The sequence below is a fragment of the Ursus arctos genome, unplaced genomic scaffold (genome assembly GCF_023065955.2).
Source record: "Ursus arctos isolate Adak ecotype North America unplaced genomic scaffold, UrsArc2.0 scaffold_17, whole genome shotgun sequence".
Classification (NCBI taxonomy): Eukaryota; Metazoa; Chordata; class Mammalia; order Carnivora; family Ursidae; genus Ursus; species Ursus arctos.
The window spans coordinates 38,753,018-38,897,196 of NW_026622841.1; the positions used below are offsets into that span (position 1 = coordinate 38,753,018).

The window sequence follows — 144,179 nt, forward strand, 5'->3', positions numbered from 1 at the left end:
GGGGTAGGGAGTGACTGCTAAGGTGTACCAAGCTTCTATTTAGGGTGATGACAATGCCCTGGAATTAGAAGCAATGGTTGTGCCACCTCAAATATACTAGAAGCCACTGAAATGTACATTTAAAGGGTGAATTTTATGGAATGTGACTATCTCAAAAATTCATTTAGGCGAAATTACTCTTGAAAGTCCTTCTCAGAGAGGCTAATATAACTAGTTTTAACTTTAGTGTAAAAAATGTTACCTTTTTAACTTTTACTTTGAGCTGAGTGCTAAATAAAGTAGTATGCTTGCACTGTGGCGCCCTCTTAACTAAAAAAATACATAACTTGAGTCATACTCACTTGTCCAGGATTCTCACATAAGGGATTGAGATCCGAGGAATTCAAAAGGTAATGTGTACACCTGGGGATACAAGAATTTCCAAGAGGTGCTCAGGCACAAACAGTTTTAAAATGAATTTCCAGATCCCCAACTTGCACGTTATCTTTTCTAAAGTGATTCATGGCTAAGCTGTCAAGTCATTATGTCCTTTTGTCCTTTCCTACCTACCATCTCTCAATTTACAGGAGGAAGGCATACCTCGTGCCTGTCATAAATTCTTACTATGGCAAAAACCTCAAGGCGCTCAACAATCCGACAATTTGAGATACTCGTGTTGGGGAAGCCTCCTTTAAATCAAGGTACCATAAAACCGCGATAGAGGGTTGTATTTTTCCTTGCTTTATATTTTTGGCAAACAATTCAGAAGGGATTCAAGCAATTCCGTGACAGGGTAGTAGAATCCCTTTCATTCCCTTCTACTTAGGTAAAGGAACAATCTATAAAAAGGAACGCTAAGAACGAAAGCCAATTTAGGACTCCATTTGGTAAGGAATTACTGGCTTCCCGCACCTCCATGGCTACGAAGAAAACCTCCCAACATAGTGAAATAAAGGACGCGGCTGCGGACGAAAGACTCAGACGTTTGCAAGCACACTCTCCCTGCAACCAACAAAAACGCAGTAGCTCAAGTTTTCCCTTACACACGTGTTAACTGCAGCACCCACAAGAGCACACATTTCTGCTCACTGGTTGAGTCCACGTTCGTGTGGTAGTCCGTTTCTAAAAGCATGGCTGTGTTCAAGCGATACCAGGTCTGTTCAGGCCGGCGCCACGGGAACCACTCTTCACGAGCAGGTGCCCCTTGCTGTTCTGGGAGCTCTGGAAGCAGAGGGAACAGTCACATTATTTACCTATTGTTTTTAGGGAGAGCCTTTGGAGAAGGCTCGCGCGTAAGGCGAGCGAGCGCCTTCAACACTGGGACAGCACGGATCTCGAACGCTGACCTCTACGCTCGCCCCTAGCACCTCTCCCGCCTTTGACAAAGGCCCGCCTGAGAACTAGGCCTAAAGTCGCGCGTCTCCGGTTTGGCTCCGCCCACCACGCTGGTAGCCCCGCCCCTCCACTCCCCGTAGGGGTCCGCCCATCGCTCCATTTCCGGCGCCAGCCTTCCCACCGGCCTCCGTCGCTCTTCACTTCCCTCTCCTCGGCTCTTTCCTCCCGCCCCCATCGCCTCCTTTAATTCCGTCACGTGAGGGGCGAGCGCGGGGCCTGCCGGGACGGGTACTGCCGGTGGGTCAGGGTTCGGCCTCAATATGGCGGTTCCGGTCGGGCAGTGACCAAGGTTTTGCCGTCGGGAGGATTAACTGGCGATTGTCGGCGTCTCCACCTATCTGGGTGGAATGCGAGGACGCCGAGGCGAGCCTTGAGGAGCGGCGGTGCCGGGGAGGGGTCGGTGCTGTGTGCCCGGGAGCCGAGGCAGCGGCGTCTGTTCCTTGTATTGGTCTCAAGGCTTCAGTGCGGGGCCCCGCCCGGCCGGGCTAGGCCGGCGGGCGGCGGCAGTAGCTGCTGCAGCCGCAGGATCGGCCTCTGAGAGTGGGCCGGAGGGCGGGCGCCGCCGCTGCTTGTGCCGCGGCGATGGCCCAGTGTGTACAATCAGTGCAGGAGCTAATCCCGGACTCCTTCGTCCCCTGTGTCGCCGCTCTCTGCAGCGACGAAGCCGAGCGACTCACTCGTCTCAATCACCTTAGCTTCGCGGAGTTGCTTAAGCCCTTCTCTCGCCTCACTTCGGAGGGTATGTGGTCTCCTCCCTTTTTCACTGTGCTCCCTCGAAGCCGGGCCGGGAGAAGAAGTTGGGAGCGGGCAGGGAAGAAAAGGGCGATGTTTACATCTTGGAGCCGGTAGAGTGGCGTCTGGGGCTGGGGCTCCGCGGTGTCTCCGGTTGCGGCTGGGGGAGGGGCCATGAGTGAGGTTGTCAAGACAGCGCGGTCCTGACCTCCAGTTTCTCTGGGCACTTTCCTTCCCGGGACAAGCCGGGCTGCTCGGTAATCCGTGTAAAGAAAAACATGAGCCCCAGAGAAGGGCGTTGAGACGGTTTTCAACCGCCATAGGGAGGGAATTAGGAAGTTGCAAGGTGGGTAAGGGTAGGAAGATGCTGCCTCTTAAACTGCTGAGGTCTTAGTAAAGAAGACGAATCATTTTCCTCTGGGTGTTAAACTGGACTTTCAAAGTTGTCTTGAATATTACATTCTTCGGGTAATGGGGCCTGCTGTCTCTTTCTAAGCTTCTGTTTGGTTATGTTATGTATTTTCTTTGAAAATATAAACAGAAGGTATATAATATTTTATTTAACCTCTTCCGAAAAAAATGTTACGAAAATAATAACTTGTAATAGCCTTTTGCTTGATGGACGCGGAAGTAAGGACACGTTGTAATTAATCTAAATAGTTGGAGTTGAATAGCTTTATAGACATGGAAAAGTCCTAAAATTTAGTTTTTCAGATAAAAGTTTAATTAACAGGAGAAATGTGTCTTTTATTTAAGAGCTACCTGTTTTCTCTACCTTTAGATTTTTTATTAGGGAGAAATAAGCATAATAAAACTCCCGAGTATTTAACCAATAATATATCTGCCTTTGTGAACAGAACATAAAGTATAGGTGAAGTTCTTTGTTAAGGTCTGTATAAAATGAAGGGTTCTTTAACAAGGCTGTGTCAAGCGAACTATGATGTTTATTTGGTTATGATGATTTCTCCACAAATAGTGCTGTGCCATAAATGTATGTATTTACATGCCACAGGTGTGTATTCTTTGGGAGAAAAGCTCCATAAGTTCACTTTATTATTTAAAGGAGAGCAGGAGCTGTCCAAAAAAAGCCTGGGAACTCTTGGATTTCTTGTACCCTAGCTATCAATCTCAGCTCTTCCAGTGTTATAGTAAATCAACAAGAACAACAAAGTGCCCTACATTCTTAAAGTCTTTTAAGAAAATGTGAGAATATGTTTGACTTTGATGTGTATGCCCTTTCCTGCTTTAATAAAGAATAATAATGCTAATACCTGATACCTGCTGTATTTAGCTTTTCTCTTTTAGTTCTCATTGAATCCTATGAGGTAGCTAACTTATCGCCATTTTAAATTTGAGGACATTGAGGCATGGAGATGTTAACTTGTCCCCAGTCTTCCATGTGGGAAAGATTTAAAAACAGGCAGTGTGACTCAAGGTGTTCTTAAATCATCTTATCTCTTGGCAGTCGGATTGTGTATTCACACTAGAGAGCAGTGCTATCCAGTAGAAATATAATGGGAGTCACATACACAATTTTAAATTATTTAGTAGTCACATTATTAAAAAAAGTAAAAAAACAGGTGAAATTAGTTTTAATATTTCCAAATTGTTATAATATTTCCAAAACGTTAACATTTCAACATGTAGTCAGTATAAAACGTCTTTGTATTTTACATTCTTTTTCTGTTGCCAAGTCTTTGAACTTTGGTGTGCATTTAGACATTTCTATGATATATAATTTAGTTTGGACTAGACATTTCAATTGCCCAATGGCCACATCTGGCTTCTGCCTTCTGCATTGAATGGTGCAGTCAGTAGGGGCTCACTTCAATATTCTGATTTTCTTCTGTAAACTGCAGAAGATATCGGGAAGAAATATAATGAATTGAACTTTCATGGTTAAGTAGAGAGTTGGTGGAAAGGAAAAGTGCCAGCATTCCCTATTGAGCAGGGGGATGAGGTTAGAATTGCATGGGCAAAAGGTATAAAATGATTGAGGAACAGTGAGGAACCTGTCCCTTTCATAGTACAGGATAGTAAGGGAAGGTGCCTAGGTAAGGGAAGGTCTTGAATTCTAGGAAAGGGATTTTGGGTTTCATATCTAATGGTTAAGTGTGCAGCAGTCATAGATTCTTGAGCAAGGATCAAATTGGAGAGATTAGAATTGTTTGGTTTATAAGGGTAAATAGGAGTTGAAAACCATTTCAAAGTTTAAGGTGATAAGGGTATAGACTGGTGGTGGCATTAGAAATTCAGTGAAAAGAATTTAATTTTTCTGTGGTTTAATTTTTTTGCTGGTAAATAAATTTGGGGGTTCTTTGCCATCCAGAAAAGGCTACTTTTTTTTTTTTTTTCTGGTGTCAAGTGTGGGGATTCCTTGAAGGTAGCTTATCTTTAGGCAGTGAGGCATGAGAATATAACTTCAGGCACATAATTTAAGAATACAACTAACCAAAACAGCTAAAATTTCCTTAGAAGGAGAAAAGAATGTTAAAAAAAATGGTTGGACTCCATTTCTGGCCTGTGGGTATTTGAGGTCAAAACTTGCTTTGACTACTGAGGTATCAATGTACACTGTTGAGTTATTTCCAGGGGACTTTTTTTTTTTTTTAGATGTCAGTAGAGAAAACATGGTTTAAAGCTGTACTGAGGGAGGGTTGAGAAAACAAATTTGAATACCATGCTTGTATAGAGCCTTAAAAATAGAGTTTAGACTTGATGTATTAGGCAGTGGGGAGCCATTCTAGATTCCTTGGATACATTTTTTTAAACCCGACAGGTATTTCTTTATATTAAGTAATGGTGATTATATATATTTTTATGATCATTATGCTAGATATATGTTTGAGACTTAATATATATTCATCATTTCAACACAAAGTTTGTAATCTTAATACTGCTTGAGAAATTTCCACTGGCCATCCATTTCAAAGAGTAGTGGTGGTGGTATTACTTAACCAAACCTCACTGTTTTTGCTGTCATACTGATAGTTCTTCAGTAATTCTAAGCAGTGTTTCAACACATTTAGACATTTATAAGACTTAAGAAAATTTCACTTAAACACCAACTTTTGGAAGAATTTGGTTTTTACTTTGAAAAGGTATATATTATTATTTTTAAATGGATTAAATTTATTTAAGGGTTTAAAAAGAACAGGATGTAATTTTTATGTAAATCTTGAATAATTTCTGAAGGACCTTTGAAGGGTACTTACTGCCTCTAGGTTTCTTTTAAAAGTATTTCATCAAAAAAATATTTAATCAGTCATAACTACGTCAAGTACCAGACTGGATAAATTCAAGTCAAGTTTTCAAAATTTAGATATATATGTTGTTTGTGTCATTTTTGTGCAAGTTATTTTTTTCCAGCAATTGAGATTTGCTTTATACAGTAAAATTTCTTGTTCTAGGTAAAAACATAAAAGATATCATTATTTCATTTTTCAAAATATATTCCATAGAACACCCAATGTGTTATATGTTCTCAGAAAATGAATTTTGTGATCAAGTAAGTTTCCTTCAGATAGATGTATTTGGGAGAATTACAGTGTCATTTAGCACATTAAAGGTTCTGGGAAGATCTAGTGTAAAGAGACCTTTAAAAACCTTGATCCTATATTTCTCAAATTTATTTGAACCTGGAATTGATTTTTCTAAAACAACTCTTAACTAGCTTGAAGAAAGAGTATTCCATGGAACTGCACATACTGGGAAATGTTACTTCGTAATAACAGTATTCAAGAAATTGTATTTATGTGGTAACCTATAAAAGTAAGACAGTGGTAGAGCTGAATTTCATTTTGAAATTGAGATGTTATGTGATATATAAAGTCTGCTTTGTGACGTTGTACTCTTAATGAAGCCAAGCTTTTGAATTTTTTGTGTGTGATTTTTAAAGACCATTTCTCTTAATCATTCTTAGTTCTTATCTTCCTCTTTATTAGTTTTATGATATTCCTGTGTTTTACTTACCTATTGTTGGATAACAGATTACTCCAAAATTTAGCTCCTTGGGAAGAAAAAATAAAGCATTTATCTCTCAGTTTCTCAGGAATCTGGGAGTGGCTTAGCTGAGTGGTTCTGGCTCAGTGTCTCTCTTACGGTTGCAGTGGAACTGTCGCCAGAGACTATAGTCATCAGGGGCTGGAGGATCAAGCTCACTCATGTGGTTGTTGGCAAGTCTCATTTCCTCACTAGATGTTGTCCTGAGACTTCTCTTTTGTGCCATGTAGGCCTCTCCACAGGCTCCCTGAGTGTCCCCATGGGGAGTCAGTTAGATTCTCTCAAAGGGAGTGATGAAAGAGAGAACCCGAGATAGGAGCTATATTCTTGTAAGGTTATTTCAGAAGTAATATATCCTTGCTTTTGCTGTGTTCTGTTGGTCACATATGCCAACCCTGGGAGGTGGGAAGGGACTACACAAGAGTATATATAACACAAAATATGGCATCACTGGGGACTATTTCGGAAGCTGGCTGCCACATCTGAACTCATTTCTGGATTTATTAGTAGGATTACCTAGTAAATTAGTAGGATTACCTAATAAACTACCTCTGAACATAGGGCAAAACTAGAATGTGTGTGTGTGTGGTTTTTTTTAAAGTAACCTTTACTTTAAGTGTGTGGCTCTAACTCACAACCCCCACTCCCCAGACAAAAGTCAGGTGCTCTACATACTGAGCCAGGCAGGTATCCCTAGAATGTCTTTTTTGTGTGTCAACACTTAGGAATACTAAAAGATAATTAGCAAATTTAAAATTTCGAGAGATGTTTAATACACACATGGCTACTTATTTGACAATTATAGACCAACTTTAGGGAGAATACTTAAACATTATGTTCTTAAAATATCAGAAAAACAACACAGTATTTTCATATTTTTCATTTTCTCTATTTCATAGACTAGGTGGGAAGTTTAATTAGGGAGAGAGGCTTGTGTGTGTTTATTTAAATTAGAAAACAATGAAGAATTCAGAGAAGTGAATTTCCTATCACCTACCTTCCCACTACGCAAAACCAACTAATATTAATCTTCTTCTCATATTTACATTATATTTTTTCCTTTCCTTTAACAAGAAATCACACATTATACATTTGAAGTCCCCTTTCCTACCTTTCTTTCTTTTATTGTGGGCAGTCATTATAATGGAATTTGCATGTATACTTCCTGTATATGTATTTATTCTTACAATACAAGTGCACATATTTATACCATATATACTATTTCTAAAAGATTGTCTTATGTTTGTTAATTAAAAATTTAGATGTCAACAGAGAAGACACCTAGGATTTAGGAAGACATTTGATGTAACTTTATTTAAAATGTAGGCAGGCCTGAGCTTAAAAGCTTGGTATAAAGATCCTCCCATGAGAAAAAAGTGTTGACTTTTTATGGGTAGGTACCCAGAGCCAGTTTTCCAAGTCTCCTCTTATTTGTGTATGATGATCCATGCCGTACTTGAAATAGCGTATGTGGTACCTGCCGCTCTCATCAGTTCTTGAGTGCCTAACTGTGTAGTTATGTATATGGCAGGTGTGGTACTTAGTGCTTTACATTTACTGTCTCATCTAACAGTAGCTCGTCTAAATTCTTAGAAAATAACTCTGTGAAGTAGGCATGAATTTACATGCTCAGATGAGGAAATTGAAGCATAGACAAGTTAAAAAGTTGTTTAGGATAACCCAGTTAACATGTGGTGGGTTAGGATTTAAAGAAAGCCTGACTCTGAAAGTTGAGTTCTTAATCACTATGATGGACTGCTTTTAATATTGTTATGGAAACTAATCATCTTGTCCGATTATATTTATGTGAAAAAATTTGCTCACATTTCCTCCTGTGCACCGTAGATACTCTTCTTGCTACAGCCTCCTACAAATCTATTTTCACCTGAAGTTTTGAACCACTGGTTATAAATCCTATAGGCTGAGGCAAGGCCTATACCAGGGTAGAGGAGTCTGGAGGTATTGCGGTGGAAGAAGGGATCTGGGTGTTGTGGGGGTTTTTTGTATTTTTTTTTAATAGACTTTATTTTTTAGAGCAGTTTTAGCTTCATAGCGAAATTGAATGGAGAATACAGAGTTTCCATATACCTCGTGTTCTAGCACATGCACAGCCTCCCCACTATCAATATCCTGCACCAGGGTGGCCACTGACTTTTTTTGATGGTGGAATAGGGCTGAGAATGCAGGCAGTACTCTAGGAGAAGAAGAGTAAGCCCAAATGCAGCGCTTGATTTCCCTTTCTTCCCTTTTACTGTTTTCAGCATTGATACCACAGATCTCATAGGTCATACTGCCCTGCACTGGCCTGAGGGTGAGGTGAAAATTAGGGGTTTGGTATGGATGGGGATTGGTCCCTGGCAAGTCCAAACATAGGGGGAAGGAAAGGACCTACAAATAGAAAAGTTGTGAGCAGTAGTAGCACTGTGGGAGGTTAGACTGTCTAGCTAGCCCTTTTGGTATATAAGGAAGGGTTCTAAGTCAGTTGTATTTCTGGAAGACTATTCCAGTTGGAATTTCTGGTCTGTCTTTCCTTTCTTTCTTTCTTTCTTTCTTTCTTTCTTTCTTTCTTTCTTTCTTTCAGATTTTATTTATTTGACAGAGAGAGCACAAGCAGGGGACGTAGCAGGGAGAGGGACAAGCAGGCTCCCCGCTGAGCAGAGAGCCTGATGTGGGGCTCCATCCCAGGACCCTGGGATCTTGACCTGAGCCAAAGGCAGATGCTCAACCTACTGAGCAACCCAGGCACCCCCTCTCTTTTTAAAATATTTTTATTTTTATTTATTTTTTTATTAGAGAAAGAGCACCAGCAGGGGGGAGGGGCTGAGGGAGAGGGAGCTCCCCACTGAGCAGGGAATTGGATGTGGGACTTGATCCCAGGACCCCAGGATCATGACCTGAGCTGAAGGCAGAGGGCAGATGCTTAACCGACTGAGTCACCCAGGTGCCCCCTCTGGTTTCTAATTTGAGCATTCTTTTTGTGAAGTAATAACGCAATTGTTTTATTGTTGTTATAATTGGGTTATGCATTGTGTAGAATTAATTTCAAGTTTTTTTCCTTTTTTTTAAAGTTCATATGAGAGATCCTAATAATCAGCTTCATGTAATCAAAAATTTGAAGATAGCAGTAAGCAACATTATCACCCAACCACCTCAGCCTGGAGCCATTCGGAAGCTTTTGAATGATGTTGTTTCTGGCAGTCAGCCTGCGGAAGGATTAGTAGCTAATGTGATTACAGCAGGAGATTATGACCTCAACATCAGTGGTATGTAATAAGTTTTATTATTTAAGTGAACTTTTCTTCTGTTAGCAAAAGCAGTTCTGTATCTTGGAAATATCCAACAAACACTTAAATGCCTGCTAGGTTCTAGGGGATGGGAATACAGTTGTGGAAAAAACAGTCCTTTTATGGAGGTTATAGTCAAGTAGGCAGCCAGCTATGAATTACATGATTTCATTTTATTTTTTTATAATGAAAATGTTTTTATAGGTCTCATTGTAAAGTTAATAGAAAGCTACATGAGGTCAGGAACTTTGGCTCTTTATTTTCTTTCCAGGGCTTAACGTAATGTCTAAAAACATATGCATAATAAATATATCTCGAATGGAAGAACTGACAGTAGTCAAAAAACAGCGTGTTCTTTTGTGACATAAGTAATAATAAAGAGCATTAAGTTTATTTTACTTTTTATTAAGCCTAGTGTTAAGTTGAAGACATTTTTATAATATATGAGTAAATATTTAATCTTTTTAAGTGCTTATTAATCTGATTTAAATGATAAATGTCTTCTTAATAAGATTAGTAGGTGAAATATATTAATATGTTAAATGAGTTAGCAGTGTTTGGTGTGACTCTTTTCTAGTATTAAAAAGACGTACTAGAGTCAAGGAATAGACTTTTAGAGGGGAAAAGATTAAAAGTACATCATCAGGATATTTCAGCAACCTAATAAAATAATCTTTTTAGGTGGGTACAATTTATAATTTAATATTTTAACACCTAATTGCATATTTAAAGATTTCCTTAAACATTCAAAGAGAATTTAAGTGATATGCTTTAGGTCATAAAGTCAGTTGGTTGCACCCGTATAGTTAGAAATGTTTGTAGAATTATTTTGTTTAGATGTCTTTCTATGTTATTAGCTTTAATTCCAGCAAAAAGTTAATTTGATTATTTTAAGTTTAGAATATTATGGTTATCTTTTACACATTAAAAGACTCTGAATTTCAGGTTATGTATTCTGAACAGTTCCTGGCATAATATGTTTAACACGAGACAAAATTTGGATATTTCTGGGAGTAGGTGTTGGAATTTAAACTGTTGTTTCCCTGTTGTCATGGGAAATACATGTTGAAACATGAAGGACAATAAATGCCAGAGTGTCCAAGTTTTTATACTACTGTAGTCATTAGTTAATCGTATAATTTGAGTAAGTCACTTATTCGACTTGGTTTCATTTCTTGATAACAAGGGAATTTGTTTTGATTCTTTCTTAAGGCTTTCCTAGAACTTTAATCCTGTGATTTGATTTCATAGGGTCTTTAACACTTTTGTTATTCATGCAACAAATATTTATTGATTTCCTACTATATGCCTTGCATTGCAATAATAGAGATGAATAAGACATTATATGAGTTCATAATCTGATGGGGAGATACACATGTAAGTCAGTAATCATAATACATTCTAATTTATAATACTTTATAATCATAATACATTATAACAGGGATGTGGCATATCTGATATGCCACAATGCTAAGGGGGCACAGAGTGGGATTAACTATCATATTTAAAAACAAAAATATCTTTTTTATACTGTAAATACCTTCCTAACCTCCAAAGCCCACAATACCTTTTACTTTTAAAAAATTTATCAGGGGTGCCTGGGTGGCACAGCGGTTAAGCGTCTGCCTTCGGCTCAGGGCGTGATCCTGGCGTTGTGGGATCGAGCCCCACATCAGGCTACTCTGCTATGAGCCTGCTTCTTCCTCTCCCACTCCCCCTGGTTGTGTTTCCTCTCTCGCTGGCTGTCTCTATCTCTGTCAAATAAATAAATAAAATCTTAAAAATAATTAAAAAAAAATTATCAAAATGATTTGTGCACATAGATAAAATGCTGAAAAGGAGTACAAGGAAAAACCATGATGTGTTCCCTGAGTCTCTGTCCTACCAATTCTTCTTCTTCTTTTTTTTTTTTTTTAAAGATTTTATGTATTTATTTCACAGAGAGAAGGAGAGAGCACAAGCAGGGGGAGCTGCAGGAAGAGGGAGAGGGAGAAGCAGGCTTCCCGCTGAGCAGAGACCCAGACTCCGGGCTGGATCCCAGGACTCTGGGATCATGACTTGATCTAAAGGCAGACATTTAACCAATTGAGCCACCCAGGTGCCCCGCCCCCCCCCCCCCAATTCTTTTAGTGGTTTCCTCTGGTATTTAGTGAAGTGTTTTTTGTTTTGTTTTTAAGATTATTTATTTTAGAGAGAAAGAGAGGGCGAGCAAGAGAAGGGGCAGAGGGGGAGGGGGAGAGAGAATCTCAAGCAGGTTCCATACCTAGTGTAGAGCCCAGTGTGGTGCTTGATGCAGGGCTTGATCTCACAACCCTGAGAGCATGACCTGAGCCGAAATCAAGCATTAGATGCTTAACTGACTGAGCCACCCAAGTGTCCCTTTGTTTAGTGTTTTTAGGTAATATCTCTATATGGCTATCTATGACTTAATCAATTTTAAATTTTATTAGTTGATTTCTATTCTAATTGATGAAGATTTAGCTTAATTATTCCCTCTTCTCCCTTCCCCATCTTCTTAATGTAGTTTTTATAATTTTTGGTTAATATTCACTGTTTATAATATTAAGATTAAATATTATTCACTTCTTCATTTTAGAGCCAAATACTGGGCTCAGTTTGTTCTTATACATCATTTTGTTTTTTTAGAACTTAGTACTTGCCTTTTTTTTTTTTTTTTTTTTTAAAGTATGCTCTAGGCCCAACGTGGGGCTTGGACTTAGACCCTGAGATCAAGAGTCACATGCTCTACAAACTGAGCCAGCCAGGTACCCATAATTATTATTTATGAGAGAGAGAGAGAGAGAGGGAGCACAAGCAGGGAGAGCAGCAGAAAGAGGGAGAGGGAGAAACAGGCTTCCTGCTGAGCAGAGAGCCCAGTATGGGGCTGGATCCCAGGACCCTGAGATCATGACCTGAGCTAAAGCAGATGCTTAACTGAGCTATCCAGGCGCCCTTGTTTATTCTTTAATATTTTCTCCTAAGTTTTTACTTAAGAGCAAAAAGCATAAAGAGCACTTTAATATAGTGGCAATTATTTTAAAAATGGCTAGTAGAAGAGAGGAACTTAGTGTTCTAGTTTTTCTAGTATCTTGAACTCTTTTGCTATTTTCCATCATCCTAGGAATTATTTATCAATTACACCCAACTACAAGAAAGTGGAAGAATGGTGAAATTGTATAGAAGGATGTTGCAGTAGTGAAATAAGTCACTTTTATTTTATCATCCTTTAGTTTTTAATTTCACATTGCCCAAAATACTGTGTTTTCCTTTAAGAAGGTATAAAAGAAATCTGGAACACATCATCTTTGTAATCTGTCTTTGTCTTCATTTTTTTTTCTTTCATTGAGCATAGTTGAGTATTGAGGATTTTTTATTTTTAATCCAAATTGGCAACAGAAAGAAAATAGACTATGGTAAACACATTTTTTTTTGGTTAATAGGCAAATCAGAAGGTGAATACAGTGAAACAGTAATATTCTAGACTAATGCTGCCCAGTAGAAATATATGAGCCACTTACATCATTTTCAATATTTTGTAATACAGTAAAGAATGTAAAATGAGGGGCACCTGGCTGGCTCAGTGGAAGAGCATGGGACTCTTGATCTCGGGGTTGTGGGTTCAAGCTCCGTGTTGGGTATAGAGATTACTAAGAAAATTAAACCAAAAAAAGAATGTAAAAAGAAACAGGTGAAATTAATTTTAATATATTTTATTTAACTCAACATGTACAAAATATTATCTCAACATGTAATCCGTGTAAAATTCTTTTTTTGGTACTATCTGAAATCTTACATATATTTTATACCTACAGCACATCTCAATTCAGAAAAGCCACATTTCAGTTGTCATATGTGGCTAATGGCTACTGACCTTCATGGACAACCTAGTGTTAAACTCTAATGACAATGATGGAATTGATCAGGAATTTTAAAATATACAGAAATCCCAGTCAGTGAGTCTTGAGATGACAGTATCCAATACAGATTTTCTCAAGCTCAAGAATAAGTGAGCAATATATGTCTAAGAACAAAAAAGAAATATAGTATTTTCATCTAGCTAGTCAGTAATTTAACAGGAAGGATTTCACACAGTATGTTGAGACAAGAACCTAGACCATTCTCTTTTGTTAAAGGACATGTGACAGTATTCTTTCATCCTATATGATGTTCGTATAACAAAATTACCTGGTATAGTTTGTATGTGGACAAATGCTGAAGGCAGATAGGCAGGTAGGTGCGTGTATGAAGGAGATTGAAAGTGATTAGGTGATGTAGAAATGAAAAAGTCATTGGGTTTATTGATCATTTTGTTTGTTATTTAGAGGTCTAAAAATGAAGATGTTTTGTAGTGGTGGAGCAAATAAAATGACATTTTTCTCTTCACCAAAATTATGAGCCATCAAAGTTTTTGAGAGTGTTGCATCTTGACTATGCAAGTGTAAGAAGGAACAGAAGTAATGATAAACTGGACTTAGAGATGTATTTGACTCTGGAATCAGTGTTTACATGATGGATGTGTTCCAGGTTAATGAATGACCATTGAACAGTTAGTTGTATTTAAGGGACATTGTGTAACTGAGGCATGTGTGTCTTTATTTATTTATTTATTTATTTATTTATTTAAAGATTTTATTTATTTATTTGACAGAGAGAGGCAGCCAGAAAGGGAACACAAGCAGGGGGAGGGGCAGAGGGAGAGGGAGAAGCAGGCTTCCTGATGAGCAGGGAGCCGGATGTGGGGGGGGGGGCGGGAGGGGGGTTAGATCCCAGAACGCTGGGATCATGACCTGAGCCAAAGGCAGATGCCTAACGACTGAGCTGCCCAGGCGCCCCTGCGTGTGTGTCTTTAAATCAGGAAAGCTGGGAATACAAATTTGAGTTTGCTACATTTAAACTCTTACTAAAATTTCTAATAATGTTGTGTTTTGTTTTGTTAACTGTGCCTTTATTCATAATCCTGCAAATAAAAGTAAAATAAAAATACAGTAAAATATCAAGGATCAATTAGGTTTGATGATAAGTGACAATGACTATTTTTTTCTTGATATACTAAGGGTTAAAAGGAGTATAGTTTAAAAGAGGACAATTTACTTAAAAAAATCTCCCACTGTGGTGTCAGAGAAGCTTAAAATTTAAAAATTGGGCATAAATAAACATCTCTTTAGAGTATTTTGATTTTTTGCTGATTTTTTCTGAAAAGACTTGAAATAGTCTCCTCAAAATAGTTCTCAAGGGAGTTGTTGAAATAGAAGAAGTTAATATTTCTTAATTATTCATGTTATTTAAAGTTTTTTAATGATTTGAAAAATGCTAATAAATTTTACATCATAGTTCCAGTTTTAGTTTGTTATAGCTTTCTTGTTCTAAGAGCCTTGAATTAAGCCATGTTTTCTCATAATCTCAGTGACTAGTGTCAAATATTTTTGACCTTGAGGCTATACCTTTATTGAATTAAATAATTATACGACATCTAATTATTTCATTTTTTCCCTTGAATATTTTCATTCTGAAAATACGTTTTAGTGTATTTACAACAGTTTAAAGTTGTATAGTCATAAGTGCCAATGTTATTTGGAATTTGTTAATATTTATTAGTGCTTTTGTTAATTTTGAATAGTGATTTTGCTGGCAATATCAGCTTTTGTGAATTGTTAGGAAGGGAAAAATGTAATTTACAGATGATGTTTATATGATTTTATTTAGGATATCCAGTGTTTTTCTCTTACAGATTTGGGGTTAGTAAGTATTTTTGGTTTTAATACAACAAGGTCCAGAGTTTCTCTAGGTCTGTAGCTCATTGTTGGCAACCTTTGATAGATATGTATTGGGCACACGAATAACTGTGTCCCAAGTTACTAAGAAGGGAAGAAAGAAGAGACAGAGAAAGCTGCATTTTGTGAGTGTGGGTGGAGGATAGAGTATTACGTTTTTCAGCTCTTAGCTTCCTCCTTTACCCTTCCTTGCCAAGACAAAGTACATTCTGCATAGAAAAATTTTAACTGGTAGGATAACATGGTTGCTGTTTCAATTTCATATGAACATGTGGCAATGGAAAAGGGGTATGAGCAAAATGCTGATTTCATTTCAAAATAGTACAAGATAATTTTTAAGGAGAAAGAATTGTCACTAAGTGTTGAAGTCTTTTGTTAACAAAAATCTTTTAACCTATCATTTTTCCCATTTTCTGCAAAAGTATCATTTGAGAAAGCAAAAAAGGGAAGGATGCTGTTGATTTATTGGCATGTAGAAAAACTGAAGGAGGACTTCTTAATTAGCCCCTCAAGAAAACATGTGGCTAAAGGGAAAACTTACCGTATCAGCCTAAATGTGACCTATCTGAAGGATAAAACCCACTTCTATATATATTTTTAAAATTTTCTTTCAATCCTATAACCTTAGCTGAGTACCTGGTATCTTCTTGCACCAGTATTTAGAAAATATTATTTCAGCCATTGTGTATGTATGTGTCCGTCCTCCTTCCCTTCCTTCCTTTCTTTAAATTGACTCCATGACCAGCATGGAACGGAGCTTAAACTCACCACCCCAAGATTAAGACCTTAGCTGAGATCAAGAGTCAGATGTTTAACAGACTGAGGCACCCAGGTGCCCCTGCTTTTTTCTTTCTGATTAGATTAGATTTTTACTTATGTAGACATTTATATAGTTTCAAAGTCAAAACTATAGAACAAAGTACATTCACGGAGGGCTAGCTTTTATCCTGTCCCCTTTCTTCTCTTCTCTCTTCTTCCTTTATACATAATTGAATTCATTAAATTTATCTTTCTGTTGTTTCTCTTTGGCAGTGTAAGCAAATATGTGTGTGGCTGTATATTTTCTTCCCTTTCTTAGACAAAAATGCATACTTTTCAGCTGTTGCCTTTTTTCACTTAAAAATATATCCTGGGGGTGCCTGCGTGGCTCTGTCAGTTGAGCTTCCAATTCTTGATTTTGGCTCAGGTCATGACCTCAGGGTCGTGAGGTGGAGCCCCCAGTTGGGGTCCATGCTCAGGGTGTAGTCTGCTTGGGATTCCCTCTCCCTCTTCCCCTCTCTGCTCTGCGCATGCCCCCCCCCCAAATAAAAATAAATAAAATCTCCATATATATATATATATATATATATATATATATATATGTATGTATTTTTAAGATTTCATTTGTACACACACACACACACACACACACACACACACGTACCCCATCCTGGAGAACACCTCATAGTAATGTATAAAGATTTCCCCCCTTCTTTTACAGCTGCATGGTGCATCCATTTAATGGATATGCTGTATTTTATTTTACCAGTCCCCTCCTGATGGGCAATATGGGCTTTCTAGTCTTTTATTACAATAGTGTTACAGTGAATAGCCATTTTGGAAGATTTGTTTATCTAGAATTCTTCAACCTCATCATGAAACAAACACCTTTTGATATATCTACAACTTACCTATTGTTTGTTAAATTGAAGCAGCAGTGAAACAGCAAAGTAACTAGAAAAATAATCAAAGTAGATAGAGAACATCATTTCCCCTTATCGGTGAAGATTCCTTCCTATTTGATTAAATTTTCTTGTCCTTGGCTGAGTGAAAATATACATTAATTTTCTAGACAGACTAATTTTCACTGACTTGGGGGGAAGACTGGTTGGTTAGAAAATTGGTTTTGTAAAAAAAAAAAAAAAAAAAAGAAAATTGGTTTTGTAACAGAGACTAGTATTGTCATTTATTCTCTAATTTTTGCCACTTTTCATATAGATTATAGTATTTCTGGGAATGCTTTTTCTCTTACAGCAATGAACATGAAATGGTTACAGTGATAGCGCTCCTAAATAATATATGGGTTATTCTCATAAGGTATTTGTTGGAGCAAACATTTTTTATATATATATGACACCAGATTAGATATTACTGTTTGGTTAAGATGAATGGCCTTTTTTCCCCTTTACCTTCCAGTTGGTTAATGTAGTAATATAATGTGAACAAAGTATATTTGCTGTTTTCAGTGATTAAGGTGAAAGGTTTGGTACTCGGCATAAATAGCTAGGAATGGAGTGTCTTTTAGAAAATTGATTCAGATAATCTTTTTAAACCTTGTGAGATGACAGTCTAATGACTTGACTTTAGGTAAGTTAAAAAAAAAAAAAGAGTAGTTGTAAAATGCTTATCATGGAGCAAGAGAGGTTTGACATTTTAAGGATTACAATATATACATTTATTACAAAGTGAAAATACACCAATACACCTCTTTATATTTGATTATAAGGTAAGTATACTTTGAAGTTTTGTTATTGTCATACTCAATCAAATTATAAAGTAGAGGTTGTCAACCGTACCCCTATTGACATTCCGAACCAAATAATTCTTTTTTGTGGGGAGCTGTCTTGGTCTTTTCATTGTAGGATGTTTTGCATCGCTCCTGGTATATTTCCCTAGAAGCCAGTAGCACCCATCCCCATCCCTAGTTGGGACAAGCCAGAGTATCTCCAGACATTGCCAAATATTTCCTGGTGGTCAGAATCACTCTTGGTTGAGAAACCATTGCTTTGAAATGATATTTATGAAGAAGAGCCACTTGTCACAATGTGACTAGTGGCAGAGGCACAAAACTTTAGTTCTGGAATCTTTTTACTCATATAGGTAATATTTAAAGGATTAATAGGTAAGTACATTCTGGGATCTTTTATAGGTTTAGGAATAAGTCAGTTTTATTTTTACAAGTGTATATATATACACACACATACACATGTAAATCTAAAAGAAGAGGTGAAATCTTAAGAGGTGAAAAATGTTTTACAAGTGAAAAATGTTTATTTACTGCTGGGAGTTATCTTTCACACCTTTTAGGAGTATGGAATTGAAATATTGTCTGGTGTAAATTGATACTGCTGAGGAATTTTAACTATTTTATGTATTGTTCATTTTAGCTACTACTCCATGGTTTGAGTCTTATAGAGAGACCTTTCTTCAGTCGATGCCAGCATCAGATCATGAATTTCTGAACCACTATTTAGCATGTATCCTTTGACCTTTGTGTTTTCTTAAAATGAAATGTTTTAGAAGTTATTAATCTCAGAAATAGTTCTATGAGGGCAAAATTGTTGAGAGGACATGGAGAATGGAGAAATTATTTTTTATTGGTGATGCTTCAAGTTTTTGTTACTGTTGTTTTTGTTAAATGGCATCCTAGATACAAGACTGGTTGCAATAAATTAGTTTTATGCAAAGTAAGAATACTGAGGACTTGCTTATTGTTTTTCTTTTTTCTCCAGCTCAGATATTCCACATTTAAGTTTCTAAGCCATTTTATAAAGAGGAAGGGTAAAATGTCAGTGTTAACTGCTTTTGCTGATTGCCTCAGAATTAATTGCATATGCAAAAGCTCATATTTAAAGATAGTTTTCCATTTTTTTAGTAACCTGTGTTACAGCTATTAAACTCTTCTGACCAGTATGGCTTTTTAGTGTTCTTAATGAAGTTGCAGAGAGAAGTTAAGAGGTAGGATAGTGTATGAAATTGCAGTGAGATGGATTGGAGAGGAACAAGATTCAGCAGATTCTTGAGGATGGTGATGTATAATTTTGATATTGTTTGTTTTTATGTTCATGGATTCCCTTATGTATGTAAATAAAAAACTGTTAACAAAAAAACTAAGATTTAAAACCTTGAATTATTTGGAAATGTTGGAGGAATTATTTTGTGTTTCCAGTGAAAATCTATGAAATCAGATTTTTTTAGCCTGAAAAGTCTCCTTAGAGTTTTATTTTAATAGGATACTATTTATCATTTAGTGATGTGATAATTACCTTAATATGGTTTATAAGGTATGTTGGTAGCATCATCTAGTGAAGCTGAACCTGTGGAACAGTTTTCAAAGTTATCACAAGAACAGCATCGAATTCAGCACAACAGTGACTATTCCTACCCCAAGTGGTTTATACCAAATACACTTAAATATTATGTACTTTTACATGATGTAAGTGCAGGAGATGAACAGAGGTAAGCTTTATTTTTTTAATTCAAAAATTTTCCCTGTTAAATGACTAAATTAGTTTGGACATGCCTTGTTTAAATTTTAGATGTACTTTTTATCTAAGAAAGTAAAAGCTTATTAATAAAAAATGTAACTGTATCTTTCATTCCAGTGTTATATTCGACAACTAAGTCATTTTATGTTAGATTTCATATGCTTATCCAAACTTCCCTTTCGATATAGATCTCTGTTACTACAGTCTTTGTACAAAAGTGCCTTTCATTTTATACCTATTGGTCTTAGCTGTTATTTCTTACTTTAAATTATTTCCTATTTTTTTCCTTTTCCCTTTCCCAGTTTTTCTCTTACTTTTCACTTATTGACTGTTTTTTAAAGGCACTTTTTTTTTCACTCTTCACCCTCTTGTCACTTCATATTTTTAGCCTTGATATTTTCACAGTCTCAAAAACATCCAGACATTTCTTTCTTACATGCCCTTTAATAATCTTTATTAGTGAGTTGCCATAGTCCTTTTATCTTTGGAACAAAAGAAAACTTATCTTTAAAAATAAGTCTTGAAAAATAAGATAACATAAAATAAAGTTTTATTTTATGGTTTTGAAGTTTATTTTGACTTTTGATTCAAGATGTGGATCAAATTAATCTTTTGTTTCAAACTGTTATTGTGATGTCTCAAAGCCATTTAGGATATGCAGTCAAATAATTGTTTCTTGCCCTTTTTCTGAGCATATACCATTATCTTTTAGAGAAATATTCCTTAATTTTTATTTTTTTATTTTTATTCATTTTTTAAAAAGATTTTATTTTTAAATAATCTACACCCAATGTGGGGCTTGAACTTACAACCCCAAGATCAAAAGTCCCATGCCCTAGGGCACCTGGGTGGCTCAGTCAGTTAAGTGTCTGCCTTACACTCAAGTCATGATCTCAGGGTCCTGGGATCGAGGTCCACATCAGGCTCCCTGCTCAGTGGGGAGCTGCTTCTCCCTCTCCCTTTGCCAGCTGCTCCCCCTGCTTGTGCTCTCTCTCTCAAATAAATAGATAAAATCTTAAAAAAAAAAAAAAAGTTGCATGCTCTGCCGACTGAACCAGCCAGGCACCCCATAAATTTTCCTTTATAGCCAAAAAATTTTTCTGAGGAATAATTATTACTTAGGATTTTTTTGAAATCATAAACAGTCTGTAGCCTGTGGATAAAGTATACTGTATAAATAGAAATAATTTGAACTGGCTGTTAAAATTAATTTCTGTCAGTTGGATATGGTATATGTCTTTCATATTGTATAGTTGTAACTAGGAAATGTAAGTAATTCAGGTGTTAGATCAGTCGTTCGTATGTTTAGCAGTATCATTGGTAAAGTGAGCAATTTATTGTACTTAAGTGTGTGTGTGTGTGTGTGTGTATACACACATATACTTGTATCTGTTTATGCAAGGTTGTAACTTTTATTTATCTAGTCTTAATTTTATAGTATATAAATATGATTTAATAGTTTGTCAGGCCTGCTATTTGTGTAGTACAAATATAGGATATATAGTACAAATATATCCTATATTTGAATAGGATATAAGATTTCTGGATTTGGGGTTTTTTTATTTTTGAACTAAATGGCTAATGAGTAAAAAGATACTGTTTAAATTAGGTTAGCTCTGTGTACTAAAATTTCATTTTTCATCGGAATATGCTGTTTGGTTCTTAGGCTGTCTTATCACTTGAATTATCTTTTCACCTACCAACTAGCATAAAGTATGTAAATAAAAATGCTTTTTGTTGTATTTGAGATGTAACTCATGAATTCGGCTATTATAAATTTTGCAGGAAAAAAGGGTGGATTTTATGGAATAAATACCTTCACTGCTCTTCAATTTTCTCTCTTTTTCTTCCTTTGAACTGTGTCCCTTTGAAGACAAATAAGGGAAGGGCAGACTGTGGCGATGAAAGATGTTTATGGCGTTTTGGGGTGCTATACTTTTCTGTTTAGCACTTACTTTTTTTGATAAATGTTTGTTATCTAAGATGGAATTTCCAAAAGTTTACTTCCCAAATCCTGGTTCTCATAGTTTAAAGAGTTCCTGATCTGTTAAGTTTGAAGCGGTTCTTTGGAAATTCGCAGCGTATATTATTTGCAAATGGAAGGCTTTGACGTGGTCTTCTGGCTTGGTTTACTGTGGTTCTCCAACTAGTTTGACCACCAGAACCCTCTCCTTGAATGATGTAGGAGTATTTTGCAAAATTTTATTCCATTAAGCATGTTTTGATAACTCTGTTTTAAAGTGCTATCCAAGCTAGCTAAATTTCAATTAGGATCATGATCTTTGTTTTAATTTTTTTACTTTTATCTCTGATTTTCTGTTCTGCCTTTTTTGGGGATTATTTTTACTTTATTTTACTTTCTGTTATTGCCTAAGATATGCTCTCCATTTACTACAAACTTTTTTTCCATTTTTTATTTTAGAGCTGAATCAATTTATGAAGAAATGAAACAGAAATATGGAACTCAGGGTTGCTATTTACTTAAAATTAATTCTCGAACATCTAATCGGGCATCAGATGAACAGATACCAGATCCTTGGAGTCAGTATCTCCAGAAAAATAGTATTCAAAACCAGGTATATGTAAAAAAAAACCAATGAAGCAAACCACAAAAGCTGTATTTCAGTTTTATGACATAATGGTATCACTGTAGAATTTTTTATGTCTTCATTTAACTGGTAGCATTGTTAATATTTATTTTGCGGAATCTGGCTAGTTCTGATCCATCAGCATGTGAGCTCTTAATTCAGTGGTTTAACACTGTTTTAACTAACACATAATCCCTTATGTGTGTTCCTTTCAGGTTTATAATATCAGTGTTAATTGATCTTTTCTTAAAAGATGAAAAGTGAATTACATCAAAATTGAATTAGATTGGCTAGACATGTAGAGAATAGAATTTTTTACTTGTACATTTAATTCCTTATGAATGCTTACAGTCAATTCTTTATTATCCACATGCTCTGGGGTTGCCTTCCTTCATTTTCAACACGCTGTTCTTATGGCCACCTTTTGGAGCTCATACTTTTTAGGTGGGTGGGCTTTTTTCCCTAACTTTCTTTTGATTTCCTTTCCTTCTGAATTTTCAGGAAGTGTTATTTCTTCCTAACTTGCTCCTTTCTTAATCTAGAATTCTAGACTAATATTAATTGTTGTCTATTGGTTGAAGTGGGTAGGTATAAGGTTTCATGGTCTGTCAAACTTTTTAGATAGAATTGTATGCCACCTGGTAGTAGTCAGATGCCAATTTCCCATGCTTAGTTCAGATAATCAAGAGTTGACTGTTTTCTATGTAGAAGGGGGATTTCGTAAGTAAATGGGAATGTATTTGTATTTTGTACATTTAAACTGCATTGTGTACTCTGTGATATTTTAAAAAACTATATCAGTTATAAAGCTTATGTAATTTTTGATGTCCTATTATAAATATTGTTTAATAATCTGTTTATTTGCCTTATTTTTCTATCGTATATATGGAATTTTTGATCCAGATATAGTGCTATACTGATATTTACTTTAAGATAATGCTGGGGAAAAGTGAAGGAAAAAAGAACCAGTTGAATATGAAGGAGTTTTATTTTTAAAAATGGTCTTTCCGGGCCACACTCAGAATAGATTTCTCAGAATAGGAACAATATTGCAAAAAGGAGTCCAGTCATCGTAAGGAAGGGAAGCATAAGTCAGATTGTCCAGTTTGAGAACTTTTAATAGAAGACAGAGGTATCAGAAATTCTATACCTAGAAGCCCCGTATTGGAGGATAGTTTTAAAGCTTATCAAATCTAACCCCCTAATCTAATGCTTTCATTTCCTTTACCTATGAATAACCTCATCTAGTACTCACTCTCTTCTCAAGTGACGTGTTCCATGTCTGAACAGCTGGAGGATCAACCAAAAATCATCTCCCTTTGCTTATACTCATTGGTCCTTTGGGACCGGTTTTTCATTTAGTCAACTTTCAAAATATAGGATAGCTCTCATGTCCCCTTTTATATTTTTTCCAGGCTGACTATACCTGTTTTTTCAACTCTTTCTTGAGTGGTGGTTTCAGACTGTTTCTTGTCCTTATCACTTTTATCTTGTTAAGTTCCAGCTTATATATTTCCCTGAAAACAAGACACTCAGAACAGTACCTCAAATTTACTACTCTCATAGAGTAGTTTGGGTTTTTTGGTTGACTGAGAAACCAGCGCCTTTGTATAAATAAATGTCGCATTGGATATTTTTCTAACGCACAATGATGTATTCAGAATTTACTCCAACCTATTAACACTATATATATGACCCAGAAGATTCCATACCATCCCTCTTATTTTCCCCTTCCTGACAGTAGTCCATCTCTCTTGGCATTTCTTACTTCAGACACTTCTACAGGTATTCATTTGGGCATGTACTTACCACATGTGAACAGGAAAACTGAGATAGAGATCATTTGAATTCAGAAGAATTAGGGTAGTAGATTGAATATGAAAGGGAAGTTAGGAATATAGGAGGTGTGGATTGGAATGGTAAGGTAATATGAAAGAAGTTAAGAATTTGGAGGACTCGAAAGTAAGTGTCTTGCTAAAACAAACAAATGAGGCTTACAGTTAGCAGAAGTTGTTGATGGATTTGGTGGTATTTTAAACATGATTAATTAACTATAACCACTAATGCTTTTTTATTTTATTTTGATAGGAATCATATGAAGATGGCCCTTGTACTATAACTTCAAATAAGAATTCTGATAGTAACTTGCTTTCATTGGATGGATTAGATAACGAAGTCAAAGGTCTTGATATACTTTCTCTAAGTTTCTCTTTTGATTGAAAATATCCACTGTTCTCAAAGCATGCTCATCCTTACAGATAAAAGATGGGGGAAATTTTCATAATAAAAAAGAAAATGGGCGGATTAGCTTTTTCTTTGAAGAATTTTTTGAATCATTTGAGTTTGACTTTTTTTTGACATTTAAACATTTATTTTATAAGAGTAATATATTTCTTTTTAAACAATTTGTAGAAAACAAGGGGTAAGATACTGTGTGCAGCATTAATTATTCCCAAAGTTGATGTGATTTTGAGAACTTTAGTTCTATATTTTAAATTACAGTTTTGATAGTGATAGCTCTAAAATTTATTTTGTTAAAAATTTTTCTTCTTAGCTGTTATTTAAAATGATTATATTATTTTTACACTGTATTTTTCTTTTATTTACAAGAATCTTTTAATTTCTATTATGTATAACAAGTATTAACCCAGGTCCTGTAATTTTAGGAGGGAAAATGTTAATGGTATAGTATGTTAGACTTAACAAGATAAACAGAAGGATAAAGTGTTCCAACATTGTTCTTTTTTTCTTTAGCAGTATGGTAGTAATATCACAATTTTCTGTTGCATTCTGAGAGTAAAAGAAAGATCTGTTTTTCAGTTGATGGCTTACCAAATAACTTTAGAGCTCACCCACTTCAGTTGGACTCATCCAGTGACCCTTCTCACAGCGTCGATGGCCCAGATCATGTAAAATCTGCTTCATCATTACACGAAACAAAGAAAGCAAATACTGGAATTATTCATGGTGCATGTTTAACTCTTACTGATCATGATAGAATTCGACAGTTTATACAAGAGTTCACATTTCGGGGCCTTTTGCCGCATATAGAGAAAACAATTCGGCAATTAAATGATCAGGTAAGCTTTAATTGTTCGGATTAGTATTTTTAAAATTTCAATGAAGAGTAAACTTGGGAATATAGTAGTGTAAGTTATTTAAAGTATTTGAATTTTTTTTTTTTTTAAAGATAGACTACTATTAGGTTTTATTGGTGTCACTTAGTAATGAAATTCTGTTAAATCCTGCAAGATATTTATTCATTTACACTAGGGATTTTGCTAGCATACTGAACAATTTTCTTTTTTTTTTTTTTTTTTAAAGATTTTATTTATTTATTCGACAGAGATAGAGACAGCCAGTGAGAGAGGGAACACAAGCAGGGGGAGTGGGAGAGGAAGAAGCAGGCTCATAGCGGAAGAGCCTGATGTGGGGCTCGATCCCATAACGCTGGGATCACGCCCTGAGCCGAAGGCAGACGCTTAACCGCTGTGCCACCCAGGCGCCCCTGAACAATTTTCTTTAAATCAATGTTGTTAAAATGAATATTTGCTCACTTTTAAAGCTTTTTAGTTATTTAGAATTTTTTCTTTTATATGTAAGAGTAAAACATTAAATTCTCATATTTGTAACAATCTTTTTTTGGTAGTTAATATCAAGAAAAGGTTTAAGTCGATCTCTATTTTCTGCAACTAAAAAATGGTTTAGTGGCAGTAAAGTTCCAGAAAAAAGCATTAACGAGCTGAAAAGTACATCTGGATTGCTGTGAGTAAAATATTATTGTTTTTGTTTTTTCTGTGTTTAACTCTGACTTGTGTTTGACTCTGTGATGTCTGGCAAAAAATGATTATCTTTTTAGTTTTTTAGTTTCACATTGGTTAAAACTTAGGTAGATAGGAACAGTGACTTTAATTATATTAAAAAAATTTTTTAAACCATTAGGTAATTAGATATCTAAAAATAAATAAGAACTAACTGGGGGCCTCAGAGGGGAGGGGGGTGGGGGAATGGGATACACTGGTGATGGGTAGTAAGGAGGGCACGTACTGCATGGTGCAGTGGGTATTATACGCAACTAATGAATCATCGAACTTTACATCGGAAACCGGGGATGTATTGTATGGTGACTAACATAATATAATAAAAAAAACATTTAAATAAATAAATAAATAAATAAAAATAAAGAAGAACTGGGAAAGTCCCTTACTTTTGGTCTCTTTCCCTATTTGTAAAAGATGGAGTTATATTAAGTATTCATTAATAATTCATCTAAATTAAAATATTGTCGTCTAGCAATTCTGAGTCATGGCATACATTTAGACAATTTTCTTTAATATAAAATCTTGTTTTAAGGGAAAATAAAATTCATTTTGGGTTTTTATGTTTTTTGCGGTTAAATAATAAAGTGAGTCACCTAGAATTAACCATTCGCTTCATAATTTGACCCTGGAGAAAATGCTTGCCTGCTGTTGAGAAGTTCTCAGTATAGGGCTATAAATTATATAAATAAAATTGTTTCCAAATACCTCTGGGAAATGACAGTCTCTCTTTGGAGATAGAATTCTTGTAAGACCAGATTAGTTTTCCTAATGTTTTAGACAGTTGAACAGCTTGTTAGACATTTTATAATGTTTAATGATTTAAGGATCATAAATTATAAATTACTTTTTTAACTTATTTTATATTTACAGATATCCACCAGAAGCACCAGAGCTTCAAATACGAAAAATGGCTGACTTATGTTTTTTGGTGCAGCATTATGATTTGGCTTATAGTTGCTATCATACTGCAAAGAAAGATTTTCTTAATGATCAAGCAATGCTTTATGCAGCTGGTGCCTTGGTTGGTATTCTATAATATAATTTCTTACTTCTGTTATCATAAATGATTTAGAAATTTCTGTTTATGAAATGGAAAGCAAAGTACGTAGGGTTGAAGTTGTACTCAAAGAGGATATAATGCTTTATAGGTTTTGAATTAGTTTATGCTGAATTGATGGATTTTCCTCAAACTAATATATTTAAGCATAGTCATATATGAGGGTTGATGTCTTAGCTTTGGCTAGTACCATCTAATTTTTGTGTATGCAAAATTTAATTTGAATTTCAGTTGTTATACTGAGTGTAACTTTTTTTTAGCAGATGCTTCTAGATATATTGAAAAATCTTTTAAAATTGCGTAAATGTTTTGTTTCTTTGATGTATGACTATATATCAGTGAAGAACTTGTACTTTGGTTTGAGATAGACTGTCATCTGGGGCAAGTATTCAGCATCTCTAAGCCTCAGCTTTTTGCCTGTTAAATGTGAATCCTAATGGTGTAGTGTTAGATAAGGTATAAGGCATGTGATGTGTCTAGCACACTGCCTTGTATGTAAGGAGCTTTAAGCATCAACTGTGTTAGTTTTTATAATTGATAGGTAAACCTTGGTGTGTCAGAAAGAATTTTCTTTTTTTTTTCCCTAGAGAGCACAAAACGAGTTGGGGGGGGGCAGGAGGATAGAGGGGAAAGAGAATCTTAAGCAGGTTCCATGCCCAGCAGGGAGCCCGATGTTGGGCTCCATCTCATGACCCTGAGATCGTGACCTGAGCAGATATCAAGAGTTGGATACTTAACTGAGCCACCCAGGCGCCCCCCAGAAAGAATTTTCTACACTTGTTTGCCTTGTAACATTTTAAGTTTTTTTGAAAGTTGTTATGCCGTAATCTGCTTTCTGTGTTTAGAAAAGAGTACAATTAACACTGTTTCTTTCTACATAATCACTTTAAAAATATATAAGCTTGTAAACAAAAGTGTGAATAACAAAAATGTGTAAGAATAAATATGTCATTGGAAATTATTATGTAGACACTTGTTTAATAATTGCCATTTATTTTGCATTTGTTTTAATATTATGTATGTATAAAACTAAAATAGATAACTTAATGTAAAGTTAAAATAGCAAATGATATTTTCCTTTTTATTTCTGTAATTTTTTTTAAAGATTTTTTTTATTGTATTATTTGTTTCAGGGGTACAGGTTTGTGATTCATCAGTCTTACACAATACACTGTGCTCACCACAACACATACCCTCCTCAATGTCCATCACCCAGCCACCTTATCCTCCCACCCCCTCCCCTCCAGCAATACTTCTGTAATATTTTTAATGAAAAACATCTGCTAACTTTTGAAAACCTTGTTCAGGAACTGAAATCTTTATGAGTTGAAGTGCTTGAAAACTTAAATGAATTGTCCTTGGCTAGATGTTCTGTAATCTTTTATTATAGTTATCTAAATTAATGACTATATGAATATGAAATCATAAATACTTAATGTATTTCATAAATACAACATAAGTATGAATTTATAAAATGTACATTATGTACCTGCAAATTGAATGTTTGTATATAGGGAGAATCTTATAAAGGTATGGCAAAAGATTTCTGTGGTTTTATGGTATGTAAGCTTTTTCATTTTTATCTACAGTCTGACAAATACCATATTTAAACCATTTAGGTAGCAACTATATGAGAGAAAATAGTTTTACACTGGAAAATAAAGTCATATCTGCTATAACATAATATATGAATACCTGAAAATCCTTGTAGTCTATAAAAGCTGCCTAAAAATAACAGGCCTTGGAGAAAAATAGGGTTGGGACATTTCTTAAAACCTGTATATGTATCTTTGAAACCAGACTACAAACCAAAACATAAAATGTGTTTGTACCTTGCAAGGTGAACTGTGTAATGTAGTGAGGCTACTCCAGCATGGCTAGAAGTTACCTCAAGGAATAAAAACAACAAAACCAACATGTAAATACTGGCTGGGAGTAGAGGTGGAGCAGAGTAGCTCCTAACCAGTGGCCATGCCATGAAGTAGAACATGGAGGGAAGTACAGCGGCCTTGAGCCAAGAACTGTGCAAGTACACTGGGCATGTAATTCTCTGGAAAGAGGGTCCGTGTGCACCAAAGTGTAGGTGGTCGTTTTCTGTTTTCTTAAAATACAGATGGAAAGAGCTCCTGGCTGTGCAACAGCTGAGCTCCGGGCTTGTTCCTTTCCTGCTGAAGGTTATAATTTTATATTTGCTATTTTTGATCTCCTTGCCTAAGAAAAATTGTTTATAAATGAATACAAATTTTATTTGTACTGCTACCACTTTCCTATTTACCATTCACATATTAGCTAATGGATAAGGTCGAAATGTGTGGTAGTAGAACAGACCATACTGCCTGCCTTTTTAGCTGAAAATTGAAGATACTTAGTTATGGTAACTTTAAGTTAAAATATATATCATACCAAAACCAGTAATAGGAATTTTTTTTTAAGAGGGAGAACGTGCGTGCATGTGCAAATGGGGGGTGAGGGGAGAGGGAAAGAGAGAATATTAAATAGGCTCCACACTGAGCACAGAGCTTGATTTCACAACCCTGAGATCAGGGCCTGAGCCAAAATCAAGAGTCAGACGCTTAATCTACCGAGCTACCCAGGTGCCCCAGGAATAGGAATTCTTAAAGAAATACTGGGTCTTTTTGTAGTTTAATCTGTCATAACTACCTTAACTAACTGGAGGCTAAGTAGATCACTCCTTCTTGATGAAAATCTTTGTGAAAAGTATTAATCCATATCAAAGACTATATAAGACATGATTTAATGGTTTTAATGGATTATTGACCATCATATGGTAACTTGGGGTGATCATTTTGAATGTTCTCACCAGATCTGTAGAAATTACGTCAGTTTTGTTTGAATGTATGTTGATTTAATTTTTCTTGAAGAATTAAGTTAGAAAATAACTTAGAATTTGGGGGCATATTTTTTTGCAGGATTTTTTTAGTACCCTTTTATTAATGTATCGATATGTAATATATATAGTTCGTATATAGTAGATATGTGTTTCTGTACATTATGGTATTCAACCATATATTCAATACATATTTGCTTTTTTGTATAATATAGGAGCATATGTATATTCATTATGCATTAGTTAAAATATAAAGTCGTTAAGAAAACGTGCTTCAGAGCTGTAGTATATTTTGTCACATGGATATAATATATTTCATTCAGCTTATTCATTAAATTTTGGAGCAAATACTGCTGGACACCGAGAATAGAAATGCATCCTGAAACAGATGTAGTTTATATTGTCATGGAACCTATAGTCTGTCAGGTTAAAGGTTAATCATTCCCCTGAATTTTTAGATAATTACTTGATTTTTTTCTATTTTAAAAAATGTTCCAGAGAAATACATTTATTCATCCTAAAATTGGATTGGTATTAACAGTTTTTCCCCCAATTTATGAAAGTTTCATTTATTTTTAGTTAAATTTTATTGAAACTTGGTCTATAAGAGGACATAGTAGTGTATTTTACTAAGAAGGCCAAAACCCAGTATTTTGAGTCTTCATTTCTAAATTCGCTAGCACCATTGTATATTATTTGCATCATTAACTAAAAGCATAGACATTGACAATAGAATGGCTTTTTAAAGTGAAATAAAAAGAACTAGAAAATTGATAGTAATATAGATCTAAGAAATGGCCTTTTGTGCCTTTGGTGGTATAGGATATGAACTGGAGTTTGTAAGTAGCTAAAATATATATAGTGCGAGTTGTGAGCTCTGTTGTCATGTTCTGATGCTAGTAATTAGAAAGAGATGTACTTTACCTTGTCTCTCTCGATGGTCCTATCATCAGTCTGTAGACTCATTGAGAGAGGGAAGAACGGGGAGGAGGTGGTAGCAGAATCTTAAACTAGGGGTACTTGGTAGTTGTATATACCATAACTCAAAGTGTTTATCAGTCTCTTGAAAAATCTTATTTAAATACTGAATGACAGACTTTGGTATTTGACTAGAGAATTTAAAAACTAAAAGCATATAATTAATTTTTCAAGTCTGCATTAATCCATGAAATTTATACATGTGCATACATAAAAAGCTCCAGCAAACTTCAGTCCAATTTGTAGGCTTCCAAATGCTTAACTATAAGAATATTTCTCCTTTTGAAGTAGTATAAATAATGTCTTTTTCTTTAGGAGATGGCAGCAGTATCAGCTTTTCTTCAGCCAGGAGCACCTAGGCCATACCCTGCACATTACATGGATACAGCAATCCAGACATACAGGGATATCTGCAAGTAGGTGACTAGAATATTTATGTTTTATCCATTTGGAGGTAAATTTAATGCTTACATTGTTATTAGGTATAAATGGATCTTTGTTCTTTGTTTTTCATTCTTTAAATTTAAACAAACTCCCGAATCAAGTTAATATACAAGATGGTGATTTTTTTAAACTGGTGTTTTATTATGTCCTTTCTCTTCCTATTTTGTTTGGATTTGTGGTTAGGAATTTGTTATACGTAATGTCGAGGTTATATGTTATAGTGAGGGTGATTTTATTGGGCGGACATTTCTGACCTAAACTACTGTTAAGCCAGGGGTTGCCATTTTGAACTTTTCTTATTAAATAGGCAGAACACAAAGAGTTAAATAATAGTCCAGGGAAGAAAATGAGAAGTGTTTTGTACACGTATTGAGTTCTGTCAGAATTCCGTAGGAATTAGAACTCACCACCTGTGAGGAGACTGAACTGTTCCAGAAAGTGGTCAGAGGAGGTGTCATAGGACTTTTGAGGAATGGATCTGAAGAAAGGTGGTTGGGATTTGACAACTCTGAAGACATTTCAGGAATTGTGACTGGCAGAAATAATGTTTTGGATTCATCATCACTGGTGCAAGGGAATAGAGCCCTGGCTAGTTTAGAGGGTGTATATGAAAAGGTGTTTTGGGAGGTATCAGTGTGGGGAGCCTTCATTCTCATTTATCATTGTTATTGTTAAACTGTAGTTAAGATTTATATAGTAGCAGATGGAAAATTCTTGAATATTCTGTATAGGCTTGACATAATAATATTTTTCAGAAAGATTGATCTGACTTTTTCTATGTAGAATGGGTGGATTGGAAGACAGAGAGGTAATTCTGTCTCATAATACTGTTTAAGGAGTAGTGATAGTAGTAATAGCAGTGTGTTTACAACACAGTACTAATAATCATTAACATTTTTTGTGTGCCTAGCATTTGCCACTATGCCAAAATAATTTACGCACATTGAATCTTCATAACAAATCTATGAAATGGTGGGTACCAGTACTATGTTCATTTATAGATGAGGAGAATGAAACTTGAAGAGTTTAACTGGCCTTAGGAGCCAGTTTTGGATCCCACCTATTAAACTTTGCAATCTATTTGAGAATGTATTTGGAGATTCTGGTGGCAGATACAGCCCTCTGTGAAAGACGACCCATTGAAGGATTCTGAAAAGGAGAGGTTCAGAAGATAGAAGAACTAGGAGAATGCCGTGTTACAGAAACTAGAGTAGTAAATAACTTTCAAGAAGTTTGAATATTCTCTCTTTGAAAAGATTTTCCTTGTCTTCATGAAGCACAGAGCTTTTGGCAAGATGTGCATGTAATGATGTGAAAGAAAAGGAATAATACCTAATGACCCAGATAGCCAGATAAGTCTGGCAATCCAGTTTTGTCCTCCTGTCTGTAATAGACTACCAGCTTTTTCTAAATCTGCACTTAACTGTCTTGCAAAAAATTTACCTTGGAATCCTTATACTGTTACCATAATTGATAAAATTTGTCATCAATTTAATAGGTATTTTGGGATAAATGAGAAACACTACATTAATTATACATATGCATTTTTTGTTGAAGAGACTGTATTTTTCCCATTGTATATTCTTGCTTCCTTTGTTGAAGTTTATTTCTGTGCTTTCTCTCATTGATCCATGTGTCTGTTTTTGTGGCCATACCATACTGTTTTGATTACTACAGCTTTGTAATATAACTTGAACTCTGGAATACTGATACCTCCAATTTTCTTCTTTTTCAAGATTGCTTTGGCTATATTTAGGGTCTTCTGTGGTTCCATATAAATTTTAGGATTATTTGTTCTAGTTCTGTAAAAAATGCTATTGGTATTTTGATAGGGATTGTTAAATTTGTAGATTGTCTTGGGTAGTATAGACGTTTTAACAGCATTTGTTCTTTAAATCCATGAGCATGGAATGTCTTTCTGTTTGGTTGTGTCATCTTCAGTTTCTTTCATCAGTATGTTACAGGTTTTAGAATACAGGTCTTTCACCTCTTTGGTTAAGTTTATTCCTAGGTATTTTATTATTTTTAGTGCAGTTGTAAATGGGATCATTTTATTTCTCTTTCTGCTACTTCATTATTATTGTATAGAAATGCAATGGATTTCTAGTCATTGATTTTCTATCCTGCAACTTTACTGAATTCATTTATCAGTTCTAATAGTTTTTTTGTGGAGTCTTACAGGTTATATATATATATATATATATATATATATATATATATGTATATATATGGTATATCATGTCATCTGCAAACATATATATGTGTGTGTGTGTGTATATATATATATATATATATATATATATATATATAGTATATCATGTCATCTGTAAATAGTGAAAATTTTACTTCTTCCTTGCCCGTTTGGGTGCCTTTTATTTTTTTCTGTTGTCTGCTTGCTGTGGCTAAGACTTCCAGTACTATGTTGAATAAAAGTGGTAAGAGTGGACCTCTTTGTCTTGTTCCTGACCTTAGAGGAAAAACTCTCAGTTTTTGAGTATGATGTTTCCTGTGGGTTTTTCATAAAAAGCCTTTATTATGTTGAGATACGTTCCCTTTAAACCTACTTTGTTGAGGGTTTTTATTATGAATGGATGTCGTCAGATGCTTTTTCTGCATCTGTTTAAATGATTTCATGGTTTTTATCCTTTCTGTTGTCGATATGATGTATCACATAGATTGATATGTGAATATTTTTTTTAAGATTTTATTTATTTGACACAGAGAGAGAGAGTGTGTGTGCACGCACAGGCAGGGGGAGCAGCAGGCAGAGGGAGAGGGAGAAGGAGGCCCTCCACTGAGCAAGGAGCCCGATGTGGGACTTGATCTCAGGATCCTGGGATTATGACCTGAGCCGAAGGCACACACTTAACTGACTGAGCCACTCACTTGCCCTTGATATGCGGATATTGAACCCAAATGAGTTTTTAAAATGTTGCTTAAATAAACAAAAAAATCTTGGACTTGTTAACATTATAACTTAATAACTGACCACATGGATAAATAGGTGAAGAGGAATCAAACATAAATAAGTAAAACAATAGTGTTAAGATTTAAGGCTGTTGATAGGGGTGCCTGGGTGGCTCATTCGTTAAGCATCTGCCTTCGGCTCAGGGCGTGATCCCGGCGTTCTGGGATCGAGCCCCACATCAGGCTCCTCCGCTGGGAGCCTGGTTCTTCCTCTCCCACTCCCCCTGCTTGTGTTCCCTCTCTCGCTGGCTGTCTCGCTCTCTGTCAAATAAATAAATAAAATCTTAAAAAAAAAGATTTAAATGGTGTTTATAAAGTTTACTTAAGAAAACTCTTTAAGAAGTGAGCATATTTGAGCATATTATATATGAGTAGGTGTTATTAATTAGGAGGTAGTCTTTTGTATTCATTAAAAATAATCATAGATATTCATAATACTAACCTAAGAGAGAACATGATTTGTAGAAGTCACTACGGTAATTTTTGAAAGTAGTAAATTGTTTTTTTTTAAAATATCACTGTTCAGAATGACCTTCAAGTTAGTAATCTTTTTAATTTTAAAGCCAAACGGAATTTTGATATAAAGATTAGAAAATAAAAAGAAAAAATCTTGGCTATTTCCCAGCAAAAGGATTCCATCTTATAATTTCATAGTAAGAATATTTTTATTTTTATTATTTTTAATAATGAATAATGCAATTCTAGGTTATTGATGTTAGTAGTCCCTGGGGGGAAATTGGCTGATTGTTTTTATACAAAGATTTTGCTCAGGAATCAATCAGATTCCCATGCTATTGTTTCCAGTTGAAATATCTCAATGGTACTACTAGATGGAATGCACCTAAATATTCCTAGAAGTAGCCAGTAAATTGAAACACACGTGACTACAGTTTGTAGTGAGGAAGGATAAAGAAATATGGGTGAAATATTTATATTCCTTTCTATTCATAGCAAGTTTAATTTGTTAACCAGCAGCTGGTTCAGATATACCAGTTAGGTTCTAGCTTTTTTGTGTATGGAGAATGTGCCTTTGCATTGTATTTTTACCATGAAATTATACGATGATAAAAAGTTTTGAATAGTTATGAGAATTCATTGCAGTTTTCTTTCTAACCTTTTTGGTAAGTGGGAAACAAGAGCATGGATGTCTTTTTACTCAAAAACTAGAATTGGAACTTTTGTTGAACACCTAGTTACTGTGCTGTATTAAGGTATTACTGTAGTGCTAATTATATTTTTCCCGTCTTCTTTTTCTTTAGGAATATGGTATTGGCTGAGAGATGTGTATTGCTTAGTGCTGAAATCTTAAAAAGCCAAAGCAAATACTCAGAAGCTGCAGCTCTCCTAATACGGTTGACTAGTGAGGTACTGAAAATGTGTAGTATTTACTTTAGTAACGTTTCATAAATTTTAAAAAATATTTTTTTCTTGAGAGGGTGTGCAAAACATAGAAGTAGAGGGGAATTTCTTTTTGGGAATTTACAATGTGGCTGCTTATTTGTTGAATTAATTTTAAATGTATTTTAGAAATATTTTATGAATGTATTTCTAGATTTTAAGTACACATTATTGTTAACTACAAACATGTATCGTACATCTTTTATGAATTAGATTTTGACTTATGCATAGCAATATTGATTTATTTAGGTTCTTTTTTGTTTTTTAATTTTTTACTTTGAGTACAGTTGACATACAATGTTACATTAGTTTCAGGTGTGCAGCATAGTGATTCAATTTCTCTATACATTAGGTTCTGCTCACCACAGGTGTAGTAACCATCTGTCACATACAACACTATTACAGTATCATTGAGTATATTCCTTATGCTGCCTTTTATTCCTGTGACTTAGTCATTCCATAACTGGAAGCCTGTTATCTTCCACTCCCCTTCACTCGTTTTGCTCATTTCCCTATTCCCTTCCCGCTGGCAACCTTCAGTTTGTTCTCTGTATTTATAGTTCTGATTCTGCTTTTTGTTTATTCGTTTTGTTTTTAAGTTTCCGCATATGAGTGAAGTCATATGGTCTTTGTCTTTCTCAGTTTAACTTGTTTCACTTAGCATAATACCCTCTAGGACCATCTATATGTTGTTGCAAATGGCAAGAGTTCATTCTCTTTTATGGCTGTGTAATGTTCTATTGTATATATGTAAACCACGTCTTCCTTATCCATTTGTCTATCAGCGGACACTTGGGTTGCTTCCATATCTAGGCTATTGTAAATAATGCTGCAGTAAACATAGGGTCCATATAGTTTTTTTGAATCAGTGATTTCATTTTCTTTGTGTAAATACCCACTAGTGGAGTTATTGGATCATACGATATTTCTATTTTTAGTTTTTTAGAGGAACTCTGTACTATTTTCCACAGTGGCCATAACAGTTTGCATTCCCAGCAGGGTATGGAGGTTCCTTTTTCTCCACATCCTCGCCAATATTTGTTGTTTCTTTTCGTCTTTATTTTAGCCATTTTGGCAGGCGTAAGGTGATATCTCATTGTGGTTTTGGCTTGCATTTCCCTGGTGACGCGTGATATTGAGCATCTTTTCATGAGTTTGTTGGCCATCAGTATGTCTTCTTTGGAAAAATGTCTGGGTCCTCTACCCACTTTTTAATGGGATTATGTTTTGGTGTTGAGTTGTTAAGTTCTTTATATATTTTTGATATTAATCCCTTATTGGGTATATCATTTGCAAATATCTTCTCCCAGTCAGTAGGTTGCCTTTTTGTTTTCATGGTTTCTTTCACTGTGTAAAAGCTTTTTATTTTGATGTAGTCCCAATAGTTTATTTTTGCTTTTGTTTCCCTTGCCTTAGGAGACATATCTAGAAAAATGTTGTTGCGGTCAATGTCAGAGAAATTACTGCATTATCTTCTAGGATTTTTATGATGTCAGGTCTCACAGTTAGGTCTTCAATCTATTTTGAGTTTATTTTTGTATATGGTGTAAGAAAGTGGTCAAGTTTCATTCTTTTGCAGGTACTTGTCCGGTTTTCCCAGCACCATTTATTGAAGAGACTTTTCCCTGTTGTATATTCTTGCCTCCTCTGTCATAGATGGATTGATCATATAAGGAGGAATTTATTTTTGGACTGTCTACTCTGTTCCATTGGTCAGACTCTCTCATTTTTGTGCCAGTACCATGCTGTTTTGATTTTTAAAGCTTTGTAGTATGTCTTGTAATATGGAATTGTGATATCTCTAGCTTTGTTCTCTTCTCTCAAGATTGCTTTGCGGTCTTTTTGGTTCCAGACAAATTTTAGTATTATTTGTCCCATTTCTGTGAAAAATGCAGTTGGTATTTTGGTGGGGATTGTATTGAATCTGTAGATTGTTTTGGAAGTATGGTAGTTTTAATAATAGTAATTCTTCCAGTACATGATCATGGAATATCTTTCCATTTATTTGTGTCATCTTCAATTTCTTTCATCAGCGTTTTATAGTTTTCATAGTACAGCTCTGTCACCTCCTTGGTTAACGTTATTCCTAGGTATTTTATTCTTTTTGGTGCAGTTGTAAATGGAATTTTCTTATGCATAGCAATATTTAAAGCAACATGCCTGTGCATCATCCTAATATAAAATTGATACTTAAAATGAGTAATTACTGAGGAATTTTTAATCTTAGTTTCACTAGTATGAACTTGTAAAAACATCTTAAGCATTTAAAATCTATATTATGAATATTTCAGAAGAGGAAAAGCAATCCATTTATAGTTGCTATTGAAAGTGTAAAGCCGATTTATTATTATTATTTCACATCACTAATAGGTATGTAATGTATTACTTTTCTACCTCATCTCCAAACTGGCCAACAGTGTTTCCATATTTGCCTTAATCTCAAAGAATAAACATCTAATGTCAGCATGGCAGGCATCTGCTGCAGGTGGCTTAGGGTCAGATGTTTCAGAAACATCTGACCATAAGCTCAAAGATATGTAGTTAAAGGGAGGGATTGTTGGTTAGGGCTCAATTTCAAAGCTACTTTTACAGCATCTAACTTACCCTCTTCCTACTTTGAATCTGATTGGTAATAAAAGCATCTAATAGTTAAAATTTGATAGGTAATACATTAATATTAAGGGTAAAAGAGTGTGTTTTTTAATTTTTTTAAAGATCTATTTATTTGAGAGAGAGAGTGCAGGGGGAGGGGCAGAGAGAGATTCTTAAGCAGACTCCCCACTGAACATGGAGCCTGACATGGGGCCTGATCTCACAACCCTAAGATCATGACCTGAGCTGAAATCAAAAGTCAGACCCTTAACTGACGAAACCACCCACATGCCCCAAAGACTGTGTGTAGATGAAAAGTTCCGGAAAAGCCACCGCCTTCTCCTCCTCCTCTTCCTTTTTAAAATTTAAATTCAAGTTATTTAACATATAATGTAGCGTTGGTTTCAGGAGTAGAATTTAGAGATTCATCTCTTACCTGCAATACCTAGTGCTCATCCCAACAAGTGCCCTCTTTAATGCCCATCAGCCATTTAGCCCATCCCGCCACCTATCTCCCCTCCAGCAGCCCTCAATTTGTTCTCTGTAGTTAAGAGTCTCTTATGGTTTGCCTCCCTCCCTGTTGTTATCTTATTTTTCCTTCCCTTCCCTTAAGTTCATATGTTTTGTTTCTTAAGTTCCACATATGAATGAAATCATATGATATTTGTCTTTATCTGACTTACTTCTTTTAGCATAACACACTGTAGTTTCATCCATGTTTTGCAAATGGCAAGATTTCATTCTTTTTGATGGCTGAGTAATATTCCATCATATATATACACCACAGCAGATACCATTAAATTGCATCGACTCCGGGCTTGTAACGAATGGTAGTGATTTTTTTCTTAAGTATGGCTAAAGACAGAATTTTTAGATGGATGCTTGAGAACAAAAGAACAAAATCAAACACTTCCTTCGTTTGCCTTTTAAATGTTAATACACCCTATGGTTTTAATCCTTGGATCACTATACTTTCATTCTACACATTTTTGGGGTGATCAGTTCTTAGTGATTTTCACTCTTAAATCTGTCTCCAACACTGACCTCTCTTTGACCTTTAGATTTGTAATGCCAGTTGCCTTTTAGATTTACCTACTTGGATGTTTCCAAAGCAACATATCAATACTAAAGTCATAAACTTGCTTATCTTGTTGATCATGATTTAAAATTATATTATAACCAGCTAGTTCCTCATCTGCTCCAGGCAGAAATTGAGATGTGCCTGTAGTCTCCTGTCCTACCAGTAATCCATTTTTTTTTTAATTTCTTAAAAATGTTTTCTTTCCATATCTCCAAGTAATTCACTTCCCTTCCCCCATTTAAAGCCCTCCTCCTGCTGACCTGGTTCATGTCCATAATGTCCTTCTGGACTGTGGCCCTTTTCCTCTTTGTTCCCTTGTCTACTAGTCATAATATCAGTCATGTCCTTCAGATAGTCATCTGCAATACCCCAGGTTATCCTAAGTGTCTCTATCCTCCCCTCTCATATAATGCTATAAGACCTGACTTGTCATATTATATTGGAAATTATATTTAAGTTCTTGAGGGTAGGAAATTGCGTTGTCTTGTACATATTATCCTCAGTGCCTGGTGCTGGCCTTGGCATATGGTATATAATTTACATATGCTTGTTGAACTGAACCATTAATTATTCTAAAAGGGTTTCTGTAAGATATTACTAATTAGGTTAAGCAATGATATTAACAATGTCAAATAATTGATATTGCGTGGATACTGACCAATATGAACAGTTGTTAGATATAAACTATTTGGTAAAGCTGAATATAGATTCTTGAGTGTGTTGATGTTTTGTATTGTTATAAATAATCTTAACTTGGGTTTGACTATGTTGCTGTTTTTCAATCTAGGGATTATCAGTGAATGTAAAGGGAAATTATGGTTTTAGGAGCTTGAATAAAAATTATTTGGAGCAAATTCTTCTGTCTGCATTGCAACCTTGTTATTTTCTACCATTATTCTTTTTTCCTTTCCAAATTTGTTTTCACCTTTTCAAACCTGGATGATTTGTTTTGTCATGAAATTTAAAGAAACTTGTCATAATCATTGTTTCGGGGTGTGAGATGGGATGAGTGGTGGGACATTTCCCCAGAAACTGTCATTCTCAGTGGTTTTTTTGTGCTATGCTTTTCAGATATTTCTTTGTGATAACTTGAAAGTAAAAACTACTAGGCATAGTATGTATAAAGTTATGTTAAATTTTAACTACTAATTGTGTTTATGTATGCATTCTGTCAATTAAAAAGGCTTATAATATGTGAAAAGTGCACTTGTCTTGAGGATAGGGAACAGAGTTACATACTCTTGACATTAATGATTTAGGTTTCTAAGATTTTTGTTAGCACGGTTTTGGAAAAGACAGCTGTGAGGCCTGGGTGGAAAGAGTTATACTTTGGCTTTATTTTTTGGACTGCAAATTTATGGGCAGGTGGATCTTATTCTTGTTATGTGCTGGGATTCTCAGGATGACAGAGCAAACCCAGCTAATAATAAAACATGGCACAATTACCACCAGATAGGACAGTATGTCTGAATTTGGTGCTTAAGAGGTGATGTTTTTTCTCTACTGTGTTTATGTTTCTGTGTTGAGTATTTATTCTGGTCCCCTTTGTCTGTTACTGCATTTAAACACAGTAAGTCAGTTTTTTCCTATCAGGGATAGTAATAGCAGTTTTTACAAGTTTCTCCACCTTGGCAGGAACTGTTCCTGTGGTAAACTGATCAGCTCATAGCACCTTCCCTACTAACTTCAGTTACAGAAGGAAAAAATCTGAAAGCCATCCTTGTGATTTGGTTTATTGAAGTCTATGCAACAAGTGCCCGCATCAGTTGTGTTTTTATGGAAACGTTTATTGAATCCTCTACTTCAGATGACTCCCCCCCACCAACCCCAATAATTATCCTACTTTAAGTTAATGTTGCAGTTTTTGTTAAAATTATCTCCTGGGTTATAGGCAAAGTTCATAGGCTGGAATTCCTGTTGAAATAGTATCACAGATTTTTTTTTTTCTTAGTTCCTTGTAGAGCATATGTAATGGACTTGTCATATCATAGATATGAACTACCACTAAAATAAAGCTTTATTCTTCAACTCATTAAAAGCCTCTGCTTTCCAGATAACACTTTCACTTTGTGAAATTCTTTCATTTTTTTTCCATCAACGCTGAGAACAGTTGTTTTTTTTCAAGGCTATTTTTTTTATTTAAAGCAATATATTTTCTACTTCAGGTATCATTGTAAGAGACAGGGACTGCAGAAGAACAAAGTTGCAGTGAGTCATGGGGGTAGGGCATTCAGCTCAGCAGATGACTTTCTTTCTCAGACAACTGCCATACTGGATACAAGTGTGAAATTTTACTTCAGCTAGACTAATATATGCCATGGACCTCCTGGTTTTTCTCCTAAATTGGTCAGCCCTTGAGTATTAAATTTGACAATGCTGAGGGTTTACTGTGCTGGTCTTAAATGGATTGTACATTAGAATCATTTACACACCATCAAAGGGGTCTAGGGCATGGTCCTTATCTTAATCAGAATGTCCAGGATTGCTGCCCTTCCAAGTTTTCTAGTTTAATGAAGCCTCATAGGCAGTTAAAAAAATATGTATGTATTTATGCTGTATGTCTGTATGTGACCATGTGTTTGTGTGTACATACTAGGAATAAATTTATAGCACTTAAAGAAAAAGACTGTGAAATACTATTGAAAAGGCAAAATAAAATTCTGAAACAGAAGTAATTAGAGGGAATTGAATTACCTGTTCCAGATATTGAAGATGTATTATAAAGCTACAGAAATTGAAACTGTTTACAGTGATAAAAAAGAGTAATGGAGTAGAATGAGAATTTAAATGTGACATATGATTAGGTGTCATTTAAAATTAGTGGGGAATGTTAGGTTAGTCACTAAGTGGTATTGTGACATCTAGCTGTTTGGGATTAGAATCCTATTTTACTTGCTACATGATAATGTAATTATAGCTTGATAAAGTTATAATATGAAAAAATGAAATAAATATATATAGCAGAATATATGGGAAAGCATTTTTTTTAAAAATCTAGGAATAACATCCTTTCTTAGTTTGACGCAATATCTTGAAGCCATAGAGGCAAAAGTTAGTATGCTTGATACTGAAGAATAAACTCTTTCATGTCAAAACTGGGAAATACTATTTGCAAATGTATGACAAAGGCCTAATATTGATTAAGTGTACAAAGGGCTCTTACAAACCACGTAATCACAAAAACCCATTCACAAAAGAGTATACATGAGCAATTCACAGAAAAAATACAAAGACCCTTAAACATATGAAAAGATTGCCAGACTTACTATTAAATATATATTGAAGAGCAAAGTGCCATTTTTTTTTTTTTATAGAAGAGGTAAAAAATTTTTAAAATAATTTTTGGCTGAGTAGAATGGAAAACATACACTCTCATTCTCTGTTGATGAGATTATATTTTGGTACTACTTTTTTGTAGCAGTTTGGCTCTATTGATTAGAATTTGAAATATATACATAGCTTTCATTAACTCAGCAGTTTTACTTCCAGAAATATGTCTAGTAAAAATATGTAATCACTCAAAAATGGTTTTATAAAGATGTTAATCAAAGCACATTTTTTGTAGGAACAAAAGTAATAAAAGTATGAAGCAATATTAAATTATCAATTGGAGACTGTATTAATAAATTGTGGTATATTTATATAACAGAATACAATGTAACTTTAAAAGAAATAAGAGCCGTAGATGTCTTAGAAGGATGTCCATGATACTATATTAAGTCCAAAAAATGAGATAAAGAATATTCTGTATAATACCATTTATGTATGAAAAAGTATGTGTATTTTTAGAAAACTATTTATACTTAACATAAAAGCACAAGTATAGAGAGGGAGAAATGACAACACCACCAAGCTGGTAACTATAGTTAACCTCTGGCAAGTCGGATGAAGCATGGAATGGGGAAGAAAGATGTTCGCTTTTTTTCCCCCATTTATTCTTTCAGGAAAAAAAAAAAACATTTTTTAAAGAAGAAAATATTTTCCTAAAAATTAAAAATGCACTCCCTAGCTTCCCAAAGTAATTCTGATGTAAACCCTTGGATAAGAACTGCTTGTCAGTTATACATTCCTGATTTTCCCACTTTTACTAGCTTTTGGGTCTTACTTGGACAGAAACATTTGATCATTTAGTTTTTGTCGCAAGGGGGTTGAAATAGGTAGTAATATCTACCATTTACTGAATGCTTTCTAGATTGTTTCCTCAGATCTGTTTCCACTCTAATTTTGTGATTGCTGCAGAGATAGTTATAATAATCAATGATCTGTGAGCACTTTTTTGATGTAACTATAATTTGTTGACATTATTGCATTTAAAGTAAATGTTTTCTGTTTTCAACTCTCCCTGGGGAAAATAATGGCAGCAGAACACATGGAAGGGCATGGTAAGTTCAGCTTGAGAACAGCTGAAAACCTAGAGAAAGTTTTGGTGAAAACGTTGTTGATACTTGATCAGCATCCTTCACTACTTTCTCTGTTACTTGTAAAGTGATGATGCCTCTTTCATTTAGAAGGTTGTCCTTATGGATGAGGATGTAAATGTGGTGTGTGGTTTTTGTAGACACTGCTGTAAGAGTCCATTGAAGTGGAAACTAATTTGAGTTGTAGCATTTAGTAATAATGCTAATAGCCGGTGATAATCTTTGAAGGGGAAACCTTCTAAACTTTTTAATGAGAAGCAGTCATTTTGGTATTCTTGAATTAAGCAAATTTTGAGAATTGCTTTTAGATGCAGTAAACTTTAATAGAGGCTAAAGCAGTAGATTAGATTATTTCATAATCTACACACATTCTCTTTTATCTTTCCTTTTTTTCTTGGATGGATGGAAATATGCTATTGGATATCTCAGATCAATTTCCTGAAGAAATGAGATTAGTGTGAATCTGTTGTTTTCTGTGCTTTCCTTTCTGGTTTATCTTTAATCTGTATGCCTATATTAAATTCTCAGTTTATATACTTTTTTTTTTTTTGCCATTTGAAAAGGGATTGCATTTCTTCAGAGATTTATTACATGCTGCATATCATAACCAGATATTTGGCTTTATGAAAAGCAAAAGAAAATATTTCATAGTAGGGAATTTTTTGAAGGATTTTGAGAAAAATTTGTGCTTGATTAGAAGAAAGAATCGTCAAGATTGGATTGCCCCTTGATATCTGCCCTCAGATACTCTTATATTAAACAGTGAATATGTTATATATTATTTTTAGAAAATAAATTTTTTTTACCAGTTATCTTTTTACTTTTAATTTTGTGAAATTAACCTTATTTTCTTTTAAACATTCAATAGGATTCTGATCTTCGAAGTGCACTTCTTTTGGAACAGGCGGCACATTGCTTTATAAACATGAAGAGTCCCATGGTTAGAAAATACGCGTTTCATATGATACTGGCAGGCCATCGGTTTAGTAAAGCCGGGCAGGTGAGTGCATTTTCTTTAAAAAATAAATATTGTAATAGATAATTTAGTTTAATTTTCGTTATAATTTGTTATTTGCATTATAAGTTTTGTCATTCATCAATTTTTTATGATTTAAAATTAATCTTAAAAATGGAAGCAAATTTTGTTCGGAGGTAATGTGTTATATTGGTAAGGGCATGAGATTTAGATTTAGATAATTGTGGGTTTCATTCTTGATCTTCTGTTCACAACTTGACCTGGCTTTAAGTTACTTCTCTGAGCCTCGGTTTTTGTATTTATTTTGGAATTTTGCCCAAATTTTTCTGAGGTTAAAACAAATCATATATATGAAGGGCTGGATATACTGAATGATTTAAGCAATTTTAATTATCCTTCACAGTGGTTGCACTCTCTCTGCTTCAGCTCTGGTCTTCTGTTATCTCTCAAAGTGCCTTATAATGATATTTACTAAATATTAAATGAGTAGAAATCATCTCTCTCTTGTCCCTGGAAGCAGTTGGATTAGAGAGATCTTTATTATTTTAGAGCGATTTCTCCAACCCCAGTTGCCCCTTTAAGTATCAGTTGGAGGGAGAATTGCTAGAGGCAAAGTGGTAGCAGTAGTAAGTGGTGGTTTACTGTAAATATAGATAAGTGTGGATTGAAGAATCATCTCCGTATTCCTGGGACTATACAAGGAGCTTAGCATGTACCCAAAAAACCATGCTCTTATTCTCTTAAGTAGCTTTTTACTTGGTAGGGGAATATGAGGATTTAAAAAAATTTGGTTAATAATGAATTTTAATGAACATACTTACATTTTTCAGATTCTGTGCTAACCAGGCATGTCAGTGTTTTAAATTGTATGTTTTACAAAGGTGCAAAGAAACAAAAGTGTTCAAAAATTACTCTCAATTTCATGTAAAAATGCCATGATTTTAAAAGACAAGTATTTCAAGATTGGGGTCCTCCGTCTATTTTTGGAAACCGGCAAGTTAGAAAATAGGTGAACTTGCTTTTTATTAGATGCGAAAGTGTAAAAATATTTATAAAATTTAATACCTTTTATAATAAATGATACACTCCATCAACTAGAATCTCTCAGGTTCTAAAGTGGAACAAAATTTTAAACTACCATTTTTCACAGCCCTTCTTCCATAGTAAATGCAAATGCATCTGAAACATGTTATCCCATTGTTTACTGTCATTTAAAAGTGTTTTATTCAAAAATTTACAAAATTTAATAAGCATGTGGTTCCCTTTGCTTGGGAGGAAAATTAAATACCCCATTAGGAATGGTCCATTGTCTCATTAAAAATAAGTCATCCTTTTTCCACATCTTTGTCCACTTTTGTGAATGGTTTCATTTATGAACACAGAGATATCATTGGAACTGGAAACAGCCACTCATATTTCATCTTCTGAAATTATAGGGCATGTTGCTTCTAGGAAATGCATGCAAATTAAAAATGCTACATTTGTATGTAGTAGGTTGACATACATTTACTATTTGGCTTATTAATCTTTTTTTTTTTTTTAAGATTTTATTTATTCATTTGAGAGAGAGAGACAGCACAAGCAGGGGGAGAGGCAGAGGGAGAGGGAGAAGCAGACTCCCCACTGAGCTGGGAGCCCAACATGGGGCTTGATCCCAGGACCTGGAGATCATGACCCAAGCCAAAGGCAGATCCCTGTCCACCTGAGCCACCCAGGTGCCCTCTTATTAATCATCTTTAACTGTAGTTATCTCATGGAGTTAATGATTCCAGGGTACCCAGTTTTGTATTTTGTGACCACTCTGTATATACCCTGCATCCAGAAAATCTCTTTCTCAGACAGTATGTAGAAACTGAAAGTATAACTAGAAATGCTTTTCTATTGAAAAAACAAATATGTGTCCTATTGTAGTTGATCAAGAACAGTATCTTCCTTAGAAGGTGGGACATAGAACACAAATAGTTGTGACTGAGGCCAAGTTGTTTCTGAGAAGCATCAATTTTTCATGACATTTCCATTAAAATGTATGTTGTTGGCAGGGATGAGAAGACACTAGAGAAGATCATATGTATAAAGAAAGGCCATTTCTCAGACTTCTCTGACTGAGAGCTCGTGCTGAATCACTTATCTTGTCCCCAGCATTTCTTAATAGTTCCTTGTTTTACCATTAGTTTTCCATTAAGAATATGAACAAGTAAAAGGCATTAAAAAAAAAAAAGAACTGACATTACAAAGATTAAAATTAGTAAAAAAATTTAAGAAGGTGCTAAAGAGGGTATATGTGTTTGTGTCCAGTATATTCCTGGACAGTGTTTCAATTTTTACTTTAAAAGGCAGACTTTAAATCCTTGTTACTTTTTGAATCTCTTTAGATGCTTTTCGAAGAAATCCTAAAAAATGCAATTGAACTCAACACTTTGACATATTAAGTTGTTTCTTTATATCTCTTAGTTTTTAAGACTCAGTGTTTATGTTCCTTTTTACTAAAAGCAGTATGGAGATTGGGGGTGTTTTTTCAAGAAACATCACTAAAAAATTATTTTGAAACAGTATCAAACTTATAAAAAAGTTACAAGTACAATCCAGAAACTTTACCTGAGTGATTCAGTACTTTTCTACGTGGTGCCTCATTAACCCCAAATACTTCAGGACATATTTCCCATTTCCTAGAAGCAAGACTTTTTCTCCTTTATAACCATAATACAACAGTCAAATCAAGAACTTAATACTAATACAGTACCACTAGTTAATCCTCCGACCTTATGTAGATTTTGACATTTGTCCCATAAATGTCCTTTATAGCATAAAGATCCTGTTCAGAAGGATCCTTTGACTTTATGACCTTGATACTTTTGAAGGCTACTGGCCAATTATTTTTATAGAGTGCCCCTCAATTCGGTGTTTCCTCATGATGAGATTCAAATTGGGTATCTTTGTAGGAATACCATAGAAGAGAGACTGAGTTCTTATATTGCGTGCTGTTAAGTGGCAGATGATTTTAATTTGCTTTAATTACTTACCAAGAAAACATTTCTTTTAAAAAACAAGCAATCCTAGATATACATGGTACAAAGTTTGTAATCCACCCTCGAGAGGGGAGTAGGTACAAGAGTATACTCTGAAACAAAAGGTTTAGTGGAGTGAAGCCTCTTCCTTGGTACCAAATCCCAGTTTTAAGATAAAGGTTGTCTGAATTCAGAGGGTGGCAGTGATAGGTAATTAATGTCAAATATCTGCTCACAGGTGTGGCAGGCTGCAGGTGGGCAAAAGAAAAGAATATGCCATACTCTTAATACCAAACTAAACAGTAGTTTAGTTAGCAGTCAGCCCAATGCAGTGGTAGAGAGATGACCATAACAAAATTAGTAAGATAGTTCTCAGTTATAAAATAACAACCTAATTCATGACTCTGTATGCTACTGCTCTGAAAACTCCAGATGGGTTTTCATAAAGTCATGATTATTTTTGACTTATTTGACTTCCTGCCCTTGGACAAAACAGTCACTTGCCTGCTTCAGGACCTTTTGTTTTTTTAGTAATAATTGCAAAGGCGTCTTCATGAATGTTAGTTTCATTTTCTCATCATTCCAGTCTGTTAGAAGAAGCACCAGTTAACCAGGATCATTATTATGTGTGTGTGTGTGCTTATTTTTTCTAGTCCAAGAGAAATTTGGATTGTAATACTTTGTTTTGTTTATTTTCTTTCAGAAAAAGCATGCTTTACGCTGTTATTGTCAAGCCATGCAAGTTTACAAGGGAAAAGGCTGGTCTCTTGCAGAGGATCACATTAATTTCACTATTGGACGCCAGTCGTATACCCTTAGGCAACTGGACAATGCTGTGTCTGCTTTTAGGCATATTTTAATCAATGAAAGTAAACAGTCTGCTGCTCAACAAGGGGCCTTCCTCAGAGAGTATCTTTATGTTTACAAGGTGAATACTTATTTTCAGTAGTAGGCATTAAAATTATATGTAAGTCATTATTTTTAGTAAAAAAAAAACTCCTTTAGTAGTTTAATAAAATGGTTTTCTTAGAATTTATGTAATTATCTGCCATAATAAAGTGTGGCAGTACGCCCTTTGGTCATAGATCTGAGTTGCATTGTCCTTCTACAGATCTTTAAAAAGGAATTTTGATATTCCAGTAAACATTTTATCTGTGCCTATTCTTGGAACTTAAAAAAAAAAAAGAAGAGATAACACAAGCTTTCTGGACCGCTTCATTATTATTATAATTTTTTGAATCATAACTGATTTTATAATGTATTGGGTCCTCATACCATCCTTTGGAAAAAGTACGTTCCTTCCTTTTCCCTATGAACGATGAAAAGGCATGTGTCTATGGGAAGTGGACGTATTATGGTCTAACCCAGAAAAATTAATAGGAAGGAAAAATACTTCACTGAGACAGGAGGTTAGAAAATACAAAACATTGTTTTACAGAAAAATTTACATTTCAAATTTTTTAAGTTTAAAATTTTTTCAAATTTAAAAAATTTTTCCTCAAGACTTGTGAATAATGAATATTTTATCTATCCTGCAGAAAATACCCTTTGATACTTTATTAATTTGAGATCATATGGGTTAGAATTTTGGCAGATTGGATGCTATGAGTCACAGGAAGTAAAGTGCATAGCAGAATAACAGTTGGAAGTTTTCCATCCAAAGAGAGCTAATTAGCTGAGGAACTTTAGGAAGATTCTCTTGGCCAGAATAAATGTTATTTAAAATTTTATGGCTGATATATTAAGTAAAACTAGTAATTCTTTTTCTTAATATTCTTCCTTAACGTATTTTTAATACCTTGCATATTAAAAAATGAGGAGGCAAATATAAAGAAAGTGGAATTTTCTCAAAAAATTCTTTTTCTTCTCTATTTCTCCTAGAATGTAAGTCAGCTATCACCAGATGGCCCTTTACCACAGCTACCTTTACCGTATATTAACAGTTCAGCAACTCGGGTTTTCTTTGGCCATGACAGACGACCAGCAGATGGTTTGTAAAATTTTATTTGGCCTTGTTACCTAGTGACTATTTTTTTTTAAGTGTCTTTTTTTTCTTTATTTAAGAAATGATGTTGTAATTGTTAAAGAATATTTGAGGGGCGCCTGGGTGGCACAGCGGTTAAGCGCCTGCCTTCGGCTCAGGGCGTGATCCCGGCGTTATGGGATCGAGCCCCACATCAGGCTCCTCCGCTATGAGCCTGCTTCTTCCTCTCCCACTCCCCCTGCTTGTGTTCCCTCTCTCACTGGCTGTCTCTCTCTCTGTCAAATAAATAAATAAAATCTTAAAAAAAAAAAAAAAGAATATTTGAAAATAAATAACTGTACCGAATCACTTATCCTGCCACCTAAAGGTAACCACTACTTCAGTGGTTTTCCTTCCAGCTCTAAAAGCTAAAAATAACAATAAAATAGCTGTAATTATAATGTGTTTTCTCATATAGTATAAAGAATGCTCGTGTTATTATATAGTCTTACTAAATATTTTTGATGGCTGTAAGATACTCTATTCAGTACATATAACTTTAATATTTGCTTGTTATATAGTTGGACTGTTTCCTTCTTATATAAAATTATGTTGTGATGGACATTTTTGTGGATAAAACTTGTTTTCTTAACTTTTTATTATGGAAATTTCAAATATACATAGAAGCGAGAACAGTTGCCAGTGTTCTGCTGTTCTTATAAGACCTTTTAAAATACAGGCTTATTTTCTCAGGATTGAGCCTTAAAATAGCAGTACTGGGCCAAAAGTATAAATATGTTAAAGTAAATTTATAATTCTAAGCATTCTTATATTTGAGCTTATTAATATGTTTCTCCTTAAGACTTAATTTAGTATTTTATTTAAAAATATTTATCAGTGGGTGCCTGGGTGGTGCAGTCAGTTAGGTGTCCAACTCTTGGGTTCGGCTTGGATTGTGGTCTTAGCATCCTGGGATCAGGACATTGGGCTCCATGCTCAATGCGGAGTCTGCTTGAGACTCTCTCTGCCCTTCCTTGCTCCTCTCTCTCTCTCTCTCAAATAAATAAATAAATCTTTAATATATATATATTTATCAAAATGTTTATGGCAGCATTGGTTTTAATAGCAAAAAAAAATAACAATAGAGGAGATGAATTGTTAAATTTTGGCATATTTATATGATGGATTCATGCTGTAGGACATGAGTGAAATTGTTCTACATGCTTCAATATGGATAATGCACCATAATGTTGAGTGGAAAAAGTTATAGAACGATCAGTCAAATGTAATTCCATTTATATAAGTTTCAGGCATACAAACCAATTCATACAATGCATACATTGTTTATGTATATGCTAATATGTGGTAAAGTAAAAAGTTGTGGAGATGAAGGAGAGTAATAGGATTTGGGAGGGTTATACAGAGGACAGTAATTATTTGTAACATTTATCTTACAAATATTTGGGATCTTATGACAAATGTTGACATTTGTTAAATTTCAGTATATAAATGTTTGTTATTCTCCATGTGTTTCTGTACGTTTGAAGTATTTCATATAAAATTGTGGAATATTAGGAAAAATATATTCTTTCAGAGTTCAGAAGAAAAGAACATCAGTATTATAAGTCAAGTTCCAGTTAGGCTAGGGTTAATAAGAGGATATTCTTCTCTCAGGTAATTAAACAGGCAAGAGTGAGTATGTATATATATTTATTTCGCTACCTTGGATTTTTATTTAAAATATGTTTCATTTGAGGGCAGATGTTAATAAATGGGTGCTTAATTGTGATTTTTTTTTTTTTTTAGGTGAAAAGCAAGCAGCTACTCATGTAAGTCTTGATCAAGAATATGATTCTGAATCCTCTCAGCAGTGGCGAGAACTTGAAGAACAGGTTGTAGCTGTGGTTAACAGAGGAGTAATTCCATCCAATTTCCACCCCACACAATACTGTTTGAACAGTTATTCAGATAACTCAAGATTTCCACTGGCAGTTGTAGAAGGTGATATGCTTGCATTTTTATTCATGGTGTTTTGTTTGTTTTACTTACAGCAGATACAAGATAATTTTCTATGTGCCAAAAATCACTGGAAGCTGGGCATGAAAAAATAAATGAGGAAATATAACTTAGTGAGCTGCATTTATAAAACCAGGCGTTGTGGGCTCTAATACTAGTGTATACAGTGTGCTATTGGAATATAGAAGAGAGAATGACATTCGTTAGTACATAGAAATTGGGAAATCTAGAGGAAGTCATTTTTTTTTAAGATTTTATTTATTTATTTGAGAGAGAGAGCACAAAGGGAGAGGGAGAAGCAGACTCCCCGCTGAGCAGAGAGCCCGATGTGGGGCTTGATCCCAGGACCCTGAGATCGTAACCCGAGCCTAGGCAACGGTTTAACCGACTGAGCCACCCAGGCGTCCCTAGAGGAAGTCATTTTTAAATTCATTTTAAAACTGAATCTTGAATAAATGGAAATGTACAAGGTGGTTAAGGATAGTTTAGGCAGAAATGCAGAGCTGTGAAAGTAAGGTATGTTTAGAGAATTGAAGCATAGGGTAATAGGTGTGTTTTATTAAAGTTATTAATTTAGGCCTTTCTTTTGTAGAGCCAATAACAGTGGAAGTGGCTTTTAGAAATCCTTTGAAGGTTCCACTTTTGTTGACTGATTTGTCATTGCTATGGAAGTTCCAACCAAAAGATAGTAGTGGAAAGGATAATGAAGAAGTTAAAGAACTAGTAAGTTATTAAAAGGTATTTGTAATAAGCATGTTTCAGTAATAGCCTAACAGATGCATAACATTTCAATTTTTTTTCTGTTCAGTGAGCTACACTTATTCTTTTTTGTGCTTTTTTTCCCTAGTTATAAAAAGTATGACAAATGCTTATTGTTGAAAATTGAATATACAAAAAACATAAGGAATAAAAATAAAACTGTTTTCTCAGTATTTGGAAATAAACACTTTAACACTTCTGTATCTTTCCAGTCATTTCCATTTGTATGTTTTCTCTCATGGGATTCTTTCATATTGTGTATGTTGGGTTTTTTTCATTCTGTGTTGATTCATATGCATATTTTGATATTAAATCATCTCAATATTCATTTCTGTATAATATTCCATCATGGATGACCTGTAAGCTCTTCTAATATCTTTCCACTCATAGTTGTTTTAGAAGTTTCCATTTGTTTACTATCATCATAATACAGTGCTGAAAATTTGGGCGTATATTATCCTGATAATTTCTGTGGTGAAGATTCCTGGGCATGAAGTTAAAACATTTTAGGGAATAAGCATTTTGGTACTTGGTTAGTTTCCCAAAAGGTCATAACCAACAAGCTTTTCACTAACAGCACATGGGGTTGCATATCTCATCTTTGCAGCATTAAGTATTCTAATTATTTATTTTTAAAAAATCTTACTGATTTGATAGGTAAGAAAAATGCTATTTTATTTTTTATCTCATTCATTAATTTCTGGTGAAATTGAAGTTCTTGTATTTCCTTTTTTGTGTATTGTCTTTATATGTACATATTTATCTTTTTCTTTTCTTATTCTTGTCTGTAATAAGCTCTTTATCTGAGTTGGTAATTTTTGAAGCAGGAATGACTTGAACAAATGATTTTTGTTATCAAACTGATTCTAAGAGAAATAACTGGGACAGTACATTTTTTTACCCATGTATTAGGTTATTCACCAATATCTACTCTATAACTTTTACTTTTTTATACTGCCTTGCTATATGCTTTAGAAATGTGGTAAATATTATTTTTGAATTAGGAAATACCCCAAGATTTTGGCACTGAGTAATGGAGGGAGAACTTGAAAGAAGATGTATGTCATACTAACGCCAGTAGAAATTATTTCTCTTGAAGTGTTTTGATTTTTAAAGATTGCCTTATTTAAAGTCTTGTTGGTTAAGTCCATTAAAGACATTTTGTGATTATTTACACTCATTATGAATAGTTTGAAAGATTGAGATTTGGGAAGCTCTAGTCTGGGAATTTTAGCAACCTCTTGAGTTTTTCTAATGTTATTTAGATGCCTGGAACACAAATTATAGAAGCTTGGGAAAATTTTTTTTTAAAGATCCATTAGCTTCTTAAGTATATTAGTCTGTTTAATATATTAGATTTTAAAGGAGGTATATTAAAGTTGAGTGAAAATTTTCATTGTGTGTAATTAAGTTACACTTTTTCCTGTAAATTTCAAACTCTTTGGATTTCTTCATAAGCTTTTGCTGATGGGCTAAGATGCTGAATTGGAATTTAGGGAAATGTAATTTTTATTTATTGTGTGAAATAACTAACTTCATGGTAAAAGTGAAACAGTGTTTATGAGGACCAGCTTTACCCCAAGTGTGACTCAGTTAACTCTGCTTTGTTAGATGACCAGAGATGATATATTCTCCTACAGAAGTCCTTGATTCAGAGGACACAGGCCTTTTTTGCTCTCTCTTACTGCCCTTATTGTCCACCAGTCTTTTATGCATCTTGCTTAGGTGCCATTATTTTGTGTAATTGGCCAATTCGGAAAAAGAGGCTAGTCAGAATAAAAGATGGAGAAATTTGCTCTGATTGCAAGATTAAATGGCCATTTTGGCCATTGTTGACAATTAGTAACTGAACTTTACCTCTTGAGGTTTTATCCTCTTGGTGGCTGCAACTTTGAGTAGGTCACTTACCCTCCTCACTTGAATTGGACTGAATGAAATGAAAAAAATGTATGTATCATGTGTTCTGCTACTGTGTAGCTTTACTCCACTTGTGAAAGTAAAACACTTTGCATATCGCTTAGCACATAGTAAGAACCTAATAAATGCTAACTATAATTATTGTTACTGTTCTTAAGTATTGACATATAGGAATGTTAATATTCTGATACTTTATTCATTAGAATGTATATTTTACAAAATAATTTGTTTTTCAGGTAACAGGTGAACCTGAAATGATTGGAACTGAAGTTATTTCAGAATTTTTAATTAATAGTGAAGAATCTAAAGTGGTAACTATTTTATTATATTTTTGTCTTAAGCCTTTCAAAAAGTAAGATACAAATTTTAAATGATTTATTCAGTGTGTTTTATATTCTAGTTTTCTTAAATGCTAAAATTTAGAAGATTAGGAAGCAAGAGTTGCACAAGAGGAAATTGGTGGGAAGAGTAGATTTACAGTGGTCTTTGGTTTGTTAATTTCCAAAGAAGCCTGGTGAAAAATTTTTGCTTTTTTGGGTGCGGTCCATGTGGTAATCTCATATGACATTTGCTTTCCAGAATATTTTGTTTTTTGTTGACTTCAAAGTGTTAATGAAGATCCATGCTTGTTCACAGATTTTCTTTTGAAGAAAATGCTTTCCAATATAAGAAATTAATTGCTTATTCAAAAGTTTAGCTCATGAGTTTATATTTTTGCAGTATTACAAAATTTAGGTATTGCACTATTTAAAATATTATGAAAACAGATAATAATAGTGACTTAAATATCTCCACAGGCAAGACTAAAGCTCTTTCCCCATCACATAGGGGAGCTGCATATTCTGGGAGTTGTTTATAATCTTGGCACTATTCAGGGCTGCATGACAGTAGATGGCATTGGTGCTCTTCCTGGATGCCACACAGGTAAAGCTATAGCATTGCTAAACAGATACAAAACTAATAATTAAATCTCCATAGAATAAAATGAATGAAAATGAGGTGTTTTTAAAATAGGTTTAATGTACCTTAACAAAGACATTTAGTCAGATTATTTGGGTTATTTTAAACTCTGCCAGTGCTTCAAAGATAATCAACTTTATTCCCTTCTAATGTATTTTGTATCTGCAAAGTAAGTAAATCCTAATGAGAAATTAATCAGCATACAGCAGGTGTGGTTAAACATAAAAATAAAACACGTTTAATTCTTTGATTAACCATGCTACTCAGTAATTGTTTATAATTTTTCTGGAAATAATCTGAAAGTTACAGATATCAATTTAGATATCATTTAACATATCAAATTATTTTAGGGCATTGATTGTTTTTTGTTTCAGGAAAACATTCCTTGAGTATGTCAGTCCGAGGGAGACAGGATTTAGAAATTCAAGGTCCTCGACTTAACAATACAAAAGAAGAGAAAACATCTATTAAATATGGTCCTGATCGACGTTTAGATCCCATTATCACGGAGGAAATGCCACTATTGGAGGTATTTCACTTTTTAAAATTTCATGTTTTAATAAATTGTCTATAAGATCAGATAATATTTTCAACAAATTAATTTTAGACTTTGAAGTTATTGATATTACATTGAACCATACTTTTTAATTATTATTAATCTATGTTAAATAGATCTAATTCACAAAGCTAAATCACAGCCAGGTTATAAAATATAAACCTCAAAATATTAATGGAAATTGAGAAAATACATTTAAAGAACTCTTTGTTTATTAAAATCAATGACTAATAAAATCAATGGCTCTTTTTTCATAAGGTACAAAAATAATATGGGAATTAATGCTTATAAAAAGTTTAAGCAAAATAGATAAATATATGAATAAAAACCAATATTCCCTTCATTCTTTCTGTTTCCCACCCCGTCCTACTTTCATGCCATCTAGGTTAAAGCTTTTTTAGTTACAGAAGATAGAAACTGATCACTAGGTATAGCATTAGCCAAAAAAGAGAAAATGTTTATTATTTAGTTGGATATTGGAGCATCTCTTAGAAACTGAAGTATTGTAGAACAATAAGTCTCAAAGAAGAATAAGGACTTGGCACCTTCAGGAAATTTAGCAGCAAATGTTTGTAAGCTTTAGAAAGCATTGCTTTTAATATGACTTTAGTCTAACAACTTTTCTAGTCTTTGTACCACTTTATTACAAATTTCAAGTTTCTGGGAGAGGAATCTGGCCTACCTTGGATCAGTTGTGTATCTGAGAGGCAAACTAATGACAGAGTCATGCAGTATTACAAACACTGGCAGAAGGTCTTTCCTTCTTCATCAAGTTTTCCTAGTAGGGGAGTTAGAAGCTTAGCCATTTACCTTCTAAAAGTTCTAGTGTTATTAAATTGGTGTTTCTCTTTTCAGGCCTTTCACTGTACATTCGTTTATAGTTTTAGTAATTATAAATGGAATCATACTGCATATTTTACCCTTACTTGCTTGGTCTTTGTTTTCATTCAGTAAAAATTCCTTTTTTTTACAGCTATATATGGTATTCTTTATTTAGACACATCGTAATGTATTTTAACCATTTATCTGTTGATGAGTGTAGTTCTGGTTTTTTGTCATTACTGACAGTTCTTCAGTAAATCACATTATGTATATATGTTGTCCATGTTCTAGTTTAGACTAAAATGGAATATCTGGGTAAATGAAACATTTTGCAACATGCTACAAAATTACCTTCAGTGAGGCTATAGTAATTTGCACTTTGCTTGAGAATGGGAGTATCGGTTACCTGACATCTATGCCACACTGGGTATTATTACTTTTATTTTTTTTTTAACTTTTGTGAATTAGGTTGGTGAAAAATGACATTCTTTTTATTTACATTTTTCTAATGTCTGTTAAGATGATCAGTCTTCATGTTTTTTGTTCATATGATTTTTTTCCTTCTGTGTGTCCATATGATTACCTGTTGATATCCTTTGAATTAGGTATCATTTCCCTTTTCTCATTGGATGATTTTTATGGGCACTAATCCTGTGCCTATAGTGGGGTCAGGGTAGGTATGTTCATGAAAAGGTGGGGTGTGTTTGTTGAGGGGAGCTACATGTATTCTGCCCAGGTTTTACACTTGCTTAATTATGTTTCATTTAAAGAGTAGGGCAGATAAAAGACTTATAGACTGACTTCAGTGCTAGTTTCTGGTTGATAAATATTTTACACATACTTTAACTTTGATTTGGTGTCTTTCACCATGTTAATATTTTTAACATACATAGAGTCCTGATTGTCCTTTGTTGCTTCTGAGTTTTACTATTATTTACAGAGACTTCTGTAGTCCAAACTTTCATAGTTTTATTTTTTAATGTCTATGTTCTTTTTTAAATCCAAGGGAATAATACTCTTCTAAATGTCTAGGTGTAGGGAATCAAACTTTATTTGTTCCTGGTCCTAATGACCATTAATTGAATATTGGCAACTCATTATACCATCTTTCAAATACAATAATATCCTGAAAGTATGCACACCTTTTTTTGTTTTGGGGGGATTTTCCTTGGAATACCTGTTCTGTTTGATGATACCTATTCTGTTCCTCATCTTTCTATGTCAATACTACATGCTTGCTTTATCATTTTTCTTAACCAAATGTTTCCCATAATCTTTAATTTTTTTCTTTTTTCTTAATACTTGTGTGATTTTTACCCAAGTTTGTCAAGTTCCCGTAGTAATGCATTGGATTTTTATTAGGTTTTGCATTGCTATGCCTAGGGGTTCTAAGGCTGAAGATGGATTGAAATGAGTTGGGATCCAAATTTTATTTTAGGTCTAGTCATCATTTTAGGTTAGAAATCACTAATTAATAAACAGTTTGCTTGGAATTTCTATACGTAAGCATTTGCTAGAGCTTACTTTCAAGAGGGAAGATTCTGACTACTCTGGTTAAATTGAGATCAGTTAGTAGAGGACACCAAAATATTCCATTTTTATTGATTGTACTAGCTTCTAATTTTCATTGTACCATATCATTATGATGGTCTTTGTTATTAAGATTGGTAAAAGTACAAATGGTTTTTAAGTGCAGTACTTCTCAGATGACATATTATGTATAGAGGCTTACTTTTAGGCTTCTTTCTAAGCTCTGTCTCTAACTATCTGACCTTGGAAAGTTTCTTCTCTTACGAAATGAGGGAAGTTGAACCAGATGATGTTTGATTCTAAATCTGTTTAACTCAATAGTCTTTAAATTTATTTTGGTTTTGATAGTGCTAGTTCTGTACTTAATTTTCTTCTTGTGTACCATAATGGATTTTTAAAAAACTTTATTGTTATAGATGCAGTTCTCCTTGAAGAGGGTATTTTAACACAGGACCTCTTACTCTACATAATAACAACTGGTGTTTTGTTGCTTAAACCAAAAAGCTTGTAAAGTGAATAACAAACCACAATAGGTCCATACCCTAAATGTTTTACCTTAAGAAAACATACAAATGTACACATTTATTCATTATTTTGAGGGAGAGGATGGATTTAGGTCAGAGACTTTTTCTCTGAGTTCTTTGTATTGGTACAGGTTTCCTAATATGAATATTGTTTATCTTTCATGCGTTCACCCACATTCGTAAGTTGTCATTTTAAGTTTCCAGTTTTGGTTTCATTAGAGTGAGAATCTGAAGATCGTTATTAAGTAGTTTAAGTACAATATATATCTAGATTAGAGTTTAATGAAAGCAATACTTTCAGGCAAAGATAGAAGCAATTTACATAATAATTTAATTAAACAAGTCTGAGAATAAATAGTAACTCTTGATAAGGAGAAGAAGGAGGACATAGTAGAAAGCCTTAAGTCGCTAATGTTCACTTCCTTAAACATCACTCAGTATTTTCTGCTGAGGTACTAGAGATATTGGTTAATCTAACAAACCACAATATGAAGTCAATTAAAAAGACCTTTTATTAGGATCAACAATGGTAGACATTAATATTGGTAAGGGATTTCATGGCATATTCCTATTTCTAATATCTTATGTCAGAAGTATTTTATATAATTTGAAGTATTTAAGGGAGTAGTGAAAGAAGTGACCAGTCTAGTGTCTGATGAAATAATCTCTTATAATATGTGTTTACCGAGACAAGAGAGGATGAAAATTACTGAAGTTCATTGAGAAGAGATAAAAATTAAAGTGTCATGTGTAGACTACCGTGTGTGTAGCATACTGAAAGCAAACCAGAGCTATATCTACTTACTAGAAATTGGGAATTAGAAATATTTTGTTCTTAAGTTGTATTCAGGAAAGTGGTGTCACTCCAGAACTTTCATCATTTATTTTCTTTTTACTTTTTGTTAGGAAAAATTTTAATATAGAAAAGTAAAGGGTGCCTGGGTGGCTCAGTTGGTTAAGTGTCTGCCTTCAGCTTAATCATGATCCTGGGATCCCAGGTTCTAGGATCAAGCCCTGCATCAAGCGTGCTTCTCCCTCTCCTGCTCCCCCTGTTGTGTGCGTGCTCTCTCTGTCGAATAAATAAATAAAGTCTTAAAAGAAAAAAAGAAAGAAAAGTAGAGAGAAGAGCAGGCCTCTTGGAGTCCCCACTGTGTAGGCATTACATTGTGTATATGTACCATAGTTTATTCAGTGAGACTTATGTCATAGACATTTGATTTGTGTCCAGTCATTTGCCCTTACAGACAAAACCACAGTGAATATCCATATGCATATCATGTTCTACTCACACACATATATCTTTAGGATAACTTAGTGGAAGTTAGAGTCTTGGCCATTTAAATTTGAAGCTGTCACAGAAAGGACTTTTAGCATCTATATGTTTAAAGTAAAGACTAGATATACTAATTATCCTTAAAGAGCCAATGTTTAGTAAAATTTTTATTTTGAAGATACATTCCACAGTATCTACATACGATGCATCACTGCTCTGCTAATTGCAGCACCCTTCCCATTTTACCAACGCCTTAGCCTTCCTGATGGTGTTCAGGTGTCTGTGTATTTTAGTGTGTCTTTGTGGTACTCTTTCAGCTGTTCTTGACATATCTCAAAATTTACATTCCTTCACAAATTTTAACTTACTTTAGTGTTTGACAGTGTCTGATCGGTACATAGTCAGTGTCCTTAATATAATCCTATGCCTGTTTTTTTTTCTTCTTAACCTGTGTTTTGGATTTCTACATTAATTCCTTATTTCCCATACCCATTTTTAAAGCTTCTGATGTCCACCGAATTTATTTGCTTCCTTAAGACTATGGCCCTAGTGAATTCCGTTCAAATTTAGATGAAGAAACAGATATTTCCAGGGTGCCTGGGTGGCTCAGTCTGTCCTCGGCTCAGGTCGTGGTCCTGGGATCCTGGGATCGAGCCCTGCTTGGCAGGGAGTCTGCTTCTCCCTCTCCCTGCCCCCAACTCATGCTCTTTCACTATCTCTCTCTCTCAAATAAATAAATAAAATCTTTAAAAAAAAGAAAGAAAGAAAAATAAGATTTCCACTGGATTTTAATAACTCCTGTGGGACCAGCCATAACTCTATTAGGACATTTTTTTTCATACTTATACCTTTATATACTCCTCCTTTCTTAGATACTGTCAGTGCACTTCTGACATTTACACTTAAGCATCTTTTAAATGCAAATAACTTACTAGATGATTTTGTTAACCCATATTTCTACCTCTCTAGTACAGCTTCACATTCACTTATCTGAATCCTGAGGCCAGGTGTGTGTTGGAAATCATTTTTTATCCTTAATTTTTAGAAATTGTGTGTGTGTATATGTGTGTGTGTGTTTACATCCAGAGTGTTATGTAACCCCTGTTGGGTTTTTGGTAGCATCTGGAAATCAAGCACATTAATATTGCGTGAGTAAACCACATGAATGTCATACTGAATGGGAAAGGGTATAAAAAGCCTGTTAGATCAGGTTTCACTCCCATTGAGTTACTCAAAGTTTGAGGTTGTTCAGAGCTTTTTCGGTTTTAAAATTATGGATATGGAATCACGGATCTGTACATTCTTCCCTTTTAAGATCTCTGGTGTATATTTTCATCTTGATGTATAAAAAATAGTTGAATTATTTTTCAAGTTGACATTGATAATGGCTTTTCAACTGGTGATTATTTAATTCAGATAGCCATGTTAAATTACTGGTAACTTGTTCATGGTGTACACAGTTGTCAGAGTTTTGTTGATAGCTCACTTGTCACTGATGTTTTATCTTTAATTCATAACCCTGCAATCTGCTGTTGAATCACATTGGTCTCTGTCTCATCTTTTCTAAAATGGAGTTGTTAATTGCCATATATTTGGAGAGATATCAAAGAAAATTAATAAAATAATTGTAAACCTTTAGTAAAGAAATACAGCATCTTAAGTTGTTATTCTTTAAAGATTCGGAATTTTTAACAGACAATATAATAATATTTTTTCCCTCCAATGCAGGTGTTCTTTATACATTTTCCTACAGGGCTCCTCTGTGGAGAAATCCGAAAAGCATACGTAGAATTTGTGAATGTCAGCAAATGTCCGCTTACTGGATTGAAGGTTGTTTCTAAACGTCCAGAGTTCTTTACTTTTGGTGGTAACACAGCTGTTCTAACACCACTAAGTCCCTCAGCTTCTGAGAACTGTAGTGCTTACAAGACTGTTGTGACAGATTCTACCTCTGTGTGTACAGCACTCGTATCATCAGCTTCCTCTGTAGACTTTGGCATTGGCACAGGGAGTCAGCCAGAGGTGATTCCTGTTCCCCTTCCTGACACCGTTCTACTACCTGGAGCTTCAGTTCAGCTACCTATGTGGTTACGTGGGCCAGATGAAGAAGGTGTCCATGAAATTAACTTTTTGTTTTACTATGAAAGTGTTAAAAAGCAGCCTAAAATACGGTGAGTTATAAAACTTTCTTGATTTAACTTCTATGTTTAATGTATGTATACAAATTCAAATAAACATTTTGATATTTGTTAACATATGTCATTGTTTCTTAAGAAATTACCCCCTTCCAAATTATGCATGATGTTTATATTTAAGCTTGTCCCTAATGTAAGTTCTAAGTAGCCAAAAGTAGAAAAAATGAGGCTACTTTAATCTTTTTAGTGGCTTCTATCTATAAACTTCATGGTTCTTTGATACAACTAAGTACTCTGGCCAAAGTTATCACATAATAATGAAATTCACAGGTACCATTTGTATATGAAGACGACCTGCTTATAGTCATCCTGTTTCAAGAAAATTACTTTGTTTTACCCTTCCTTTTCCCTTGTGCCCTCTCCTGACCCCTGAGAATGTATGGGGGGAAAATATGTATTTGTAGAACAGATGATTAGGGTGGTGTTATAATGACGGTCACTGAAGAAATCAAATCTTGGTGCTCACAAGGGTCGGGGGCCTATATTATTAAACAACAGATTATTTTATTTGTGATAATGCCATTTTCATTTTTATAAAATTAACTAGGAATAACTGTGTTACTCCATTTATTAATGGAATTTTAAAATATCTTGTAAGACTTCCTGTGAGGACAAAATGATACAGTATTTATAAGCATGGGGACATTTTAGATACAATAAATATTAACTCTCCTTCAGAAGACAGTAGAGCATACTCTGGCCAAGGCAGTCAGGGAAGGCTTCATGGAATATAGTAGTGGTGAAATGAGCTTCCAAAGAAAGTAAAGATTTCAGAATTTGGATATCAGGGGGGATAGGCAGGAGAATAGTGGGTATTCCAGGAAGTGACTATATATAAGTGAAGAAAATATTAGGAAATATAAACTGAATATAGCTAGTTTGGTCACAGTGTAAAATATGTGTAAAAGAAGTAAAGGGGTAACCATTAGAACTAATAAAGGAATTCAGTAAACTTGTAGGATACAAAATTAACACATAGAGATCGATTGCACTTCTATATGCTAATAATGAACTATCAGAGAAATTTAAGAAAACAGTCCTATTTACAGTTGCATAAAAAAGAATACCTAGGAATAAAGGAATACCTCACTTAACCAAGGAGGTAAAAGACCTGTACTCTGAAAACTGTAAGACATTGATGAAAGAAATTGAGATGACACAAATAAATGGAAAGATATACTGTGTTCATAAATTGGAAGAATTAATATTGTTAAAATGTTCATACTACCCAAAACAATCTACAGATTCAATGTAATCAGAATACTAATGACATGTTTTACAGAACTAGAACAAAGGATCCTAAAATTTGTATGGAACCACAAAAGACTCCAAATAGTCAAAGTAATCTTGAGGAAGAAGAATAAAGCTGGAGCTGTCATGCTCCCTGATTTCAAACTGTATTACAAAGCTATAGTAATCACTGCAGTATGATACTGGCACAAAAATAGGCACAGATCAACGGAACAGAATAGAGAGCCTAGAAATAAATGTATGTGTATGTGGTCAATTAATTTATGACAAAAGAAGCAAGAATATACAGTGGAGAAGGTAGTTTCTTCAATATGATATTAGGAAAACTGGACAGCTACATGCAAAAGAATGAACCTGGACCATTATCTTATACCATACGTAAAAATAAATTCAAAATGGATTAAAGACTTGAATGTAAGACTTGAAACCATAAAACTTCTAGAAGAAAACATAGGCGGTGAGCTGTTTGACATTCATTAATCTTAGTAATATTTTGGGGGTCTTCTCAGGCAAGGGCAACAAAAGCTAAAACAAATGGGATCACATCAAACTAGAAAGCTTTTTCACAGTGAAGGAGACCATCATCAGCAAAACAAAAAGGCATCCTGCTGAATGGGTTAAGGTATTTGAAATCATGCATTGATTGAATAAGAGGTTAATATTCAAAATATATAGAGAACTTACACAATTCAATATAAAAAATTGAAAAATGGACAGGGGACCTAAGTAGACATTTTTCAAAAGAAGACCTACAGATGGCCAACAGGCACATGAAAGGATGCTCAGCATCAGTAATCAGGGAAATGCAAATCAAAACTACAATGAGATATCTCCTCATACTTGTCAGATTGGCGGTTATCAAAAGACAAAATAATAAGTGTTGGTGAGGTTGTAGAGAAAAAGGAACCCACATACACTTGGTGGAAATGTGAATTGGTATAGCCACTTATGGAAAACAGTATGGAAGTTCCTCATAAAACTAAAATAGAACTACCATACAAACCAGCAATTCCAGTTCTGGGTATTTATCTGAAGAAAACAAAAATCACCAATCCAAAGAGATCTATACACCCGTATGGTCATTGCAGTATTATTTACAATAGCCAAGATAAGGAGACAACCTAGGTGTCCCATCTATCAGGATAAAGAAGATGTGGCAAATGTTACTCAGCCATAAAAAAGAATGAAATCTTGCCATTTGTGATAACACAGGTGGACCTAGAGGGTATTATGCTAAGTAAAATAAGACAGAGAAAGACCATATTTTTTCACCAATATGTAGAATCCAAAAAACAAAACAGAAACAGACTCATAGGGGCGCCTGGGTGGCACAGCGGTTAAGCATCTGCCTTCGGCTCAGGGCGTGATCCTGGCGTTATGGGATCGAGCCCCACATCAGGCTCCTCCGCTATGAGCCTGCTTCTTCCTCTCCCACTCCCCCTGCTTGTGTTCCCTCTCTCGCTGGCTGTCTCTATCTCTGTCGAGTAAATAAATAAAATCTTTAAAAAAAAAAAAAAAAGAAACAGACTCATAGACACAAGGAAGAAGCTGCTGGTTATCAGAGTGGGGAGGGGGTTGGGGGGGTCGGGTGAAACAGGTGAAGGCGATTAAGAAGTGCAAACTTTCATTTCTAAAATAACTCGTGGGGATGTAATCTATAGTATAGGGAATATAGTAATACTGTAATAGCTTTGTATGATGACATGGTAACTAGATTTATCAAAGGGATCATTTCATAGTGTATACAAATACTGAATCAATATGATTTATCCCTGAAACTCCAGGACCTTGTATTTCAGTTATACTTAAAAAAAATTAGGAGGTAATATTTTTAAAAAGAAGTAGTAAGGGAGAGTTAACATTGGAATGTAAAAAGCTCTATTGTGGAGGGCCTTCAATGCCTGGTGAAAGTTTGGGGTTTACTCGATAGGGGATCAGTTGCTTCGGAACCACTGTCAGAGAAGTGGCATAATCAGGACATTGCTACATGAAAATTATTTTCATGCGCTATACTGATGAGTTTGGTGAGCAGACATGCCTAGAGTCTGGGAGGCTATTAGTTTCCTGCCAAACTGAGAAGAAAGAATTGAAATGAAGTTATGCTAACTAGGTAATTTTACTGTATTATACTCTTTGTTTTGTTTTTGTTTTAGGGTATAAATGATCCTGAGAGCAATTAGGTTTTAAAAGCTTTGTTTGGAATTGGAGAATCATAACACATGGAGACGTTCCTCCATTAAATTTGCAATTTTGTATTTCTTCAGTCACAGAATATTAAGACACACTGCAGTTATTTGTACCAGCCGATCTTTGAATGTCCGAGCCACTGTCTGCAGAAGTAATTCTCTTGAAGATGAGGAGGGCCGAGGGGGCAATATGCTCGTCTTTGTGGATGTGGAAAATACCAATACTGTAAGTTGGTTTAAAATTAAATTTTATTTTTAATTAAATTTGATGTGTTTCCTTTGTTTTTAGTAAAGGATTTTTTTCCCCGCAAGATAGCGTAAGCTAAGAATTTAGGAATGTTCATATACAAGAGTGTGAAAACATATTAATTTCCCATTAGCTTTGTAATTTTAAGTCTAAAAAGGACCTGGCATTAATATATTCATATGATATATAGCCCCATATGTGAGTAATTCAATACCACAGAGATCTGATAAAGTGCTTTCTAGTCTCACTATTGAGAATCTATTGATATAACTAAATTTACAAAGTTGTGTTAGGATTTCATGTTCCATATTAACTTGATAACCTTCACTTACACATTTCTGAGAGTATCATTTTCTTCCTATAAAGCATTTCAGACATTTTATCATTCCTGTTTAAATACTCTAAATATAAAAAATGAATATTAAAGAAGGGAATGAGATCTCATGATTAAAATAGCATCTTACCTTTAGGTTGATTGCGTTCAAGTACTTATTTGAAGTGTTACTCTGTAATGTCCTTTGCTTTGGCTTCATTAACTTGTAAGGTTGCTTCTTTTTAAGATATTTGGGGTGTATATGCTGATACTTTGGTGATCTTCAAAGTAGCATTTGTAAAAATAAAATTTTACGATTTTATTATTTTTTTTGTAAGTATTTTGTTTATTTGTCAGAGAGAGAGCACAAGCATGGGGAGTGGCAGGCAGAGGGCTGAGCAAGGAGCCCGATGTGGGACTTGATCCCAGGACTCTGGGGTCATGACCTGAGCCCAAGGTGGATGTTTAACCAACTGAGCCACCGAGGCATCCCTAAAATTTTAAGATTTTAATAATTTCAAATTCTTATTCAGGAGAATAAAACATTATGTACAGTTTAGCTTTATGTGCATTGGCTGTACTTTGGGATTCTGATTTGTTTTTGTTGTTTGTTTTTGCCTTAATGAGAATGAGAAGATTAGAAGAAATAAAAAGAAAATGCTACAGTTTTGATTCAAAATTGACAACAAGGGGTGCCTGGATGGTGCAGTCGATTAAGCCTCTGACTCTTGGTTTTGGCTCAGGCTCCACAATCAGGGCAGAATCTGCTTAAGTTTCTCTTTCTCTCTCTCTCTCCCTCTGCCCTTACTCCCCATGCCCGCACATGCACTCTCTGTTTCTTCTCTCTAAAACGGATAAGTAAATCTTCAAAAAAAAATGATAACAAATACTGTTTGACCTATTAAATACTACCACTAACTCATGATAGGTTCTTGGGGCGCCTGGGTAGCTCTGCTGTTGGGCGTCTGCCTTTGGCTCGGGTCGTGATCCCGGGGTCCTGGGATCGAGCACCGAGTTGGGCTCCCTGCTCAGCGGGAAGCCTGCTTCTCCCACTCCCCTGCTTGTGTTCCCTGTCTGTCTCTCTCTGTCAAATAAATAAATAAAATCAGCATGATAGGTTCTAGTAACTGACTACCTTTCAATATTTTAAAATTTGCCCCTGACTGAACATTATAGTTAAATACAGTTTTTGGCAAAATGTTGACTTCTCTGTTTTACGAATGTTTAAGGAGTGGGTGCTTGGGTGTGGCTCAGTCAGTTAAATGTCCAACTCTTGATCTCAGCACAGGTCTTGATCTCAGGGTGGTGAGTTCAAGCCTGCGTTGGGCTCCATGCTGGGTGTGGAGCCTACTTAAAAGAAAAAAAAAGAATGTTTAAGGAAGTATTTAAATAACTTAAGCTTTCTGAAATGTATGTTGTTTATTTCAAAATAAAAATTTCATCTTAACATTAATCAATACTTACTTTGGTAGCAGTGTCAGAATATTGTTTTCATAAGAATACTCTAAGTTTGTGCTCCTAAATCCTGAATGACTCTTTTATTTCTTTTTGATAGAGCGAAGCAGGTGTTAAGGAATTCCATATAGTACAAGTATCAAGTAGTAGCAAACACTGGAAGTTACAGAAATCTGTAAATCTCTCTGAAAACAAAGGTTTGTTTGTGACTTTTCCCCTCTTCATAGTAAATTCTCACATTTTCATTGCTTGACTTTTTTTTTTTTCAGAGTAGTACTATAAGATTGTTGGTACTTTTTAAATAATCAACTTTTTTAAGCATTCAGTTGTGCTTTCATTAGTTTGTGAATCACATTACCTTTCTTAATCCATTCTTTCCTTTCTTTTTATTTCCTTTCACATCTTTCTGTTTGCATTTTCTCTATTCAATTGGAAAATCAGTGCCTGAGTACATGATCACTTTCAAAATTTCAAGCAATACAGAATCATACAGACAAGAATATGAAAGATTCTTTTTGTTTCCTTTGCCATTGGTAGGCTGTTTTTCTGCGTATAACGATACTGCTGTAGTGACTGACTTTTACGTTTATTTCCATACCTGTATAACGCTCAAACAGAAGAATATACATACTTGTGATATATATTGACAAATTGTTTTCCAGAATATCTATCCATTTATTATCCTGACAGTAATATGAGAATGCCAAGTGCTTGTAAGAGTAGAGTGAAGCTGACAAACGGTATTTGCTCTTTCTAGAGAATTGTACAGTATGTTTCAAAAAAATATAAAAATGTTTAAACTCATGTTTAGTCCTTTGGTAGTCCCTGTCTTTGGAATTTATGCAAAGGGATTAGTTCAAAATACATGAAAATCCATACATTGAAAACAGAGCAGTGTATTGTTTAATATGGAAAAATTCAGCGTGGATTTAAGTAAATTAAATTATAATGCAGATTATTTTTTAGTCATTAAAATATATTAACATTTTTAAAGTGTTTGCAATAGTGAGAAAATGCATCATAGCACAGTATGTGCATATAATAATATTGGTATAAATCATACATATGAAAAAACACTGAAAGGAAATGAAGAAATGATAGAGTGGTGGGATTATGGGCTCCCTGGTTCCTGGGTTCTGATCTTTAAAACTTTTCTGTTTACTTGTAATGTCACACACACACACACACACACACACACACGAGAACATGTATTTCAAGAAAACTGAATTTTATCCTTTCTAAGAGCTGAGTGAAATTTGCTTTATAGAGATGAAAAGAAAGATGTTTTTCATTAAACATTATTTTTAATTACAAATTATTTTTCAGTTTGACTAAGGAAGTTTGAATAATGAATTAGGTTTTACTGTGTCATAAGCAGCTGAGAAAGATGTTTGAAATTTTTTTTCTTTCTAGATGCCAAACTTGCCAGTAGGGAGAAGGGAAAATTTTGCTTCAAGGCAATACGATGTAAGGAAAAAGAAGGTAAATTCATTTTATTTTCATACTTTCCTAAGGGTCATTTTATATTTCATGCCAATGATACTGATTAGTTTGTTTTCCCCTGTTTTTCAGTTGCCACACAGTTCTCAGAAAAGTATACCTTTGCAGATATCATCTTTGGAAATGAACAGGTATGCAAATAAGCACAGCAGCATTTGATTTTAAAAGTCACAGTTTTAGAATATCTGACTATTTGGCAAAGCTGTTGCTTTAATAATCCCCAGAATCTTTTGTGGATGAACGTGTCAACTTTGTTGGGTTTTGCAACTTACCTTCATGTTCAAAAACAGAGCAGAAATGCTATGTGGATTATACCATTTTAATTAGTTATTTAAAACTAACTTCCTTTTGAGAGTATCACAGGTAAAAAGTATAATCCTTGGGGTTAAAAAATGAAACCGGACTATACAAGGAAACCAGTTTATTAGGGAAAGTGGTCACAATGGAACATAAAGATGATAATTGTCTGGATTTTGGTATATCATATGGTTCTGACATCCAAATAATAAACTTTTTTGTGATTTTAAATACGTTGTCTAGGACAGTGATAGTCCAATTTAATTATTTGTAATAATCACCTGGAGCAGTGGTTTTCAGACTTTTGGAGACTACACATATGAGTCATCTGGTGGGGCTCTTGTTAAAATTAAGATTCTAATCAGTAGGCCTGGGGGTGAGACCTGAGGGTTTAAATTGCTGTAAGCTGGGACACCTGGCTGGCACAGTCAGTAGAGCATGTGATTCTTGATCTTGAGGTCATGAATTTAAGCCCACACTGGGCACAGAGTTTACTTAATTAAAAATATGTATAATAAATTGTTATAAGCTCGTAGGTGATGTTGAGGTTATTAGTCTGCAGACCCTATTTTTTTTTTTTTTAAGATTTTTATTTATTTATTTGACAGAGAGAGACAGCCAGCGAGAGAGGGAACACAAGCAGGGGGAGTGGGAGAGGAAGAAGCAGGCTCATAGCGGAGGAGCCTGATGTGGGGCTCGATCCCATAACGCCGGGATCACGCCCTGAGCTGAAGGCAGACGCTTAACCGCTGTGCCACAGGCGCCCCGCAGACCCTATTTTTGATCTAGGAAATTTTGTAAAAATGAAGGCTTTGCCTCCCCAACTCTAAAACTGTGGTTCATTATGTCTTGGGTGGAGTTTGGGAATGTGCATTTTCAAACAGCTCTGCAGATAATCTGAAGAGGTGATCTGGTGATCTGCTTTGAGAAATACTGGACCGAGGGTGTAAAATTCCATGTAGTTGTGCCCTGTTACTGTTACTATTGCATCTCTTTCAGTTACTGTTTCTTCTTTGTATTTTTTTCTTTGGTAATCGTAGACATTCTTACACTGTTATATTTCTGTTATCATTTGCCTTCATCTGACACATTCTTTGTGGCTGTCTTTTGACTACTTGAAGAAATAGTTATTTAGAAATATCTCAGAGTACCAAAAGCCCAATAATTCCCAAACAAGTGTGACTTTTGGCAACACTGTGCCTCCTGAATGTTTGAATTTAGGTTTCATGATTAAAGTTGTTTGTTCTGTTCATTTCTTTTTGAAACTTAAAATCCTTAGAGACATAATCAAGACCCTTAAATTATATTAAGATTGTAATTTTTATTGTACTTGTTGCCAAATAATTTTCTATAGGAGTACTGAAGAACAGAAACAAAGACATTTTCCCTTTTGATGAATCTGATTGAGTAAATAGAACTCACCAAGCACTACAGGTTAATGAGAAACCTATAGGGACAATTGTTTCCCAGAAAATAGTTCACTCTTAAAGGGAAAAACTTATATATTTATTAATATTTAATCATTAACTTGAAACTTAGCATCTATATAACATAGCCTATAATGCAGGAAATCGTAAGTATAGAGATCTTACTATGAAACACAATATTCTGTTAAAGGAGATCCTGTAGTTCTGATTCCATTAAAAATTTTTTTTTAAATTCTTTTTTCATGCTCTCTCCCTTCAAGTATAAAAGCCATATTAAGACCAGTAATTCCATTTGCATTCTGTTTCATTGGATGTTGTCTAGTGTTCTAAATATTTGAGAAATATTTGTTATTTTAATAGTACAAAGAATATTACTTTTCAGTAATTTATTTTTTATTCATTTTCCTAGAACTACCCATTATCATCCCTCGATACTTGGAAGATCAAACCTAATGTTGTGGCAGTGTACTTTAATTGCTTTGAGATAATAGCTTTAAGATCCAGGGTAATTTGTACCAAATGTTTTAGGTGTTCAACTGTCTTCATGTGTCTAACAGCCTCCCTGGACTGACAAATTGACAAGAAATTATTGAATAAGCCTTTTGGTTTTATAGAAATATATAGAGAAATATAAATTTTGGCAGGGTATATTTAGTTGAAAACATTTATGTAGTAAGTGATTTTCTTTTAACAGATAATAAGTTCAGCAAGTCCATGTGCAGACTTCTTTTATCGAAGTTTATCTTCTGAATTAAAGAAACCACAAGCCCAGCCATCTGTGCATGCAGAAAAACAGTCCATAGAGGATGCTGTGAGATTAATTCAGAAGTGCAGTGAGGTGGATTTGAATATTGTCGTTTTATGGAAGGTATGTGTTATTAAATTATTTCAGCAAGCCTTGCTTGTAGATACTTGAGCCTTAAGCTGAAGAACAAATGTAAGCTGGCATTTATATTTTTTCTGTGTAAAATGTTCAGTTTCAATATTTAAGTTATTTTATAACTTTTTTTAACAGTTCCTATAATGATTTTCTAAATCTTTTTTGAAAAGATTTTATTTATTTATTTGAGAGAGAGACAGTGAGTGCTTATGCACAAGTGGGAGGAGGGGCAGAGGGAGAGAGACAAGCAGAAACACTCCCCCCCCAGCAGGGACCCTGATGCAGGGCTGGATCCCAGAACCCTGAGATCATGACCTGAGGTGGAGGCAGGCACTTAACCGACTGTCAGCCAGGCGCCCCTCATAATGACTTTAAGAATTCATTCAAATTAGATAACATTCGTCTTTATTATTGTTACTTTTTAGTGGTACTGAGAACATTGTAGATATGATAAGCTCCATGAAAATAGGTATCATTATTAAACTCTTTATTATGGGCATTTTCAAACACCAAAAAAGAAAAAATAGCACTGTGAACCTTCAGGTACCCATGACTCAGGCTCCGTAGTCCCTAATATGTTGCTCTGCGTTTTCATCTGTTCCAGTAGCCCCTCTCCTTTGTTTTCTTTTTACCTTCCTTTATTTTTTGCTGTAGTATTTTTTTTAATAGCATAATATTTTATCTGTAAATGCTTCTGTATTTACTTCTAGCAGATGAGGATTCTCTTTTTTAACATAACCCCAGAGTATTTTTATCTCACCCAACCAAATTAACAATAGTTCTGAATTATTATATACTTGTTGGTTTGTTTTCAGTTTTTCCAGATTATTTGAAAATATTTTAAGTTTTAAAAAATCACATCCAGTTAAGATCCACACATGGCAGACCAGAATGAGATGGTTTATACATTAGTCTTCCCTAAAGTCACTGAACTATAATACAGAGGAGGCTTGTTTTTCACAGTGCACCCTTTTGTATTTTATACATATATTATAAGAATTTGTAATTACATATAAATTATGTTACATATAATATATAATAAAATTATATATTACTTTTTAAAAGACAATTCTACAGTGAAATTAAGGATCTTGCCCAAGGATATTCACCTGAACAGTGTGGAAAGGTTTGATTTTGTGTTGTCTGAAACAAGGACTCACATAGAGATATGCCCATGGGGATGATTAATACACGTATTTCTAAATTGGTTCAGATACTCTATTCTTTTTTACTACATCATACATTTTCTAATAAACTTTTTTAAAACCAAGCTGGTGTGAGTTTTTTTTTCTTTTTTTGCATGAGTTTTAATAAAACTGCTTAAACAAATTGGTACTTTCATTGATTTAGGTGTTTAATATTAAGATCAGTTACACATTTTTAGTTGAAATCAAATGTTCTTGAAGCTTAGAACAAGAGGCTTCTATTTTCAGGCTCAGTGGTATTGCCTCTTAATGTAAACCAACCACTCATTAAATGTATACTAGACCCTTGGGGTATGTGGCTGCACTCCACAGATTTCTGCCATGTAACAATTTGTAATATTTCTGAGACAAGATTTTGAATAATGTATCTGTACTCTGTATTTATTGTTAAGTCCACAGTTGCTTTGGCTAGGGGAAAAAACGGCCCCGAATAGCAGCCCACTACTACTGGTATTGCTGATTACATGAAGAAGAAAGCTAAGATTATGATGCTTCTTGGCTAGAAAATGGAAGTTTGAATAGAATAAAGAATAGGATATTAAATTGGTAGTGGCTAGTATCTAAGATAAGTTTATCACATACTCATTTGAGAAAGTGGTAGATTTTCTTTATTGAGATCTCTAGATAATGCAAAAATGACACACTGCCTGAAGGGAAACTTGAAAAGTCATTTTAAGTTGTGGAGTAGAAAACAGGAAGCATAGGAGTCTTTCAGTAAAATAGGATGCAGGAGAAAAATGAGAGCTCAGACAACATTTTTATGAAAAATAATTGGAAAAAGGGCACAGAACAGTTCCTAACCAGTCTTAACCAAATATAAAGGTTTGTTTTAAAAAGTTAAGCCTTTGTGCAGAGAGAAGAATGCATTATAAAATTCGACAAGACTTTGGATGATTTTTGTTCAATCCCATGAGACCATTGGAAAAAACATACGACATGTCTCAGAATCTTACCGTGTTAGCATTCATCCTCTCAGCTAAAGGCCTACCCCAGCAGGTGTTTAACTCTGACGTCACTGGGCTGTGTATTAATGTGCACTGAGCAAGTCCCGGGCTGTCCTGTGTCTTCATGCAGCCCTATTCCAGGTGTGGTCTGCGGGTGGCAAACCTAGCCATGATAAAATAAGTACACAGATTGAAAATATGAAATGGAAACATTTAGAAGCTTCTATAGCATTTTGACTGAGAAATTTTATGTCTGTTGAATCTAACAGTAAAAAAATCTGGGCTTGTCAAAAAATTTTTAAGCCTTTGTATTTACATAATGTGATGCTAACAGTGTATCAGCCATTTACATATAATATTTTCTCTGGGACAGAAGCGATTCAAGGGAGTGATGCGTTATATGCTGGACAGATGAAGTCAGCCTTTTTTTTTTTTTTTTTAAGTGTATGTACTTATGTTTAAGATATCCAAAGGTGTGACATTTCCACTTACAAGATTTGTGATTGTACTCACTGATTTTGTTCTACTGGGTGATAAACCCTGAGGTATTTCAGAAGCAAGATTATGAGAAGAAATGTTTTGCCTGTATATTGGCAGTCCAGTAACAAAAAGGCTTGTGTTATAGGACTGTTCTTTTGGACTAGTTTCTTAAGAGTTCTAGAGAGCATTGAAAAAGATTTTAAGATGTGCCCCTTAAATATTCAGGCCAACTGTGTTATAGTGAGGCAAAACAGATTTTGACAGATTCTCTGTTGATCAAATGAATAAATTAAAGTAGAAATCCTGACACATCCATAGTGTTGATAATTGTTAAGTAGCCATAATATTTCTACCTTCCATCAAATATTGCATTCATTACTTTTGAGGTTCCTGCCAAGAAGGGTAACGTTTTTGTGCTTTGTATGTTTAGGCTTATGTAGTGGAAGATAGTAAGCAGCTTATTTTGGAAGGTCAGCATCATGTTATTCTTCACACTATAGGAAAAGAAGCCTTTTCATGTCCTCAGAAACAGGTAATAACAGTTTTCTTTGCGTCTTCTTGTGAACCGTGGAATTTTTTGGTTGGTTGGTTTTTCGGGTTTTTGAAGGGGTCTGGTGTGTGCAGGCTTTTATATTGAGATTTGAGTGGGGGGCTTGGTGGCAGAAGACTAATTAAAATGAGAAATGAACATAAATGAAAATTTATTAGCATCTCGTAAGAGTATTAAGATGCACTTGTGATCTTGAGGTTTCTAATAAATGTGCTATACTGAACCTAGAATTCATAGTTATAAAAAGAATTAATTTGCTTGAGAGGAAGGGAAACATGCCTGTACCACTGCAGAACTCCTGGGAGGGCAAAGCATAAAATGTAGAGGATGGCCCGTGGAGTGGTGCAGCAGCTGGTAATAGGGTTTAATGTGTTTTCCGATTTCTCATAAAATACTATTTCATCTAACCAAAAAGTTCTCATAGTGTATATGAACAAAATTTAAGCACATCCAGTAATTCAAACATCAACCTTGTATTGTGTTTATAAATATTGGATCTTAATTTCAAGCTTCCTCATTATTTTTGAAAACTTTTATTTTGAAATAATTTTCAAACTTGCAGAAAAGCTACAAGAATAGAATAAAGGACTCTCACACTTTTCACCAAGGTTCACCAGTGTTTAGCATTTTACCTTCTTTGCTTTATCATTTTTTCTCTATTTATATACACATTGATTTTTTTTTTCTTAAAAAAATTTTTTTTTAAAGATTTTATTTATTTATTCAACAGAGATAGAGACAGCCAGCGAGAGAGGGAACACAAGCAGGGGGAGTGGGAGAGGAAGAAGCAGGCTCACAGCGGAGGAGCCTGATGTGGGGCTCGATCCCATAACGCCGGGATCACGCCCTGAGCCGAAGGCAGACGCTTAACCGCTGTGCCACCCAGGCGCCCCTGATTTTTTTTTCTTAATCATTCCCAAGTAATTACTCCCAAGTAAATTGCAGACATCCTTCTTTACCCCCATTTAGTTCACTGAGTATTCCTAAGAATAAGGACAATCTCTTACATAATCACAGACACCATTATTAAATTCAGGACGTCCAACCCTGATGCAGTACTCAATTAGTCCATATTCAAATGTCATCAGAGGTCTCCATTATATGCTTGACGATTTTTTTTTTCCTACACAGAATCCAGTCCAGGATCATGAGTTGCATTTACTTGTCATGTCTCTTTAGTCTTCTTTAATCTGGGACGGTTTTTGTCATTGACACCTTTGAAGAGCATGGGACATTTATTTTAATGTAGAATAATGCCTCTTTGGATTTTTTTTGTGTGTGTTTCCTCATGATTAGAGTAAGGTTATACATGTTTGACAGTACTACAGAAGTGATGTTATATCCTTATCAGTTTATTATATCAAAAAACACTTGATATTAATTTGTTTCATTATCAGTGATGGATCATTTGATTAAGGGTGGTATCCACCATATTTCTCTGTAGTACAGTTACTGTTTTTCCTTTCGTTTTCTAATAAGTAGTTTATGGGGAGATAATTTGGACCTATGTAAATGTCTGATTTCTTATCAAATGTAGGTCCACTAGTTTTAGCATCCATTGGCAATTCTACGACTTGGATCAATTTTTATTTTGGTGGTACAAATGGTAATATTCCATTAGTTTTAATGAAGATATCAAATTTAACCCGAAATCTATTTCTTAATTTAAAAAAATTGTTTCTCCACCTTTGATTAATACAGAGGTCCCAAGTTTTAGTTGTATATGTTATAAACTTTTGATAATTTGGAACATCTCAAACCTTGGCAAGATTAGCATTTAGAAAATGAAAAAGTGATTTCTATAAAATTTATTCATGTTATATTTTCATTTTACATACCATGAATGGCATTTCATTTTTATTTCTCTGTATTTCACCTTTGAAATATTTTTTCTCTTTATATGATTAACTGAGCTTGGGAGATAAGGCAGTTTCATAATACTGTGAATAATAGATTTGGAGCCCAAAGACTTTGAGATTGATGACCAAATTACTTGCGTAACTTGATGAACCTTAGCTTAATACTCACTTACAAGACAAAGATAATAGTTCTTTACTCCTTGCCTCTCTTGTGGTGGAACTGTCATAAGGTATGACTCAGATCCTTATTGTCAAATTACTGGACAGATATTTAGCACTGGTTGTGAAAATACTTTTTGCTACTTTTAAGGGGGAAACTCTTTTAAATATTCTCTCAGTACATTAGCTCAGGCCTTTGGTATCCTTTTATGGCCATTGTTCATGTGTTTTCCACCTAATAAGTGGCATATGGAAATTCAGTATAGTTTAGGAGTCTCAAACAATAGCTTGGGTTTTTTTTGATGTTTAGTATATATTAAACAATAAAACATTTTTTGAACTTTCTATTAAAGTGTAAGATAAATACAGAATAGTTGAATAGCTCATTGAATTTCACAAATTGAAGAACAGTCCAGTATAACCAGGACCCAGATCAAGAAACAGAACATAGCTAGCACTCCAGAAGTTCTGCTTCTGTTCTCTTCTTTCCTCCAAAGTAAACCTGTAGTCACTTTTCTCTGACTTCTAAATCAAAAGCAAATTTAGTTCTTGCTTTTTACAGCTGCATACGTTAGGGATCAACAGACTTTTTCTGTCAGTAGCCAGATGATACTATTTTAGGCTGTGCTGGCCAGAAGGCCTTTGTCTTAATTACTCGTCTCTGTTGTTGGAGTCCAAAAGCAACCATAGACAGTGTGTAAACAAATGGATATGGCTATTTCAATAAAACTTTCTTTACAAAAACAGGAAGCAGGCTGGATTTGGCCTGTGGGCTATAGTTTGCCAATCCCGAGTGCAGATCAAAATCCCATCTAGGCTAGCAGGGAATTAAAAATCAAAATTTTCCTGGATGGTAAAGAAAAATGCTTTAAAGATAATAATAGTAGAAGGGGGGTGATATTCTCTGTTTTCATTTAGGTGATAATGTTATTGAAATGTTTACAGTGTGCCTGACACTGGCTATATTAAGACTTCTACATGCATGTTAACCTTTAGTTAATATAGATGAAGTACTATAATCTATAAAACCCAGCAGTCTATTTTCAAAATGAAATTTTAAGGCAATATTCTTCAATTATTAAAACAGGCGCTATACAATTCAATGTCTGTGGCTTAAGTACTAAGTAATAAAGAATTTTGCCAAATGAGAAGCACAGCATATTTTGAAATTATTGTGAGCCCCTTTTTACAAATAAGGAAGTTCAGTCTTAAAGTATTAAATACCTTATCCAAGATCACAGAGGTAATATGTGAAGTTGCTGGAACTCAAGTCCAACTCCACCACATAATAAATAGGGAATGAATAAATGATTCTGATCCTAGATTCTTTATCCTAAATTGTATCGCAGATGATTCTGTTAAATAATAGCAGAAAAATATTGTTCTTGCTTTCCTTTATCTCAACTGGTTTTAACTTCTTTTGTTTGTATATGCTATATTTTAACAAGACAATGTTTTTATTGTCATATATATTTTTTTTCTTTTCTCAGGAGCCACCAGAAATGGAACTATTAAAATTTTTCAGGCCAGAAAACACTACAGTTCCTTTAAGACCATCAGTAGAGCAGCTTTCTAATCTCATTAAAACGAGTCTTCACTATCCAGAATCATTTAATCATCCATTTCATCAAAAAAGGTCTGAGGTTTATTTTTGTTAAAATTTTTCTACAGTGCACGTGTGCGCACACACAAACACACACACTCTTATTTATTTATTTTAACAATGGCATTAACCCCAATATTGAAGAAGAGATTTAGAATAATATTGAATCTGTGGAAATTGCTCTTAAATAATTTACCCTTCACTATGATTACTGTGCGCTGCAGCTGTGGTTAGAGGTGGATATTGCCTTCGACACCTCAGTTGCCGAAAGTTTCCTTTTGGTGAGCAGGTTTATCATTAAGTCAAAACCAAGAGAAAATATTATATCATTTTGGTTTTGTTTTAGGTACAAATTAAATGTAAGAAATGACTATAGTATAGACTGATCACACAGTTCAAATTTAGACAGCATTATTAAGATTTACTAAGTGCTAATTGCTACACTTCTTGAATGATTTCAGTTGACCCTTGAACAATGCCGTTCAAACTATGTGGGTCTATTTACACATGATAAATACAGTATTGTAAATGTATTTTCTCTAAAGAATTTTCTTAATAACATTTTCTTTTCTCCAGCTTACTTTATTGTAAGAATATAATATATAATTCATATTAGATACCAAATATGTGTTAATCGGCAGTTTATGTTATTGGTAAGGCTTTGAGCCAGCAGTAGGCTATTAGTAGTTAAGTTTCTGGTAGTCAGAAGGTATACACAGACTTTTTGACTGTGTGGGGGGTAGCATCCCTAACCCCTGTGTTGTTCAAGGGGCATCTGTATTTGTAATTTTGTTAAGTAGCTTGATTATATAAACTTTAAGGTTCTAAAAATAAAAAGTCCTAAGTCAGATGACACTTCAAAAAGTTGCTAGTTTGCAGGTATAAGAAAAGATGGAGAGAAGTCTACTAGAACCAGTCTATAAGTGATAACTGAAGGTATGAATTTTAGTGAAAAATTCACTCTGGATAAGGGTGGGGATGGCGTGGGATAGAACAAAAAGAAAATAGTGACCTGCAGAACAATGACATCTGAGAGAAAAGCTAAAGAAAAAGGAATCCACAAAGAAGACTAGTTGAGAGAAATTAGGAAGAAGAGACCAATGAGGAGAAAGTGTTATCTCAAAAGTTGAGTGAGAACAGTTCAAGGAAAGAGAAATGGTTTAACTGTTTAAAATGCTGCAGAAATGTCAAGTAGGAAATGGACCAGAAAATTATTTATTGGATCTGACAATGAAGAGGTCATTAATGGTTTTTTAGAAGAATGTTACTATATAATGGGAGTAGAGTCATGATATAATAGGTTGAGGAAAGATTGGGAGGTAAGTAAGTAAAGTGTAGTCTCCTAGTGTAGACCACCCTTTCAGAAAGCTGGGCTATGAACAGCGGTCCAGGAATATCCATTCAGTATTGTTTTCTTACTAGGTAGGATATCATTATGTTTATGGTCTTGAAGGAAATGATGGGATACAGGGAGAATAACAGAATCCTTAACAGATGGAAAGATACACACACCAAAGAGTGATGGGATTAGCTTTGGACTGCAGAAGAGACCTCCTTACTATTGAAACAGGGAGAGAAGAAAGTAGGGAGAAATTTTAACATGTTCATACATTATGGAGTGCCTCCATTTTAGGGAGTATTTCTGGGAAGAAGGTTAACTACTCAAAGTAATATAGGAGATAAGAGAATAAAGGGTAGAACATTTTTGAGAAGTGAAATTTGAGGGTAACTTGTGAGAGGAATGAGAAGAAGCTGGCTAAGGACACACAGATTGCTGGGCAAAATTAAGACCTTGACAGAGACTTAACATCAGATATATTTAAAAGTAACTTAAATGGTGCTAACCATTTTTAACCCTTTTCTTTGTTAAATATATCACACAGAAAAGTGCTCAAAAAAACATGCATGACCATGGTGATTCTTTTTTTCCTGCAAAGTTAACACCCAAATAACCACTTCTATTCGGGAAATAGAATACTGCTAGCATCACAGAAGCCCCCTGAGTATTCCCTCCCAGTCACTGTCCTGTGTGCCCCCACTATTGGTAGTTACTTCTTTGCTTCTCTTTATAATTTTTCCAACTAAGTATACAACTCTATATTTTGATTTGTGTGGGGCATTCTTTGAACTTCTTATATAAGTGGAATTATAGAGTATATTCTTTTTATGTCCAGCTTCTTTCATTTAATATTGTGTTGGTAATTGTTAACTATTGCATGAAGCAATAGAATTTTCCTAGCCATATGAATGTTTGAACATACCGGAACAATTTATCTATTTATCTACTCTACTATTTTGAATTCTGCTATGAATAATCTTGTATATAATCTCCTGGTATATGTGTGTTTGCCTTTTTTTTTTTTTTTGCATACTATCCAGGAATTCTTCCAAAGTAGTTTAACCAACTTGTACATCCCACTAGCAGTATATGGGAATTCCCTTTGCTCCATACCTTTACAAACACTGTTGTCAGATTTTTAAAATTTTTGATCATCTAAGTTATTTATAAAACTTTTTTGTCCAGGTCTTAATGTTGCTCTAAAGTGCAGCCATAGTTGAGGAAAAAAATTTTGTTTTATCCCTATTGAGCCTGTCTTGACTTCATGTACTTTCATGGGCAGTTTTGATTCCCTGATGTTTCATTTTAACCTATTGTTCTACTTTGTATCTGTTTGTTAGACCCATCCTGTTTCATGTACTTCCTGAATATCTTACATTCCACAGTGCTGCTTTTTAACCTTAGTGGTTTAAAACCTTGGCTGTGCTTTAGAAGCTAGGATATTTAGGAGTTTTCCACATGATTCTACTGGGGTTAAAAAGAATCATAGAATCTAGTCAGTGCAGGGAAGTATGTGAAGCAGGACAGGTTTGATCATCGCTTCATCTCCCATTCATCTTAACACGTCTGTGAAGCAGGGGCATATCAGCTAGATGACCAAGCTAAAGTAGAGTAGTGGGTTAAAAATAAAGTATCACAGTTAAATAAAACTGTGCATGGAAGTATGTGAAAACAAGACAGGTTAGATAAGGATAAAATGTGGCAGTTTTTTTCCAACCATGGCTGCACATTAGAATTACCTGGGGAATTTTTGAAAAATCCCAGTGCTCAGTGCCAGTTCAATCAGAGTCTCTGGGAATAGAACTCAGGCATCTGTATTTTTTAAGTGTCCTCAGGTGATTCCAGCATGCTTCCATATCAGTCATTGTTGCCACAGTAATGCTTCATAACGGACCACTCCAGAATTCAGCCTGCAAGGCATTCTCACACTCATGGATCTGCAAGTCAGCTACCATTTGGCTTGAAGCTCATCTTCAAGCTGTGGGTTAGTTGGGTTCATGTCTGCACCACATATATTTTGGGCTCAGTCCAAATGGGCAGCCCCTACTTGGATATGTTCTTCTCATGGCATATCTCAAGTACAAATGTGAACCATATTTTGAGAGCACATTTAAGGCTTCTGTTTGCATCAAAGACATTAATATTCCATTGGCCAATTAGCCTCACCTTCACAGTCAACAAGGATGATCCACAGTCCCCCAGTGGGAAGAGTGAGGGGAGTGAATAACTGCTAAACAGTAGTTATAGTTATACCACAGTAACTGAGATTGAGAAACACTGAAATAGAGGGCCAAAGTGATTGGTCATCCCTGTGACACTAAGAATAGAAGTATAATTGAGTGAGAGAGCTGGAGAGATGGGAGATAGTTGTCAGAGAGTGGAGTGACAGAGTATCATTTCAGAGGTAGCTATTTTAGGTGACTAAAAAAAATCACAATATGGTCCTGGAAGGTAGATGGTTGAGTTTTGAAGAGTACTGAATTTGAGAAGATGTTGAGTGAGTTGTCTATTTAGACAGTAAAGTTGTCCACATGATGACAAGACTCAGGATTAAAAAGAAGAAAGCAAATTCATGCTGAAGCTTTTAATAATTGAAGCCAATAGATGATACGGAAGAGAAGCCTAGAGCAGTGTTTCTCATCTAGGTGGTATGCCCCTGCTTCACAGACGTGTGAGATGAATGTGAGGTGAAGTGATGTTTCCCTCATCTTTACCTAAGATATTTCAAAATACTCATCCTTTCCCCTTCCCCCAAAGAATCTGATGTACTGAGTTACTGTTGCTGGTTTTAGTACGTCAGTATAAGGACATTAAAAAAAGATGAAAAACTGTGGAGTAGTTTATGACCAAAAAATCGGTGTTTTGATAGAAGAGGTAGGAGGAAGAAATCATCAGGAAGTGGCGTTGGAACCACATTAATGATACATTCTGACCAGAGATATGGAAGATGTTGGAAGAACAGCAGCTGTTGTCAAGAGGGCTATAGAGGAAACTGTGTACCCAGCCAAATTTAAAGACATAAAAACGTAAAGAGAAGAGATTGAGGACCTGGAGGAGTGTTCTTCATGTAATACAGAAATGTGGGAGGGAATGGGGCAGTAGGAGGTTTGATTACGGCAGTAGCACACAGACCGTAGAGGAATAAGAATATGAGAAAGAATATGTGACCACAGATAACAAAGATGGGAAACATACTGGGTTTAGCTGCGATAGCTTTCAAAGCAAGAAGTCCTCTCAGACGTTGTTAATGGAGCTTTTGAACACGTGCTAGGCGTTATTCTCAGCGCTTAGCATATTTGATCTCTTACCTAATCACCATAATAAGCCCAAGACATAGGTACAATTATTGTTCCAAGTTTACAGTTGAGAAAACTGAGGTTCAGAATTGTTGAGCTAATAATTAAACTTTAGTCAAACTGTAGAACACATGCCTTTAATAATGCTGAATTTGGTGGCAGAAGGCGGGGCAGGATAGTTGTCAGCAGTTTGGTCTCTAGGTACTGTGTGTGGCTCATCAGATTAGCATTTTTGAAAGACTGTGGTATAAAGTGGTGTTTAAAATGTGGTCTTGGACCAGCAGCCTCAGCATTATCTGGGAACTTGTTAAAATGCGAATCCTTTGGGCCATACCCCAGACCTGCTGAACCAAAACTGGGATTGGGGCCCAACAGTCTTTTTTTTTTTTAACACGCCCACCAGGTGATTCTGGTGCATGTTCAAGTGTGGGAAACACAGGTCAGATGTGAGAAACACCCCATGTAAAGAATGGATTGCATCAGGGACTAATCCAGAGGCTGTTGTAGTACACCAAAAGACAAGATGCCTTGAACTTGTAAGGAAAAGAAGATCAAGTGAAGTAACCAGGTTCCAGAGATGTGTGGGATAAAGAATTGACAGGAATTTGTGAAGAATTATAGAAAATTGGGAATGGGGACTAGTGAGGCAGTAGCTCCCGTTCCCAATTAAGAAGCACTTAGTATGGTGCCTAAGGTTTTCTGGGGTAGATAGGGGTGCTATCTGCTGAAACAGTGAGTGGAGGAAGGGAAGGAATGAAGATCATGAGTTTGGTTTGGAGCTAGGAAATATCCAGATGTTCACATTTCTAGAGGCATTTAGATAAGGCATGGAGAATTTGACATTTCAGGATCAAATGGGAACAGAATAGCAAAAGTTCCTGAGGTTTTACTTTGTGTTACAAATTATGCAATTGGATTTAATTTAAGGAGGTGCCTTCAGACTGGAAACCTCTCAGTGGTCTTCACTGCCCTCCTTTCCTTGTGAGAAGTTTGTGGGGGAGGTAAGGGCATAGCACCAGCACAACTGAAGGAGATGTTTTTGAAATTATCTGAGCTTTTTGGTGGAAGGAAATCTGTTATTTGCGGTATTGTTTGGAAAATATTTCTCAGTAAGAGAGTATAATTTCTGAAAGCATTAAATACATTGAGCAGAATTTTTTAAAGTTATTTTGTGTGAACGTATAAAGTTACTATATTTCATTTTTTACTATCTCTTACTCTTTGTGTTTATAGAGTAAAATATTAATAGTATGTAACCAGGCTTCTTTCGTGCCTAGGTTATATTCGTTTATTATGTTCTGGATTTGAAATTTATACCAGTCTGTTCATATGTCCTCTTCTGTCACTGCCTGTCTATTCAATGCTTAATAATGCTTTAGTAATTTATTAATTATAAAGCAATATCAGAAACTGGATTACCGGAGTAAATGTGTCCACTTAAAAAGGCTTTCCTCATAATTTGTTGTATCGAAACAATTTTCATATTCTCTAAAACATGGTGGCTTTTATGCAGATTTGGTAGAAAAGCAAATGTCAGTCAAGGCCAAGTTCTCAAAATAAAGTAATTTTCAAGAAACAGAACAGGATTAGTTGTTGGCATTTTCACGATTTATTTTTTCTTCATTGATCTTTCCTAGTTGAGATTATTTATAAACTTTTGTTTTTCATTTTGAGAAATAACTGCCGAGAAACACTTTGGTTATTTTTTAAGAGTCGCTCTAATAAGTGGAAACAAAATGGTTTTGTGGATGTATATGTTTTGATATTTAGCATTCAGGCATTGTAGGAACATGTTTTCCTTCTTATTTACACAAATAATGTGTCTTGATTGATTTTGGAACCCAATTTTTTTCCTTACTTGAATCTGATTGTTTTTAAGAGCTTGTTAGGTATTCGTGTTACTTTCAAGAAAGTTGATTTAAAAAAGAAAATGCACAGCTTAACCTCTCTATTTTCCTTCCACAGCCTTTGTTTAGTCCCAGTCACCCTTTTACTGTCCAATTGTTCTAAGGCTGATGTTGATGTAATTGTTGATCTTCGGCATAAAACAACAAGGTAAAGATTCATTTAGTGCAAGATTGTTTTGTAGTTTAGGAATGATTTGAGAACAATTTAGTATTTTGAATTACGTACATAATGACCTAACATGGATATAAAAAATTTACTCAGGTGTGCCCTGGCCTTGTGTTTGACATACAGAAGTGTTATAGAGGTGTTACAGAGGATTGTCTCAGCACTACAGTAGTGACAGAATGACAAGCAGTTTCCAAAAGAAGCAAATTGTTTTGATCAGAGACAAAAATGTTTATGAAAGCTTGTTGGCGATAAAGAACTCTAAAATTGAAAATCAGCAAGTGTGCAATAGAAGTTTTTTTTAAAGGTTGTTTTTTTTTTTTGTAATTATAAAATAATACTTAACAAAAAAAATACGGGTCCACACTCCCATATCTGATATCTCAAGACCTAGATGCTTTTTGGAATTCAGAAATTTTGGATTTTTAGAAAAATAATGTGAGGTGTATACAGATTATTATTGTATAACACCCCAAACAGGATCTGGGGCAGCTCTCTGGAATCCAGACATGTTCTGTATATGATTGATTATATGTGTCGTAAGTTAATTAGTGCCTTATTGGTCGATACCGGGTTGGTTTCCATTTTTCAGCATTATAAACAGTTTCAGTATTATAAGCATTCCTGTATACAAACTATTTTTAGGTATGGATAACCAGTTGGTTAAAAGCTGAGGTTTGAAATCAGGTTCCATCATTTACTAGGTGCTATTGTGAGCATTAATTGAGTTAACACTTGTGTCTAGAACATAGTAACTGTTAACAAATGTTAGCTATTATAGCAATAGTAATACTAGCTATTGCCATTATTGTCATTATTAATAAACAGTTGGCTTCATGAAATAGTTTCTAGAAGTAGAATCTCTCGATGAAAGGGATGTGTTACTGGGACTTCAGGAAAAAATTTATAAAGAAAAAACCTCCAGCTTACCATTTTCCTTCTCCCATATAGTCCAGAAGCATTGGAAATCCATGGATCATTTACATGGCTTGGACAAACACAATACAAACTTCAGCTTAAAAGCCAGGAGATTCACAGTTTGCAGCTGAAAGCATGCTTCGTTCATACAGGTGTTTATAACCTTGGAACGCCTAGGGTATTTGCCAAGTTATCGGACCAAGTTACAGTGTTTGAAACAAGTCAGCAGAACTCCATGCCTGCTCTGATCATCATCAATAATGTGTGATGGCTTGCACATTTGTGCTGAAATCCACAAGAATCAGTTTTGTCTTACTGAATGGGTTTTAACAGCAGTATTTGAAATACCTAACTTGTTATGGAGGTTGGTGTCGGATTGCTGCAAAATACTTTCGACTTGTCAATGTGTTGATGATGCAAAGCACGTTGGACTGAGAACACTTACATTCTTTTTTTGTATTTCTTTAAACCCTGGTAATAATTTACATACTCATAATACAGAGTTTCAACATATCCACGCACCTTATTAAGCCCTGTCTTAAAAACCATGTCTAAGTCTGCTGTTACAACTTATTGATGGTATATGAATATTACCAGATGATTCTGAGGAAGGAAAGGCCTTGTTGGCAATACTCCTGTTAAGCCATTAGTCTATAAATTCCAGCTTTACTGTGAAGTTCTATAGAGTGTTAAATACAAGTTTTCCTGTCTTGCTTCACACAATTCTCTAAAATCAGTTTTGAACTTTGGTTACAGAGTCTTCATACTTCAGTATCTGGTGGTTCCTATGGCTTATACATAACTTTGTAAAAAGAAAAAAATTTTTTCTGATGCTTTGAATATAGTTTTGAAAGGAGTTTGACTTTTTTTTCTCATTCATCTCAGCATAGGGTGCACTATTTCACAATACGAAATTTTTTTGTCATTTAAATTATCATATTCTTTATTATGTAACTTTAACAATTGAGTTGATCTGTTTAAAATATAAATCTACTCAAGTTAATTAAAAATAAGCTTTTCAAAAATGTATTATATTTATAACAAATGTAAATAGAATAAAGACATGCTATTCACTGTATAGATTTATTAGGTGCTTTTTTTAAAAATTCAAATATTCTTTATTTAAAATGAATGCCAACCGTATTAATTTTAGCAGGCCAAACCAATTTCCTGAGAAAGCTTTGTTTCTAAACAGGAAGTACAATTTTTGTTCCTACAGCCCTTGGTGGCCATGTTTTACACAAGCAAATGAATTTCGTCTTTAAATGTGTCATGTCTGATGCCCCGTTACAAATTTGGATAATAGTTTTATATCCTGGGAAAAAGGAAGATCTTGCTTACTGAACTGTTGAAAATAACCACATTGCAGACTGCGAAGCTGGGTGTGGTAACGAGGTGATTTAGTCTTCCTGCTGAAGAAAAGTAAACAGTCTAAACAAGAGAGAAGAAAACATCTTACTAAAAACAAAATGTTGACAATATAATCAGTTATTAGTGGACCAAAATCAGGAGAAGAAAGTCTAGAGAGAAGAGACCACCATTTGGGGCTACTTTGCCTTGGGAGTGTTTATCTACTTAGGAAGAAACAGCTGAGAGGCAGAGCCTTATGTTTGACGCGCTTTGAAACAAGAAGTACAGGTCAGGAGAAGTCATCTAAGCTGAAGCAAGGAGACAGAAGTTTGGAAAATAGGCACAAGAAGGTAAGGGACCTACTGGGTTCAGTGAAAAAGTTTTATGTTTATTTGGGGTTCCAGAAAGAGAGAGAGGGTAGGGCAGAGGTGGTATTTGAAGGGACTCTCTGAGAATTTTCCAAGATGGACATCAAGTTACAGATTCAAGTGGTTTAGTAAATCCCAACAACATAAATATAAAGAAACTATATCCAGATGCCACATAGTGAAACTGCTGGGAATTTTTAAAAAGGGCTAATACAGTCTTGAATACAGAAGACAAGTGGTAGCACAACTGATAGCAGACTTCTTGACGGAAATCATGGAAACCAGAAAATGGGTCTAAGCGTTGGGGGGGTATCTCTAAAGCATTGAAAGAAACGAACTGCTAGGCCAGAATTCTAAACTCAGCAACAATACCTTTTAAGAATGGAAATGAAACAAAGATATTTTCAGACAAATAAAACAGTTTATTTCCAGGTGGCCCTAGGATAATGGTGTCTACCTAAATCTTAATTTTTCCATTCATTCTGCAATTAAATATACAAATTGAAGAGCAAATGAAGCCATACCTAACTCATACTTCTGGCATAACTAGATAGAGATTACTACTAACTTCAAATTATCTGTAAATGGAGAATTTAGCACTGAATTCCAACAAGTTATCTCAAGCATCTACTTAACAAGCCTTTGTAGAGAGTGGAGGTGGGGAAGACAGGAATCCAGAAGGGATTGTGGAAAGGAGACAAGAGACCTCAGGGTTTAAGGGTGAGCTGAAGTCAATCTGAAACAAAGCAAGTCTTTCCCCTAACTGTGGAAATACTCAACAAGAGATCTGGCAGATAGAGCTCTGATGACAGGCTTTGTAGTGGGCCTTGTAGGAGCAATGGGGACAGGGTCAATTCATCACGCAGCTCAGGAAATGCCTCCTAACAGGAGTAATCTTATAAATTGGCTACTTAGAAGAGTACTGAGTATTTTGAAGCTTGTGCAGCTCAAAGAACTTTCAAACTCAACTGAAATTTTTCCATTAAGATTCATACCTCTAGGCGTGATTTCCAGAAGACTCCATTAAAATGCTAATACCTGTCAGTACCCTGATTTGCCCTCAATAAGATTTGCCCCGCAGCTTCTGAAACCAGGGCTTTACTTGGAATGGGACACCAGCACAGTGCTTAAAGGGAGGCGAGGAGTGCTGGTGGGAGGAGCAAGAATGGGGGCAGGGGGCTGAAAGAGCCAAAGAAAAAGCCCATTACAGACTCTTGCTTAAGGTCAACCCTGTTTGATAATATTTTATTGCTCATTCCCAGGGTTAATGGGCTGTGGTATTTGGCCTCAGGAGAAGAGTTTGCATGTCCTGTATTCCCCTTTCTCCCCCATGTTTCTGTTTTGATTTGTAAGCTGTGATGGAAGTCAGCTTTACTAACTTCAACAGTTCTTCCCTTCCTTAGTAATTGAATTAATTATGCTGTACTTGGTGGCGGAAAGGGACACATCAGAGAATTAGATGTTTTGTGAAAGGCAAAAAAACGAGTTTTCTTTTTTGCGTTTGAATAGTATGTCTTGGTTCAGTGAAGACTATTACTATCTGTTAATTAGAAAGTCTGATTTCAAAATAACTTTTTAACCAGAGAAGGGGCACTTGGCTGGGAGAGGCAAATTTAATTTTACTACAGAACGTTGGTACCTGCAGATAAAGGAAGAGGAGGAGGTGTTTCCAAGGGAGGTCTCTGTAATTGAAGAATTGAAGGAGGAGGACAGGCTGTGGGGTGTGGTGTGAGCTGGAGGGAGCCAGGCTCAGCCAGGCCTGGAGCAGGTGGAGTCCCAGCCCACGTGCATGCCATGGCTGCCATGGTTTATTCTAGTATGCATCCCAGCAACCCTATAGGGAAAACTGCACAAAAGTGAGGAGAGCTCGAAAGAGCTCATTTTCCAGATTCAAAAAACATCGTCAATGATTCAAAACCTGGGCGCAGAACAACTCTTGTTAAGCACTTCTTTGCCCCTGCTGCTTGCACTTCTGGGTCTTACGCTACTGTCCCCAACTCTACATTCAATGACGTCTTGCTCTGGCAAAGCTTGAAATTGCCCACAGTGGAATATTTACCCCAGGGGCATAAAATGCTACGTAATAGGGCTTGATGTGTTGATTTTTGCTGTTTACTCTAGATCTCCGAAAGCAATGGAGAAAATGTTAATAATGCAGATTAAGTTTAAAAGTGTTGCATGAAGGTAGCCGTTACATTATGAATAGCACAAATATTTGACGAAATATTCCTCCAGTACCTGAAAACTATTATCCAGATCAGCAAAGAAGTTGCTCATGTCATTGATGAACAATATCAGGTGAGAATTAGCATATCTTCTCACTTTCCTCTTCCCCCTTAACATAAACAAAAATATCAATCAACATTCATATTGGAATTGTTCTCATTTTTAATTGCAAGATAGGTTGGTTGGTCAAGAGCTTGGCAAAACTCAACAGAGGCCCTCTGTGAGGATCACTGAGCTATATGGAATTTGCAATATAGAATATTGCATATTTTATTATTATTTGTAAGTTGTGTGCTATGAAGACTTTATATCTGCTTAAAAAGTTTATTTTTTTCCTGTAATTTGATAAACATTTCCAGCATACCTCTGGGTATGGGCATAGACCATAAAAAAGTTAGTATTCTGACTGATATCTGCATTGCAGTTAGTCAGGAGCTGAAGTGTCTCCAGGAATATTCCAGGCTTTAGGACTCAGTAGGGCAATGGTTCTCAAAGTGTATGGGCATAATCATTCACTACTAAAAATGTAATTCCGGAGGCTACTTCCCCAGAAATTGATGGTCTACCTGCCTACGTAGACAATTTTGTTGGTCTGGTTTGAGTATGGAATCCTGTTTGTTGTTGAGGTTTGTTTGTTTGTTTATTTGTTTTAAATCTTGTGGTTTTAACAAGCCCTGATGTTGAAGAGGGGACCTGTACACCACACTTTAGGAAACATGGCCTTAGGGAGCCTGAGAAGTGTCTGGCTGCAGATTTTTATTAAGTTTGTTTCTATCTAGTGTTTAGTCACATCATGGAAACGTTATTCTTCTTCAAAAGTTCTAGGTGACTAGGCCAGTGTTTTAAACATATGCCCCTAAAATGTGGCAAATTGTTCAAAGATTAACTTCCTACTTAAGGATATTGAAAGAAAGATTCAGTTTACAGTAGCGCATTTGCTCAATTAGTTAGAGTAAACAATTAGGCTGTGGTTGATGTTCAATCCTCGCTTGCCTGTCACTTTGTTATTTCTTGACTGTTGATCATAAACAACTATCAAATCTTACTAGTTTTTGGTGTTGTCAGTTTTGCTATTCACAATAATCGGATTCTTTGGGGCAGGTATTTGTAGTCTCTGCTAGGTATGGGTAGATGAGAGCTATAGATAGGATGACCACATAAGTTTTCACCCGAAATGAGATAATTTGAGAGTGAAAGGAGGCACTATTAATAATTACAGTGGGACAAACAGGCATAAACTGGGTCTGTTGCAGGCACGCTGGCATATGTGTTCATATTAGCTTAGGCTTTCCTTCCTTTCAGGCTGTTTGCTGACTGGTACGTTACAATGCATTCTGCTCCACGAACAAATACTGCACATTGATAAAGCAGCCATAAGGCTCGTTCCTAGATGCTTGGACAAGTTCTGGTTCCCCACTTTTTTGGCAGAAATGTTTACTCAATTCAGATGTGATGACCAGTGGCAAGATTCAGCTAATCTTCAGATTGGAATCAGGTGGCAGAATTCCTTGATACTCAGTGGCCTGAACCAGGACTGAAATTTAGCCTAGGCCAAGAATGCCACTCCACTGGGTATGGGCCACTGGCCTGTCTAGATTCTTAAACCCTCTCCATGTAATTGTGGAAGAACTTGTACATATTTAATATTTCTAGCCAATACACATATCTTGAACACAACTTAATCACCTTTATGTTGATAAAACTCTCTATCTAGTTCTAAGAGAGAGAGCTGATATTTGAAAGGTTTTGATAGCCATTTTTGGATTATGGACTGACAAGATTTTCAATGGCTAAATAACCACCCCTGGGTTAGGTACATCAAATGTTTTTTAACTATTCCTAGGTGGTTAAAACGAACTTAATTTATATATCACCCTGTCTTTGCTGAGCTATTTTTTTAAAAAGATTATTTATTTTAGAGCAGTGGGAAAGGGAGAAGGAGAGAGAGAATCTCAAGCAGACTCCCTGCTGAGCACAGAGCTGTCTCAGGGGTCGATCCCATGACCCCAAAATTATGACCTGAGTGGAAGTCAAGAGTTGGATGCTTGTGGGACACCTGGGTGGCTCAGTTGGTTAAGCATCTGCCTTCGGCTCAGGTCATGATCCCAGGGTCCTGAGATGGAGCCCCACATCGGGCTCCCTGCTCAGCGGGGAGCCTGCTTCTTCCTCTCCCTCTGCTGCTTCCCCTGCTTGTGCTCTCTTTCTCTCTCTGACAAATAAATAAGATCTTAAAAAAAAAAAAAAAAAAAAAAAGAGGGGCACCTGGGTGGCTTAGTTCTGCTCAGGTGGTGGTCTCGGCGTCCTGGGATCAAGCCCCGCATCGGGCTCTCTGCTCAGCAACAAGTCTGCTCCTCCCTCTGCCTCTGTGGTCGCTTTCGCTCTCTCTCAAATAAATAAATAAAATCTTTCAAAAAAAAAAAAAGTCGGACCCTTAACCAACTGAGCCACCTGGTGAACTATTTTTAAAGTGAATTATACTCAACATAACGTTTGGTTGTAACTTAAGTAAATGCCTATAGATGTACCAAGATGGAGTATTTCCCTTAAGATTGACAAGAACTGTAACAAGACTTAAGTCTTTAAGCACAATATTATAAAATAGTATATCCCAAAATGTTTTTCACTAAGTGGGATGTTAATAGATATTAGGTGAAAAAAAAGAAGAGTTCCCTGACTAAACAAAATTAGAGGTTTCTTTACGGCTCATGTGCATTCACGGGAATTTCCCAAACATATTCAACAAGGGATCAGTCCTCCCTCATCAAGCATTTTTCAGAACTAGTGATGTGCTCATAGACTAAAGATTGGTAAGCTTTTTCTGTAAAGTATCAGACAGTAAGCTTTCAGGTCTATGGGAGTACATACAATCTCTGGCTGCCAAACAGTATGTAAATGAATGGGTGTGGCTGTTTTTGTAAATAAACACCTGTTTCTGTAAACAACAGAATAATAACAGTGTTATTGGTTTTAACACTGAGTGACATCGTTAGTACATCTTGGGAACCTGGACAAAACCAGAGAATAAAGGAGGAGAGAGGACAGAGCCTAAGGAGAAGGAATGTCTCAGTCCTCTATGGCAGGTTTCACTAAGATTTGGCAAGTGATTCTCAAAACCAACTATGTCCACTAGAGGGCACCAGGAATGCAATTTTACATGGGTGCCATCCTTACCATTTGCCTTTAAAATGTTGAAATTAGCATATGATGAGGTAGCACTTAGTGGAGTTTGGCTTAGCATTTTTCTTCTGCTACAGAGAATTAGAATCAGGCAAGTTAATGATAATTTACCAACCTAACATATTAACGATATTAACCCAGGAAATATTTCATAATTAAAACTATTATGGACTTTTTGTAGCCTTTACATCATTCGGAGAATCAAGATGAATGGATTTTCTTGAAACTGTTAATATCTTTTTTTTTTTTTTTAATTGGGCAGGGAGGGGCAGAGAGAGAGGGAAAGAAAGATTCTTAATCAGGCTTGATGCAAGGCATGATCTCATGACCAGGAGATCATGACCTGAGCCAAAATCAAGAGTCTGATGCTTAACCAACTGAGCCACCCAGACACCTGAGCTTTTATTTTATTAATTTTTTTTAAGATTTTATTTATTTATTTGAGAACGAGAAAGACCACAAGCAGAGGAGGGGCAACAGGAGAAGCAGACTCCCCGTTGAACAGGGAGCCCAATGTGGGGGACTTGATCCCAGGACCCTGAGGGCAGACACTTAACCGACTGAGCCACCCAGGCACCGAAGCTTTTAGTATCTTAAGACACTGTAAAATTTTACTGATCAGAAAGTCATTTTAATTTGTCATAGTGCAATATAAAATGGAGGCTAAAATGGGAAATTGCTAAATCAGCAAAACCTCTGATAAAAGATGAGGGTAAGAATTCCTCAGTCTGGGGGTGCCTGGCTGGCTCAGAGCATGAGACTCTTGATTTCCAGGTTGTGAGTTCAAGCCCCACATTGGATGTAGAGATTAGTTAAAAATAAAATCTTTTTTAAAAAAAGAATTCTTCCATCCCCACTTCTTGGCTGTGGACAAATCTCTTAATCTCTTTACTTCCTTATAATGCAGGATTCTTTTATGGTATATATTTAAGTGAGAAAATGGGTTTTAAAGTGTTCAGAACATGTTTGGTCTCCAATATGTATGGGCTAAATCATATGTGGATAAGCTGCATATTTGGGTTTCAAAGTACCTGCAGAATTCCTTCTAGTGGGATATGATATTATAGGGCAAGATGACTGAAGCCAGAAGGGTCCCCAGGCTGCTGGGGAGAATAGGAAATTTTAACCAGCTTGATTCAGTCATTTGGACAGCTTTCTGAAGTATCTCACAGTTACCTAAAAGTCAAAATCTGGCACTCTGTCGGCATAAATAATCTATAAAATTTTAAAACAGAAATTGCAGTACTATAAACTAAAATCTTGATTTCAAGATCAATGCCAGGATTGAGGTATCAAGTGTACTACTTGAATACTTTACGTATTTAAAAGTATTTTCTAAGCAATAAAGTAAGGATCTATACTTTGGGACTTCTGAGTTTCCTTGTGGATAATAGGCTAGAACATATCAGACTACCTGGGTTTGAATCCACACCTTTAGTCCTTACCAAGTATGAGACCTTGGCAAAAAGAAAAGTAACTTAACTAGCCATGTTAGTTTTCTCATCGGTAGAGTGTGGCAACAACAGTTATCTCACTGGGTCATTGTGAAGATCAAATGACTTAAATCCATAAATGTCATAGTTCAGTGACCAGCAGGTAGTAAATAATAAATGTTTTTAAACACGATTTACTTAAATTCCCTTTGAGAATGCCCTTCATAAGGCCCTCTAACAGATGCAGTTTGGAATGGCTATATAAACCATAAACCCATAATCTAGTCTATCTATAGCAACCATTACACTATTTTAAGTTTCCAATTTTGTTCAAGATTATAGGCTTTGTTTTGATTGCAGGCTTGGGCCTCATGCACGTTAACCATGAGATTTGCTTCCTTCATATCATCCCTTAATACCCAGAGCAGTGCAGGATGCACTCTAGAAATGCTTTTGAATTGAAGAATTGATTAAATTACCTTTTGTCTATTATACAATCTGAATGAATTTCATGATTAGAAGTGCCAATATACAACTCTTCAATGGTTTTAATATAACATGTATGGAATGCTTTATAAATGACAAAAATTTGTAATCCTGGCATTTAGTTTACAAAAATGAGCTTTCAAAACTGAATTCACATAATTGTGTGCACAGGAATTCATTTTCTTGTTAAAAGAATGGGAAAAACAGTAACAACTGAGCCTTTTACCCCTGACAAAAAGTTTAAGGGATTCAGGAAAGTGGAAACATTGCATTTGATTCCGTATTGTGCTTTTTTGCCACATTGTCATTAAAAGTGATCACAAGTATAGAAGTTATAATATATCATCTATCCAACAAATATTAATAGAGTCTTTCTGTGGCACTATTCTAAGTGCTAGAAACACTATCCTGAGCATTGGCTGCAGGGATATCTGATGTTAATTTAAGAGATTAATTTTTAGCTTAACAGAGATAGCAGTTTTCAGACAACTGTATGAATATTGTATTTGTGAAGAACCAAAATTTCATTTTGAAAGATACAGGAAAATGTTTTGCTATGTGCATTTGCTAGACCAAGCAGTGAACTCTTTTGTTCACATTTTTCTGGTTATTACATTTAAATTTTTTTGTTCACTTTACTTGGATACTGTAAAAGTAATTGCTTTTTGTATATACTTTTGAGTTTTGACAAACATATGTAGTCCTGTGACTGCCATCAATCCAGACACAGAACAGTTCCACCACCTCCCCAAATTGCCGCCTGCTGCCCCTTTACTTCAGTTTGCTAGGGTTGCCGTAACAAGGGACCACAAACAGGCTGGATCACACAACAGAAATTTATTGTCACAGTTCTGGAGGCTGGAAGTTCAAGATCAAGGTGTTGGCAGCGTTGGTTCCCTCTGTGAGTGAGACTCTCTTCCATGCTTCTCCCCTGGCTGCTGCTGATTTGCCGGCAATCTTTGGTTGTTCCTTGGTGTGTAGAGGCCCTCATCTTCATGTGGTGTTCTCTCCATGTGCACGTCTGTGTTCCAGATTCCCCTTCTTATAAGGACACCAGTCGTTTGGGATTGGGGGCCCACCCTACTCCAGTATGACCTCATCTTAAATAATGACACCTGCAGTGATCCTATTTATAAATAAGGTCACATTTTGAGGTACTGAGGGTTCAGGACTTCAACATACGAATTTTGAGGGACACAATTCAACCCATAACAGTAGTCAGCCACTCTCCTAACCCTCAGCCTCTGGCCGCCGCTGACCCGTTCTGTTTTCTAAGTGTTCCTTTTTCAGAATGTCATGTAAATAGAATTAAACGGTATTTATACCCTTGTCTCTGGCTTCTTTCACTTAATGTGCTGCATACGAGATCCATGCACATTGTGGGATGTTTTTGCTTGTTTTGTTTTTTTTAATATTTTATTTATTTATTTGACACAGAGAGAATGCAAGCAGGGGGAGCAGCAGGCAGAGGGAGAAGCAGGCTCCCCACTGAGCCAGGAGCCCGATGTGGGACCTGATCCCAGGACTCTGGGATCATGACCTGAGCCGAAGGCAGACACTTAACCAACTGAGCCACCCAGGTGTCCCCATACACATTCTTTTATGTATGTATCAGTAGTTTGTTGTTGTTATTGAGTATTCCAGGATGTGCCAAGTTTGTTTATTCATTCACTAGTTGAAGGACATTTGAGTTATACCAGTTTTGGGAGATCATAAATAAGCTTGTTATAAAAATTCACATTCATGTTTTTATGTGAAAATAGTTTTGATTTCTTTTTGGTGAATTCCTAGGAATGGGGTTATTGTGTCATGAATGTGCAGGTAGTGTATGTTTAACTTAATAAGAAACTCAAATTATTTTCTAAAGTGGCTGTACCAGTTTGCATTCTTACCAGCAATGAACGAGAGTTCTTATTGCTTTTCATCCTTGCAATTAGTATTGTCCGCTTTTTTATTAATGTCTAAAAACTCCAGTTTTTTAATTAATGTTTAAAAATTCCAGTACAGTTCACATACTGTATTATGTTAGTTTTGGGTGTACAATATAGTAATTCAGCACTTCCATACATCACCCAGTGCTCATCACAGGTGCCCTTCTTAGTCCCCATCTCCTATTGCACCCATCCCCCCACCCACTGCCCCTCTGGTCACCAGCAGTTTGTTCTCTATAGTTAAGAGTCTTTTTCTTGGTTTGCCTCCCTTTTTTCTCCCCCTTCTCTCATTTCTTTTGTTTCTTAAATTCCACATATGAGTGAAATCATATGGTATTTGTCTTTGTCTGACTGACTTATTTCACTTAGCAGAATACTCTTCAGTTCCACCCATGTTGTTGCAAATGGCAAGATGTCATTTGTTTTTATGGCTAATATTCCATTGTATATGTACACCACATCTTTTTTTTATCCATTCATCAGTTGATGGACACTTGAACTGTTATAAGTGTACTCTTAATCTCCTTCACCTAGTTCACCCATCCCCCACCTACCTCCCCTCTGGTCACCAGCAGTTTGTTCTCTATAGTTAAGGGTCTGTTTCTTGGTTTGTCTGGCTCTTTTTTTTTTTTCCCTTTGCTCATTTGTTTCTTAAATTCCACATATAAGTGAAATCATATGGTATTTGTTTTTCTCTGACTGGCTTATTTTACTTAACATTATATGCGCTAGTTCCAACCAAATTGTTGCATATGGCAAGATATCATTATTTTTATGGCTGAGTAATATTCCATTATATGTATATACCACACCTTCTCTATTCATCAGTGTTTTTTTAAGATGTTAGTTATTTATTTATTTGAGAGAGAGAGAGAAAGAGCACAAGTGGGGCGAAAGGCAGAGGGAGAAGCAGACTCCCCGACAAGCAGGGTCCCTGATGCAGGACTTGATCCCAGGACTCTGAGATCATGACCTGAGCAGAAGGCAGACATTTAACTGAGCCACCCAAGAGCCCCATCAGTTTTTTTTGGTGTTGTGTTTTTTTTTTTTTTAATTTCAGCCATTCTGATGTGTAGTGGTCATTCTTTGTAGTACTAATTAGCATTTTTCTAACAGTAATCACATCAAAAATTTTTTAATTTTTTAAATTTAAATTCAGTTTATTAAGATATAATGTATTATTAGTTTCAGAAGTAGAGCTCAGTGATTCATCAGTCTTATATAGTACCCAGTGCTCATTACATCATATGCCCTCTTTAATATCCATCACCCAGTTACCCCATCCCCCCACTTCCCTACCCTCCAGCAACCCTGAGTTTGTTTTCTATGAATAAAAGTCTTTTGTGGTTTATCTCCCTCTCTGGTTTCATCTTGTTTTATTTTTCCCTCTCTTCCCCTATGCTCCTCTGTTTTGTTTCTTAAATTCCACATATGAGTGAGATCATATGATAATTCTTTCTCTGATTGACTTATTCCACTTAGTATTCCATTGTATATATACACCACATCTTCTTTATCCATTCATCCATCAGTGGACCTCTCTACTCTTTCCACAGTTTGGCTATTGTGAACATTGCTGTTATAAACATTGGGGTGCAGGTGCCCCTTTTGATCACTACATTTATGTCTTTGGGGTAAATACCTAGTAGTGCAATTGCTGGGTCATAGGGTAGCTCTATTTTCAAGTTTTTGAGTAACCTCCATAGTGTTTTCTAGAGTGGTTGCACCAGCTTGTATTCTCACCAACCCCGTAAGAGGGTTCCCCTTTCTCTGCATCCTCAGCAACATCTGTCGTTTCCTGACTTTTTAATGTTAGCCATTCTGACTGGTGTGAGGGGGTATCTCATTGTGGTTTTAATTGTACTTCCCTGATGCTGAATGATTTTGAACATTTTTTCATGTGTCTGTTGGCCATTTGGATGTTTTCTTTGGAGAAATGTCTGTTCATGTCTTCTGCCCACTTCTTGATTGGATTATTTGTTCTTTGAGTGTTCAGTTTGGTAAGTTCTTTCTAGATTTTGGATACTAGCCCTTTATCTGATAAGACATTTGCAGATATATCTTCTCCCATTCTGTCAGTTGTCTTTTGGTTTTGTTGACTGTTTCCTTTGCTGTGCAAAACTTTTTATCTCGATGAAGTCCCAATAATTCATTTTTGCTTTTGTTTCCCTTGCCTTTGGAGATGTGTTTAGCAAGAAGTTGCTGCAGCTGCGGTCACAGATTTGCTGCCTGTTTTCCTCTAGGATTTTGATAGATTCCTGTCTCGCGTTTAGGTCTTTCATTCATTTGAGTCTATTTTTGTGAATGGTGTAAGAAAAGGTCCAGTTTCATTTTTCTGCATGTGGCTGTCCAGTTTTCTCAATACCACTTGTTGAAGAGACTGTCTTTTTTCCATTGAATATTCTTTCCTGCTTTGTCAAAGATTATTGACCATAGAGTTGAGGGTCTATTTCTGAGTTCTCTATTCTGTTCCATTGATGTATGTCTATTTTTGTGCCAGTATCATACTGTTTTGGTGATTACAGCTTTGTAATATAGCTTGAAGTCCAGAATTGTGATGCCACCTGTTTTGGTTTTCTTTTTCAACATTCCCCTGGCTATTTGGGGTCTTTTCTGGTTCCATACAAATTTTGGGATTATTTGTTCCAGTTCAGTGAAAAAAGTTGATGGTATTTTGATAGGGATTGCATTGAATGTGTAGATTGCTCTAGGTAGCATAGACATTTTAACAATATTTATTCTTCCAACCCCTGAGCATGGAATGTTTTTCCATTTCTTTGTTTCTTCCTCAATTTCTTTCATGAGTGTTATATAGTTTTCTGAGTACAGATCCTTTACCTCTTTGGTTAGGTTTATTCCTAGGTATCTTATGGTTTTGGGTGCAGTTGTAAATGGGATCGATTCCTTAATTTCTCTTTCTTCTGTCTCATTGTTAGTGTATAGAAATGCAACTGATTTCTGTGCATTGATTTTATATCCTGCCATTTTGCTGAATTCCTGTATGAGTTCTAGTAATTTTGGGGTGGAGTCTTTTGGGATTTCCACATAGAGTATGATGTCATCTGCAAAGAGTGAGAGTTTGAATTCTTTGCCTATTGGGATGCCTTTAATTTCTTTTTGTTTTCTGATTGCTGAGGCTAGGACTTCTAGTACTATGTTGAACAACAGGGGTGATAGTGGACATCCCTGTTGTGTTCCTGACTGAGAATGATATTCACTGTGGGCTTTTCATATATGGCTTTTATGATACTGAGGTACGCTCCCCCTATCCCTACGTGAAGAGTTTTAATCAAGAAAGGGTGCTGTACTTTGTCAAATGCTTTTTCTGCATCTATTGAGAGGATCATATGGTTCTTGCCCTTTTTTCATTAATGTAGTGTATCACATTGATTGATTTGTGGATGTTGAACCACCCTTGCAGCCCAGGAATAAATCCCACTTAGTTGAGGTGAATAATCCTTTTAATGTTCTGTTGGATCCTATTGGCTAATATCTTGGTGAGGCTTTTGGCATCCATGTTCACCAAGGATATTGGTCTATAATTCTCCTTTTTGGTGGGGTATTTGTCTGGTTTTGAGATCAAGGGAATGCTGGCCTCATAAAATTAGTTTGGAAGTTTTCCTTTCATTCCTATTTTTTGAAATAGCTTCAGAAGAATAGGTATTAATTCTTCTTTAAATGTATAGTAGAATTCCTCTGGGAAGCTATCCGGCCCTGGACTTTTGGGAGATTTTTGATTACTGCTTCAATTTCCTTTCTGATTATGAGTCTGTTCAGGTTTTCTGTTTCTTCCTGGTTCAGTTTTGGTAGTTCATACATCTCTAGGAATGCATCCATTTCTTCCAGATTGCCTAATTTGTTGACATACAGTTGCTCATAATATGTTCTTATAATTGTATTTCTTCGGTGTTGGCTGTGATCTTTCCTCTTTCATTCATGATTTTATTTATTTGGGTCCTTTCTCTTTTCTTTTTGGTAAGTCTGGACAGAGGTTTATCAATCTTATTAATTTTTTCAAAGAACCAGCTCATAGTTTTGTTGATCTGTTCTACTGTTCTTTTGGTTTCTGTTTCATTGATTTCTGCTCCAATCTTTATTAATTCTCTTCTCCTGCTTGGTTTAGGCTTTATTTGCTGTTCTTTCTCCAGCTCCTTTAGTTGTAAGATTAGGTTGTGTATTTGAGACCTTTCTTGTTTCTTCAGATAGGCATGTATTGCTGTATACCTCCCTCTTAGGACCGCCTTTGCTGCATCCCAAAGGTTTTGAACAGTTGTGTTTTCATATTCATTTGTTTCCATGAATTTTTAAATTTTTTCTTTAATTTCTTGGTTGACCCATTCATTCTTTAGTAGGATGCTCTTTAGCCTCAATGTATTTGAGTGCTTTCCAAATTTCCTCTTGTGATTGAGTTCAAGTCTAAAAGTATGTGGTCTGAAAATAGGCAGGGAATGATCCCAATCTTTTGGTACTGGTTGAGACCTGATTTGTGAGCCAGGATATGATCTATTCTGGAGAATATTCCATGTGCACTAGAGAAGAATGTGTATTCTGTTGTTTTAGGATGGAATGTTCTGAATATATCTGTGAAGTCCATCTGGTCCTGTGTGTTCAAAGCCCTGTTTCCTTGCTAATCTTCTCCTTAGACGATCTCTTCATTGCAGTGAGTGGGGTGTTAAAGTCCCCAACTATTATTGTATTATTATCAATGTATTTCTTTAATTTTGTTATTAATTGGTTTATATAATTGGCTGCTACCATGTCAGGGGCATAAATATTTACAGTTCTTAGATCTTAGTTGGATAGACCCTTTAATTATAATATAGTGTCCTTCCTCATCTCTTATTATAAACTTTGGTTTAAAATCTAATCGGTTTGATGTAAGGATTGCCACCCCAGCTTTCTTTTGATGTCCATTAGCATGATAAATGGTTTTTCCACCCACTCATTTTAAATCTGGAGGTGTCGTTGGGTCTCAAATGAGTCTCTTGCAGACAGCATATCAGTGGGTCTTGCTTTTTTATCCAGTCTGATACCCTGTGTCTTTTGATTGAGGCATTTAGTCCATTTACATTAAGAGTAACTATTGAAAGATAGGAATTTAGTGCCATTGTATTACCTGTAAAATCACTGTTTCTGTATATTGTCTCTGTTCCTTTCTGGTCTGTGTTATCTTTGGGCTCTCTCTTTGCTTAAAAGATCCCTTTTAATATTTCTTGTAGGGCTAGTTTAGTGATCACAAATTCTTTTAGTTTCTGTTTGTTCTGGAAGCTTTTTATCTCTCCTACTTTGAATGACATCCTAGCTGGATAAAGTATTCTTGTCTGCATATTTTTCTCATTTAGCACCCTGAATATGTCATGCTAGTTCTTTCTGGCCTGCCAGCTCTCTGTGGCTAGGTCTGCTGCTAATCTAATGTTCCTACCCCTATAGGTTAAGGAGTCCTTGTCCCGAGCTGCTTTCAGGATTTTCTCTTTCTCTCTGAGATTTGCAAGTTTCACTATTATATGTTGGGGTGTTGACCTATTTTTATTGATTTTGAGGTGGGTTCTCCGTGCCTCTTGGACATGAAAGCCCGTTTCCTTCCCCAGATGAGGGAAGTTCTCTGCTATAATTTGCTCCAATATACCTTCTGCCCCTCTCTGTCTTTCCTCTTCTGGGATCCCCATTATTCTGATACTGTTTCACTTTATGGTATCACTTATCTCTCAAATTCTCCCCTCATGATCTAGTAGTTGTTTATCTCTCTTTTTCTCAGCTTCTTTATTCTCCATCATTTTGTCTTCTATATCACTAATTCTCTCTTCTGCCTCATTTATCCTAGTAGTTAGAGCCTCCATTTTCTATTGCATCTCATTAATAGCCTTTTTGATTTTGACTTGATTAGATTTTAGTTCTTTATTTCTCCAGAAAGGGACTCTCTATTGTCTTCTATGCTTTTTTCAAGCCTAGCTAGTATCTTAATGATCATTATTTGAACTCTAGTTCTGACATCTTACTTATATCCATACTGATTAGGTCCCTGGCAGTAAGTACTGCCTCTTGTTCTTTTTTGAGGTGATTTTTTCTGTCTTGTCATTTTATCCAGAGAAGAATAGATGAACGAGAGAATAAAATACTGAAATGGCAACAACAACCCCAGAGAAATATACACTAAACAAATTAGAAGAGACCCGAAACCAAAATGAATAAATGAATAAATTAATAAATTAATTAAATTTTAAAAAACAATATTAAAAAAAAAAGAATATAATCAGGCAGGTGACAGGAACAGAATAATAGACTGGATCCTGTGTGTATTTTGTTCTGTTTGTTAGAAAACTAGATCCCAAAATTGTAAAGAAAGAAAAACATATATGTACAAAAATAAAATTAAATATAATGAAAAGGATAGCCTGTAACTGTAAAAATGAAAATTAAAAGACTTGGGGAAAAAAGAGTTGGTAAAATAAATTGGTTGGAAAAGGAAATAGAAAAAAAATTAAAATAGAAAAAGTAAAGAATTGTGGGGAAAAAAACCCATGAATTCTATATACTATTTTCCCCTAGCACTGGAGTTTTGCATTGGTAAACTTGGTCTTAGCCGAGTGTTATTGCTGATCTTCTGGGGGAGGGACCTGTTGCACTGATTATCAGGTGTCTTTGCCCTGCCCGGCATTGCACCACCCTTGCCATAGGGCCAGGCTAAGTAATTTGCTTTGGTTTCTTCTATGTGGCTTTTGTTCCCTGATGGAGTTCTGTGCAGCTTTAGAGGTTGAGAATGAAAATGGTGGCCTCCCTGTCTCCAACCCCAGAGCCAAGAGCTCGGGGCCCCACTCCTCAGTGAGCCCTTAAGGAAAAGCTGTCAATCACTCCTGTCTCCCTTTTCTCCATCTGCCCTCCATGCTCACCCAGCCTATGACCCAGCATTCCTATCTCAGGCACACGACCCCATTTGGAGTCTCCAAACCCTGCAGACTCCTGAGGTGCATACCCACCGGAGGCTCCCTTCCCCGCCCTCCCCCGGAGTTTATTTTCCTATATATCACCTCAGAGTCACTTCCCCTCACCTCCTACCTTTTCTATTTGTAGAATTGCAGCAATTCTTTTCTTAGTTTTCGGTTTGAGTTTGCAGGTGTTCAGAACGATTTGATAGCTGTCTGGCTGAATTCCTGGGACCAGACAAAACTAAGATCTTCTTCGCCATCTTGGACTCCTCCAAAATTTTTTTTGTTAATGTGGTGGGTACCCACCCTTTGTACTCTAATTGTTATTATGTGTGTGAATCCAGTCATCTCTTGATATTTGAGGGCTCTCTGGGTGTTTTTGCTTATAAGGAAAATAATTTTGTCTTCATTAGATGCTTAAGGGTTGTAATATATATCAAGGAGAATGTGACGTCATGCTTTTATTATTTGAGCCTTTATTATTATGAGCTTTTATTATTTCTTGGTTTCTTGCACCAAAATGTATTTTATCTTAAAACAATATAACAACCTTATTTTGTAAAAAAAAAAAAAAAAAAAAAATTCCCCCAAACCATGGCAAATGTTAAATTAGGTTTGCTCTCTAAAATTTGAATGAATTATAACCTCCAAGCCAACAGGAGTTGACTGTAGCAGCTATTTAAATACATATTTGGAAAAATGCATGCTTTTTAGGCTGTATTTCTGGAAGGTTAGAGGAGAACTTGGTAATGGTGGTTGCCTCTGGACTGGAAAGGGGAGGGGATACTTGTGGGACAGGAAAAGAGGGTGAAGGGAGACTTCCTTTTACTCTATATTCTTTGTTACCATTTATATATCAATCCATGCAAATATCTTTATTTTTTAAATTATAATAATTAAAAACAAAAGCTAATTTCCACCCCCTATGCCACATATTTTAATTAAGCAGATCTGAGTAGGGAATCATGAATGTACATATTTAACAATAAAAATGTTCATTTCTTAGGTTTCCTCAGGAATGTGACATTTTTATGAATGTATGATAGAATTTAAAATTATCTCCTGAATGAATGCGTGGTATCAATATTTACCATTCATCACTGATAATTACCATAGTCTTCACATTAACTAGATCAACAATCTAGTTTTTGCCTCTAAATGACATTTTTGGATCCATTCCCCTTGATAACAAGGAACTGGAGTATTCTCACAGAGATTCTCAGGATTTAATTAATTAAGTGAAATATAACTGACATGTATACAACATATTGATTCAATATTTGTATACATTGGAGAGTGGGAGGTACAGGTTTCCAGTTAAGGAATGAGTAAGTTACAGGGATGAAAGGTATAGCAAAAGGAATATAGTCGATGATATTGGAATAGAGTTGTATGGTGACAGATGGTAGCTACCTACACTTGTGGTGAGTGCAGCATAATGTAGAGACTTGTCTGTCAAATCATTATGTTGTACACCTGAAATTAATGTAACATTGTGTGGCAACTATATTTCAATTAAAAAAATTATATACATTGTGAAATGATTACCACAGTAAGTCTAGTTACAATCTGTCACCACACAAAGTTATAAAAAAATTTTGGGGGGGATGAGAACTTTTAAGATGTACCTTTTTAGCAACTTTCGAATATGCTATGCAATATTACTGACTATGTCACCATGCTGTATATTACATCCCCATGGCTTATTTATTTGATAACTGAAAGTTTGTATCTCTTGATCCTCTTCACTCATTTCACCCATCCTCACCTCCGCTCTTCTGGAAACCACCAAGCTGTTCTCTGTGAGTTCTGTTTCTCAGGAATTATTTTACATCACTCATATAAAACTTATGGACAAAACATGCCTCATTTCTTCATGCAATGACCAATTGTTTCACTTTCTGAAGTGCCAATGACCCAAACTCTATGTTTCACGGACACTCGAAGACGTGTGGTAATGGAGGGTTGTTATATTGGAGCACAACACGACAGCAACTGCCATCCAGGCAGCAGTCCGTTGACCACCTTCACCCCAGGCATCATTTTCCACTGACCTGCTTTCCCAGTTTCCATCTCATCACCTGGCTACCAAACCTTACTCTCTCCCTTTCCGTCTGCCTCCTGAAATGCAACATTCATGTCTTACAGACTCATGGACACCGTAAGATGCTGCAGAAAACAATTCTGTTTCTTTTCCTTCCCCTCCCCAGGACACACACCGAAACCCACCCAGGCGAATTGAACAAAATTCGGCACCATAACGCCTTCAGTCAATGTCCTCCAGTCACCTTAAATTTCAAGAACAGCCTCAATTTCAATAATTAAAATTTCCAGGGCACCCGGCTGACTCAGCTTGTGGCTCTTGATCTCAGGGTAGTGAGTTCGAGCTCTACTTTGGGTATAGAACCTACTTAAAATTAAAAAAAAAAAAAAAAAAGAATCACACAACTGTCTTGGTAAACCCAGCCTTAAACAAATAAAGTTTCCAAGTACCTTATTTATTTATTCTATTTAAGTTTTTAATTTTAATTCCAGTATAATTAACCTAGTGTTATATTAGTTTCAGATGTGCAATATGGTGGGTGATTCAACACTTCTATTCCAAGCGCTTTAACAACCAGCATTCTGAATTTCATAAAGTTAGGCCTTTGTTTCTCTACTAAGAAGCCTTAAACTGGGGAGGAGCACAGCCAACTTGTCCCTTTTTCTATTGTGTCTACTCCCCTTCTGTCTTGGTATACCTGGCTGCCTCCAAATCTTCCAGAATTTGGTGAGAGAACTAAGAGTAGTAGAAGCAAGGGTTAAGAAAATTCTCACCTCACTGGTACCGTGGCATGTGGCAATCTGGCATTGATGTTCTCTGGGTTCTCTGGTCTTGGCAATTGTTTCACATTGATTCTATCAGGGAATGTTTTGTGTTTTGGGGAGAACTGTCATTGGTAGAGATTTCTCACCTAATGTGGGCGTACCTCCTTGGGTGGCTGTTGATGGCTCCCACTTCCCTCTAGGTGAATTCCTTTCTTTAAAAAAAGATTTTATTTATTTATTTGACACTGAGAGAGGGAGAGAGAGTACAAGCAGGGGGAGCGGCAGGCAGAGGGAGAAGGAGAAGTGGGCTCCCTGCTCAGCAGAGAGCCCTATGCGCAATTCATCCCAGGACCCTGAGATCATGACCTGAGCCGAAGGCAGACGCTTCACCAGCCGAGCCACCCAGGCGCCCCTAGGTGAACCCCTTTTAAATCCAGCTGTCAGTTGTCTCTGTCTTGTACATGGCCCACATCTGGTACTCAGGGCCAGCAAACTGCAAATGCAGACTCTTCCCAATGCAGTCACCTCTCTCCTTGTTCTTCTATTGGAGGAACTAGCCGTTTCTTGCCTTTAGGCTTTTCTGTCCATGGGCCTGAACTTCAACTCTCTCCCCTACCATTCTCCATGAGATTCAGGTCACACTGTCTGAGAAGTTCCACCAAAGCCCTCTAGACATACTGTTTTTTTATACCTTTGAGGGGCGTGTTGAGTCAACTAGATGTTGACCTTCTCTGTGTATCCTGCACACACTATTTAGTGCCTTCCTGTGGAATATGGGAGTACTTTCCTCCATTTGTGTTATTTTTGGAATTTGGCATATCAGTGAAAATGAAAACAGGAGGAGTCCCATTTCATTCATTATACAGAACAATTTAAGTTTCTTCATGTCATTATTACTGTATATTGGCCATTTCCTAAAGGTAATACAACCAAAATGACCCAGCAGAATTTTTGAGGCTACTGTGCTCTTCATAAGGAATTTTACTCTGTTCATTTCTGTTTCATTTCTCCTGATTTTTTCAATTTTGTTCTCAATATCCCTGTATTTTCAGCAAAATCTCATTTTATAGACTTCACTTGTGTATTTTTATTTCCCACTTTTTTTCATGTCATTCTCGTCTTGTTCTTGTGATCTTATATCTCTTGGCCTCATGCTCTTGTTATGTAGAGGGGATTGCTTCATTAAGTGTTTCTAAAAATTTGATGGGTATATCTTCAGTCACATATTCTGTCTGCTCTATGGAAACATTATTCAGGTACTTTTTCTTGTTTTCCTTTTTCCTTCTGGTATTTTTTATATATATTCTAGTCTGGTTTCTAAAGTCATCCTCAAAAGAAATGAGTTCCTTGACCAACTAGGTTGCAAGAGGTTCATGGACAGATGGTTATGTTGTTTGTTAATGCTGTGTTGCAGTAATTTTGTGTGCATGTGTGTATGTTCCAGTCATTTTCCTTGGCGATTTTGTAGCCGAGATTAATAGCTGTGGGAATTCCTTGTGAATATTTTGCCTCCACTCTGCCGCATTGCAAGATTTTTTTTTCTTGCAGGAAAGACTTGTCAGTGTAATTTCTTGTCCAGCCCTACCTTCTCTATTTTTATTAGATTCAAACTCAAAGAGGGACTCTCATCTTGACTTTCATGGCAGAACACCCTTATGGTTTTCCTTCAATACTTTTGATGCTCCTTATGAGACACCTTTTTAAGCTCATTTTTCTTTACTCAACCATCAGCAGTTGGGTCTAATTGTTAAAGAGTGGACTGGTTTGGGCACAAAATGAGGTTTCAATTAAAAGGAGAGGCTTTGCTCTACTCCTATTTTTAATTTCCATGTTTGCATGGAATCCCGGGTTAGTAATCATAGACAATCACAGGGAAAGTGACTTTTCTCCTGAATTTTTAGGATGCATAATTAAGCACTTAAAAATTAACAGTGCTCAAGACTAGATGAATTAATAAAAAGACAACACAGGAATAGCTTTATAATAAAAAAAGTTCCAGAGTAACAAGATAAAATAAATTTTTAAAATATTCTTATGGGGGTGCCTGGGTGGCTCAGCCATTTAGTGTCTGCCTTTGGCTCAGGGCCTGATCCCAGGGTTCTGGGATCGAGCCCTGCATCAGGCTCCCTGCTCCGCTGGGAGCCTGCTTCTTCCTCTCCCACTCCCCCTGTTTGTGTTCCCTGTCTTGCTGGCTGTCTCTCTCTCTGTCAAATAAATAAACAAAATCTTAAAAAAAAATTCTCATATAATAAGTGAGAGGTAAGCCTGATGCTATTCTTTAGAAAGCTATTCCTCTGTTATGAAAAATAGAATTGTCGACTCAGGGAAAGTTAATTAAAATCTAGGAAATGTCTGTTAGCCTAAAATGAATTGTAGTTTTGGGAGATTCAAAAGTCCTTGTTAAGTTTAATATTTTAAAAATTGGGACTATCTGCTTAGTAAATTTTTTATGCTGCATATTTCACATTAATGTATTGAACCAATCAGAAAATGGGTAATTGCAAGTCAGGTATTATCACATTATAATAAATAATTATTGCTAATATAATAATATAATGTAACTAATGTAATGTAATAATTCTTATGTTCTTATATATAGGAAGTTGGAAATGGCTACTTTACACAAACACTCATCTGCCTATTATAATTATTTTTAAGTATGAATTTAGATCTACCAAATAGGAATTTGGAATTGGACATTTTCCACAAACTCACGTTTGTCAGTTACAATTATTTTTATTTTGTTTTTTTTAAGATTTATTTATTTATTTTAGAGAGAGAGCGCCAGCACCAGCAGGGGGAGGGGCAGAGGGGAAGAGAGAGATAGAGAGAGAAATCTCCAGCAGATTCCCCATTTGAGCACAGAGCCCGATGCGGGGCTTGATCCTACAACCCTAAGATCATAACCTGAGCCAAAATCAAGAGTCGGATGCTTAACCAACTGAGTCACCCAGGTGCCCCAGTTACAATTATTTTTATAGGTGAGCTTAGATCCACCATTTTGAACACAATGATCAATTACAAATTTATATGTCCAACCAAAATTTCTCTCTGAGCTTTAGCCCTAGACATTCAAACTCAGCATGTTCCAAACTATCCCACTTCCCCTACCTTGATGCTCCTACCAACTTCCTTATCTCGTATATGGGACTATGCTTCAGCCACACACCAAAGCCAAGACGCAGAGACTTGTCCCTAACTTCTTCCTCTCCCTCATTGTCCACAGCCAATAAACTGTCACGTCTTGTTAATACTATCTCTGATCACATGAATTTGTCTACTTTTCTCCTTTTCCATGGCTATTCCCAGACTCCGGGCTTCTGTGATGACTAGAACTGCTCACAGGATATGCAGAAATGAGGGACCCATGGAGAACTGCCTCCCAACAGAAGGCCATTACGTCCCTTGTGGGACATTTAAGACACTTTCTTGAGTCATATTAAGAGCAGCAAAACACTTCTAGAATGTACTCCACCTGGAAAAATATCCATAGCATATAGTCTTAAAGAGAAGAGGAAGTGTTATATCAAGAAATTGTTAGGATTGCTAGACAAGAACCTGGAAATATGGATAGCCTTAGTAACCATATTTGTAACCTCTCGTTTTCCATCGTAACATCTGTGCTAGACATTTATTTCTTGGCATCACAATGCGATTGATGATAATCAGACGTTCTCTGCAGATGAAGACAATTGTTCTGTAGTCTGTATGTGCTCAAATGACAGATAATGCAATTCCAGGCTTCCCAGAGTTCACACGAACCTTTGCATTTGGGGAGGCTCACACCTGGTCTGCAGCTTGTTATTTCCTTTTTCTTGTTTCCTATTTAGGCTTTTATGCATTCAAAATGTTCTGTATTTAGTGTGACTCTTCCCCCATGTGAAATGGTGTGATGTTATAGAGAATTTTTAATTCTTGCCAGCTGAAGTAACTTTACCTTTAGCCCCTTATTTATGGTGGAAATACCACAACTCTCATAATTTATACTATTTTTAGTTCTTTCATATTTTTTCTGGGATGGAATAATATGATGGGAAAGATACAGTTTTTAAAAGAAAGAAAGAGACAAGCCATCCTAATTGAATAAGCTGAATTCTGAATTTTATGTCAACTTTTAAGTGACTATGGCTTTGGGAATTAAAATTCCATGTCCTTCACTTTGTGAATTAAAAAACATGTGGGTGTGATACACACTTCCTAGTTTGTAACATTAAAATACATATATGTGTACATTTATTTAGTGGTTCATAGAAATAGCTGTTTTGAAAATTAAAATATTTGCAATGATCAAAACTACGTCCCTATGTGATTGGAACCGACGCTGAGGTTTTATACAAAGAAGCTCTCTAATTTGTTTATTTAAATTCATTTCAAATATTCACCTGTTAAATTCTCTTAAAACACCTGATATTATACTGCTGCCATTTTGAACATTAAGGTAGGAGCCCAGGAGTTGCAGAGGCTGTCTGCTGCTGGGCCAGGACTGGCTGCTACTCCCAGAGGTCTTCTCCACAAAGTTGTATTTGCCTCAACCAGTTCACTGCTTTCAAGGGACTGTTCCAAAGCCGGGAATTCTCAGAAATTAGGCTTTGACAGAAAGCTAGGAAGAGATGTATTATGTGTATAGACTGAGGGATGTGCACATGCACACACATAGACACACACACACACACACACGCTGAGATGAGTGTATAATGTATGCCCATTACTAATTAATGTAAAGCAGTAGGACCGACAGGTGGATCGGAATGCTCACACTGTCAGAGCTGTCCTTTGGCTTCTTGCAGGCAAGCTACTACAGAGGCCAAATTCCAACCCAAATGTTGTTTGAAGAGTACAGAGTCAGAGCACAAAGAGTTATTTTTTTATTTTTTAATTTAAATCTTCAACGGCACTGACCTGTCTCATGAAGAAGTTATATCTTGGATAGAAAATTTGGGAGCGAACTCTAAGTACATTCTATGTTTGAAAAGTTTACAAATATGCAGTCTTCCAATCTAGATTACTCTGGAACAAAGGACAGGAAAGGGATTGTAATTTAGTCAGGGGAAAAACAAATTATATGAAACCCTGTTTAGAGAAAGACTGCATGAACACAAGGGGATCAGTCAATCTGAAACCTTTAAAACTTGCTCCTAAAGAACCAGAGGTTGGCAACACCCATCCAAGAACAATTAGGAAAGGGTGCCCCCCCACCCCACCCCCTCCCGGGCCTCCAGACTCTGTGCCCTCAGTCCTGCCTTAATCTCCACCAGTTGGTGACCTTGATGTGATGTTCAGATCCTTCTGATGTTTCCTCATTAGAAAATGAAAAATTCCTCACACCAGTGCTGTGATCTGAATGTTTGCATTTCCATAAAATTCACATGTTGAATCCTAAGGCCCAGTGTGATGGTGTCAGAAGGTGGACCCTTTGGGAAGTGGTTAGGTCGTGAGGGGGGAGCCCTTGTGAATGGAATTTGTGCTCTTACAAGAGAGATCACAGAGAACTCCCCAGCCCCTTCCACACAGAGGCCATGAAGAAAAGATGCTGTCTGTGAGAAGGGAAGTGGGCTCTCACTGGACTCCAAATCCACTGGCACCTTGATCCTGGACTTGCCAGCCTCTGTAACTGTGAGAAATAAATGGGCCACCTTGCCCATGGCATTTTATTCTAGCAGCCCGAAGGGTGTAGGATACATGTTTTTAGAAAAAAAGTAAATGACTGGAAGATTTAGCTACACTATTAAAATAATTATGACCAAAACTGCATAGCATATTTAAATACATTTAAACAGAGGTATTGTAAATGTTAAATTTTCTAAAATGGTAATGGTAACAAGTTTATTACGAGGAAGCATAAAAGCGGTTCAGGCTCCAATGATATTAGGAGGGTGTGTCCACTGAAATCATCTTCAAAGCCTCTGTGCTGGCCCTTGAAAGGACATGTTTATCCAAAAATACCTTTTTCTCTTTCCAAAGAAATAACACCAGTTTATTATATGCAACTAATGAATCATTGAACACTACATCAAAAACTAGTGATGTACTTACGTTGGCTAATCGAACTTAAAAAAAAGAGAGAGAGAGAGAAAGAACACCAGTGAGTGAATTGTCTTTTCAGGGTGTGTCAGGTGACGGAGATGTTTTTGGTAGGAAACACAGGAAAGTGAAGAAGCGGAGGAAACCATCCCAGGTACGGAGCATCCAGCCCCCAGGAGACCTAGAACATCCCGGCTCTCCGAGTGTGAGCAGAGCGCTCGGCCGCCCCTCAGGAGCCTTGCCCCTGGCTCCCGCTCTGCTGGTGATGCTTCCGTTTTGTGCTCAGTATCTGCGTCCCTAAGGACTCTGGCCGCTTCTACCCTTGCTCGAACCTCTCTCTGCCCTACTCTTCTCGACTTACAAGTTGACGGCCGTCTCTTAGTGTCTCAGGTTTTACTGCTGAGAACTCCCTTTCTATCCATGTGTCCCCTTCAAAAGGTTTGGGTCTGTGTTGGTGGGTTTTTTAAAGACTTCACGTATGTATGTATTTGAGCGAGGGACAGAGCGCCTGCGCGAGAGAGCAGAGGCGGGGGCAGGAGGGGAGGGAGAGAGGGAGAGAATCCCAAGCCGCCGGGAGCTGAGCGCAGAGTCCCGCGCAGGCCGATCCCACGAGCCCGAGATCACGACCTGAGCCACGCCAAGAGCCACACGCCCGACTGAGTGAGCCGCCCAAGAAGCCTGGAAGCGGGAGAGCGAGGTTCTTGTCTCACCGAGTGGAAGAATCAGCCTCGCGGACAACGGAGAGTGAGTAAAACGATAGAAGTTTATTAAGTGAAGAAACAGAAAAGCTCTCAAGAGAGAGAGGGGTCCCAACAGGGTTGCCGCTGAGGGCCTTTAGGGTTGGTCTTTCTAGAAAGCTAACCAGGGAACTTAAAGCCTTTAACATTTCTACTGATACCCCCATTGAGCTAGGACCAGCGATAACACCGTCAGTGGCTTACTTCCTTTCTAGGGTCTGGTTATTCTTTGTTGGTTATGGGTGATTACCATCAAAAAAGACACCCACCCCACACGCCTAGGGCAGGGTGGTCTGGTTTGTTCCCTTATCTCTCCTTTCCCCACACCTCCACATTTTGGGGTTTCTGTGAGGCTGCTCACAGAGCCCCCCATCTATCTCTCCCTGCTCGCCCCACCTGTCCCTTACGCAGCCTCATCCCGGCCCCTCATAGGCTGGTCCCCTCATCTTCTTATAATGGGTCGGTGGTTGCCAAAGGCGGTTACTCATGGCAGTCCCTTGGTGGGTGTATTTAAAATGCAGAATCCATCCCTTCTCCCGGAATTTGTGTCGGTGGGGCTAGCAAGTTTCTCCCAAGGCTTGTAAGAAATTCTCCGGATGATTCTGAAGTACTACTTTAGATGGCTCCCTCTAGGTTAGGCGTACATTTCTGGTCTCATCAGTTGTGTTCAGGATTGTAGGGTCCACTTACACAAAGAGTGAGAGAACCTCATTTACCTGCTGTTCTGAGAAAATGGGAGTGTTCTCGGGCCCTTTCAAACTTGAACCTGCTGCCTGCCACGTCAGGAATAGTTAGCCCCTTCGCAGCATAGTGAAGGCCTATCGGAGGAGTTGAATTTCTGAGTGGACCCAGGGAGCATGAAATTTTACTTGAATTGTATTCTGACGCTTTGATTAATGAGCTCTGGAACTCATCTTCTGGGTTTTTTTTTTTTTTCCTTCTGGTAGTTTTCCTTCTGGTAGCCTGGCTGTCTGCAAATTGTTAAGTCCAGAGCAAACCCCGTTGGATGCTCACAGAAATAGAGCCTATAAGCATGGTTAGGAAATGCAGGCATGGAGGTTAACAAAATTAACCATGTTATTTAAAAAATCTTGAATATAATATATTCACCAACAACTCTCTGAGATTTCCTTGAAAGACAAAATGATTCTGTTCATTCTTGGGGTGGCATTTTCTTCGTTGCATGATCCACTTACACCAGGGAGTAAACACAACGACACATCTATTACTCCGACGTGGAAGATCTTGACTGCAGCTAACGAGTGTTGACTGACGATATGTATTAGCTATCCTAGGCCTGTTGCAAAGAAAGTGGCCATGTGTCAGCGAGGCATTATAATCTGCTTTATATTTATCAGCTAATAGAGCCTTGAAGGAAAACGTGATTTAGGTGGTAATTATTGAAATTGTGTTTAGGTGCTGGCACGAGGAGTGTATTTATTTGTATGCTTTTGGTTGCAAGTGAGAAAACCAAATGAAGCCTAAGCAGGGGTTACCAGCAACAGCTCCGAACTCCTTACGTTGTAGAGTTTCAACTGTAAGAGACAGACAGACTTGATTCTCTCTTGGTTCCAAGATCCCAAGTCTCGGGAATGAGCCTCACTGAACTCACCTGACTCAGGTCTACACCCCTGGCCGGTGGACTGTGGCTTAGGGGTAGGAGTAGGAAATGGAACCACCTTTAGAAGAAGGAAGGTGGGGGTAGGGGGGCTTGTGAAAGGAAATAAAGAAGAACTGAATTAGGGAGGAAAGGAGAAAAGTGGTGATGTGGAAGGGAAGATTGCTGAGGCCCTGAAGTCAGCAGACACAGTGCATTAACATTATGGTGTCACAAGAGTAGCAGTGAGGCTCAGCATAGGTTGGCTTTTGTTCCACTGGCCTTGGTGGAGGTGCTGTGTGGCCGGTGGTTGGCGATAAAAAACTGTTAGTCCATCTTACTGTGTTGGGTGTTCAGCGATGACTTCAGGCAGAAACAGAATTTAAAGAATTGCTTAACTTAGAGTAAGAGTCCCCTCAAGGAGAGAGCACTGCAAAGGAAGAACATTCGATGAAGGGAATGAGGGCAACCAGGGGCCCGTGGGTGGCTCCGTCAGTGAAGCATCCGACTCTTGATTTTGTCTCAGGTCATGATCTCAGGGTCATGAGATTGCGCCCTGCATTGGGCTCCACACTCAGCCGGAAGTCTGCTTGGGATTCTCTCTCCCTCTCACTTTGCCCCTCCTACCCCCACCTTGCACACACATGCACACATACTCCTCTCTCTCCAAATAAATAACTAAAATAAAATAAAACAAAAATTAAAAAAATAAAGTAAATGAGGGCAACCAAAGGGATCAAGTGGAGGAAAGAGATGAGAGAACTGGCCAGTCAGGGTGGGACTGTTGCTGCCTCCACTCACCTGCCTTCATCTCCTTCCCCTAAAGTCCAGCCTGAGATGGGAGGCGGCAGATCCCCAGCCTACCCCTCCATTTTTCCCTAGTGTCTTTAGATTAGGAATTTACTGTTTGTCTTTCAAATCACGTCCCTCCCCCATGCTTTGAGAGTGAAGTGCATTTCACATGGAAAGACTTGTGGGATTTCAGTGCCTTTTGTGAGAAGGTGTCTTGAGTGGGACTGAAAAAAGAAAATACTGGCAACAGGATCTGGGGTTTTAGAGAAACCTGGTAAATAGGACCAGGAAGTTTTTGTTAATATTTACCTGTCTGCTCCCTAGAATAGGGTCAACAGTCCTTCTGTTCTCGCTTAGAGACAAGAGGACAGTTGGTATTGCCTGAAGGAAGCACTATTAGTGTAAAACAATGAGAAGAGAGATAGCAAATTAAAATATTGAAAGAGGTTGATAGAAATTGGGCACATTTTCTGACATGCTTGGGGTAAAGGTGAGAAGTGGGGAGGGGTTCCAGGTGAGCAGGGGTTAGAACATACTTTTCCACGTGCATTCTGGGTTTTGATTCTATGTAGTATTTAAAAATATCTCAATTCCATTTTCCAAGTAGTCCCAGCAAGAAGAGATTATTTCTAATTGTAAATGTTGAAGTTGGCTTTCTGTATCAAATTAATCCTGTTTGAGCCTGAATGTTGGGATCCCATTTTCTCTGAGCCTCACATCACCGCAGGATGAACAGAACGAGAGTCTGGTGCCGCAGAGTGGAGGTCCAAAGTTTGAAGTATTTCTGAGTAATTGTGAGGACTTCCTTAACCTCCTATTTCCCCAAAATTTCAAGATATAAAAACACTTTGAAAAAAATTCTTTTTGCAAAATGGTCAGTCATAAATAATAAAATGTGATTTGGTGCTATAGACCCATCTTGATTTATGTAATGTTTCCATTTAGATGACATAATATTTGTAAATTCATTGTGCAAAAATTTCAAAGACGATTAGTTTTTATTTCCAATTAGGCTGCAATTGGCAGCCTCCTACATTTCTCTTCCTCCGTTGTTGTTGTTGTTGTTGTTTTTTAAGGTTTATTTATTAATTTATTCATGAGAGACAGAGAGAGAGAGAGAAGCAGACTCCCAACAGGGCAGCGAGTCTGATGTGGGACTCAATCCCAGAACCCAGGGATCATGACCTGAGCTGAAGGCGGACACTTAACCAATTGAGCCACCCAGACGTCCTCTTCAGTTTCTTTTTCAAGTAATTAGTGAACCATAACACCCATGGTCACATGCACATACACCCTGGGGATAGGGATGGGATTTCTTGTACAGAATTATAAATCCATACCAAAAAACCCTCCCCCAAACCAACACTTAAAAGGACTTTCTATTATTAATGAAATTATAAACTTATTATTAGGGGCCCAATTTTTTAAATCTATTTGTAAGGGAACTGTAGTGTGATAAGAAGTGACACTTTAAAATCCAGCACAAGTTGGGTTTTTAAGGCACTCCATGGAATCACCACAATCCAGAGCTGGTTTTCAGCTTTATAGACCTATCAACAACTTGACTGTGAATACCCAGAAATATGTAGTCTCTAGTGGAAATAACTCATGTTATTCAAACTCACAAAAGATAGCTATATTAACTAAAATACTAATTTATTACTTTTTAATGAGGGATATTAGTTTCTAGTGTTAATAATATTCAAGACCACTATGTAGTAACAAATTACCCAAATTTTTGTTGCAATAAAAACTTACCATGGTTTTTGTGGGTCAGGACTTTAGATAAAGGAGAGGGGATGGCTTGTCTCTGCTTCATGATGGTTGGTTACCTCAGCTGAAAGACTGCGGGCTGGGGGCTCGACTCACTGAGGGCTCGTTCTCTCACATGTCTGTCTGGCGGTTGATCCTGGGTGTTGTTTGAGACCTTAACTGGGCTGTTGACGGCAACATCTATATGTGACCTCTTCGCGTGGCCTGGGCTTCCTCACAGTATGGGTGGTCGAAGAACCGAAAAATCAGCACACACGGAAGCTTAATTATTAATCAGAATAATGCTTAATTTTTATGACTTTAGTGAGTGAAGTACATTTGTGTAACTTTTAGAGATAAAGTAGGTCATCCGTTTGCCATCGGGAATGTAAATCCAAGGCATACATGCCGCCACTACACCATCTGTGCTCACGGTGAATGTTGTGCGCAATCCAGAATCCTTCACAGTGCAGTGGTTCAGGTAACCACAGCCAGTCTTCAGGGTGAAGCATACACATTGAAACCTGCCTGCCATCCGCACGAAAGATTAGTTTTTCTTAGGATTTGGCCTAAGTCAAACAAATTGCCCTGCTTCAGAAGAAAGCAACTTCGTGATCCCAGGTCCAGTTTCTGCTGAAGACGTTTGGCCACTTATTCTGTATTACAATATTTCACTGATTCTGTCACTACTCTACATTACTTAAATCTTTATCATAAACCTAGCTGGATTAATTAATTTCTTTTAGCTAATGATACTGCAGCACGCTTGTGATAAATTTCCAAATACATTGGTGAAATCGCATTTTCCAGAAGATGTATGTTGATCCTTTGGATAGATCTGTAATCTGTCACATGTCCTCAACCACTCGCTTTTTAAAAACTTTCTATAGGTAAGTCATTTTTCCAGCAGACTGAACTCACTCATGGTAATGGATTTCAGTAGTTTGATTTTCAAAGGTCAACCTTATTTCCCAGTTCCAGGAAACTCTGACAACACGAATTTGCTGACAAAATGAAAAAAACTAACACTTTAATTTTAGAGACAGCATTTGGCTATCCCTTCATCTGAGCTTGCTACACTTGTGATTGTTCCACTAAGTGCTCAAATTGCTCTTTTTTTATAGTGAAATTAACCTAAACTATATTTTATGATAGACATAGACCAAACCCTATTCCAACTTACAAAGATGCTCTTCTCTTATTGTACTTACTGGAATTCATGTATATTAATAAATGAGCCATTGACTTATGGGAAATCTTCACTATTCTGAAATTTCCCAGTAATGACATTAACCAAGTTTTATATTCTATTGCCTAAAATGAAATGCTTGAATGTTTTAGGTTAATCCAAGTATTTTTATAGATCAGATAGAGCTAAAGGTATTCATCTGTTTCAGCAAAAAAAAAAAAAAAAAGCAATTAGAGTAAAAATTGATGTATTAGATGACAGCTATTTGACATATTAATTCATTCACCTTTGACCTTTGAATGGCATTTATGAAACATTAACAACCCTACTTCATTGGGGTTATTAGAATTATTTAATTTGATTTCATGTTTTAATATTTTACAAATATATTTTAAAATTAAAATATGTAAGGTATTTGATATATATTTTAAAATTAAAATATGTAAGGTATTTGATAAAGGCCCTGATACATATCAAGCTCTTATTATATAGTAGGTATTATTTATTGTTATATTATTATGAAATAATATAAAATTTCATTATAAAATGACCCTTAGAGCTAAGTGTCCAAGGTCACATAGGTTGTCAGTGGCCCACCCAAGTTTGGAATTCAGATCTACTGATTCCTTCCACTTTAACATGGTAACTTTCTATCCATTCCTGTGACAAGCCCCAGCTCCACCTAAGGGGAAAGTGACCATCATGGAATATGAGCACCAACCCAGCCTAGGTGGGACCGATGGCTCTGTGCGTGCACTGCGACAGGGAAAGAGCAAAATGGCAAATGGATAAGACCATGATTAGTCCAAAATTTTAATTTTGTTGCTGGTAGTTATCAAGCAGGACCCTTCTCCCCAGTAGTCTGGAACAGCTGTCAGAGTTACCGAAGGTGTCTGAAGCCCACGTGGCATGCAGATTTTTAGATTCTAACCATAGAACGATGCTTCTAGCACCGGGGAACAAAGCTGTGTTCAAAAGCCCAACCCAGAGATGTACAGAGGACGTCGAAACCAGGAATTTTCTTATGACTATGTGTCTTTTCTAGATTGTTACTTTCTTTCTGATAGAATATCACATATGTCCCCAGGCAAATCATGGGATTTCTGGGTGTTTCAAGCAACCCCTTGTTTCAGAATTTATTTGAGTCATGTGGATTTGGCTGAGATTGACGATTTTGATACTATTCTAAAGTGGTGAGACCCAGCAGATGCAGCAGAAGTATTCTACAGCAATGAGCTGGGACAGCAGAAGTACATTAGCATAGTTATTATGCAAATCCAGGGCCATTAAGTGCTGGTCTTCCTGGCAAAAACAATGTCAAAACCTGACTGAGACCCAAAGGAACGGAAGATAAGTGCATCATGTTTTCTTCAGCACAATTCACCAGATTCAGGCCTGCGCTTGTCCTCCTCACACCGGGCTGACACATTGTGCTTCACAGCAAAGACCAGCAGATGATTCCTGAGGGAAACAATGTGCATTTACTGTGCTGGTTTGGTCTCCTTTCAGTATCTTCTCCACTTTGCAGGTTTACCCCCTAACTTTCAGGGTCAAGGAGACTCGAGAAAAGAAGCAAGGAAAAGCATCTTTTAAAGTGTAGTCCATTTCCCTCCACTCAATAGATCAAGCTAAATGGCTGTGATTCCTCTTTCTCCTCAACAATCTTCTCTTCCCAGGACCTGGTCCAGCTTAGTGCTAAAGGAGGTCCTCGGCGGCCTACATTTTGACTTTGAGCTTTCTAGTTGGGTTCTTCTTTCCAGCTTGTCTCTTCGCTCAGGAGGAAGACCCTGAGGGCAACACATCACCTGGTGGGCATGGAAACTGCTCCCTCAGCGGTAAGGGCTGCCCGCAAGACCCCACCTGTGCTGGAATCCAAGACCTCGATGGATTTGACCTTCACTGCCCACTGGTGCGTTACCCGCGCACCCTTGCCCCACCTCTTCCTTCTATAAACGTGGAAGTATTTTTGGCCGTTTGGAGTTAAGTCTTTGAGACCTCGGTCTGCTGTCTTCCCGGTGTCGGCCTCCCTGCAGTAAGTTCCTTTCTTGTGAAGCACTCGTCTCTCTGCCTTTGGATTCTGTCAGCAGGGAGGGGCCAGCCAAGCCTGGTCTGTCTGGGACACCCAGAGCTACGTGCACTTGCACCCCTGCGCCCCGGCTTCCTGTGTTCTCTTGCCTTGCTAAAAGAGGAAAGAAACATGTACACCTGAAACCAATGTTAACAGTGTGTCTCAACTACACTTCAATTGAAAAATAAAAATGAAATAAAAATAAGGACAGTGGTTTACTTCATATTATTTTGAAATGTCATATGGTGGCATAAACCATTTTATTCACCAGTTCTAGAGTCTCTGTAATTATATGTATAACAACAGTGACTAGAGAGGCAAGAAACAGGTGCTGTAATTCTGTAGTTCCGTTAGTGCCCAAATGAAAAAGCCCAAGGCAAAGAGTGCATGCATCACAAGGGGGAGGGGAGAGGACAATGCCATTGTGATATTGCTCGGTATTCCCCATAACGATCCTGGCACAGCGCCAGAAGGAGCTACGCCCAATTGGGAGGAATGCAAGGGTAAGGATCCAGACGCAAGCAGGAAAGAGAAATGACAAGCCGAGGCTTGACGAGAAAGGGCAGATCTGGTGAGACAAGCATCGGTTTTGGACCAACGGTCCTAGAGGGGAAGTTTCCTTGACTTGGAACCTGATGATCAGGTTTTACCATCAGTTCTGGTGCCTTAGTGGTGGCCTTGATGAGGTCGGGGAATACAGGTGAGGTTCAGTGGGGTGGAATCCAGAGCCGACGACCAAGAAAGAATTCTTGAGGCGTCTTTGGTGCAAAATGGTGGTTTGTTAAAGCACGGGGACAGGACCAGTGGGCAGAAAGAGCTGCTGCACCGGGGTTGTGAGGGGTGGCTGATTATATAGCACGGGGTTGGGGGAGGTAAGGAAAAAGGGAGGTTGAGGAAATACTTTCATATGTTAAAGAAGACTCACAAGATACCAGAGGCCTTGCCATTGTCAAGTTAATGTTGTTTACCCCTCTAGTGAGGCATTAACATGAAGATAGTTGGGCACTTCCTGGAGGCTGCAGATTATAAGGTCATTTAATTGTATTTACTTCCCTTCCGGAAGCTAGGTTATTGATAGAAATGTTTCAAATGCTTCGTTCTTGTAAACTGCTAAAGACATTTGTAAAACTGAGGGAGACTTAAGTCTTGCAGGATTGTGGTACCTATAAGTTAACTATTTCTTTGTCCTTTAGGGCAGCCAGGAGTGCCTGAGGAATGTCACATACATCCCATGGTGGGGGGGTTGTGGGGTGTCAGTTTCTGCTTTGTCCTCAGCTTGCCTTCTGTTCCCTCATCAGCCTCATGATGGCAACAGATGAACCACAAATGGAATTCTCTGTGAACTGTAAAGCAGAAGCCAAATAAATATGAGGTCTCTAGAGTGGTAAGGATAAATTGGGGCATAGTAAACATGTTAGGAGTTTATTTGAGCAAAATTGATTGGAATCGGGCAGCAGTGAACTGGAAGGGTTAGGAGCGCTCTGCTGAAGGGAGCCAAGGAAAAGGAAGCAAAGGAAGGAAATTATTTGATGGCTATCACTTAAAGCCCACATTGGGATCATCTCTCCTTAGTGTTTTGATTTTGTAACCTTGAGGCATTTTCAGGGTTCCATTTTGGTTTGCTGACAGGTGGCTGGCCATCAGAGCCACCTCCATCCAATGGCCTCCTTGTTTAATTTAATTTAGCAGGTCACACCCCGAAGAGGGCCTGGGCCAGTCTCATCTGGGAATTTCCTCTGCAATCTTCTTGTTTTACCAGCCTTGTATCCCTGTTTTTCTGGAAGCCACAGCTTTCAGAAAGTACGTTCTGATGACTGAGTCAGAGTCAATGTTTCTTCTTCCTGCCTGAGCCCTGACACATCCCTTCTCACCATCAATCCTCACTTCTTCCCTTCCACGCAGACAACATCCTCTGCTCACCTGTTCTGCCATTGCTACATCCACAGCTGTGATAAAGCTAGTCTCCTTTTGCATCCAGCCAATCATTATTTGCCTCCTGCTGTCTTTCCATTTATGGCCTGGGAGAAAGCCCAACATCTAATGTACTCTTGAATGGAATGAATCACGTCTGTTATGTTGTAATTTACTGGTCTAACACTCAGGGGTTAACATGTAACTCCTTCTTGAAATGTTTTGGGGATATTTCACAGTTATGTCCATATATATAGCATTGTCAGAAGTGGGACTGTCAAGAAAGGTGGGTTTTTGGACTTTGGGGTCTTTTGGCTATTGTGACCGCCATTCTGCACCACAGCAGCACAGGGCAGGGGAAATTATTTTCTGGGGGAGCTTTCCCTCCGAAGAGAATATATGTTTGTACTGTCAATCATCCTGAGGTAGGATGGGGGTTGGGGCACATCCTCTGGGGTGGCTGGGTCTGGACTCAACCTCAGTCTTGTGGGATGTCTTGAGATGCCTGGGGGTGCAGTGGGAAGAGGAGCCCACTCCCCTGCATGGAGGTATGTGGCAGTGTGCTGTGTGCTCAGGACTCCTTGAGGTTAACCCAGTAGTCTCTGCACCATTTTCTGATTCCTGCTGTACTAAAAATTAATGAAAACTACTGTCTGAGCTCAGCTGTCCTCTGGGCAATTAGTGGCAACAGAACACCCCAGCTGTGGACAGAGCAGGAGCCTCAGAGTGGTCATCATGGGGACAGCTGACCGCACCAGGGGGCTAGTTCACAAGGCTCATCAGAAGACGCAGAGGGACTCGTGCGGCTGGTCCTTAGGATGCCTACAAAGAGGCCGGAAGGCACTTTGAAGGAAATAGCTCATGGATGTTAGAGTCAGACTAACGTGAATACACAAAGACGATGTAATTCCATTCTGAGGTCACAGGCACATGCCGCTGGCAACATGAATTGCAGCAGTGTCTTTCAGTATTCCCCACTTCCCTGTCTTCTAAAGCCATGCTCACCGAGTGACCTTCAAATAATGATTTAGCTTCCCAGACATCTGCCAGGGGGAGAGAATATACTGGTGGTGGCAGTGTGGAAACGCCATTGCCTTCTTGTCTTCCACATACTTAATTCTTACTGGTAATCAGTTTCTTTCTCCCCAGACTCAGACAGAGAAACGCTTTTTCTCTTGTCCCAGGTAAATTCCTCCACCTGAGCTAGAAATTGTATTCCTTTCTCCGAGACATGCTTCTCTCAGTTAGTCCCTGCCTTCAGATTCTTCCTCTTCGTGGCTCTTTCCAGCTTTGGAAGCCCCCAGAGCCTGATTATGTCAGCAGCCACCCCGTTGAGTGAGCTCCCGGTAGCTGATACATTTCACAACCCTGAAGAGTGGCATCCGGATGTAGTAATATATAGTAACAAGCCCAACTTCCAAGGAAACCAGCTAGCCATTACTGTTCCTTTGAGACAAAGTTTAAATTTCATCTCTTCTATGAGGTCTTTTCTGCTTTGTTGTTTAGCTTTCCTTGGGCACTCAGCATATGCTACTTACTCTATGTTGTTATTGTCATATATATTACTGTCCTGTGACACCCAACTAGACTGAAGTTCCCTTGAGAGATTATATCCAACCTTACTTTATTTGCCTGGCTTAACCATTTTGCACACAGCAATCGCACATAAGAAATTTGCTTGATTCTTTCAGCACTTTTTTTTTTAAAGATTTTATTTATTTATTCGACAGAGATAGAGACAGCCAGCGAGATAGAGAGAGAGAGAGAGAGGGAACACAAGCAGGGGGAGTGGGAGAGGAAGAAGCAGGTTCATAGCAGAGGAGCCTGATGTGGGGCTCGATCCCATAACGCTGGGATCACGCCCTGAGCCGAAGGCAGACGCCCAACCGCTGTGCCACCCAGGCGCCCCAGCACTTTTTTCATCCAACAAAGATTTATTAGCTGCTACTATGTGTCCTAACATTGCTCTAGACTTGGGGAGTGAGTAGTGTAGAAAACAACGAATCCAATCACATAGCGCGTATGTTCTAGCAGAAGGAGATGCACAATTAGGAAATGTATGTCAGGTTACAGTATGAACTATAAGGAAAAATAATGCAGAGGACAGTGTTAGGGACCTGAGGAGGTGTGCATTAATTTGCAGAAAGGAGTCAGAGACAGCTCTGATAGGATGACATTTGGTGGAGACCTGACTGAAGTGAGGGAACAGAGACCTGGCTTTATCAGCACGAATGTTTATAAAGCTGCTGGCTTAGGATGTGACACCACCAATCAGCCGGATAATTTTCCTCCTGATATTTTACTACAAAAAAAAAAAAAAAACCAAAAAAAAAAAAAAAAACCACACACATACACACAACTTAAACATTTGAAAAAAGCTGAAAGAATTTAAAACGAACACCAAATACCACCACCTAGACTCTACCAGAAGCATTTTACTGCAACACACATCTCTCAACCCATCCTCTATTCATCAATTCATCTTATTTTTTTGATGCATTTCAGAGTAAACTGAACACATTGGAATACTTTCCCCTAGGGGGTGCCTGGGTGGCTCAGTGTGTTAAGCATCTGACTCTTGGTTTAGGCTCAGGTCATGATCTCAGGGTCCCGGGATCAAGCCCCAATCGAGCCTGCATGGGGCTCAGTACTCAGTGGGGAGTCTGCTTGGGATTCTCTCTTTCCCTCTGCCCTGCCCCACTTTCTCTCAAATAAATAAATAAATCTTAAAAAAAAAAAAAAAAAGAATCCTTTCCCCTGCTTCCTTCAGTATACATAAATTCAGTTTTGTTTTATTTTTTTAGTTTTATTTTTCCTGTAGGTAAAATGAAATGCACAAATGTTAAGGGTACATTTGCTGATTTTTTTGACAAATGCATGTATCTGTATAACCCAAATTTTGATCAAGATACAGAATGTTACCACCACCCCAGAAAATTCCCTCATGTTTCATCCCATCAACCCCTGTACCACTCCCCTACAGGTAACCGTTTCCCTCCCTGCCAACAGTAGATTACTTTTGCCTGTTCTAGAATGGTCATATAAATGGAATCATACAATATGTGCCCTTTCACGCAAGGCTGTTTTCACTCATAATGTTTTTGAGATATGTCCATGTTGTTGCATGTATTAGTGACTTCACTACAAATAAAACTATAGTCCAGTGGGTCTCAAGTCCAGGGCAATTTTGTGTCCAGGGGACATTTAACAATGTCTGGAGACATTTTGAGTTGTCGCAGCTGAGGGGGTTGTTGCAGGCACGTAGTGGTTAGAGGCCAGTATGCTGCAGAACATTTTCTTGTGCAGAGGACAGCGCCCTCCCCGCTCCTTTCCACAAAGAATTACTCAGTTCCAATGTCAACAGTAGTGAGGTTGAGAAACCCTGCTTTGGCCAGATGTAAAATGTTATTCATCTTTCCATCCAATCAATGTCTTCTGTTAGCAACCTTTGTCGACTAAGGCATTAAATACGGATCTTTGTTTAGTTTGGTCTTCTTGGGTGTGTTTTTTGTTTTGTTGTTGTTGTTATTGTTTTACATTATAAAAAGGACCTTGTTTTAGCCAAAACAGTTTTTCTTTCATAGTAGAAAATTCATTCATCAAGAGCAGACCCATGTGGGAGGAAATTTATGTGTGATTCTTTTCTGGGATTCATCAAATTTTATTGCATTTAGATTTCTTGAAAAACTCAGGCTGTGCCCAAACCACACCAGCTTCTAGGCATGACCTGAGAAAGTGCAAGATTAGAAAATATCACTTTATTTTTTTAATATCCTTATGAGTGTGGGGAGTGACTAAGTGGCCCCGTGGTTTAGAGAAGGGGTTTTATTTGTTCCTTTCAGATCCATAATTCAAGAATAGATATGAGCTGGGGGGGGGGTTTGGTGGATGTGGTAGGTACTTCGAAAAGTTCTGTTACATTTTTCAAACAAAAGTCATTGACTAATACAAAGAAAATGAGATTCACAGAAGTATACTGGAGAGAAGTTATATTAAGTGTCTCATAAATTTAATGGCTATTGTTTTGAACTACCTGATAGATTTTCTGGTGTTGAGACTGCCATGAAACTGAATTTCTTGTTTCAAAGAGAGCTGTGATTAGCATTCACATAGCTGCCAGGCACTGCTGACATGAAGCTCTCCATTTGTGATGTGTTTACTATTATCATCCATGTTGAGTTGTTTAATTTTAATAATTTTATCTGTTTTAGCTAATTATTTTAAACATTTAAGAGCAAAATTAATGGGTACAAAAGCCTTTTTTATATCTTTAAATCTATATTTTTATTTCTTTGACTTTTCATTTTATATGTACAATGCAATTTAACTTTTGATAATCTAGTTTAAATTTAAATTTAATTTTAATTACAGTTTTTTTACATCAATATATGTCAAACTATTTACAAACAAGTAACATAATATAATGAATGAAATACAGAGGAGAACAAATCACATTAAAACTTAGCTAGTATTGGGGTGCCTGGCTGGCTTAGTTGGTAGGGAGTGAAACTCTTGATTACATGGTCGAGAGTTTGAGTGCCACACTGGGTGTAAAGATTACTAAAAAAAAAATAAAGTAAACCCTTAAAAAAATACTTAGCTAATATTATCTCTCTAACATTCACACTAACATTGTTAAAAAATAACTTTCTTAAAAATATGTTTCTTCCTGGGGCCTCTGGGTGGTTCAGTCAGTTAAGCAGCTGACTCTTGATTTTGGCTCAGGTCATGATCTCAGGGTCCTGAATTTGAGCCCTGCGTTGGGCTCTCCAGTGGGTGGGGGAGTTTTCTTGAGATTCCCTCTCTCCCTCTCACTTCACCCCTTCCGCTCCCCCTCCCCCTCCCCCCAACTCACGCTTTTGCTTTCTCTCTTTAAAGTAAGTAAATAAATCTTTAAAAACAAAGTATGTTTCTTCCTCAGAGGTCTGTCAGCTGGGATGCTCTTCCATCTCTCTTTTCCAGTGCCTCTTTCCCTTGCAGCCTCTTGAGAAACTGCTTACACAACCGGAGGATCAGGTCTTATTCACTGACATACTTTTCTTTATAACTTAAAGTGTTGTTTAATCTCTGTAAGCCAAATATATTCTTTTTGTCACATTTAGCTTCCCACCCTGAGTGGTCCAAGTGATACTTTACTCACAGATTTTTTCAAAAATGCCACTACTGGTCATAAGTTCCAGGTGAGAATGTTGTCTCTCTACTACACAATAGTATTATATTCCTTTGCTAGGGCTGCTGTAATCAAGGATTACAAACAGCGTAACTCAAAACAAAAATGTGTTGTCTCACACTCCTGGAGCTAGTAATCTGAAATCAAGGTCTTGGCAGGGTTAGTTCTTCTGAGGGCTGTGAGGGAAGAGTCTGTTCTTGGCCTTTCTCCTTGGTTTGTAGATGACTGGCTGTCTTCATGTCACCTGGCCTTTTCCCTGTGCATGTACTTGACTTCAAATTTCTCCTTTCTTTTAAAAAAAATTATTTATTTATTTATTTATTTATTTATTTAATTTGTTTGTTTGTTTGAGAGAGGGAGAGAGGTGGAGAGAGAGGGAAAGCACAAACAGGGGGAGGCGCAGAGGGAGAGGCAGAAGCAGACTCCCTGCTGAGCAGGGAATGGGGCTCGATCCCAGGACTCTGGCATCATGACCTGAACTGAAGGCAGAAGCTTAACTGACTGAGCCACCCAGGTGCCCCTCCTTTTTTTTTTTTTTTTTTTTTATAAGATTTTAAATTCAAGTTAGTTAACATATAGTGTATTATTAGTTTCAGGAGTAGAATTTCATGATTCATCAGTTGCTTATAGCACCCAGTGCTCATTACATCAAATACCCTCCTTAATGCCCATTATGCAATTACCCCATCCCCCTCACTTCCCCTCCAGCAACCCTCAGTTTTTTCCCTATAGTTAAGAGTCTCTTATGGTTTGTCTCCTCTGTTTTTGTCTTATTTTATTTTCCCTTCCCCTATATTCATCTATTTTGTTTCTTAAATTCCACATATGAGTGAAATCATATGGTATTTGTCTTTCTCTGACTGACTTATTTCGGTTATTATAATACACTATAGTTCCATCCATGTTGTTGCAAATGGCAAGATTTCATTCCTTTTGATGGCTGAGTAATAGTCCATTGTGTATCTATACCACATCTCATTTATCCACTCATCAATCAATGTACATCTGGGCTCTTTCCATACTTTGGCTATTGTGGACATTGCTGCTATGAACATTGGGGGGCATATGCCCCTTCGAATCACTGTGTTTGTATCCGTTGGATAAATACCTAGTAGTGCAATTGCTGGGCTGTAGGGTAGCTCTATTTTTAACATTCTGAGTAAACTCCATACTATTTTCCAGAGTGGTCACTTAATAAACACACTGGTCGTACTAGATTAAGACCCAACTTAATGACCTCATTTTAACTTGATTACCTATCTACAAAGCTGACATTCTGAGGTACCGGGGTTAGGACTTCAACATATACATGGGGGGGGGGCACAATTCATCCAATAGCAAGTGTTGAAATTCTAAACTTCCTGAGAACTCTTCTAGAGCCCAACACCTGTTCATAACAAATTATATTATATTATATTATATTATATTATATTATATATAAAGTTTATGTTTAAAGTGTACAATTTGATAAGTAGTAACTGCGACGTATGTCTACACCCATGAAACTATCACCAAAACCAAGATAATGAACATATCTTTTACCCCTTCCACCAAGATTTCCCCAGGCTGCATTGTCAATTCTCCTTCCTGTTCCTCCTCAACCCATCTAACCCCAAGGCAACCACTGATCTGCTTTCTGAATAGTCTTCCAATTTTTGGATATACTATAGTTTATCCATTTACCTGTAGATGGACATTTAGGAAATTTGACTATCATAATGTTGGTATCTCACAGCTATGAACTTTCGTGTGCAAGTCTTTCTATGGACATATGCTTTCATCCATCTTGGTAAAATGTGTAAGAGGGGAGTAGGTATATATTTAACTACTTGAGAAACTGCTTAAGTTTCCCAAGTGTCTGTGCTACTTTATATTGTCACCAGCAGTGGATGAGAGCTCTGGTTCCTCTACATCCTCACCAATACTCAGTATGGACAGTTTTTAAAATTTAGCCTTTCTGATTAGTGGGGAGTAGGGACTCATCATGGATTTAAGCTGTATTTCCTTCATGCTTAATGACGTTGAACATCTTTTCAGGTGCCTTTTGGTCATTCATTTAGAAAAGCTGATTACGAAACAACATTTCTTAGACAAACTCAATCTTGAGTTTATGTCAAAATTCATAAGTTTGCTAGGGCCAAGGAACCCAGTAAAGTTCAAAAGAGAAAGGGAGAGAGAGAGAGAGAGAGAGAGAGAGAGAGGGAGGGAGAATGGAAGTAGAGGTATTAAATAGGTGGGAAAGAGAATGATTACATACATAGCTAATGTTTTTCAAAGTCAATAAAAATTTTGCAGTTTCATTTCACATCATGACCCTGTCAGTAGCTCCAAAAAAATGTCTGTGACAGTGTGGTCCCAGATGCCAGATACACTGTCTGCCAGACAAGAGGGGAAAACCATCTCCAAGCAAATGATGGAGATACAGCTGTGATGCTAATCACTGGAATAACAAAATTTCATCCCCCAGTGGAGGTGCTGATTAATCCAATCAACCTGAAAAGGTGAAATGGGGTCAGCCAGAGAGCAGAAGCAGAGCACCGGGGAGTGCAGCTGAATGTTAAACAGGCCGTTGCCTGCAATGATTGTTTTTCCAGGATCCAAACAAAGCTGTCAATTACACAGTTCTTCTATTTCCGGTTTGGGGACTATTTTTTTCCCCTCGATGCCATCAAAGAGCATGAGAAAGTTTAATTGTTTTAAATAATCGGGTGAGGGGTGTTGAGTTGCTGTGGATTGTCTGGGGAAAGATGGGTCCTCTGCAAAGACAACCGTATTGGAAGAAGGAGGCAGGTGAACAACATGACAAGGTAGCAAAAAAGATTTTCAAGAACAGGTCATGTTTAACTTTTGGTTTTGGAATTGCTGTCTTGTCAGTACCTCTGTTGACCCCAAATGCCAGTAAACTCTGTTGTACACACAAATGCCTTGTTTGAGAGAGAGAGAGAGAGTGTGTGTGTGTGTGTGTGTGTGTGTAAAGCAAAGGCAAGAAGCTGAATTTGTCCTCTAGGCTGGCACACAGGAGGTATATTGAGATTCATGAGTCCTGCTAGAGCAGGAACCATGAACCAGAATCGCCCGTGAGAAGGTAGGCCCTGGAAAATTTGCAGGAACTCTTGGAGGCCATTAGACCTGCAAATGTAGGCAGATAGATTTCACCGAATTTTGTCTAAATCTTTAAAAACAGAGTGACATTTGGATTTTGTGATTGTTGTGCCATGATAGTTTTGTGTTGGTGTCAATTCTCAGTGTAATAAGGTTTGTTGTTGTTGTTGTTGTTTTTGATGTAAACTCTTATGCTCAATGTGGGGCTTGAACTCATGATCCTGAGATCAAGAATCGCATGCTCAGGGGCGCCTGGGTGGCACAGTGGTTAAGCGTCTGCCTTCGGCTCAGGACGTGATCCCGGCGTTACGGGATCGAGCCCCACATCAGGCTCCTCTGCTATGAGCCTGCTTCTTCCTCTCCCACTCCCCCTGCTTGTGTTCCCTCTCTCGCTGGCTGTCTCTATCTCTGTCAAATAAATAAATAAAATCTTAAAAAAAAAAAGAATCGCATGCTCTACCAATGGAGCTAGCCAGGTGTCCCATTTTAAAGAACATTAAGAAGCATATTGTTGAAGATGCAACTTTTTGGACATGTAAATCCTGGTGCAACAGTAATAATCATTAGGCAGTCTCTGATTTACTTAAACTCCTGAGGTAGGAAGGGTAGCCCCAAGTTTGGATCATTTTTCTCCCCTCCTTCTCCTAGAGCATCAAAGGACCTGGGCTGCAGTCTGTCCACTGTGGCTCTCACTGGTCTATTTAAATGGCTAACAGGCTGGCTGCCATTGGGGCCCACCTTCTCCCCTGGCCCCATTTTTCTAAGTTCCTTTTTCCTCAAGCTGAGGCCTTGCACATTGACTGACTACCTGACCAGCTTCCCTTCCCTCTCTTACCATCCATTGTTTCTAGGAGAATTAAGGAAAGATACAGGTTGAAGTGACCTTGATTGATCTGGTTGCTAGGGCTGCATCAAAAGACAAGGTCACCGCGATATATATCAGTCTGAGAAATATTTTATGATGATTACATTTATCGTAATGATATTTTAAAGAAATGATAAAGCCACAGTAGTGTTTTCTATTATTTGTACTGCATATGTACAGTCCTTCAAATGTATAGCAGATTAAGACTTCTGTGTGTTATAAAGAATTTGATGACTGTTTATGCTGATTTTACAAAGACAACTATTCCAAGTTGAAAACACTTGATGAGCTTTTGGCTCATTGATTCTGAAATTTGGGAGATAATTAAATCTTTCTCAAAAATAAGATCAACCATAATGAAAAAAGTGGTGTTAGAAAGAAAGAGCATTTCTACTTGTAGCCATGCCTGGGTAATTGGTTCAAAATTCGCCCCTGTGCTGTAACAAATGATAAAATTGTGTGAGGTAACAGTTCTAGGTACTGGGTAACAGGTGTGCAAAACTGATCCCTGAGATAAGGAAAAGTCGAGAGGTGAGCCCTATATGCATCTGAGGTCTCTATTCAGGGACAATTTCTAGTCTGTGGCCTAGGACGGTGGAGACTTAACAGAGCATAGTGGTCTTGCTGAGTTAAGGAGGCAGAAATCAGAATCTGGGAACCACTAAAGCCGCTGGAATTAGCAGGGCAGGGAACTGGAGAGGACAGAGCTGTGCAAAAGGGGGGCCGGAAATGTGTTTGTGGGATTCCTGTGCATCTGTCTAAAGACAGGGCTGTGCATGCTCCAGTTGAGAATTTGGGAGCTTTACCAGGGAAAGTTGCTGGTACACAGTTGAGTTTGGGACAAGGATGTAAGAAATCAAACACTGGAATTCAGCTCCAGTCAGAGTAAAGTGGCCTCATTAGCCTTCCAGACACACATCAACGCCGTGTCTTAGGGGTGAGGATCATGTCCTAGAGCAAGGCCTGTTCTAGATCACTCTAAAAAACCCATATGGGAAAGGGTGTGGGGCTGGGCTTCTCTTCACCTCCACTCCCTGCCCCTAGTCCCCTATCCCTGGGCCTCTTTGTTAAAAAAGAATAATAAAAGGATTTTTTAAAACCTCATAAAACTAAGCCTTGTCAGGGGAGCCTGGCTGGGTCAGTCTTAGAGAATGTGACTCTTGATCTCAGGGTTGTAAGTCTGAGCCCCATGTTGGGTGTGGAGATTACTTTGAAAAAAAAAGTCTTAAAAACAAAACAAAGCAAAAAGCAAGCCTTGTCAAAATCTACCAGGTAGAGAGAGTTTGGTATTTGAATCCTGTGTGGGCATAGTAAATATCTTGGAGCTTTCTGCAGATCTGCCCTAACAAAGCCTAAACAGCTTCAAGATGGCTAGCGATAATTAACAGCCTAATAAAACATACGTTAACATTATTTGGAGAGTGAGACAACCGAATCCAGAATATATTAAATGTCTTTCCAGTAATGTCCACTAGACAATAAAAAAATTACCAGACATGCAAAGAAACAGGAAAACGTGAGCAATACTTAAGAAAAAATAGGAAATAGAGATGGACAATGAGATAGTCTAGACATTGGATTTAACAAACACTTTAGAAACAACTATACATATATATATATATATATTCAACGACTTAAAGTCTTTATGAACAGAGAAATGGAAGGTGCAATAAAAAATACAAATTCTAGAATGGAAAAGAATAACTGAAATGAAGAATTCACTCAATAGTCTTCAAGATTTTTTTTAAAGACTTATTTATTTTAGAGAGACAGAGAGAGCGAGAGCACAAGAGCACACCGGCTGGGGGAGGGGCAGAAGGAGAGAGAAAATCTCAAGCAGATTCCCTGCTGTGCACAGAGCCCAGTGGCGGGCTCCATCGCACAACCCTGGGATCATGACCTGAGCCAAAACCAAGCTCAACTGACTGAGCCACCCAGGCGCCCCCACTCAGTAGTCTTAATAGCAGATTAGGATTGGTAGAAAAAAGGGTCAGTACATACATTAGTTTTCTCTGCCACACAGAATTGTTGTGCAACAAATTATCACAGACTTCATGGTGTAGAACAACACGCATTTTATTATCTCCATCCAGGCATGGCCAGGCTGGATTTTCTGCTCATCATTTCACAAGGAAGGTGAAGGTCATGCTGGGTTCTCACTTGATGCTCAGGAGCCACTATCAAGCTCATGCAGTTTGTTGGCAGAATTCATTTCCTGTGACTATGGGACCAAGGTCCCCATTTTCCTGCTGACTCCTGCCTGGGACTGCTCTTAGCTCCCAGAAGCCACCTGTAGTCCCTTGGCAGTTGGCCCCCAAACACAGTTCACAACCGTGCTGCTTGTTTTCTTTCTGGCAAACAGCAGCACCTCTCCCTGATTTCAAATATCTCACTTCCTCTCTCTCTGACCTATAGATCCATATTTAAAGGGCTCATATGATTAGATCAGTCCCACATAGATAATGTCCTATGTTAAAGTCACTGGTAGACCCTAATGACTACTGCAAAATCCCTTCATTGCAGCACCTAGATTAGTGTTTGGCTGAATAACTGGGAGAAGGTGTGTATACACTAGGTGTTACCATTACACATTGAAGGAAGAGTTTGTAGCTCTCTTGGGATAATGGTGCCATGATGAGAATCTTCACTATGATGCTTGATAATTCCCTACAATTTGGAATTTCTTATTTTCTTAATTTGGATTATCCCAGAAAGTGCTGACCTTCCTATAGTTTTTATTAGGAATTACAAATATCCTAGTAATTTCCAACCACTGTTGCTTCTGTTAATGTGATGAGAGCAAGCATTGTCTGCAATGATCCGGAAAGATTTCTGTCCATTCTGGAGGGCTGAATCTTGAATAAATAGTCAGATGGATCTGCCTGCTCCAGACGGCTATCTACAGTAGTATCTGAAGACATTTTATCTTTTATGAAGATACAAAGAGGATTTCTGAGATTGAACAACCATAATTCCCTTACCATGCATTAATATCTAATTATCATGTATCCAAATATGCTGCACCCCCACTTGTATCCAAGAGCTGGTGGCCTCCCCTCTCAGTGGTTGCCATCTGCTTGTACCCCAAGTGTGGTTGGAGGAGCAGCAGCTTCTGGCATTACCTGGGAACTTCTTAGAAATGCAGAATAAGGCCCTCCCCGTCTCAATCCACATTTTCACAACATTTCCAGGTGGTTTATATGCACATTACAGTTTTCAAAACACTGCTCCTGAATACTGGGAAAGAGAACATTTGATTCATGGGTACTCCTTTTTATTTTTTTAAAGATTTTATTTATTTATTTATTTATTTATTTATTTATTTATTTATTTATTTAAGAGAGAGAGAGAGAGAGAGAGAGAGAGAGAGAGAGAAGCAGACTCTGCACTGAGTGTGGAGCCTGACAAGGGGCTCCATCCCACAACCCTGATATCATGACCTGAGCCGAAATCAAGAGTTGGACGCTGAATCGACTGAGCCATCAGGTGCCCCTGATTCATGCATCTATTGTTTCTGACTATTTTCAGCTCTGCTGTGGCCAAGTTCACATCTCTGAGGGTAACTGCTTGGAGCTCCTGAGCAACAGTCCCCTGTTGGAGGAGGCTGTTCCCTCCACACCATCCAGAGCTTCATTGCATTTTCCCGGTAGTCCAATTGAAAAGTGGAAGAGTGCAAATCCAACAAAGGTGGTCTGCCTTGTAGAACCCTTCATATCTTAACATCCCTTCCCTGTCCTTGAGTTCACATCCCTTTCTGAAGGCATCTTCTTAAAAGCCCACACCCTTAAGAAAACACTGATAGGGACTGATGATTTGGTTCTAAGTTGCCTGCTCCTCCTCATTGACCTCCATTGTGCCATCCAAGGCATACTGTGGGATGTGGTCATCAGCAGGAGATTTCCCAAGTCAATCTAGCCCCTCTTCAGTGGTACCAGTGATGGGGTGGAGCTGAGGAATTGGAATTTGAGGAACACACACCAAGGTATACTCTGCAACTCTCAGCCCCACAAAACTGTTGACTGTGGGCTTTGCCACTTCAAGTCTGGTCCCCTCTGTGGTCTCTAAGCCAGTCAGACACTGATATAGCTCTCCATCCTTCCAGGCCTTCCAGTGGGTAACTAGTACATATGTTTCTTACACACACACACACACATACACACACCATGCTCACAAGAACAAACATTGATTCTTATAGACTTGCTGTATGAATCCATACACCTTTCCCTATCTGCAAAATACTCAGCACACTTGGTCCAGCCTACACTAGAGTCTGAAGGAGTAAACAATGGAGGCTGCTTCCCTTTGTTCTACTTGCTATTTTTGGACTCTGCCTTGGAATATATTAAAGAGCAGAGCACCTCGTTATACTCACTCGTAAGCTCATCAAAGGCCCAGGAGATGCTCTAAAGTGAAAGGTTGTTTTTGTTTTCCTATTTTGGGGGTCATGTCAGATGCTCATGCAATTTTTAGGGTCAGCTCTGTAAGACCAAGAAAGCTTGTGTGGGCATCTATCAACCTCAGGCCCCCAAAGGTGTGGGAGAGGGCTTGATTTTCATCCTCCTTTTGCAAAGTAATTTTAAAGAAATGCAGTTGTTTCTGAAACCAACTTCCAGTTCCACATCATGAAAACTCTCAGCCATTGTGGCTAAGAAAATGGTCGGTTTTCCATTCTGGTCTGTATTCCTCCTTTTTGACTCTACTAATATTTTCCTGTTTCCCATATCATCATTCCCTACTCTCAGCTCCACTAACATATCACATTCCTATATTAGGTCTCTTTACTATAGAGGTAAACAATCCACTATCTATAACTCCAGTCCAAAAAAACTCTTAATTTGGCTTATCCCAGAAAGAGAGAGAGAGAGAGAGAGAGAGAGAGAGAGAATGTTCCATGCTCAGTGTGGAGTCTGCTTCTCTCTCTCTCCCTTCTGGGATAAGCCAAATTAAGTTTTCCCTTCCCAATCTACTATCTGTAACTCCAGTCCAAAAAAAATCTAAAATGAAACCCATTTGGCAGCAAAACTGCCCTATCCAGACCTAATTTGACTATATAACCATGCTTCAGCACATGGGAGGCTATGCACATTACTTACCAGTTAGTGTGAATATCAATAATAATTCACAGCAGGAGTTTTAATGTGTTTGATTATGAGACATTGCTAGGGATCTTATCAGGAATGTTCTATATTAGTTGGGTTTTCACTATATTCCTTTGTAAAATCTGAAAAATTCTGAATCTTGAAACACAACTACCCCAAGAGTTTCAAATAAGAGATTATGGGTTTGTATTTGCAGACAGTTCTTAGCCTTGACATCAGCAAATATTAGCATTCACTTTAGGAATTGAATCTTTATGTTATTTTTACCAAGAAGTCTTTGCTTCTCTCCAATATGTTTTTCAAAATTCTAGTTATCTTCTTCTGTAACTACTCAAGGAGTGACTGACTGCTCAAGGTCAGACTTCTTGTGCCTGTGAACTCTTTCTTCTGTTTCTGAGTCTCATTATGTCTTTGTGGGGAAGAATAACTTCTGTCAAGACCTGAGTTATAAACAGGGGTTCCCATTACACAAGCCCTAAATGTGTCCCTGTAAGGCCATTAATCTGTTCTTCTAGAGTAGGAGCTGAGAGGTTTACCCTGTCACATTCACAATGGTGTCAATTTCCCAAATTGGGATTCTATTAAAAATGTAAATATTTTTAAGTGTCCATCAACAGATGAATGGATAAAGAAGATGTGGTGTATATACACAATGGAATATTATTCAGCTGTGAAAAAGAACAGAATCTTGTCATTTGCAATGATGTGGATGGAACTAGAGGGTCTTATGCTAAGTGAAACGAGTCAGTCAGAGAAAGACAAATACCATATGATTTCACTCATATGTGGAATTTACGAAAGAAACAAAAAACGACCAAAGGAAAAAGAGAGAGAGACAAACCAAGAAACAGACTCTTAGCTATAAAGAACAAACTGATGGTTATCAGAGGGGAGGTGGGGGGATGGGTAAAATAGGTGATGGGGATTAAGGAGGACACTTGTCCTGATGAGCGTTGGGTGATGTATGGAATTATATTGGAATTTAAAATTAAAAAAGTAAATATTTGTAATCCTAAGGAGGGAGGACCTGGAAATCCAGTTTGAGAGAGACTACTGGTGCTTCAAATAAAATATTACATCATTGGTGACTCTGTTTACCATTGAAATTAATTAAAAACATGTTTTTAATTAAATAAATGCCAAGCTGAAGCCATGCTGATGAGCAGAATATACCACCCCCCAAAATGCCATTCTGGCATATTGATTATTTTAAATTAAAGTTACTTGAGAAACAGCTGGTGTAAGAAGGATACTTGGACTCTCCTCTGTCCCCCCGACAGCAGGGAATAAATCTTCCATGTGAAGACATTCTCCCTATACCAGGAGGGTAGAAATTATCCTTATCACCAGAAAGAGGGACTTCAAGACTGAGAAGGCTGTATAAACAAACCTTATTACTTCCTCATTAATTTGCTATCCCAACCCCAGACTTCTTTGTCTTGTCGATTCTTCATAAATGTATTAAGTTTCTTTGTCTACAAGGTATAAAAGCTGCCTGCTTTGGTCACCTCCTTGTGCCTCATATCTTTGGGGCCCCCACACATAGGAAATTAAATTAGTTTTTTCTCTGTGAATCTGTCTTACATCATTTTAAGTATTAGACCAACCGAAGAACCTAGAAGGGACGAAGGGAAAAGTTTTTGCCCCTACAGCCTTGGCACCCAACGTGGGGCTGTCCCCGAGCTGGACATGGCTTGCTTCAGGGTTATTGCAGCTGCAAGGTTCTGGAACCCCTGACAAGAGCCAGTGGAAGTTAAGAATGTGTACCATGCCAGTCTCCTGGATCTCTGCCTGCAAAGTCTGATGGATGTGAGAGTGGTGAGGGTCCTTTTCTTCTTCTAAATTTGCATTAGCTGGAGAAAATATTTGTGGCAACTAGTTCCTCAGGTGTATGCAGCTCTGGTAAAGATCTGTTATGAGTACTCTTGTTTTCTATTGATCCCTTTCCTCCCAGAGAGAGACATTTGTTTTCCTTTCTCTCTGCCTGTTGTTTCATTTGTCATAAGGAGGAAAACCATGGGGTAGAACACAGCCATAGGTCCTATAAGCCTCTTGTTCAAACTGGCCTCCCAGACTGGTGAGTTCATTGTTCTCACCAAACTGGTGTCAGTTTAGGCAAACTTTGCTGTGGGTCCCCTATGTAAACACCTGGTGGGATTTTCTTTTTGTCTTGTTCTGTGTCTTGAGAAGTTGGCTTTGTGACCAGTGAGAACATTCTCTCTGGTTTCCACCATCTGGAAGGTGCACGTACTGGTGTATATCTGGTGGACAGTTGAAAAGATGAGTTTTGAAGACATGAAGTCACAAGCATCATTCTCTTTGGCAATGCCAGCTCTCAGGGAAATTTGTCATAAGGGGTTCCAATGGATATAGGAGCCTTTGTTGTCTCAACTTTAGTTGTCTTATTAGTGCTGGAAGAGTTCCATTCCAGCACCGCCTGCCTGGTGTCCCAGAATAGCTGCTCTGTGGCTGGAGACATCTCACATTCCTTCACATCATTTCCACGACACCATCCTTACCACCAGTGACAATGAAGGCCTTTGTTTCTGAGGCTAGCTCTGGGACTTGTGAAGGCTGCATCTTGTGCACTCTCCTTTGGGGATGCCCCTTAAGGCCACGGTTAAGCTGTAAAAAAGCTTATTGGTTTGAGTCTGTTCTGAGATTAATAGATCCTTAGTTGTCAATGGCCAGATGATGGATCCTTTCAACTGAAAAGATTTCTGTATTTGAAAAAAAAATTTTTGAGAGCTCTCATCCTGAACAGTTGTCTTATTTGTGTCTATGGGAAGACCAAGTTGAAAAGTGGATACAAAGGAATATAATGGCTAGCCTTAGGGACTCCTTGAACAAGGTAAAAGAACAGAAATTAAACTTAGAACAAAAATTAAAATCCCCATCCAACATAAATTCCCCTTCTTAAAATCTGGCCCATCTCCCCAGCAGTACTTAACTCTCAGTACTCCTTTACCTTCCCCAGAAAACCCTTCAAGCCCCCAGCTGCTTGTTCTAACTTCCCTTTCCCTGCAGGATTTACAGAGGATGCTCCAGCCTAATCTCCAAGTCCAGGATGTCCGGGTCACTCCTGTAAGTGCTGGAAGCCAGGAAGTGAATTTAGCAGAATCCCCTGAGATAGACAGCAAAGCTGCTTTGCTCCCTTAAGACTCCTCCTGTTTTCCAGGGCTCTTTGTTCAGGCTCTGCCGGCTTCAGGGCCTTCCTTTGCAATGTCTTTTGCAGATGTATCCTGGACCACCACTGCAAACAATTCACATCCCCTGGAAGCAACAGATCTTTTACATTATAAAATGCTTTTATGCCACTTTCAGAAGATCCTACCAAATTTAAAGAGGACTTAAAATGATGAATGGCCATTCAGAACCCCACTCACAGGGATCTTTTTTGGCTGCTAAGAGCATGGTTATACTGTAGTTATCAGACAAGCCGGGTGACACCCCAGGGAGGGGTAGGGGGAGGAACCCCTCACAAAGGAGACAGTGGCCAGAAATTCTCCCAGGTCTTCCTGCAAATGACCAGGAAAAGGATCAACTGGAGGCTGATGGAGTGGGGCTAACGGAAACATTGGTAGAGGCTTGCCCTCTAAGGGGCACTGGGCCAAGCTTAAACGGTAGGCGCAGAAAGCAGGAAAGCATCGAAGGCCTTTGTTGAACGCTCCATACAGACTTTTCAAAGGCACACTACACGACGCCCTGAAGCCCCAGAACATAGACATCTTTTAATTTCCGTCTTCGTAGGAATCTCTTGGATATAAAAAGACACTTTCAAAGTAGTCTGATGGGTAGGCAAGTCAGTCTCTAATCATTTTAGCAGAAGCAGCAACCCAACTCTTAGAAGAGAGCTTGTAAGAATACAAGAGGAAAAAAAGAGTTAAAATCAACAATTCTTTATTTACAACTTCAACCTTCAGAGAAGCAAAAGCTAACTGAGAGCAACTCGAAAGCCACTCAGACCCTTTCCTATTTGCCTTCAGACCTTTGCAGATATTTAAAATATCACGACATAAGGAAGTACAATTGTTCTGCACTTACTAAATAGAAGAAAACATTTAAATAGTAACTACCCTACACTTTTTTTTTTTCTCTTTCCCCCCCGTGGCTAGACTTCTGATGATAGACAAATATATCCCCAAACACTTAGGGGAAAACTTACATTCTTTCCCTGTCCGTTGAAGATGTCTTACCACGTCTTTAGAGTGTAGACACCCCAGAAAGTACTAAAACACTGCTCGCCCTTCTTGCCAGAGACTGGAAAAGAAAAGTCAGGGGATGGGGGGAGAAGGCTTTTAAAAACACAAACTGCTACAAAATCTCCTTTGCCCAAATTTAGTCCACACCATCCATGAGATGATTCCTCAAGGACAAATAGAAATCTTAAAAGTCTTCTCCAGCAGTATTAATTAAAAGCTCTAACCATTTTAGTGGGTAAACAACTTACTTTGTCTGCCAGAGACACACTTACTTATAAACTAGTGAATTTTGTGCTGTACCTGACTCATGGCTAGAATTTTAAGATGGAAGCTGTAAGGTCTAGGTTTGTGTCTGTTTATGTATCTATGTATGTCTATGGATGTATGTTACAGATGTGCTATTTTTCTGCCTCTGGATGGCCTTAACAAAATTAATTTGTAAAACAGCTCTGTTTGGTTGGTTTGAAGGGCAAGAGTTTATATGGATTGGGCATTTCAAAACTCTCGGAAATATGGAAACTAACCCACCTGTTATTCAAGTTTGCGTGGTCTAGGATAATTTTCAGTAAATAAAAGCTAACGTACGCTTGTTGGTTTAATTAACACAGACATGTCTTTAGAATTATCAACATTAAGTGTAATACATTTATTCTACCTAGATTTACTAAAAGTCAAATCAGGTCATGTTATCTCTGTTACAAAATTCGTCAGCAAGGAAAATAATTTAAAATGATGGCTACCTGCTGTAATGTCTCATGAACTTTTCATGAGTAATCTGAGTATGACTGTTAAGAACAAGTGAATTAGGGGCGTCTATGTGTCTTGGTTGGTTGAGCATCCGACTCTTGGTTTGGACCCACATCCTGATCTCAGGGTTGTGGGATCGAGCCCCAAGTTGCCCCAAGTAGGGCTCTGCTCTCAGGCGAGAGTCTGTCTGTCCCTCTCCCCTGCCCTTCTGTCCCTCTCCTCTGCTTGTGCTCATGAGTGTGCACTCTCTCATAAATAAATAAAATCTTTTAACAAAAAAACTCAAGCAAATTAAATAGATGTAGTTGGGATAAGAGTTCTTGGGTGAACTTTTCAGCAATGATTGTTTCATGATGTGTCTACTTAAGTAGTTTCCCAAATCTCTTTGGTAACTTATACCCTTAGGGTTTTGCTGAGTTAAATGTTGGGAATTCATTGAAAATCTAGATCATTTTCAAATAAGATAAAATACAGAAACATTGGTCATTAAACATAAGTTTATCTACTTTTGGCTTCTTATTAAGAGGAACTAAAGATATTTGGATCTGTCAGTAAACATGTCTTGTGTCATATTAAAAAAGATGGTATGGTGAGAAAGCGTATGTTCTCGAAGTTATGAAATGTATTCATAAATTTGCCAATCTAAAGAATGCTAGCATAACAGTTCACAATCGTTTACTTATTATTTTTTTTTTAAAGATTTTATTTATTTATTTGACAGAGATAGAGACAGCCAGCAAGAGAGGGAACACAAGCAGGGGGAGTGGGAGAGGAAGAAGCAGGCTCACAGGGAGGAGCCTGATGTGGGGCTCGATCCCATAACACGGGAATCACGCCCTGAGCCGAAGGCAGACGCTTAACAGCTGTGCCACCCAGACGCCCCGTTTACTTAGTTTTTACTAGAAATTAAGATTTCTAAGGTTTAAGAACTACTAATTAGCATATGTAATTAAAGCTACTAGAAATAATAAGGGAGAACAACTCTGTATGCAAAGAAATAAAATGTGTTTTTCGGTAATAAAGGTATGGAGTATGGAGATGCGTTTTTGTTAAGGGAAAAGAAAGCATTCTTGTCTTAAACAAAAGCAGGTTATTTCAGAATGGGAAACATGAAAATAAAGGACAAACCGTGGACTTAGAAGGTTGGAAGAGAGAGGGAGAAAATGTTACCTTGTATAATTAAGCTGGCTAAAATGGAATGGTTATGATAAGGGTTTTTAAAAATAAGCTTTAATATCAGTAGTGAACTTACATAACACTAGAACTGAATTCTCTTTCATTGCTGAAAGGCCGAAGCTTTCTTGGACGACTGATCTGCTCCTGATAAGAGATTATGAAAGGTTTTTCTTTACCTTTTAAGTAATCTGCCTAGAAAATGAAGATTCTGTGTTTTATCATAATAATTTCCTTTTCTTCATTGCCTTAGTAGGTCTTTGATTACTTAGGAAAACTGAGTCTTCTTTATTAAAGGAGCTGAGGTATTTTGGGTTGTTTTATTTTTTCCCAACTACGTTACTTTCTGTATTTGCCTGGAAGTCTTTGTCACTTCGGTTAAATGGATAACTAAGTATTATTTCACAGTGACCTACGATCCATTCTAATCAAATGTTTTAAAACCTTTTAAAGACATTTTTGACAAACTTCCCCAAATCAAATTCTAATCTTTTTGACCTGGAGGTATCCTTAATTGTGGAGACCATGGGTAGTTTGAGATGGCTGGGGCAAGGAGTGCCTTTGGAGATGTGTTGACAGATAGGCCCAGGGGTAGGTAGTAAGACATCAGATCGTGAGGAACCTTTGTCCTTCAGGTGGAAAATCATTTAAAGATTTAAACTGGGAAAATGTGGTCAGATTCCTTAATAAGGTGATTGCCTTGGCTCCAGTGAGGAGGATAGATCGAGAAGGAGCAATGTTATCTCATTCATGGGGCCATGAGAATCTCTCTTCAATAAATGCTAGAAAAGGAATTCTGTTTTTCACAACATTCCAATTGCCAATACCTCAACAGAAGGGTTATGGGTAAAGTGAGAAATCAATATTAGGGAAACATCAAAGCAAAACAAAAGAAAACAAAATACATCCTTCTAGCCCAAACAGTGCTAATATTTGTAGACAACAATTAAATGTCTAATGAAAGTCAGTGCT

At 36.9% G+C, this 144,179-nt stretch overlaps 1 protein-coding gene across 2 annotated transcripts; it reads left to right on the forward strand.

Moving 5' to 3' along the window:
• Positions 1 to 1,549: 1,549 nt before the first annotated feature.
• TRAPPC8 (trafficking protein particle complex subunit 8) lies at positions 1,550 to 87,158 on the forward strand. 2 transcript variants are annotated; one of them, XM_026496150.4, is made up of 29 exons: positions 1,550 to 2,113; positions 9,177 to 9,371; positions 18,310 to 18,399; positions 19,207 to 19,381; positions 21,833 to 21,986; positions 24,087 to 24,180; positions 24,819 to 25,078; positions 25,648 to 25,763; positions 26,690 to 26,840; positions 31,018 to 31,118; positions 35,373 to 35,478; positions 44,471 to 44,602; positions 48,287 to 48,511; positions 49,465 to 49,573; positions 51,353 to 51,547; positions 52,155 to 52,285; positions 54,475 to 54,549; positions 55,036 to 55,162; positions 55,573 to 55,727; positions 61,632 to 62,074; positions 65,614 to 65,761; positions 67,651 to 67,747; positions 68,964 to 69,032; positions 69,123 to 69,181; positions 71,469 to 71,642; positions 74,714 to 74,815; positions 78,342 to 78,487; positions 85,055 to 85,144; positions 86,114 to 87,158. In XM_026496150.4, the coding sequence occupies exons 1-29, from the start codon at positions 1,957 to 1,959 to the stop codon at positions 86,346 to 86,348; spliced, it is 4,311 nt and encodes a 1,436-aa protein (XP_026351935.1). In that variant the 5' UTR covers positions 1,550 to 1,956; the 3' UTR covers positions 86,349 to 87,158. The 2 variants fall into 2 exon arrangements, with proteins under 2 accessions (XP_026351935.1, XP_044238842.1); XM_044382907.3 differs by lacking the exons at positions 1,550 to 2,113; positions 9,177 to 9,371; positions 18,310 to 18,399 and having other exon boundaries at positions 19,276 to 19,381; positions 21,833 to 21,951.
• The last annotated feature ends 57,021 nt before the right edge of the window (positions 87,159 to 144,179 follow it).

Excerpts from the sequence above, each read along its gene's own strand:
- TRAPPC8 (XM_026496150.4), top strand. The coding sequence starts at position 1,957 with ATGGCCCAGTGTGTACAATCAGTGCAGGAGCTAATCCCGGACTCCTTC. Across the intron at positions 19,382-21,832 it reads AGTGCAGGAGATGAACAGAG|AGCTGAATCAATTTATGAAG; the intron begins GTAAGCTTTATT and ends TTTTTATTTTAG. Across the intron at positions 65,762-67,650 it reads ATGTGGAAAATACCAATACT|AGCGAAGCAGGTGTTAAGGA; the intron begins GTAAGTTGGTTT and ends TCTTTTTGATAG.